We start from the raw sequence: 141,164 nt of genomic DNA, 5'->3' as shown, positions 1-141,164 counted from the left end.
TGAGGTGATCCACCTCCCCGAGCCGCATCTGGAGATGGCCAGCCAGGGGTTCTCTGCCCGGGAAGAAGAGGGAGTGGGAAAAGATCGGGAGGGACGGACCAAGTTCACTTCTGGCTCCGAATGGCGCTCGGTTCCTTTAGCCAACTTCCTTGGCCCGGACTGAGAACGCGGCCATTCGCTGCCGGGAGGATCCCTCCCTCTCCTTTTTCCTTCTCCCAGATAGGGAGGAGGAGGAGGAGGGAATTCCCTGCTCCCATCATTTTGGAAACGGATGATGGGTGCAGGTGAGCGGACATTGCTCCCTAGAAAGAAGTGGCCATCTCCAAAAGCCGGGGGATGGAGAGAGAGCGAAATGAGGGAGGGGAGGGGGAAGGGGCCCGAGGAGCCCAACCATCCCCGCTCCCATGCCAGGCGAGGGCAGCCCCAAAGTTGAGCTATAATTGTCTGGGGCTCTGGGCGCTTGGGCTCGGGGCGGCCAGGCCAGGCCGGTAATTGTTCAGGTCGCCCCTCGGAGGGGGCCGGGGCTCCCCCCCTCCTTGATCGATATTCTATTACTGCCTCCCGCATATCTCCTTCCCACAGCTTGCAGGTGCGCACTTCAAACCCCCTTTCCCTGTCTGATCCTAATATTGCTCGATTAAAACTTACCTTTAATAGATGACATCTATCGATCCGGCCCCTCACAAATCTGAAACTCTATTAACGCAGCAAGAGAGAGAAGATGGGAGAGGGGGGATTTCGCTTTTTAAGGGAGGGGATCTTAATAACCTCTTTTTTTTTTTTTTTTTTTTTTAATTGCTTCCAAATCTATATCGGTCCCAGACCAAAATCAGCTCCTCGGGCTTGGGGAGACACAAGCCTCGGAGCGTCTGACATCTCAATGTCTCATTGCAATGAGATCTCCCCACACCCCAAACCCTCCTCCCTGGTAATTTTGCCCCCCCAAATGCCTTTGTCTCATGGGCCTGGTGGCCTTTATTGATGGGTAACATACTCTTTTGGAGGGGAGACCCCGAGATGCTCCAGCGATATGGCAAGGGATCGAGTCGAAGCTGTCCCAGATTCGATTAAATATAGACACAAGCTCGAAGCGTAGACTCTGTCTGGGGCTCAGTTTCCTCCTCTGTAAAGGAAAAGTGAGAACAGCCCGCTCCGGAAGGTCCCCAGCTTTAAGCCCCAGGGGGATGGGGGGCTCCTCGATGCATTGGGGTGATGTCGGATGCCTCGAGGATACAGGGCCCCTAAGGGGACCTCCGAAGCTGTCTGCTCTAACGACTCCTTTTCCAGTCGAAGAGACAGGCTCGGGAAGGTTGAGTGACTTCCCCAGCCATGAAGGCGCTTCCACCTCGATGGCAGGCTTTGGGGCCCAGTTTCCTCATCATAAAATGAGGCGTTTGACCGGTTCAAGTCTAACACCTCCCGCTGGAAGCCTGGCTGGCTTTCTATGGCCCCGGGGGGAGGGAGGACTGGTGGTGAGCGAAAAGCTCGCAGGGGAGAGCGGGGCATAGAGGCTGGGGGTTGGGCGGGACGTGCCTAGGAAGGGGAGGAGGCGGAGTGCTGGGCATCCCCCGCTTGGGGCCCGCGTCCCCCCCAGCCACGCTCGCTTCTCCCCCTCAGATAGCGGAGCAGCCTGCGTCCTGGACGGCTCCGTGGAGGAGGAAGAGGACGACGAGGAAGACGACGACGAGGAGGAGGACGACGAGGATGAAGATGGGGAGAAGGCCGAGGCTGAGGAGGCCGAGGAGGCGCCGGGCCTCGCGGGGCAGGGACTCGGCGGGCGGCGGCGGCGGCTGCGCCGAAGGCGTCGGGGTTCGTCGGAGCCGGAGCCGCCCCAGGGCGGGGGGCGAGGGGGCAGCGGCGGCGCGGAGGTAGCGGGTTCGGGCCCGGGCCCCGAGGGCTCCCAGTCGCCGCGGCCCCCGAAGCGCCGGCGGCCCCCCGAGGGCGGCGGCTGCGCCAAGCCCCGCCGGGCGCGCACCGCCTTCACGTACGAGCAGCTGGTGGCCCTGGAGAACAAGTTCAGGGCCACGCGCTACCTGTCCGTCTGCGAACGACTCAACCTGGCGCTGGCGCTCAGCCTCACCGAGACGCAGGTGAAGATCTGGTTCCAGAACCGGCGCACCAAGTGGAAGAAGCAGAACCCGGGCGCCGACGGGCCGGCCGCGCTGTCGGCCCCGCCGGGAGCGGCGGGAGCCCCGGGAGCAGCTGGCCCGGCGGCCGGCCGCAGCCCCAGCCCGCCCGGCCCCAGCGCCCTCCACTTCCAGACGTTCCCCCCCTATTCCTCGGCCAGCGTCCTGTTCCCGGCCGCCGCCTCCTTCCCCCTGACGGCGGCCGCGGCCGGGGGCCCCTTTGCCCCCTTCCTTGGTTCCACCTACTTGAGCCCTTTCTATGCCCCACACCTCTAAGCGCCCCCTCCTCCGGCGGGCTCCGGGGCTCCTTCGGGTGCTCCTTTGTGGTACTGACGGGGCGTCCACGAAAGGGCGTCGCGCCCCATGCGGGAGGACCCGCCCGTGCTAGACTTCTAGCGAGCTGCGGGAGCGCGGGGACTCGAACTTCTGGGGCCCGTCCGCCCTAAAGATCACTGGTCCGTAGAACGTGGAGGGAGCCCGGGGGGCTTGCCTTGTTTTAGACAGAGACACCCGGGGAGAGAGCTGGCAAGAATTAAGCAGCAAGGACACGTTTGACCCCCAATTCTCGATCTCCGGCCCCAGCTCCCTTTCCACGACATCTCCGTTTTCAGAACCAAGAGAAAAAAGCGGGCTAAACATTAACCGGATCTGAACCCCCTCCCCCTCATTCTGTAGTATTTTCTCTGCCGAGGGGGCTACGGTTTCATCGAGTCCTTGGAACAATCTTTTGGGCCAGACAGCATTCAACAGCCTGGAGGGTCCCTTCTCACACACCCCAAGGTCCTCTCTACAGAGGTTAGCAGTGGGAGATAGCCCTGGGAAAGCCCAGGATCCTCTCCCTTTCGGGGGTCTTGGCCAAGGTCTGCTGAAGCCTGTGGAGCCCTTGCAGAATCCTGCTTTTAAATGAGAACTAAAAAACCCGGACTCCTAGGAAGCCGATTATAAAATACAGTTCCCCGAGTCGTAGTTCCCAAACCCACCCGCTCATGGATGGCAGATTAAGCTCTAACCCCGTCCTGCCTTTATTTTGCAGAGAAGGGAAACCACAGAGCAGGATCACAGAGCCCAGGCTCCTGCCTCTCTAGCCGGAGTTCTTTCCTTAGCACTCACAAGCCTCCTTGAAGTCCCTGGAGCAGGTGTTTTGTTCCCTGCTAAAGTCACAGACTTTTGCAGCTGAATGTGATTGGTCTAATCCCCCCTTCCTGGGTTCTGTCTTCCCCTTTAGAACCAACCTCCTTGAAGGAGAAGAGAAGAGGCAGGAGCCAGTAGGGGAGGAGAGATTCCCTGGTTTGGGAATCAGCAGACCCGCCTTTGAGCCTGTGCTCTGCCCCTTCACTCCTGGTAGACAACAGGTTCTTTGCCTTTCCTTCTCTAGGCCTCAATTCAGACAATGAGATGGTTGCAGAATTATCTTCCAGCTCCAACTTCTGTAAACTAGATGACCCCAAAGCTTTTTCTTCCAGCCCCCTTTCCTGGCAGTCCAAGGACCCCCTCAATCCCCAAACTCTTGAGAAGAAGGTGTCTGCTTGTGCTGCTTCATCTCCTCGGGTTCACCTTTGCACCTTAGCCAGGGAAGCCAAATGCCCAGGGAAAGTCTTAGAAAACTTGCCAGCTGGCCAAAAAGAAGGGCATTCCAGTACAACATACAGTGCAGAACAGTCTGCTTCTGAATGGGAAGATTTGGTTGTGTCTTGTGAGAGCATCCTCAATCCTCTTTGGGGAGGGGGGAATTTCCTCTTCTAGCTCCACTTTGAGTCCCAGAAAGAAAGATTTCCTTTGGAAAAATGAGGATGTGCTCTTCCAAATTTGTTCTAAACTCTGCCTGTCGCCTGAATCTACTTCAGTCATTTAGACTAGAGTAGCCATAGTTCTATTCAGGACATATTGTGAACCACCTTCTGGAAGAAGCATTTGGGGAATGGCTCCAAATGCAGTGGAATGGGGAACGCTGACTAGGAGGGAAACTAATAAAGTATTTATATGTCCTCAGCAGAGTCTTTGGTCAACCTATTTTTTTTTCTCCCCAGCTCTGGAACAAAATTTCCTCTTCTGTAATATGGGGGGAGGATGGACTAGCTCCCCATCCCTTTCAGTTCTCAAATATGAGGCTCTCCTTTGAGCCTCACGATGCCATGTGAGTTTTATTATTGCTGGAATTGGATTGAGGAAGGACCTTGGACACTTCCTTAGCATTCTATCCCTGAGTCAACCACTTTGCCCACGTTAGCTTCAGTTTCATTAACTCTCAAATGGGATTAACAAAACCTAAAGTCATGCTACCTCACTAGGTTGTTATGAAACTCAGATAAGATGATTAATTTAAAGGCTTCCCAAACTTTCAGGTGCTGCTATGAAATTTAGAAATAATCACGATAGCCTCCAAGATCTTTTCCGCTCTAGATCCACAGTCTTATAACCATGTAATTAATAAGTGGATCACATCCCTGATGCTGACATAGTAAGGGAGCAAGTAGGCTTTTAAAATTGTCCAGTTGCTTAAAAAGCTATTTTTTAAAGTTAAAAGCATGTTTGTATTTGGACTTGGCATATAACTTTTTATTATTTATCTTTTTTTCTTTTTAACAAATGCTGCTGTAAAGATCCCTTTCTAAATTTTCACGTTGACATTTCTCTGCACAAATGAGATTGTGACTGGTTGTCTTTGTAACAAAATTTGGAAGCACAAACCTCATAAGCCCTGAGGCTTGGAGGTTTATCAAGCCCTATCGGGGCTTGCAGGGCTCTTTGACAACTTTCATTTATATGGTGGGAGTACACTTTGTATGTGACTAGTCCAGAGACAGTAAGGTGCAAGAGGAAGAGATTGAGTCTGGAGTCAGCAAACCTGCTGTTCCCCTTCCTACTTATGAGCCCTTCCTCTCTCTAAATCTGCACTTCTCTACTCTACTGTGGAGGGTGAGGGTGAGGGGTGGACATGAGCTAGATGTTAGCTATTGTTCATTCTATCCGGTCCTACAGCCCTCTGCTCTGTTTTTACTTGATCCTTGAAACACCTGGTGAAATAGACAGTGAAAGTCAGATAATAAGCATGAATTATTAAGTACCTACTGTGTACCAGGCTTTGTGCTAAGCACCTGGAATACAAAGAAATGCAAAAGGCAGTTCCTGCTGTTAAGGAGTTTACAGCCTGATGGAGAGACAACATGTAATAACTTAAGAACAAACAAGATGTAGACAGGATAAAGTGGAGATAAACAATAGTGTCCCCAAAGTTTTAGTGTAGGTTTTTTTTGTTTGTTTGTTTATTTCTTTTTTTTTTTTTTTTTTAATAAGCTTATCCCCATTCCAAAGGTGGGAAAGGAGAGGCTCAGAAGGTGCCATGGACATCAATAGCAGATCTGGGACTCAGAATCCAGGTCTTCTCAATTCATATTACCCTTCAAGCGGATTCCCCTGCAGATAGTCTGACAATGAATATGGTGAATGCTGGACCTGAATTTAGTTTTTCTTCTCTGTCTGACAAATCACTTGAACTTCAAGCAACTAGATGGGTGTATAGGAGGTTTCCATACTACCAAGGGTCTTTGATGTAATTACACTTTTATTTAATTATCATCATGTTTGGAAGGCTCCCTTAGCTTATTGGGTGGCTCCCAATTTCTCTCTTGCTTTTATTTCACTGACCAATCCCACAAGTGATAAACACAATTTCTTCCCAAGGAGAAGCTGAGACACTGCTGTCTTTAAGTATTTTATTCTTTGACTGCCAGAAAGAGGAGCAATAGAATAAATGAATCCCTGCTGGGGTTTCACTGATTTATTCATTTTTGCCAAATGAGGTGACTGTCCCTTCTCAGGACCACCTCCAGACAAGACAACACTTGTATTTTGCTGACAAATTCAGAATCTCAAGATTCTGAGCTTTCTGTTCTTGCAGAGAGTTTTCCCTCTCTTTATGGCCTATTAAAATACTCATTTTGATATACCTGTGATGTCAAATGAGATGTAGAAGAGAATTTAAATCCTTGAAAAAGTCTCAAACCATTGTGGCCTCATATCTAGCCTATAGCAGCTGGAGGATGTCCCTAACAGACTGGGAGGGACTTTCTGGCTCAATTTCTCTGATTTTCCAGGGGTCTTTTAATTTCTTCTTTGTGTATATTTGCCTCTAGTTCAGCCATTGTCCTTTCCTAAATTGTCAGCTAGAAAGGAGGGAAGGGAGAAACTCAAAGCAAAATTCAGAGAGAAAGCCAAGAAAATAGAGTTGTAGGTGTGCAGAGAGGCCCGAGCTATTTTCATATTTCACTGTTAAGTTTCTGTTTAAAGGAAGAAACAGAAAAAGATTTTGGGGAAATCTTTCATCTTAAATATTGCACATATGCAAATGAAAAGAGGTTTGAATGAGGGGGTAGGGGTAGGAAATGAGAAAATGGGAAAAACTTAATTATCCCTGGACTCGGTGATCTGGGAACCTTCAGATCATTTACTCTAGCTCTATTCTTCGGTCTCTTTTGGTCTCATGATGGTTTGAAGCGTCTACTGACTTTTCAGTTTGCCAAAAGAGCAATTTTCTTGGTGTGTTTATCTAAATAAATTGGATTTTGTAATTATTTTTGTTTAATTGTTTTCACCTTTATCAAAGCTTTAAAAAAAAAAAACCCAATTCTTTTATACTGAAAGAGGACTCAAATCTGTTTTCTCCTACTCACTGCTGTGACCTGGGACAGCTAGGTGAGGAAGTAGATAGACTCCCAAGCCTGAGGTCAGGAAAACTCTGTAAGAGGTCAATTCTGGCCTCAGACACTTAATAGTTGTGTGACCCTGGGCACCTGTTGGCCTCAGTTTCCTCATCTGTAAAATGAACTGGAGAAGGAAATTGTAAACTACTCTGGTATCTTTGCCAAGAAAACCCCAAGTGGGGTCATGAAGAGCTGGACACAACTGAAAAATAACCCACTGTACTTTTACAGGGTAGGAAAGGAAGCAGGCTCTGCCCTCAAAGAATCTATATTCTACCAGATGGATGCACACAAATAAATATACTCAAAATAGGAGTTTTTTGGGGAAGGGGGACTAAACAACATGCATACCTGGGAAGACTTCTGAAAGGTAGAAGTTAGCAGAGCCTTCAAGAACACAGAATCATGGCCAAGCCCCACTGAGTCACAGGAATAGGACCTTGAGTCCTATTGGGGCCATTGGGTAAATCATTTAAAATCATCCTCAGTTTATAGAGAAAGATATCAAATCCCAGAGACAGGAAACATTTCTCTCAGAGTCACATAGGGAAGTGGCAGAGTCCAAAATCAAGGCAAAATATCTGACTCTGGTTCTAGATTTCATTTCATGAACTCACAGAGCTCACTTTTATAGAGGGCTCACAACCTTTTGGATAATTCATTTGCCATGGGCAGCTCTGCTTGGCCCAACTCCACAGAACACCATGCCCCCAAAGGTTGAGGGGCCTCCCTCCCCTTTGGCTTTCTGCCCATTAGATTGGAAGCTCCTTGAGAACAGGGACTGTCTCTTTTTCTTATTTGTTTTCCCACTACTTGTCACCATGCCTGGTACATAGTAGGTGTTTAATAAATGCTTATAGAATTGAATAGATGGCTTTCTCTGTTTCTCTCATTTAGGGAGGGGACTCTGGGTTGTCTAGAGCTCTGTTAACTGAAAAGTCTGATATATCCTGTTGAAAAGACTCAGTGATGAAATTTACTTCATTCAATTCAATGCAACAAGCATTTATTAAATGCCAGGCACCAAGCTGGGTGTTGAGGAAATCAAAAAGAAAATGTTGAAAGGCCCATCTCTCAAGGAGCTTCCATTCCTCAGGGAATTCATCATGCACACCAATAATTACATGATATTGTAATTGGGACCCTGGGACCTGAATGCTTGTCCCTTGGAATTACCAGCCCAAGAATACTGGCAGCCTTGCAACCCCCCATTCCATCAATATAAGGCCATTTGAAGCTGAAGGAGGGGGAGATAATTAAGAGCTGTGGTTCAATTCTTAACCTGGGGTCCATAAACCTCAGCTTAAAACTAGTTTGATAACTATATTTCAATGGAATTTCCTTTGTAATCTTGTCTATTTATATTATGAATTTAAAGCAAGATTCTGTAAAGGGATTCACAGGAGCCCGAATGGTCCATAAGATAATAATCCTTGACTGAGGACTCCAGGACCCATAGAAGATGGAGACTAAGTTGAGCCATGAAGGAAGAAGCAAAGGTGCCACGTGTGGGTGGCAATCTCGTGTGTTTCTGGATCCAGAAAAATGACAAGATACAAATATCGATCACTCGAAAACACTCATTTTATTAAAGAAAACAGGACATTGAAGAAGGAGCTTTCAGAACAGCAAGTAATGCCATCTAGGGGAGGGGATGGAGGGATGGGAAGGAGAAAAACCATTTTGAACACAAGGTTTTGCAAGGGTGAGCGTTGAAAACTATCTGTGCATGTATTTTGAAAATAAAGCTTTATGAGTATAGAAAATATTTTTACATGATATCAATTTTTAAATAAAGAATAGCAAGTATGCCAGTATGGCTTGAATAAAGAATACACGAAGAAGAAAAATGTTAAGTAAACCTGAAAGATTTGACTGAACCGGATGATGACAAACTTTAAATGACAAGCTGAGAAATTTGTGCTTTAGGGAATTGTGGAAGCTTCTTGAGCAGGAGAGTGACCTGGAAGAACAATTTGGCACCTACATGGAGACTGGATGGGTTGGGGAGTAATGGGGAGATCAGTCAAAAAGTCATGAAATAGCTCCAGTTAAAGGGAAAGAGATACAGAACTAGCTAATGGTTAGATATTTTATTCCCTCCCCCCCCCTTCAGTAGATTCTATGCTTTCTGAAGGCAGGAATTGGTTTTATTTTTGTCTTTTTTAAGCCTAGTCAATCAAACATTTATTAAGCACTTACTGTGGAGTAGGGAATGTCTTTCATCTTTCTCATTTGTTTCTGTCTCTCTGCCTTTGTCTCTCTTTCCCTTCTTTCCTAGTTTTCTTCCCTCCCTCCCTCCCTCTTTTTTCTTTCTTTCTTTTCTTTCTTCCTTCTTCCTTCCCTCCCTCCCTCTTTTTTCTTTCTTCCTTCTTCCTTCCTTCCTCCTTCCTTCCTTCCTCCCTCCCTCCCTCCCTCTTTTTCTTTCTTTCTTTCTTTCTTTCTTTCTTTCTTTCTTTCTTTCTTTCTTTCTTTCTTTCTTTCTTTCTTTCTTTCTTTCTTTCTTTCTTTCTTTCTTTCTTTCTTTCTTTCTTTCTTTCTTTCTTTCCTTTTTTGTTTCTTCCTTCCTCTCTTATCTCTCTTTCTTTTCCTTACTCCCTCTCTCCCTTCTTCTTCAGTAATTTCATCAGTGCAGGTAATTCTTTTTTTTTTAATTTATTTTTTTATTTTATTAATTTTATAATTATACATTTTTGACAGTATATTTGCATGAGTAATTTTTTATAACATTATCCCTTGTATTCATTTTTCCAGATTTTCCCCTCCCTCCCTCCACTCCCACCCCCCAATGACAGGCACTCCCATACACTTTACATGTGTTACAGTATAACCTAGATACAATACATGTGTGTAAATCCCATTTTCTTGTTGCACGTTAAGTATTAGATTCCGAAGGTATAAGTAACCTGGGTAGATAGACAGTAGTGCTAACAATTTACATTCACTTCCCAGTGTTCCTTCTCTAGGTGTAGTTGTTTCTGTCCATCATTGATCAGCTGGAAGTGAGTTGGATCTTCTCTATGTTGAAGTATCCACTTCCATCAGAATCCATCCTCATACAGTATCGTTGTTGAAGTGTATAGTGATCTTCTGGTTCTGCTCATTTCACTCAGCATCAGTTCATAGTGCAGGTAATTCTTAATGTGAAAACTCCCTTTGCTGATAAAGATTTAGACACCGAAAAGCTGAATGATTTGCTGAGAATCATATGAAAAACTTGATTGCACTGAACAGTTCAGTCTCTTGCCTTGTTTGTAGTAGTGATTTATTTAATAAATGTTGTCTGGGTTAAATTGAACCAGATTAGACAGAGTGGTGATTGTGTGGGTGAGGAGAAGGGGATGAAAGAAAGAGATGTTGCATACACAGAAATGATAAGATTTGAAAACTGAATCAATATGTGGGCTGAGGGAGAGGATGACTCCAAGGCTATAAAGCTGGCTGGTCAGAGAGAAGGTCTTTTGGGGAGCCGTGGGTTTATGTCACCCGAGAACCATCGGAAGTCTGTTGGGAGATGTTCGTTATCAGAAGACTGACTAATTGCTCATGGTTTTTCTCCATGATAGAAATTCCCAAAGAACTGGTAAGACTTTGAAGAAGGAAATTGCCCTATTATTTCTTGTTAACTTTGGCTGCTGAGCAGAAGCCAACTGGGCATAGAAAAGACTGAACAGCCGCTAGATGGCAGCATAGGGCAAAGGGTCCTGGAGTCTAACCTAGCCTGAGACATTGACTAGTTTCACCATCTTGGAAAGTTCACTTAGTTTCTGACTCAGTTTGCTCAGCTGTAATATGGGGATACGAATAGCCTCCCAGGATCCTTATGAGAATCCAGAGATGATAACAATGTTTGTAAAGCACTTAGCACGTGACTGGTCCATAGCTATATGCCGTTCAGATTATTAACAGTTCTCTCCTAGACTTCCATGGACTGATGCAAAGTGAAGTGAGCGGGAGAACATTGTACACGGCAGCAACAAGATTATACGATGATCAGTTCTGATGGATGTGGCTCTTTTCAACAATGAGATGATTGAGGCCAGTTCTAATGGTCTGGTGTTGGAGAGAGCATCTGCCCCCAGAGACGGGACTGGGGGGACTGAGTATGAATCACACACAGTATTTTTACCTTTTTGTTGTTGTTTACTTGCATTTTGTTTTCTTTCTCATTTTTCTCTTTTTGATCTTATTTTTCTTGTGCAGCGAGATAATTGTGGAAATATATATATATATATATATATATATATATAAGAATTGCTCATGTTTAACCTATATTGGATTATTTGCCATCTAGGGATCATTACCTAAGGTGAGGGGAAATTTGGAACACAAGGTTTTGCAAGGGTGAATATTGAAAATTGTCCATACTTATGTTTGGGGAATAAAAAGATTTTTTCTCAAGTTCTCTCCTTTCCAGGTGGTTTTTAAGTGAGGAGGAATGAGTGTCATGTGTCTGTAAGTAGAGTAGAAGGTATTAGTCTTAACAGCCTGCCACCGGCTGCTTTATCTCCCCCTCCAGCTGCTTTCTGGCATTTGTTTCTTGGTCTCTGTTGGGCTTCTTCTCTCCCGCTCTTAGATAAAAGAGGCTCCTTTCGGGCTCAGTTCTTACCCAGCCTTAATCGCTGATGGGACGTTGCTGCAGTCTGAGAACAGTTGAAGACCTTAGCTTAAAGTGGCCGAGGTCTCTCCCTGCATCCAGGGGCATGTTCAGCCATCCTGATCTGGACCCGGATGGCTCCGGAGGAGGAAATGAGGCAGGTGGCCTTGCCCAGCCCTCCCTCACTGCCATCCAACTCACATGTCATGGCATCACCTCCCTAATGTCACGGTCCTCTGTGAGAATGGAGGACAATGACAAGATAAGTGACTTCATTAGAGAAGGAATAAGCCAAATTTGAGCACGTGAACTTCTATGGGTCAGAAGAGAAGCTAGAGCTGTTACAAGGAGAGACGGGAACGGAGTTTGCCAACATCCCAGCATCCAAATGTTCGAGGAATGACCTCTTTGGCCAGTCCAGCCTTTAATCAGCCTGGCAGCTGAGACAGAGGCTGCAAGTAAAGGGCTGAAATCTTCCATCCTCGATGCCACCACGTCCAGGAGCGAATTGGGTGGGAGAATGTTTGAGAGTGAGTGAACTTTTTGAGTCCATTCTCCCTAAGGGTCAGGGACAGGAGAGAGGGAGGCCTGGATGTTGAACTTACTATATCTTACTACATATCAGCCAACAGTCGCTCGTAAAAATGGTTGACATAAATTAATTGATATTTGGAAGCTATCACCTAGGAAACTGAGAGGATCCATTGGAGAGGGGGTTGGGAACAGTATCAGAAAGACACTCACCCCCCCACACACACAGTTTCCCCCCAGAGTTCTGAGGGGAGAAGCAGAAGCTGTACCCTGCAGAGTGAATTTGCCTCCTTTCTGCCCATTGTTTTTCTTCCCTGAGTGACCAGAAACCCAGACTGATTCCCTTCCGTGGCAGCTCTCCTCAGTCGACTTGGTAATGGTGCCCTCTGCAGGAAGCTGGGCGAGGTTTGCTAGGGCACTGGAGAGATGCTTCAGCCCTGCCCGGGAAGGGTGGGTGTCCAGTCTGGGGGTGGGGTCGGGCCGTGAAGCGGAAACACGGTTCTCACTTATACTTTCATTCAGTGATCCATTAAGGATATCTGTCCACAGACTCTGAATGATCGCCAGCATTGAAGGGCTTTATAAACATGATCTAGCTTGATGCCCACAACTGTGTATAATAGGGACAATTATCGACATTTCACAGAAAAGGAATGGAGGAGTTAAGTAACTTGCTCAGGGTCACACAGCTGGCAAGTATCTGAGGCTACCTTTATTTATTTATTTATTTTTTTCCCCTGATGAGGCAATTGGGTTAAGTGACGTGCCCAGGGTCACACAGCCAGGAAGTGTTAAGTGTCTGAGACCAGATTTGAACTCGGGTTCTCCTGACTTCAGGGCAGGTGCTCTCTCCACTGCGCCACCCGGCTGCCCCTCTGAGGCTACTTCTGTTCCAAGTCTGCCCCTTTTCCCATTGGGATTTGTTTCAATTTTCCATTTTCTGTTTTCTGGGAATAGATACTGTTCCCAGCCCCCTCTCCAATGGGTCAGTTTCCTAGGTGATAGCTCCCAAATATTAACCAATTCACACCTTTTATGAGGGGCTGTTTGCTGAGAGGTGTAGTAAAGACACACACACACACACACACACACACACACTCACACACACTCACACTCACACACACACACTCACTCACACACACACTCACAATACACACTCTCACACACACACACACACTCTCTCTCTCTCTCACACACACATACACACACACACACACACACACACACACACACACACACACACAGTAAAGCACAACTAGCCCTCTCTCTCCTGTTTCTGACCCTTAGGGACCATGGACTCCAAAAGTTCACTCCCCAACATTCTGGCCCCCAATTCACTTTCCTCTTTGTTTCCGAGCTCCTCTCTAGGCTTACGCCATGTACTGCCAGCCTGCACAGGGCACGGCGTGTGGGCAGAGCCAGGGGCGGACCGGCTGGCTCTCTGGGATTTCCCTGGCCGCAGGGCGCCCCTTCTGAGGCATCAGCACCTGCAGACCTCTGGATATCTGGCCCTGAGGAGCAGTCCCCCCATGGGGCTCATAAAGCCATGCTCTCATCTGTAGCCACATCCGGCTCTAAAGGGAAGGAGACTCCTTCCAAATCCTGATCAACAAGGAAGCGTCACCACAGCCTAGATAGGTTAATAGAAAACCCAAGGCCCACCACAAATATTCGGGGCCGTCTAAGACGGAACTCTTGGAACTCTTTCTAGAACTCCCAGGGAGGGTGACATCCAGGGCTCAAACACTCTTTAGTCGCATAAAATTAGATTTAAACCACACACTAATGAAGTTTTCTGAGCAACAACAACCCCCAAACGTTTTCTATGCTCCCGTGTCCCCCACTTCCTGGGGAGGGGGGATTGCCCGGGGCGCGCGGAGATCCAGGGTCACCACCACGTCTCATCGAGAAAGAGCCCAAGCAGTTTCTCTGAAGTTTTCCTGGGAGTGCGAACCCCCCTGGCAGCCCCTGGGCAGGCTCTCTCCGTACCCCAAATCTAATTTGGAATCTTTTCCCTTACACCTGCCCAATTTGGGTTTGGAAGCTGTTCCTCGTTCCTCCTCTGGACTTAAACAGAACAAAATTAATCCCCCTTCCCTAGTAATCCAAAAAAATTTTTTCCTGGTAGCAAAGGAGTAAAAACAAAGTGAGGGGATCATCTGGTAGAATATTGAACCAATTGTAGGAAAAGCTTATCATGGGAGGGCATTGTGCCGTTGAGACCACAGGGTGGCGCCAGAGTGCACAGCGAGCAGCCCCCGGGGGGGGGGGGGGGGGGGGAGGGAGGGGGGAAAGCAGCAACAGATCAAGTCTGGTCTCAGGAGTTTAACAATTCTGAGCCGGGGCAACGTTTTCAGCGGCTCTGCCTCAGTTTGCTCATCTTGGAAATGGGGGCAAAACAGCACGTATCCCTTAGGGGACTTGTGAGGATCAAATGAGATAAGATTTTCAAAGTGCCTGGCACATGGTGGGACCTTAATAAACGTTTATTTCTCTTCTTCCTTCCTTTTCTCCCTCCTCCCTTGCTTCCTTTTTTTCTTCCTTTTTACCTTTCTTTCTTCTTTGCCTTCCTCTTTCCCTGCCATATTCCTTCTTTCCTTTTGTCCTTCTTTCTATCCTCCTTCCTCTCTTCTTCCTCTCTTCTTTCTCTCCTTCCTTTTCCTCCCTTGTTCCTTCCTTCCTTAATTTCTCTTTCCTCTCCTTCCCTCCCTCCTTCCTTCCCTTCTTAGTTGCTTCCTTACTCTAATTAATGCTGAATATAAGGAATTCAGGGAAAGGGAAAAAAAATGTGTGTGTGTGTGTGTGTGTGTCAGAGAGAGACACAGAGAGACAGAGACAGAGAGACACAGAGAGACAGAGACAGACAGACAGAGAGACACAGACAGACAGAGAGACACAGAGAGACAGAGACAGACAGACACAGAGAGATAGAGACAGACAGACACAGAGAGATAGAGACAGACAGAGAGACACAGAGAGACAGAGACAGAGAGACACAGAGAGACAGAGACAGACAGACACAGAGAGATAGAGACAGACAGACACAGAGAGACAGAGACAGACAGACAGAGAGACACAGAGAGACAGAGACAGACAGACAGAGAGACACAGAGAGACAGAGACAGACAGACACAGAGAGATAGAGACCGACAGACACAGAGAGACAGAGACAGACAGACAGAGAGACACAGAGAGACAGAGACAGACAGAGAGACACAGAGAGACAGAGACAGACAGACAGAGAGACACAGAGAGACAGAGACAGACAGACACAGAGAGATAGAGACAGAGAGACACAGAGAGACAGAGACAGACAGACAGAGAGACACAGAGAGACAGAGACAGACAGAGAGACACAGAGAGACAGAGACAGACAGACAGAGAGACACAGACAGACAGAGAGACACAGAGAGACAGAGACAGACAGACACAGAGAGATAGAGACAGACAGACACAGAGAGATAGAGACAGACAGAGAGACACAGAGAGACAGAGACAGAGAGACACAGAGAGACAGAGACAGACAGACACAGAGAGATAGAGACAGACAGACACAGAGAGACAGAGACAGACAGACAGAGAGACACAGAGAGACAGAGACAGACAGACAGAGAGACACAGAGAGACAGAGACAGACAGACACAGAGAGATAGAGACCGACAGACACAGAGAGACAGAGACAGACAGACAGAGAGACACAGAGAGACAGAGACAGACAGAGAGACACAGAGAGACAGAGACAGACAGACAGAGAGACACAGAGAGACAGAGACAGACAGACACAGAGAGATAGAGACAGAGAGACACAGAGAGACAGAGACAGACAGACAGAGAGACACAGAGAGACAGAGACAGACAGAGAGACACAGAGAGACAGAGACAGACAGACACAGAGAGACACAGAGAGACAGAGACAGACAGACAGAGAGACACAGAGAGACAGAGACAGACAGACACAGAGAGATAGAGACAGAGAGACACAGAGAGACAGAGACAGACAGAGAGACACAGAGAGACAGAGACAGAGAGACACAGAGAGACAGAGACAGACAGAGAGACACAGAGAGACAGAGACAGAGAGTCAGGGGGAGAGCTCTTTCAATGCTGCCATCTAGGTCTTCAGGGCCTTTGATCCCGTTTCTGCATTGAAGGGTGTTAGGATAAGAGATCAGAAGATTTGACTCTTTTCTTTGTGTCTCCTTGGGCAAACAGTGAAAATCTCCCTTTCCCTTTAAAAACCTGCCTGACTTCCCTTTCTTTGAAAAGGAAATGATGCTTCTTAAACCCCACAGTCATTTCCTGATACCCTCAACCCCCAAGAGCCGCCTCCCTAGTGGCAGAGAACAGCTGACCCAAAGCCCCAGTGCGTGGCCACGTCTGTCAGAGGCAGCCTCGGCCCAGACCTGCGCCCAGCACTTCTTCGCCTTCCTCCCCGTCTCACGCTTGGTCCCCACAGATCTCACTCTCCCAGGATCTTCAGGGGTTTTTCTTCCCATCTTCCTCCTTGTCTTGCCAAGTTTCTCTGAGCTCCCTCCATGAGCTGTTACAGCACCATAATGTTCCATTCCCACAGACAACACGATTGCAGCCATTCCCAGATTAAAAAAAAACAAACCAAAAAACAAACAAAAATCATTTTATTATATCTAGCCATTCCCTGTTTGAGGAATAATGCATTTCTTTCCAGTTTTTTGCTGCCGTGAATATTTTGGTCTGAGAATGCCCCGTGGGGAATCTCTGGGTCCAAGGATATGTATCTAGTAACTTTAAAAATATAATTCCAAATAATTTTCCATGCTGTTGGTACTGATTTATAGCTCCCCCAAGAGAGCCTTCCTATGTCTGTCTTCCCATAGTCCTTTTTTTTTCTCCCCCTGAGGCTGGGGTTAAGTGACAGCCAGGAAGTGTTAAGTGTCTGAGACCAGATTTGAATTTGGATCCTCCTGAATTCAGGGCTGGTGCTCTATCCACTGCTCCACCTAGCTGCCCCTTCCCATAGTCCTTCTGATGCTGATTCTGTCGCTTTGTGAGTTTGCCAGGTCTGAAGTCATAGCCACAGGGATAATGTCATGTATTTGAAGCTGGAGAGGACCTTAGAGGGTTTTTGTTGTTGTTGTTGTTGTTGTTTTTAATTAGCTTGTATGACTTTATTTTATTTTATTTTTAATTTTATAATTATAAGAATTTTTTGACAGTACATATGCATGGGTAATTTTTTTTACAGCATTATCCCTTGTACTCACTTCTTTTCCAAATTTTCCCCTCCTTCCCTCCACCCCCTCCCCTAGATGACAGGCAATCCCATACATGTTAAATGTGTTACAGTATATCCTAGATACAATATATGTGTGTAAAACCGAATTTCTTGTTGCACGGTAAGAATTGGATTCCAAAGGTAAAAGTAACTTGGGTAGAAAGACAATAGTGCAAACAATTTACACTCAATTCCCAGTGTTCCTTCTCTGGGTGTAGCTGATTCTGTCCAGCATTGATCAATTGGAATTGGATTAGCTCTTCTCTATGTTGAAGAAATCCACTTCCATCAGCATACATCCTCATACAGTATTGTTGTTGAAATGTATAATGACCATCTGTTTCTGCTCGTTTCACTCAGCATCAGTGTATGTAAGTCCTTAGAGGTTCTCTAGACCAACTCCTTCACTCTCCAAATGAGGAAACAGAGGCCCAATGAGGGAAGATGACTTTCTCCGCCTGTGGGTGTGCTGCTGAACTCCACTCTTTGTCTCTAACCCAGCAGTCCACTCCCATCGGTGGCGCTGGGGATGATGGGTGAGAGTTCTCCAAGCCAGTTGCCTCCAGACTCAGTAGTGCCCTCTAGCCTCTTCTTGCCACCCCTCCATGACAGTGTTAACCCAACTTCTACTTCCTGGGCCAGGAATCCACTGGATGCTACTGTTCCTGAGAAGGACGTGCCGATCAGTTGCCCTATGTCTCTTCTAAAGATCCCCGTGATTTTCCAGACCAAAACCCTTGTCCTTGGCCTCCATTCCCCCATGTGTGCTGTTGCCTTCCCTTGTTGGAACGGAAGTTCCATAAGCTGAAGAACTGGCCTGTCTTTCCCCATTGTATGTGCAGCACTCAGCACGCTCCCTGGCACATGGGAAGAGCTAAAGAGGATTCTTTCCTGTCATTCATTCATTGTGAAAGGTCATACAGGGAGAGAAGGCAGAGTCAGGATTTGAATCCAGGTCCTCTGGCAGGCTCCTTGGAATGTTTTAAATTTCTAGATTAGTGATTTGAAGTATTCTCTCCAGTGGAGTCCCCAGAGATCAGTTCTTTCTTTCAGAAATTCCCAATTCATGATCTTCCTCTTCCTCCTTTACTCTCCATTGTCTACTTTCATGATTTGTTTTAAAATTAGAACTCGGGAGAAAGGCAATAGAAAAATCAGAGTGGGCACGGGTGGGTTATGGTTGGGGGGGGAGGAGGGGAGGGCAGATGGGAGCACTGGCTCCAGTTGGCTTCCAGGTTTCTTTGAACTTGGACTTTGGGACAGTTATGTAACATTTGTAGATTCAGCTTACTTAAAGCAGTCTCAGACTGGAGTTTGCCCAACTTGGCATGACTGGGAAGTGATTTCAAGGACGAGATTAGGAAAATGATAGTCACGGGACCTACAGTGAGCCTTGAAGCTGGAAGGAACCTCAGAAGTCAGCCGCCTCAGCTCCCTCATTGTACAAGGGGGAAACAGACCCAAGGAGCTTGGCCAAGGTCCTAAATGGGGCGAATAGTAGATCTAAGATTTGAGTTCAAATCCCCTGACTATAAATCCAGAGTTCTTCCCATGATGCTTCTCACCTTTGATTCTATATACTCTGCCTATTATCCATCTACCTATCTACCTATCTATACAGCCATATAGTTATCTATCTATCTATCTATCTATCTATCTATCTATCTGTCTGTCTGTCTGTCTGTCTGTCTATCTAGCTGTCTGTCTATCTCTCTATCTATCTATTTATCTATCTATGTGTCTATCTATTAATTCATCCATTTTTTCAAGAAGCTGAGGAAGGAGATATCATCTGCATACATAAGTGTATACAAAATCAATCTATAAAAAAGTAGTTGTATGTAGGCAGAGGCAGGCATTTGGCTGGAGGGATCAGGAAGGTTTGCTCTAGCAGGGTGCTTCAAGCAGAGGTTATCAAAAGAAGGACTTCAAAGAAGTGAGGGAGAGGAAAAGGCACAGCTTGTGCAAAGGTGTGGAAGTGAGAAATGGCAATTCCTCTGTGTGGAACCTGTGTGGAACAGGAGACCATTTCACTGGTGCCATAGAGACAGTGGGAAGGAAACCAATGTAGACCTACTGGAAAGATAAGCTGGGGAAATATTGTGAAGATTTAAAAAAGCTGAGCAGGAGACTTTTATTTTGATCCTCAAAACCATAGGCAGCCAATGTAGTTTATTGAGTAGGGGGTGATATGATCAGATCTGCACTTGAGGAAAATCCCTTGGATAGATGAATGTAGGATGGAATGAGAGAAAAGGCTCAGGCCAGGCAGGTCCAATGGAAGGGGAGAGGCCAGCAGAACCTGACTAGGTTCTGTAGGCTGCTGTAGGGGAGGGGAGAATAGGACACAAGAGAAATCCTGTGGAGGGAGAAACAGCAAGATTTACTGATTGATTAGAGACATAGGTGGAGGAGACAGGGAAGTGAGAGGAAGACCAATATTGTAAACCTGGGAAAATGGGCATCAGCAGTGCCAGGGATGCTTAGGAGACTGTTAGTGGCCTGCAGTGGGTGAAGAAAATTAATCTTTTTTTGGAAATGTGGATTTTGAAGAATTTACAGGAGATCCAGTATGAAATATCCAGCAAGTAGTTTGTGAGACAAACTGGAACTCAGGAGAGATGGGACAAGATTCATCTGGGACTCATCTACATAAAGATATAAAAATGAGAACTAAACCCTTTGGAGTTGATAGGAGACAGAGACAGAGAGAAGTAGAGAGAGACAGACAGAGACAGTTGACAGACAGAAAGTCAAAAGAGAGAAGGAAGGTGAGAAAGACAAGAAAAAGACAGAGAGAGGGAGGGGAGAGAAAAGGAGAGAGACAGAGACAAACTGAGAGGCAGAAACAAAGAGCAGAGAAACAGAGACAGAAAGACAAAGAACAGACAGAGACAGAAAGAGAGAGAGAGAGGGAGAGAGAGAGAGAGAGAGAGAGAGAGAGAGAGAGAGAGAGAGAGAGAGAGAGAGAGAGAGAGAGAGAGAGAGAGAGAGAAAAGGATAGAGAGAAAAGGAAAAATACTGAGTCTGAGAGGGAGCATCAGAGAGAAAGGGAGGGGGGGTGGGTGGGAGAAAGGATAATGTCTATCCAGGGAAAGTGTCAATGCAGAGGAGAAAAAGACTTCATGGAGAATGGCCTCTATCCTCAGTAAAGTAGGAGGTGGTCTGTAAAGCAAAGCAGGAAGAGATCTGGAAAACTAGGGAGGAAGAGAAAGTTTGGAACGATCTTTGTGGAAAGTGGGAGAGAGAAATCAAACTTGGAGGCACAGAAAGCTGCCTCCTGGCAGTGAGGACCCAGGTGAGGGTAGCGCACCCACATGTGTCAGAGCAGATTTCCAGGGCCGTTTCTTCTGACAACGAATGTAAAAGAAATGAAAGCTGCCAGACTGGGCCAGCCTCCTACTCCTCCGGCACCTCCGGAGCTCCATGCACCCATTCTCTCTCCCTGTGACATGAGGGTGCTCACCGGGGGTCCCCGATCCCTCGGGAGACCAGGGGTCTGAGAGCCTGGATGGGAAACACGCCATCTTTGTTTTCATGAATTTTTGGTTTCCTTGCATCTTGTACATTTGTGTGTCTTTAAAAGCACGAGCCTAAGAAGGCGCTGACACAAAACCCCGAAGATCGCCAATCTTAAAAAAGTCCTCTTAGACCTCTTCCTGGCCGGCCCTCCCCATCCCTCTCATCCTTCAGTGCCTCGTCTTTAAGGTGCAACTGAGACCAATTAGTGAACTCCCGGGTCCCCCCTGGCCTCCAGGATCCGCTCTCTTTGGCTCGGATGCCCTCTCCAGCCTGGCCTCCGTAGCCGTCCCGGTACTCGACCACCCGGTCGCCCTCGCTTCCCAGCTGTTCCTCACACACAGTCCCCCATCTCCTGACTCGGTGCCTGTCCTCCACGTCTGGCATGTGGTCTCTCCTACCGTTGCAGACCTCCTTCCCCCTCCCACGCACCCAGGCTTGCTTTCTGATTTCACTCCTTCTTTGTTGATTGGTGGTGCGCTAGGTTCCCTTAGAGTGGAAGCTCCTTGAGGACATTTCCCTTTCTTTGTATCCCCAGCCCTTGGCAAACTGCCCTGGATCCATCCATTAAGCACATAAATACTGACCCGGGTGCTTTACATAAGTGGGAAGTGTGTTCCAGATGCTCGGGAAATCTTTTTATCTACGTTAAAAGGTCTTTGGTGCTCTCTTCACTCCAAGTTTACACAAACGTCAAATCCTCTTCTGGGACAACAAGTTGACACAAAGATTAAACTAAAAACCACATTGAGCTTGGCTGGGATTCAGCGAGTGTTTTACTTGGCGGTTCAGGAGAGACGCCTGTCCACTGAGGACAGAAGGACTGGCATTCTGGGAGCCTTATCAGGAATGACGTCCTCCTCAACGGTCCCTGCCCCCACCCAGGGCTGCCCGACGCATCTGCTTTTGCCTGCTTCTGGACGGCTTTAGTTCTCTGGCCAAGCCTGAGATCACAGGCCTGGAGCAATGAACAAGTTCGGAGAACATCAAAGGGACTTAGGTCCAAATTCCAAGCTGGCCTCAGTGTCTGGAGGGGCTCCTCTGGAGTCTGCTCCCCTCCTACCCAGGAAACTCCTTGAGGTTGCTAGAGAGTAGAAGGCTGTGTGGACCAGCAGAAAGATCACTTGATTTGGCATGAAAGGACCTAGATTCAAATCCCCAGTTGGCTATTTATTACCTGGTCGATCTTAGGCAAGAAAGACCCCCAGTGACTCTGGAAAATGTGTCTTGGGAGCTCGGATGAGTTTCCTAGATTTGTCTGCTCATTGAATTGTCTTTTGTTGCTGCTCCCCCTAAACAGAAATGTCTGGCAGTCTTCCATGATTGAAATGCACTCTCTCCATAGCTTACCGAGTCTTTTCCTTTAAGACTGGCCCTATCACCACCTTCTACCTGAAACCTCACTTGATTTCCCTAGGGCTCTCCCTTTCAAAAGATCTTGGAGCAATTCTGTCATATCTACTTTGTATATAAGATTTCATCTGAGTCATTTTTGCTATCAACTGTCTGGGCAGAGCATGACCCTATGGCCTTCCTCAGAAATCCAGCACTTTCAGAGTCCTTAAGGTTTGTGAAATGTTTTATATATAAACATATAACTAGAAGCTCACAAAGGTCCACTCCGGTAGTAGGGAGAAGGATTACTCCCATTTTACAGATAAGGAAGGTGGGGGCCAAAGAGATAAAAGGACTTGCCTGGAGTCATACAATTAATCAATGGTTAAGTCAAAATTTACCCCCAGGGTTCTAGGGTCAATGTCTCCTCAGGTTATGGGACTGTTTAGAGGCTTTTTGGGTTGAGAGCCATGTCTGTGAAACTTCCTTTCCCTTTTCCCTGTTCCTGGGCCAGGTGTCTCGTCTGGCTAAGTGACTAAATCTAGATTGGAACCCAGGGTGCCATAAATCAGTCAAAGAGGAGTGCTAAATGAAGCAGCCGAACAAAGGTCAGAGAAGCTGCTTCTCCTTTTGAGCAGCCAAATCCCTCTCAAGGCTGCTACTTCTGCTTCTTCCACCAGGGCCAGCAAACAGGGGGCATCAACAGAAGGAAGTCGGATCCACATTGGGTGAATTCTCCAGAGCTCTGGAAGATGGCCTGCCCATCAACATTGATCTCGCCTGTGCCCATAATAGCATTCTGAGCCTCATCTACCCCCCTCATCCCCCAACCCCTGAATTATAGGCAAAGCTGCTGATTCAGGGAATCACCAATTACCAAGACATTTTACTTTAAAAAACAGAGATGCACAATATGGATATAGAAATCTATTTGATCCTGCAGGAAAATAGTAGGGGAATGGGATATAGGAAGGGAGGAGGGTGATAAAAGAGAGGACATTCTGGGGAGGGAATGCTTAATAGTAAAAACACTTTTGAGGATGGGCAGGGTGAAAGGAGAGAGAAAAAAATAAATGGGGTGGGGTGGGGTGGGTGGAATATAGTTAGCAATAGCAATTGTAAAAAGAATTTTGAAGCACGTTTTCCTGATAAGACCTTACTTCTCAAACCTTGAGGGACTGAGCCAAATTTATAAAAAATAAGAGTCCTGCCCCAATTGATAAATGGTCAAAAGATCAGATCTACACCCAAACAGCTATAAATTCATGCATATTCTTTAACCTAACAATAATACTATTACACATAAATACCAAAAGAGACCTAAACTCAGGGGGGGAGGGGAAAGGACCTATATGTGTGAAATTATTTGAAGCAGCTCTCTTGTCAGGGCAAAGAATTGGAAATTGAAAAATGGCTGAATAAATTATTGTATGTGATTGTTATGGAATATTATTATTTTATGGGGAATGATGAGCAGGATGCTCTTGGAAAAAAACCTGGAAAGTTCTCCATGAACTCGAACAAAGCGAAATGGTCTGTATACAAAGTAATAGCTATGTTCTGGGATGTTCTGGCTGGAAATGACTTTGCTATTCTCAGCAACACAATGATCCACAACTACTCTGAAGGACTTTTGATGAAAAATCCTACCAATACTCAGAGAAGAAACTGATTGTATCTGAATACAGATTGAATAAATATGATTAAAAAATAGAGCTGTAGCAATATCTTTATCTGTGTCTAGGAATGTAAATTTTGACTGAAGAAACTCCCAAGACATCTTGGAGTTTCCAGGTTAGGATGGTAACAAACTCAAATCACTCCTTGATTGGTTGGTCATTGTCCTTCATTCTTTTTTTTTTTTTTTTTTTTTTTAATTTATTTAATTAATTTTTACAAAAATTTTATGCACAGGTAATTTTTCAGCATTGACAATTGCAAAACCTTTTGTTTCAACTTTTCCCCTTGAATGAGATGAGGTGAGATCTTTCAAGACAGTTGTGAAAATCGAGTAAGGCTTCATCTACTTCAGAGTTCGAGTAGGCCCGAAGGACTCTGAAGTTCGAGCAAAGGGCATTGCCTTCCCCTCCTATGATATCATCTCCCTATTTCATCCAAATATGAGCAACTATGTACTTATTGGTCAAGTTCAATTTCATGGGTAGATCTCGCGTTTAGAATGTAAGACTCTCAGCCAATGAGGATGAGGGTCAGTGGTGGGAGGGGGTGTTTGAAGTTAGGGATTAAAGGTGCTGTCCTGCCCACAGGAGGCGCTTCCTCTCTTCCATTGTCTACTCTAAGGGTGGGACGCCCTTCTCCAGAGAATGTACAATAAACTTTGCTTTTCTCTAGAGCTCTCTCTAGCTTTTTTTTATTAAATGGTGACCCCTCACCATTTCTGTACCACACACCCTCCTTCCCCCCACCCCTTCCCCCAGATGGCAGGTTGACCAATACATGTTAAATATGTTAAAGTATAAGTTAAATACAATATATATATATATACATGTCCAAACAGTTATTTTGTTATTTTGCTGGACAAAAAGAATCGCATTGTCCTTCATTCTTGAAGAGGATCAAAGTGACATCACTAAGTTAGAGTCAAGTTAGAGTCAAGTTATCATGCGTCCAATTGTGATCAGACCAATAAGAGCTCCAAATGCTCTGCCACATGTTGGGCATGTGTCAGCCTCATTATCAAAATGGACATCCCAGGAAAGTATACTGCCAAGGTAAGTGAACTTATCCATAACATTCATAACTTCCCCATTTTTTCAAACCTTCTCAGCCTTCGGCAAATGAGGTTTTTAAGAAATATTTTTATTTGAAAGAAAATGTTTTTCCAAGGAGGTCATGTGTATAAAGTGTCTCTTGGACATAAAGTTACCACTGTGAAAAGGGGACACTATCATTAAAAGAAAGACAGAATTTTTAAAAAATTAATATTTTATTTTTCACTCAATTACATGTTAAAGTAACTTTCAACATTTAAAAAAGAAGCTCTCCCTCCCTCCCTGTCCAAGATTATATACAATCTAATATAGGTTATATAAGTGATTGCACTTATATGGAAAATATTTCCATATTAGTCATTTTGTACAAGAAAAGAGAGACAAAATTTAACCTCCCCCCCCCCCCCCCCAAAGAATAGATTCAGGTAGATACTAAGTGCCTGTCTATGTACAGCCCCACCAGAAGCGCACAGAAAGTACTAAATGTTTGCTGAATCACAATATTCCTTCCCTTCTCCTTGAGCCAAAAATATTAGAGATGGAGAATCAACAGAAATCATTGCAAAACTTTCTGAATGCCTTGAGAACTGGATTGATTAGGGATAAATGTTTAACAGGAACTTGGGTCTTATCATGTTGTTGGGATCACCTGACGTATACTAGCAATATTTCAAATAGTATTTGCAACTTCAGCACCTGCATGTTTTTGAACTTCTGATTTTGGTCTAGTTCATCCCAGGCTAAAAAGGAATCCTGTCTTGTTTTAGTTGCTTTTCAAAAACCAAGTCGTGTGGTCTAAAGGAGTGTCCTGTGCCTGTGGGCCATTTACTTTAGGGGCTCATTTTCCTTATAAAAATAGGGAGTTGGATTAGGTGACCTGAAGTCCCTTCTAGACCCAAATCCTATGAATGGATCAGAGTTCATTCCTCTCTTGGAATCTTTGCTTCTTCCATTGTAAAATGGTGGCAGTGGTGGGGAAGGGGGCGAGGGAATCCCTGGATACTTCTAAGGCCCTTTGCAGGATGTGAAATGCTATATGATCTGAATCTATCATGTACCAATATTTAGTGCTTAGGCTTATGCAACAAGCTGTAAAAAAATCTCTGCACAAAATCAGATTTTATATAATTTCTGAGATACAGGGAACCTTGCCGGCTCCCAACTGATCTCATCCAGAGACTAGTCTTCCCTGATAGAATGGGAACTCCTGGAGGGCAGGAACTGTTTCATTTGTCTTTGTATTCTCAGCACCTGGGACAGTGCCTGGCGGTTGGTCATTTACTGGAGGACTGACTAATTGGATAAAAAGCTGTAGGACAAGAGGGATCAAATGTTCAGAGATGAAGGTGAGGGAGGGTCACCCCTTGGTCACCCTCCAATTTTACAGACAAGAAAAGGGAGCACAGAGAAGTAACTTGGCCGTGGGGCACAGGTAGCTGCTGAGATGGGATTTGAATCCACATCCTTTTCCTCCAAATCCCCTCTCTGCATTGTTCCCCAGTGCCTCCCTCTAATTTGAGTTATTTCAAACAGATGTTAAAACATATGTGCATGAAATTGAGTTGAACTGAAATAAATTGAATTTGACAAGCACGTATTAAGCACCATCAGGCACTGGGCCATTCTTGCTCCCCTTTGTGGGCAGTGCCAGCAGTGCCAGCCCCAGAGAAGTTGTGAAACTGCCAAGTTCCTCTACTCCCCTCTCCAAGGAACCAGTGCCTTTGTGATGGTTCTTGCTTATATTGGGGGTCGTGGGTGACCTTTCCCCAACAACTCCACCCTGAGAGGCAGTGGATAGAGTTCTGATCCTCAAGTAGGGAGACCTGAGTTCAAATGTGACCTCAGGTAGTTTCTATCTCAGTTTCCTCACCTGTAAAATAGGATAAAAACAGCCCCAACCACACAAAATTGTTGTGAAGATAAAATGAGATAGTAATTATAAAACACTCAGCACAGAGCCAGGCATATGTGGTCCCAAATGGTACTCGTTTAGGTGCTTGTTTATTGAGGGACAGAGCATTTGGAGTCAGCAGGTGGGTTCCCATTCAGCTATCCCGTGATGTCTTGGGAAGATCCTTTCCCCAGTCAGCTCCTTAGTTGCTTCTTTCCTCAAAGGAGGACTCTGGGGTCTCTCATGACAGTTGGGGAGCTAGAGGTCCTAAGATCCTGCAGGGGAGTCACTCCTGGGCAGTCAGCCCGTGACCAATGGGGGCTGGGACAGTCCCATATTGAGGTGTTACACAGCCTTAGGGTGGACATCACAGGTGGCCACAGGAGCCCTGGGGGGGTGGGGAATACTTGTCTACTTTCCTAATTTGGGAGGTTGAGTAATTATTTGGGAAACAGGACGTCCCATCTCCTGAGCTGCCAAAGATCAACTTGTTCCCGCGGCAATGTTTCTCTGTAGATAATCTTATCAGAGTTCCCTGGAAGGGCAGGAGATCTCTGAGATGGTGGCGGCCTCCCTCAAGCTCCCTCGGGAAAACTCATCTTGTCTTAACTAGCTGAGGGGCTCCATTTACACAGCTCTGAAGCAATTTGGCTTTGACTTTGACGTTGAGGAAATGTTTCTTTAAACTCAATGTCCCTCCTCCCCTGAATCTTTTCCCAAGGGAATCTTGCGATGTGGGCTTAATTTAAGAAGGGTCTTGGTTTTTTGTCCCAATGGAGTGCTCTCCGACCTGCACCACAGAGTCTCACAGGATCTCAGAGCTACCCCGACATGGAAGGGACTGCCCCAGGGGGTCATTCATCCTCCCTCCCTCAGGGTTTCAAAGAAGATAGACTCAGGCATATTGTGGGGGAGAGTTTCAGGGGTTGGGTCAGATGGCCACTTCCAGATCTCCACTTCTGTGATCCTAAATTGGAAGGAACTTCAGCCATCCATCCTCTTATCCAACTCTTGCCTAAAGGGAATCCCCTTGATATTATCACAATTGCTCACCTAGTCTGTTTCTGAAGACCTTCAAGAATGGGGAGCTAAAAAATGGCAAAGTGTTCATAGCCTTTGATGCAGAAATACCACTCCTAGGTCTGTATCCCAAAGAAATCCTTCAAAAGGGAAAAGGAATTAATGCACAAAAACCTTCATTTTGGGGATAGCAAAAATTGAAAATGGGGGATGCCCATCAATTGGGAAAATGACTGAACAAGCTGTATTATATAAATATAATGGAAGACTATGTGCTATCATTTCAGAAAAACCTGGAAAGACTTCCATGAACTGATGCAAAGTAAACTGAGTAGTACAAAGAAAACATTGTATGGTTCACAGCAACCATGATAAATAACTTAGCTCCTCTCAGCAATACAATGATCCAAGACCTATCAGGTCAAAGGAGGAAATACTGCAAGCAGCCAGAAGGAAATATTTCAAATATTGAGGAGTCAGGATCAGCCAGGACTTGGTAACTTCCAATTTAAAGTATTGGAGGGACTGGAATAAGATATTCCAGAAGGCAAAGGAGCTTCTACAATCAAGAATCAACTATCCACCAAAACTGAGCATTATTTTTCAGGGGAAAAGATGACTATCCAGTGAAATAGGGGATTTTCAATCAGACCAAAATGCAACAAAAAATTTTCAAATACAAGGCTCAAGAAAAGCTTAAAAAGGTAAATAGCAAAGAAAAAAAAATGTAAAGATTAAACTATTTACATTCCTATGAGGGGACTCTTGAGAACTGTATCTTTGTTAGGGCAGTTAGAAGGGTATATATAGTCAGAGGCTGAAGAAATTGATTTTAATGCGATGATATAAAAATGAGGGATGGAAAAAGGGGTGGGAATAGAGGAGAGAGGAGGTAAGATGGGTAAATTATCCCATGAAGAGGCACAAAAGACCTACAATAGAGGAAAAGACGGGAGGTTTGAACCTTAATTCCATCAGATTAACTGACTCAAAGAGGGAATAAGATCCTGACTTTGCTAGAAATTTGTCTCACCCTAAAGGGAAGTAGGAGGGGAAAAGGGAAAAAAAAGAGGAGGATTGAAAGAAGGAAGGGCATCTGCAGAAGGGAAAAGAGATAAGAAAAGGTGAGGGCTGATAAAAGAAAGGATTGAGGGAGGTGTGAGTGAAAAAGAATGATCCAACACCATTGTGGATATGCTGCCCATGTCCATCAAATGAACTGATGGACTTTGAATGTAAATTGAAAGATACTTTCTTCATTTTTTTGGGGGGGGGGCTTTTTCTCTGTTTGGGTCAGTTTCTTTTTTCACAGCATGACTAATATGGAAATATGTTTTATACAATTGAATTGCTTACTGTTTTAGGAAGAGAGGAATTTGTAAATTTTGGTAAAATTTGTAAAATTTTGTAAAAATGAATGTCAAAAGTGTATTGCCGGGGGGCAGCTAGGTGGAGAAGTGGATAGAGCACAAGTCTTGAATTCAGGAGGATCCGATTTCAAATCTGGTCTCAGACACTTAACACTTCCTGGCTGTGTGACTCTGCGCAAGTCACTTAACCCCAGCCTCAAAAAAAAAAAAAAAAAAGTGTATTGCCATATAATTAGAAAAAATACTATTAAAAGCCCACCAAGAATGATGATCTCTTGGTGTCCCGAAGCAGCTTACACTCAGACAAGGCCCTTGGTAGTTTGGGTCAGCTATGGAAACAAAGTAAGACACTTAAAGGCCATTCAACAATTAGCTATGGCAGGAAAGGATCTTCAATCCGCATACTCAATGAATTCGCCGCATTGGGTTATTGGTTATGTTGTCAGTTTATGTTCAGAAGCCCCAAGAGAACTGCAACTCTTTGTGACCTTTTGTGCTCAGGTGAATGATCCACCAGCCTACAATGACTTACACCAGTGTCCTACACCAATCTCAAATCTCAGTCTCAAGTCTCAAGGAGACAGCTTCGATAGCTTTGAAGGAAAAGGATCAAGACAGGACCACAAGGACTGAAGGTTCTGTTTGGGCAGCCTGGGATTTTGAATTATGAGGACTGAAAAGTACCAGGTGGAGTTGCCTTTTGCTGGGGCTCCCCACTTAAGAATTACCTGGTATCTCCTCTCTCTGGAGTTCTGTAAATGTGTGAAAATACATTGTATCTCTTTTAAGTGTTCTGGAAGAAAGGAGTTTGGCTTATTCCATCCATAACTTGACAGAGACTTGAAAGGAAATGGATAATCAGGATCACTGAAATCCAAGTAAATTTCCAAATTACTTTTAGCTAATGGTTTCAATTTCTTCCCTGATCAAACTTTTTTTTTCCCCCTAACCTAAAATGATAAGTCCCTAATTGGTCTTTCCAACCTAGGGAAGCATTGAATAGTTGGGTAAATGATACTATTAGGCTTGTAGGAGGAAGTTGGAGAAGGTATAGGTTTGGGGAGCCCACATTGCAGTTTCTTTTTCTTTTCTTTCTTTCTTTGTTTGTTTGTTTCTTCCTTCCTTCCTTCCTTCCTTCCTTCCTTCCTTCCTTCCTTCCTTCCTTCCTTCCTTCCTTCCTTCCTTCATTTCTTTCTTTTTCTTTCTTTCTTTCTTTCTTTCTTTCTTTCTTTCTTTCTTTCTTTCTTTCTTTCTTTCTTTCTTTCTTTCTTTCTTTCTTCCTTCCTTCCTTCCTTCCTTCCTTCTCTCTCTCTCTCTTTCTTTCTTTCTTTTCTTTAGACATTTGTGAAGTGCTCACTTTGAGAAGGGTACAAATGTATCAAGGATCCCTGGCATCTGCCATAGCCCTCTCCTCCTCAGACCTTGTAAAACTTTGTTGGCAAAAATGAACCTCTGAGCTTTCCTTCTCCAGCAATATTCTCTAGCCTGTCCTGGAAAGAAAAAAAGGGAGAAAGAGATAGAGAGAGAGGAGAGACAGAGACAGAGACAGAAAGAGACAGAGATGGAAATACAGACACACAGAAACAGAGACAAATAAAGGGAGAGATAGAGACAGACATGCAGAAAGAAAAAGGAAAGAGGCACACCCAGAGACAGACAGATAGGTAAAGAAAGAGAATGATAAAGAGAGAGACAGAAAGAAACAAAGATAGAGACCATGGGGACACACAGAGAGACAGAGACAAAGAGACAGGAAGAAAAAAACAGAGAGAGAGAAACAGACACACAGACAGAAAGAGGGAAAAAGAGACAGAGAGAAAGGGAAAGATAGAAACAGAGACAGAAATAAAGCCACAAAAACACAGAGAGAGACAAAGAAAGGGAAAGAGGGAGAGAGAGACAGATAGACACAGAGAAAGACAGAGACAGAGAGGGAGGAGCAAAGGAAAGAAAAGGAGGACAGGAAAAAGAGAACTTCAAAACTCTGTGGCCGTCCTGGGTTCCAAGCCCAGACCCTGTGCTTGGAGGGGGAGGCTGATGGTTCCCGAACATCCGAAAGCCTCGGTGCACCCGGATGGGCAGAGCTGGGCGACCTTCGGCCTTTCCTTGGGCTCCCAGCCGTGCCCCACCGCTTTGGCTCCCGCACTGCGTGCCCAGGTCTTCCAGCCAAGACCGAGGGAGACCCAAAGGGACTGTTGGCCCAGGAGCCATAAACCGCGGCCCCTCCCCCGCCCTCCTGCCCGGCCCAGATAAGGCAGAGGAGATAAGGCGCCAAAGGCTCCCTCAGCCAGTGACCCACAAAACCCTCTTCTCTGAGTAAAGGAATTTCTCTGAGCCCGAAGGTGGCTCAGCTGGTTTGGATGTTAAACTTAACACCCCGTTCTCCAGACTCTCGTCTTGCCCAGACACGCCTGCCATAGCCAGGGATCCCTGCCAGGCTGCACAGCCTCCCCTGGGCCTGCCCCAGTGACCAGCCTGGCTCCTCTGCTGCCTGGGCAGGGGAATAAAGCCTCAGGCCCAGTGCTCTGCCCACTGGGCTACCTAGGCTTGTATCGAGGTCGGATCCGAATCCAAGGCCAGTGGCCTGTGCCAGGACCGGATGGGCCCAGCCAGCCCAGGCCCTCAGACACAAAGGAGCAGGCTTCCTTTTGGAGGCTGCCGGTCTGGGGGCAAAGGGTGGAGACCAGGGCAGGGAAGCTGGCTCCCCTCCCCTCTTCTCCCATCAGGGGCGTGAGGAAAGGAGTGACACAGGGAAGTGGCTGCGGCATTCTGGGAGAGCGGGGCTGCTTTGGATTGGGTCAGCAAGCCCCTACCTGCTTCCACTTTGTCTTTCTCCCCTCTGTCGTCTCTCTTACCCAGGAGGAATCGCGTAGCCTTCCCCTTTCCCTCTGGGCCACAAAAGTTCTCCCCAGGTCAGAAGCCCCCGTGATTTGGAGTCCTGCCCGCCCCATCAGCGCTCCCTGAGACATGTGGGATGGAGGAGCTCTCCCCATCCATAAAACGAGGCACCGCTGCTCCCTCACTGAGGGGCCCTGCAAACGAAAACTGAATAATTGGGAGACCCGCATTACCGTAACAGGAGGATTCTTCTCCCCTCCCCCACCTTCCTGATTCCCACCGGAACCAAGCAAGCCTCGGGCTCCCCCGTTAGTCCAGAACGCAGAGGTCCTGCTGTTCAAAGGGATGGAGGGAGAGCCGACTCGGAGAGCGCTGCAGCTGCAAGCGCTCAGAACGGATAACGAGGCGGAAGCCAGTCCATTTTGCAGATGGGGAAACTGAGGCCCACGGAAATTCTTCTGTGAAAGACCTTGCTTTTGGCTCCACTAACGGGGCCTGGAGACCGGCCTTGTGGCTGACGCCCCTTAGACAGGGAAGCCCGGACATGAGCCAGCCCCGTCTTCCATCTTCTCTTGACTCTTGACCTCACAAAGTATGGAGGCGCCCGCCTTTCCTTTTGTGGGAGGAGGCCAGGGCACGATGGGATGGCCAGAATTCTTCCTTTCAAAGCGCTTTGGCTAGGGCTGGGAGACCCCGCATGGGCCCAAATGGCAGTAGAAGGACTCATGGGAAGACTGGGGGGAGGGGCTGTCACATTAATTCCGCTCCCTGCCTCCCACCCGTCTGCCCGGGGTGGGGGTGGGGCGGTTGAATAACCACTGGGAGCCGCCTGAGGGGCCAATCCTCTTATCTTACACAGGTGGGAACTGGGAGCTAGCCGCGGTCCCCAGGTCACAGAGAGGGGGTTATGGCTCCAGACCTAGGAAGCCGCGAGGAGCCCCCCTTTTCAGAAGTGAAGTAGCCCGGGGGCCACACGGGAGGGTCCTCAGGAGGGGGGCTGCCTCTGGTGAGTGCCTGGAGCGGGTCACGGAAGAGCTTCGAGGCAGAGGATCCATCCCTGGCCCTGGCAGGACCTTGGGCACCTTTCCCAGGTGTGAAATTAGCCGGAGGGACTAAAGGCGCCTGCAGATAGCGCACCGGCCTTCAATTCCACGATGCAACGGCCCCAGTATTTATTATGCACCTTCAGTGTGCACGGCCCAAACCCCCATAATTTCCAAGGTCGGCCTGAGAGGGGAGGCCCCAAGGCCCCCCCCCAGTGAGGAGCCCCACGGGATTTCGGGGGGGGGCTTTGGCCTCTTCTTGTATTCGGATCCTAGGCGGGCTATACAATGGGGCCCGGGGTCCGAGGCCCCTTCGCTCAGCTTCGGGCCGCCAGGATTCAGGGGCGGGTGCCCTGCAGCCCTGCTCGTCACCCACCTGGAGATCCGGAGGAAGGAGGCGCTCCATACCCCTCCCCCAGTAGGTGCCTCCCCTGTCTCTGCCGGCCTCAGTTTCCTTAAGTGTAAAACGGGGATCCCAGATGCAGGCGCTTAACACACGCTCGTTTCCTCCTCTCCCCAACAGAGTGTGTGTGTGTGTGTGTGTGTGTGTGTGTGTGTGGGGGGGGGGGGGGGAACGCGCGCGTGTGCACGGGATTATTGTGCGGGAGGCACTGGGATCTTTCTCTGCTGGCCCCAAAGCACTTATTAAACGCCTGCTGTGTGCCGGGCTCCGTCCGGGCCAGGCACAGAGGACACTGAGGACCAGCTTCCTCGCTCTAGAGAAGGGATCACAGTCTGAGGAGGAGCCCCCGGTCCGGATCCCAGCTTTTACCGAGGAGGAAACTGAGGCACTGCCTGGGCCGCCTCCCTAGCGGGCCCTGCCCCGGAGGCCCCGATGGGTGGGGCGCGGGGAGGGGCGGGAGCTCGGGGAGGGGCGGGGCCGAGGCGCCGGCGCGCGAGCTCGGCTTTCTGGGCCTGAGTTCTCCCAGAGCGCCGCTTTCGCGTAGATGCTGAGGGGGGGAGGGGGGAAGGGAAGTCTAGGGGACATTAGGATTTAGATGATGCTCGCGCAGCGGCGGCTCGGGAGGGGCGGGGAGAGCCCCGGGATTGGTGGAAATTCCGGCAGCGACCAATGGGCGGTGAGGGCGTGCGTGCGGGGGCGGGGCCTGGTGGGCGCTATAGGGCGGCCGTGACGTCGCGGAGCCGCTGAGTCGTCGCTGCTGCCGCAGGTGCCGCGTGTCGCCTCCGCCCAGCTGTGGCCGCCTGTCAGGTACGGGCCGGGGCCGGGGCGGCTGCCTCAGTTTCCCCTCCTCCGAGAAGCCGCGTGGGCCGCGTCACGGAGGAAAACTAAGGCTGCCGCGGCTGTCCGAGGGATGGAGGCCCGGGGGCGGGGCCGGGCCTCGGGCTCGCGGGAGCCGCCAGCAGTAAGCCCTGCCTGGGGGCCGCGGGGGACCATACCTTCCCTCGAGGCCTGGGCCGGGCCTCCCGTCCCCCCAAGCCCGAAGAGGCCTCTGCGGGCGGGATTGGAACCCAGGGCCTGGGACGCCGCCCATCCCCCGCCTGAGCAGTGCGTGCTCCAGAGAGAGCTTGGGAGCTGGGGCCGGGGTCTGACCTTGCGGCGGGGGCAGGGGCAGGCCATGGCCCCCCTCCCCCCAGGTCACTGATCCTTTTCCCTTTTCAGCTCAAGTCGGGGAAGTCCAGGACTTCGGTGTGAAAGCTCGTAGAGGGAGCCGGTGAGTGACCCGGGGCTTTTGAGGGGGTTCCTTCTTGGGAGAGCGAGGAAGATCCCGGGGTCCGACTCAGGCAGGAAACTGACCCGAGCCTGGGCCGGCCCCCAAGAGGAGCCCTCTCTAAAAACATTATGCGCAAAAATACTCAGCGTTGACCTTTAAAAGTTTTGTTTGAGTTTTCTTCTTCCCATGGCTGTGATGTGAGTTACGGGTGTACAAGCGTGCAAGGGATGTTCCTGCACAAGGTGTGATGCAAAAGAACGTGCACAGGTGCACACGCACAGGCAGAGATGCTTGCACACAAGGCATGATGGGAAAGTACTCACAGGCGTACACACAGGTGCACACACATGCACACAGGTACAAGAGATGTTTACCCAGGAGGCATGATGGGAAAGAGCACCCAAGTGTGCACACAGGTGCCCACTCCCCCCAGAAGAACCAAGCCCCCCCTCCCAGTCCATGGGCCCCTCAGAACTTGGGATCCTCTTCCATCTTGGTGGGTTCTTGGAGGCCGCCCTTATCCACATCCCTTTCTGTGTTTTGTCTCTGGCCCCGTGGTTAGTGATTGCCCGGTCGGGCATCGGAGGTAGGCCCCGGCCGGAGCCCTTGCCAGCTGAGAGGTCACTGGCACACTCTTTCCGGCCTCCTTGAAGTGGGGCTGCCGGAGGAAGGTTGGACTTTGGGTCAGCCTCTGGGGCCGGTGATGATCGGTGATTAAGTGTCTGGAAAGGGAAGACGCGGTTGTGGGTAAATGGGGCGTCCCCCTGCCGCGTGGCACACAGGGTTGTTTGTGCAGGAGCGACTCAGGCCGAGCTGTTGGCCCCGGCTCTCGGAAAGGCCCAGGAGGGGCTTCTGGGACGGCTGGCTTAACCAAGGCCCTCCTCGGCATCTCAGGCTGGGGCCCTCCTCTATGGTGGAGTTAAGGCACCTGAAAGGGATCGATCCTGAGGGCCGAGGCTGCTTAAGGATAAATGCTGAGTCAGGTGGGATCCTAGACTTGCCAGAACTTGCAGCATTTTAGCCCAGACTTTCTCCACCTTTGCATCTTTCCCATTAAGTCATCCCTGGTAATTTTTTAATGTAGAGATTGGAATTATCCTGTTCGGTTTAAAAAGGCTAAACATTAATCACATTCTGTGAGCCGGGTTGATTTTCTTGGGTATTAAGAGGTTGAGAGTCAGGCTGTGCTTGTCAGATGTACTGGACACGTCGGGCTGACCAAACCCCAGCCCGCAGTGGGGGCGTGGGGAGGTGCTGGGGGGGCCGGGCTCACCGGAGCCAATCACTGGGGAGCAGGAGCTGATGCCGCTTGCCCAGGGGGTTGATGTTTAGCTAGAATCTGGACTTTTCCTCAGGGAAGGTTGACCCCCAAGAAGCTGATGTTTTCTAGTCCCACCGCCAGCCCTCAGCCTGCAGAGCTTCGCTTGGTATCGTGGTGAATATTCACCGTTGGTGAAGAGGGATTAAAGAACCTAGAATTTGATCTCACCCCTCTTTCAGTTTTTTGTCCCATGGTACAGAGATGAAGCTGAGAGGGTCTCATTGACTGTCCAGGAGTCTCACCCAGAGGTGATGGGGATGGATGTGTTGGAGAGACCCCAAAGGGGCAAGGATTTGTTGAAATATGAGCAAACCATTCTTTGTGGAAGCCTCTTCCACAAGCTTTTCTGACATGATTCACGTGGAGGCAGATGGTTCCTTGTGAGCCTCATCCCTCTGTTTGGTGAAATTGAGAGTAGCTTTTCACCGAGCGGTTTCCCCTTTGTCATCTGAAGTCTGGAGGGCTTCCCAAAGCTCCCCGTGTCCTGTCTCTGGAGGAGCAGCCCCCCTTCCAAGGAGCTCCTCCGATGCCCAGGATTTACCAAGTTAAAGCTGCCATGTAGCACCTCCTAGGCTTCTGGTAGTGGCCAGTGGCCGTTAATGGCTTCTTTTCTCCCTAGGTGAGTCTGATCTCCTGAGACAGAAGATGTTTTCCAAACTAGCCAGCCAGAGGACCCTTTCTCTGTTTTGCCGCGGTGTTCATTCTTCAGCGATTCCAACTGCATCCGTCTCAACCAAAAAAGTCACCCGGGGCCCTCTGTCCTCAGAGCAGATCTATGAACGAGAAGCCAAGTATGGCGCCCACAACTACCATCCTTTACCTGTAGCCCTGGAAAGAGGAAAAGGTACGTGTTGATGTCCTTTTGATTGTCCCTTTGGGGACAGCTCATGTGAGTTATTGAAAATAAGAGACATGTGCCCCGCCTCCAGGTGGCAGGTGGGGCCCTGGGAATTCATTTGAAGCCCCGCCAAGGTTCCATCATTGGACTCTGGGCAAACTGGTTAGATTGCTGAGTTTTGTTCACCCTCCTCAGGAGGCTTTTTGGCTTTTTAGTGGAAGTAGAATTTTAGCCCAAAAGCTCCACATCTGTGCCCATTTCCAGTAAAGGAATAAGTGACCTATTGTACCTGTCTCTCTGTTTTGGCTTGCTGTTCCGGCCTTGTGTTCTGGTCAGTGCTGGCTCTGGCCTTGTTTGGCCCAAGACCATCCTGGGGGGGGGTGGAGCTTCTGTGCCTCCCTGGGAGAGGCCAGGGGGAGGGCCAAAGGCACCCTATGACACAGCCTCAGTACATTTCTTTTTCAATGTAAGAGACTAGCTTCCTTGCCCAGAACATGCCTGTTCTGTAAAAAGAAATGCACTTTTGGTTGTGTATCAGTGTGAGTGCTGATAACTGCTGTTCTGCCCATAAGTTTGGTGCTTTGTCATCTTAGGAACAGTAGATCAACAAGCCCACTTGGCTTTTATATCTGTTTAACTTTGAGACAAATTCGTCACACGTGTTTTAAGGCTCCAGTCTAGCTAAAACCGAACTTAGTGCCATAATTGGGTCGCCTTTTAAAGAGACTTCTCTTTTCAGGTATTTATGTATGGGACGTGGAAGGCAGAAAATACTTTGATTTCCTGAGTGCCTACAGTGCTGTGAACCAAGGACATTGCCATCCCAAAATTGTGGATGCCCTGAAGACTCAAGTTGATAAATTAACCCTAACTTCCAGAGCTTTTTACAACGATGTACTTGGTGAATATGAAGAGTATGTCACGAAGTTGTTCAACTACAACAAAGTGTTGCCCATGAATACAGGTAAAACCTTTCGCTCGGGAAGAAGGTTCGCTGTGTTCACATATCAAGGAGATGTAGCAGAGTTTTATGATGTGAAAGAGTTAATTTAAATTTTTTGGTTTTGGCTGGATTGAATGAGGAACTTAATGAAAACTTTTTTTTTTTTTTTTTTTTTTTTCAACCTATGGTAAGGAGTGGAAGCTGGAGAAACTGCCTGCAAATTAGCTCGAAGATGGGCATATACCGTCAAAGGTATTCCCAAGTACAAAGCCAAGATTATTTTTGCAGGTATGTAAAGCTTGGTCTTTATTAGGGCCGTGGTTGGGAACAGTGATTTTCATAAATCCTGAAATGTCTTCCTGGTAAATATTTGGCAAATTCCCCGTCATTACCAGGTGATTGTGGGCCTATCCTAGATGCTGAGTGGATTTGAATACCTCATTTACAACCATTTCCCCAAATAAGTCAAACTTCATAAGTTACGAATTTTATAATATGAATTTATAAATATTATGCATTTATAATATGAATGAGTTATGAATTTTATAATACAAATTTATAAATATTATGAATTTATAATATGAATAAGTTATGAGTTTTATAAGCTTTATGAGCCAACTTCACTTCGAGAACATTTCTTAAGTTTTCTACTTCAACGGATGACTGGATAATTTTTATTAAGACCAAAAATTTTTATTAGAACCAAATTCTAATTTTTATTAGAAGAGCCATAACTTTTTTTTCTTTTTTTCTTTATTAAAGTTTTTTCTTTTTCTTTTTTTTTTTTAAATTATAGCTTTTTACAAGACATATGCATGGGTAATTTTTCAGCATTCCAACTTTTCCCCTCCTTCCCCTGATCCCCTCCCCTAGATGGCAGGCAGACCAATACATGTTAAATATTTAAAGTATATGTTAAACACTATACACACACACACCCATTGCAAAACCTTGTGTTCCAATTTATTCCTCCTTTCCCCCACACCCTCCCCCAGACGACAGTCCAATATATGTTGAACATAATAGAAATATATGCATAACTTTTTTTATCCAGTTCTAGAAAGTATATGTATTAGTAGAAGAAATTATATTTATGAATGTCCCATCTTTTTTTAACTCCCTTGTAAATTGTTTTTTTGTTCTCTGTGTCCCTTTTTTACTTTATTTTTCTCCCCTTTCACAACCCTAATCCCCAATCAAATTATAGTTAAGAAAATATATTTATGTATACATATGTAGATATATACATACACATATATACACACACATACCCTGCTTCTCTCCCTCATATCTCCCCACATCCTTCCAGATATCTTCTCTATTCTTGCTGACTCTTTGCTTGAATTCTGCTCCATATTTTGCCTTGGTAATACTTAACCTCCTCCCCCCACCCATGGATCCCTTCTCTCACTCTTTACTTCTGTCCCCCCCCCCTCATTTCCTTATAAATTTTGGAGGATGCTGTACCCTTCATGGTATATGCAGTGGTCCCGATGTGAGTAGGTTTTCAGAACCCCAAGCCCTTCTCCCCCTCTTATGCTTCTGTGTCTATTAGAAGAGTCATAACTTTGACAGAATTCAGTAATTAGCCACAGTAGTAAACTTGATGACTCTTAAAACTGGATATCAAATGAATCCTGGCTTTTCATACAGCAAGAAGCCAATGGGTTTGAGTGCGTTAGGCCTTGTGCAGCTGGTGCAGCATTGAGCTGAGGGTCCAGGATAAGCCTTGGCCCTTTGCTTTGGGTTCCCCATGTTTCTGTCAAGGTTGTTGAGAAGCGCAGAGCTTCCTACACTGAATTTTCTCGACTCCTTTGGTGGTAAATACTAGATGCCAATGACAAGAACAAATTTCTTCTGTTTGGAAAAGCTAGCCATTAATTACTGAGCTTGACTTTTGAGATTATTTATCAGCTGTTTATCGGTATTCAAATATTAGGTTGTTGATTTTTTTAAACTTTGACTCTCAATGAAGTCCAGATCAATTCTGATGGTAAATCTGAATTTGGATGTGGTTATTTTATGGAGACTCTGCAGTCTATAAAGTTCAGAATGGGACGATTTGGGGGGCCGGGGGGATTGTCTTGTACTATATGTGTTTGGAGCTGGTTGCCAACGATAGGTTCTGTTTTCTTTACAGCTGGCAATTTCTGGGGTCGAACAATCACTGCTATCTCTAGTTCTACCGACCCAATGAGTTATGATGGCTTTGGGCCCTTTATGCCAGGCTTTGAGATCATCCCCTACAATGACCTACCAGCCCTCGAGGTACTTCTGCTTCTTGCTGCTCCTTCTGGGTCCAGGGCCTTTGTAGTCTGAAATGCTCATGTCATTGTGGGCAGAGGGGCAGGGAGTTTTCGGGAGGGGGCCAGCTCCTTGGCAGTTTTTGGGGCAGCGAGACCTCTAAATTGTTGGCCAAGATTGGGGCTTTGAGCTTGGCCCTTTAGATAGCAACACAAGGAGGCTCTTGCCTTCCCAGTTCCTCGTGGCAGTCTGTGGTATCAGGAGCAGACAGGCCCTAGGAGACTGGGGAAGGGAGAAGGGGAGAGCTTTTGCATGTGGTTCTTTTGTGAATCACGGACAGCACCTGTTACCCAGAATCTAACTGAGGTAGGGCTGTCCCAAAGGGCAACCTTTGTGGCTCACAGAAACTGTACCTTGGTGCCCTTCAGCCAAATTATTAGAGAGAGAAGAGGAGAGTTTTCTCCGAAATCCTCAGGAGAATACTGGATTTACAAATAGCTGTTCAGGAAGATGGGCCTGCCCCGATTTTTATCAGTCTCACTGATTCTCCCTCCTTTCCTTCCTCCCCGGCTAGCGTGCCCTCCAGGATCCCAATGTGGCTGCTTTCATGGTGGAGCCCATTCAGGGGGAAGCCGGCGTCATTGTGCCCGATCCGGGCTACCTCTCAGGAGTGAGAGAGCTCTGCACCAAGTTCCAGGTAAAGAATGGTGAGGGGTCGGCCCCAAGAGCTCTAGAGCTGGGGCTCAGGGCAGTAGTCTGGAGCCATGGCCAAGCTGCTCAGCTTCCTTGCCCAGAGCAAAGGCTGGCTGCAGATTCCTTGGAAAGCTCTCTCTTGGAAAGTCTGAGGTCCCCCCCACGTGAGGGGCATTTGGGGGGCTGTAGGGGCTTAGGCTTAGCTTGCCTCTCCTTTCCTCCTTTGCTAATGGATTACTTAGGGCTTCAAAATAGCTTTGCTCCTAAGAGGGTGTGATCAGCCAATCCTGGGGTGAGGAGGAGGAGGAGGCTGGGTCTTCCCTCCAGCAGCCCCATCCCTCAACCCATTGACTCTTCCCTCCAAGCTCATCATTACATTCTTAGACTGTAACTGGTTCTGCCATCCCTAATAATTGAGCATCTCCGAAGGCCTGGGAGAAGGTCCTTTGGTAAACAGGGAGAGAACTTGTCATTCTGCAAAACTTCCTGGAGACTGCTGGAAAAAGGCAGTTTGGCAGAATCCATCAGATCAAAATGATTGAGTAATCACAATAATCCCTTATCTTTACTGATCCTTCCTACAGCTTATTTGGTGTAGGATTTGCTTTCTTGTCACCAAAGCTAGAGGAAGTTCTTAGCCAAACAAAGATTAGAGATTATCATCCCAGATAAAAAGGACAATCACAGCTTTTATGGGGACAATCCTTGAAGGAACTGAATGGATGTAGTTCCTTGAGATCCAGAGACATTTGGTACTAATTGACATTTGATGTTTGAGGGGATGTGCGTCTGCCAGCAAGTTGGAAGGGCTGATCCCCAGTGGGCCTGCTGTGCCATGTCTGGTCAGATCCTTTTGAAGGCTGGCTCTCTATTTGCTAGCTCTCCCCCTTGCCTGAGGACCCTGGGAAGTACTGGGGGGCTCTTGCTGTGTTGAACTGCTGATATACTGGGCTTGGTGTGGGGGTCCTCGGGTTTCCATAATGGACGCAGATGTGCTTTCCTCTTAGGTTCTCTTCATTGCTGATGAAATACAGACGGGATTAGCCAGAACTGGGAAGTGGCTGGCTGTGGATCATGAAAATGTCAACCCTGATGTCGTCCTCCTCGGAAAGGCCCTTTCTGGAGGCTTGTACCCTGTACGCTCCCCCTCCCTCCTTGTGCACTAAAAGCAAGTCAGCAGATTAAGGGACGACAAAGCCCTTCAGTTCAGCCGTGTCCGTGCAGGCGCGCTACTCCCCCCACAGGCGAGCAGCTGTGTCCTTTGCAGTCAGTAGTGAAATCTGAATTTAGCATAGACATTCAGGAGCTTCGTGGGGCTGCGCTGTGTAGCTTGTTTCATTGGAGGAAAGGATGGATCGGATGGTGGGGAGATAGGGAGTTTCCAGACGGAATGAGTGATTCCTGGCCATTCTTTCAGGGGCCCTGATGACTTTGGAAGTTAAATGTTCGCGATCTAGATTGGCTGTCGGGCGGGAAGGAGGGTGGCTTCTGCAGACCCTTCCTCCTCCTCCAGTCATCCTGTAAATTGGGGGGAAGGCGAGGGATCTTGTCCAAAAGATGCTCGTCCACCAGTCCAGTGGAAAGGCCTTGGGTTGGACACACCTGCCACGCTGGGTAGAAGAGTCCTGAGGATGCCCTTTTCTTTCCTGCCAGGTGTCGGCTGTGCTGTGTGATGATGAAATCATGCTGACCATTAAGCCAGGGGAACATGGGTCAACCTACGGTGGCAATCCTCTGGCCTGCCGGGTGGCCATCGCCTCCTTGGAGGTACGAGCGCCCCACGGGCTTCCTCTGTCACCCCTGCTGGCGGTGTCTGAAGTACAAGGATCTTAAAGGAGTTAAAATTCCAGTAATAGAAAACTTCTGTAAGGGGGAGGTAGAGTGTGGCGGCCCCTGAGGAGCCCTCGACCTGAGAGGGAACCTTGGGGAAGCTCCTGAGGGCCTTGGGCCGGGGCTCAGTCCAAGGGCAGAGTCGCGTCCCCTCCATTTCCTTATATCCCTTTAGTCTGGCTTAGCTGGGCAGCCTGGCACACACGCCTGCCATGTCATGTGCCAAGGAGCAGGCACTGCCAGGGCCAGGCCAGAGGCTCTGATTTGTCCTGATGGTGCCAGGAAGGGGGTGAGAGGAGGCTCCTTTGGGAATGTTGGCCTTCCTTCTACAGACATTATGTGCCAGGTGAGGCAGCCATGGGCAGGGCCCGCCAGGGCCTGCTCCTTGCCTCCTAAAGCCCAGAGTTTGCATTGGTTTAGTTCATCTTGTGATCATTCATTCACTTGTGTTCTACTCCTTGGGATCCTTTGGAGGCTTTCTTGGCAAAGATACAGGGGTTTGCCTCCTTCATTTATACAGACGGGGAAACAGAGGTCAGGCAAGCAGAATGAGTCATTGCCCAGGTCCACAGCGCTAGTGAGGGTCTGAGGCTGGATCTGGACTCAGGAAAGATGAGTGTTCTTGACTCCAACGTGGCGGATGGCCCCTTCGCTGTTCCCACCAACCAATCCAGAGTAAAACTTGGATAAACGCATCAGCCAAGGGTGTGCAGGGAGAGGGCCTTGTATGTAGCCTGGAGAGGTGGATCTCCAGGGTCTGTGGGCTGTAAATGAAGGCGGGACCAAGGGAAGGCAGGTTATACAGCATGAGCAAGATTTAGGAAGAGCAGGCCTGTGGTAAGGATGATCCCTGGAGGAAGAGTTGGGGAGGCTGGGCGCTGAAGCATCTTGGGGAAGGACTGCCGAGGGGGCACTCCCTTTGGTTGCTGCTTAGAGTGGCAGAATGTGGGGGCCGGACTTGAGGCTGGGGGGCAGGGAGCTGGCCGCCTTCCTCCTGGTCCTTCCTGTCCCTCTCTGTCTTGTCGTCTTTCCCATGAAAACTCTATAAAAGTCTCGGCCCCAATTTTCTCTCTCTGTGTGTTTGCTTTTTAAAGGTTTTGGAAGAGGAGAACCTGGCTGAGAACGCAGAGGCCATGGGCAACATCCTGAGGAGAGAGCTGATGAAGCTGCCGTCCAACATCGTGACTGCCGTGAGGGGAAAAGGCTTGCTTAATGCCATCGTCATCCGAGAGACCAAAGGTAGGGGGCTAGGGACTGGGGGTGGGGGCCTGCCAACACTCGGGCTTAGCCGTGGATTTCTTAAGTTTGGCAGCACTTGAATGAACATAGCCTGTCCTCCCCCCCAATAAGTGCTGTCCCTTAAATGTTGGTATAAAGTCCTCAGACTGGCTCCTTGGGGGAGGGCTGCTGAGCCTTAAAGTTTCTCGCTAAACCTGTTTTATCAACGTTTGTGACAAGTCCTGAGAGAGGCTGTGCTATTCAGTCATTTGGGCTCAGAACTTTTTCAGGAGAGAATTCTGCTGCTGCCTTGTCTTGTCCTTTTTTAAGTGCTGTCATCTTGTTTTTATATAGCACTGTTTCTTTCTTTTTTCTTTTTCTTTTTCTTTTTCTTTTTTTTTTTTTTGCTAAGGCAATTGGGTTAAGTGACTTGCCCAGGAAGTGTTAAGTGTTGGAAGCTAGATTTGAACTCAGGTCCTCCTGATTTCAGAGCTGGTGCTCTAACCACTGTGCCACCTAGCTGGCCCAATGTTGCATTCTTAAAAACACACTTTCATCTCTCTTTCTTACTAGTTTCAACAATCTAGCATCTAAACCATGTGAAAGAGAAGTTTTAACGCTAAAATTTGCTAATCTGAGCATGAGGGTGGGGATGTGCATCCCCACAAAAGCGAGGGTTGACGGTGGTCTGGGCCCCCAGTTTGTGCTGCCTGTGTCAGAGCGGTCCAGCCTCCTTTTGTGGGCCTTGGGCCTTGGGTGATCTGTTGCTTTTTAAGGTGCCTGGGCTCTGAGGGTGCCAGCCGGCTGCCCCACAGGCAAGGGTGTAGAGGGTGTGGTTCACCTTTGAGATGGGGCGGTTTCTGTGTCAGATCTATCTCCCTCCTGAGCGGTCCTTTGGAGCAGGGCTGACTTTGTTCCCTGAGACCATAAATTCTCGCAGATAGCGGGGCTAACAGCCCTTGTTTTCTCTGCAGATTGTGACGCTTGGAAAGTCTGTCTGAGACTCCGGGACAATGGCCTTCTGGCCAAACCCACCCACGGGCATATTATCAGGCTGGCCCCGCCGCTGGTGATCAAGGAGGATGAGATCCGGGAGGCCGTGGAAATTATCAACAAGACCATTCTGTCTTTCTGAAGCTGTTTGCTTCCGTGTCCCTCGCTGGCTCAAGGCAGGTGATGCATTTAGGAGCTCGAAAGCCTCTGCGCTCAGGGCGAGCACGATCCACTCCCACATTCATGTGTCTGTCTATAAGAACTTTTTTTTTTACGCAGTTCATCTAGAGTAGAACAAAAATTAAATCATCTGCAGTTTGCTATGTTTATTGTAACTTGAGATTAACTATATTGTTATCTTTCTAAGCTAAATAACCTGACTTGTATTTGTGTGTATGAGTGTGTGTGTGTGTGTGTGTATGTGTGTGTGTTGACAATTACTGGAAGTATTGGCCACCAAGTCCCAAACGTTTGCATAGTTTAACCTTTTGTAGAAAGGGGACCCCAAAACTTTTGTATCTGAAACATTTAACTCCAGGGGGATGAAATGGAAGATTTGCCTCATGTTTAAAGTGGATCAGGAAAGTCCGGTCACGGCTCCTTCTTCCGATGTTAAGACGGAATGTCAGGAGGTGGCTCGAATGCCAGGGCGAGCGGGCGTGGAGCTGACTTGGCTCGGAAGACGTGTGAACGTGTGTGTCCTTGCTTGACATTCCCATCTCTTTATTTTTGTGTTTGTCTTTTTTAAAGCATTGTGGGAAATGGCCAGTGTATTGTGCCATTTTAAAGCTTGTAGCCTTCTCTGAAGCTTCAAAATTATGTTTAAATAAATAAACAAAAGCTTTATTTAATATTGTCTGTACCTCTTAGATTTGTTTGGCTTGAAAGCCCTGTGCCCAGTGAGCCTCCGAGCATCCTAGGATGGACAAGGTGGGACCACCCAGCACTCTTAGTGCATCCACATCAAATGGTGGAACAAGAGCAGGGGCTTCCCAGTGATCCTCTTGTCTGAGTTCTTTGGGGAGCAGGAACTTCACCCCCAAGACCTGATTGGGCCTGAGGTGCCTGCTGAGCCTGTGGTGCTAGAGAGGGGGCTCTTTCTTGGCCTTGGACGGACATTGATAGTCCTGGCAGACAGCAGACAATTGACTGTCAGACTTCTTGGGGTGGGGAATGTTTTAGGACCCATTGAGGGTCCTAGAGAGGGGGATCATTCATCATCTATCCCCAGGAAGCTAAGCCTGAGACCTAGTGAACCCCTGATAGGTAAATGCTTATTGCTTTGAATGCTTTCCTCTTCCCTTTCCCATAGTTCCTCTATTTCTTTGGGCCTATCCCTACCTAATTTTTTTCCTTGGGCCTGGCCAATAAGTCTTCACTTGGCTTTTGATGGGTTCTGAGATCCCGGGAGGGAGCAGCTGGGTCTAAACTTGGTGAAAGGAGAGAAAGAGGAGCAGGAAAGAAGGCGGAACTAATTTTCTTGGTATTAATGATCAGCTAATCTCCGAAGCCCTTTCAAGCAGCCCCCAAACCAAAGGGCACCATCATTATGTAACACTCAAAGGTTTGCCAAGTGCTTAATGGGTAGTAGCTGTTCCTTGAACGATCCTGCGAAGTAGATGTCACTCTTCCCCATTTCCCAGAGCTGCAGACGGGCTCAGCTTGAGTGACATTTTGGGCTCCCAGCTCAGAAGAATCTCTCCAAGGATTTAAATGTGGGTCCATCTACTTGACTTCTAAGGCCACCATCATCTAGAAAACTTATTAAAAGACATGATGCCCTTTAACAAATAAAGAAGTTTGGGTGTTTGAGGGAAAGAAGCAGGGGAAAAAGGGTTTCTGTGTCATAGTGACATAGTATTGTAGCTGTGAAAAAGACAACTAGGGTCGCAACTGAAAATAAATCCTGCAAAATTAAGTATAATGTTGAATGAAAGAAAATGGACTCCAGTGAACTGTCAGATTGTCAAGACATTGTTTCAAACCTGAACTCCCTTGAAAATTTAACATGAGCCAACTAATTTTTTTTTTTTTTTCCTGAGGCTGGGGTTAAGGGACTTGCCCAGGGTCACACAGTTAGGAAGTGTTAAGTGTCTGAGACCAGATTTGAACTGGGGTCCTCCTGAATTCAGGGCTGGTGCTCTATCCACTGCGCCCCCTAGCTGCCCCCTAAGCCAACTAATTACAAAAGACTAATTTCAAGGGACTCAGTAAGGACAAACTTTTATGTGTGGAAATGCAAACCATGTGTCTAAGATGGCCTTTTGTAATTGGGTAGTCCAAGAGAAAGGTTGGGGCAGAGCTTGAGGCACCCTTTCCAGGTGAAGATATGGGACTTCTCATCCTGCAGGACCCCTTCTCCCTAGGTCCTGTCCCCCTGGGAAGAGGAGGGCCTTGCAGGTCACGAATCCACCATGAGTCCCCTCCAACCCTTCTGATCTCTTCTTGTCAGAGCTGATGGGTAGCTTCTGCTCTGATTCCATCCCTTCTGTCTTTTTGAGGGCTTTGACCCATTCTCCCCACCTTTCTGATGCTCATTTTCTCCTCAACAACTGGTTCCTTTCTTACTCCCTGTAAGGAGGCTGAAACCTCCCCCTTCCTTACCGACAGAACGGAAAACTGCCCCAGGCCATCTGGCCAAGTTTCTGCCTTCTCCCTTTTGTGGTTTCCTGGAGTCTGTGTAATCATTACCTCCCTTAGAACCACTGGCAATCTGACTTAACTCCACCATTTTACTGAAACTGTGATTGGAATTATCAGTGTTTACAGACTGGTGACTCCTCCTTGATTTCCGTTATTGTCCGGGCCCAACTTGTCCAAGATGGACCTTCATCTCCTCTGCAGACTCGTCTCTTTTTGGCGAAGGTGTCGTCCTCCTGCTGTTTCCCCTAGTTTACCACGCTGGCCCCATCTTCCACGTCTTCTTGACTCCAGTCCATCCCTCTCTCCCCATTCTCCACATGCTGCCAAATGGGCGAGCCAGGATGGTAAGGGCTCTCTTGTTCTTGTCATATGACAAGGTGAAATGAGTTGAAGGAATTTGAGGCTGCTCATCCTGGAGAGGAGAAGCCTCAGAGACTTGTCGCATGATAGCTGTGCTCGTGTATTTGAAAAACTGCCATATGGAATTCTAGACAGGAGAAGGGTCCACAAAGTAAAAATAGACATTGGATTACAGAAAATGAAAAGGCTTTTAGGCCAACAAAATGAAGGTAACCAGGATAAGCAATGTAAGTCGGGAGAAATCAGGATCTGTGATAAATGTTTGCCATTTAAGGTGTCTTTGTTGACTCATCTCTAGAATGAGGTTGTTGGACTACATCAGGGGCTCTTAATCTGGAGTCCATGGTCTATCAAAGGTCCATGAGCTTTACCAGCCTGTCCTGGGGATTGTGACACAGAAATAGGTGGTGTTCCAATAGACTTTTTTTTTTTTTTTAAATTTTCCCCCTGAGGCTGGGGTTAAGTGACTTGCCCAGGGTCACACAGCTAGGAAGTGTTAAGTGTCTGACACCTGATTTGAACTCGGGTCCTCCTGAATTCAGGGCTGGCGCTCTATCCACTGCGCCACCTAGCTGCCCCCTCCAATAGACTTGTGATGGAGACAGCCATCTGCATCCAAAGACAGGGCTATGGGGGATGAATGGGCACCTCCACATAGTATTTTCACCTTCCTTGTTGTTGTTTGCTTGCTTTTTTTTTCTTTCTCATTTTTTCTCTTTAGATCTGATTTTTTTTTTTTTTTTTTTTTTTTTTTTTTTTTTTTGTGCAGCATAATTATTGTGGAAATATGTTCAGAAGAATTGCACGTGTTTAACTTATATTGGATGACTTTCTGTCTAGGGGATGGAGCAGGGGAGGAGGGAGGTAGAAACATTTGAACACACGGTTGCAAAGCTGCATGTTGATGCTTGTATTTTGATAATAAAAAGCTTTTATATATAAAAAAAAGAATTCCTGGCTGGAAGATCTCTGTGGCTCATTCCTGCTCTTGGGTCTATAATCCTTCTTCCAAGTTTTGGATAATTAATCACCTAAGGAGGAAATGCTGAAGAAGAGATCCTCTTGTTCCTAAATCCCACTCCCATCTTCTCCTCTTCCCTGATTGCTTTCTATTAAAAACAAAAAACAAAACAAAACAAAACAAAAAAAACCAGTTTGAGGATTAAATAGGTCAAGAAGGTAAAAAGAGCAAAGGCAACTCCCAGATAAGTAGCTGCTTAGGAGAGGAGCATGGTAACCTCTCTGAGTCAGTGCACAAACACAAGCAGCCTCAGATGCATGTCTTTCTACCTCTGACACTTTCTAGACTGTGAGGTGGTGGCGTGGATGGAACACCGGACTTGGGATCTGTAAAATGGGTTAATAACAACACTATATTCTCAGGATGATAATATATGAAAGTCTCAAAGTGTCATAGAAATGTGAGATATTATAATGTAGAAATATGAAATATTGTGATATCTGATGTCAAATGAGACGGTCACTTTGAAGCTTCTCAAACTTTATTTAGAATTTTTTTCCACAGTATATATGCATGAGTAATTTTTTTTTATAATATCCCTTGTATTCATTTTTCCAAATTATCCCCCTCCTCCCTCTACTCCCTCCCCCCGATGGCAGGCAATCCCATACATTTTACATGTGTTACAATAAAATCTAGATATAATATATGTGTGTAAATACCATTTTCTTGTTGCACATTAATTATTAGCTTCCGAAGGTATAAGTAACCTGGGTAGATAGACAGTAGTGCTAACACTTTACATTCACTTCCCAGTGTTCCTTCTCTGGGTGTAGTTATTTCTGTCCATCATTGATCAACTGGAAGTGAGTTGGATCTTCTTTATGTTGAAGATTTCCACTTCCATCAGAATACATCCTCATACAGCATTGAAGTGTACAGGAAGCTTCTCAAACTTTAAAGAGCTTTTGAACATGATTTATTATTCTACAGCCCGATTTACTGGCAATGCTAAATGGATGGAAGGGAAGCTTAGAGTTCGTATAATCCTATGTGCTCATTTTACAGATGAGGAAACTGAGTCCTAGAGAAGCCAAGTGTGTCAGTAAACTTTAGCTATCTGATGCCAGATCCAGAGTTCTTGAAAGTGTCCCCCATGTGCTCTTGGGAGAATGTTCTCAGAGAATTAGGCAATGTGACATCTGGGTTCTGCTCATAGGCTCACTGAATGTTGGATTTTGGGTAAAAGCCAAGTTTTCTGTAGGGAAACAAAGCCCCTCAAGAATGTAACTGTATATGTAGACATATGATATACATGTTTAAAAATGTGTGGGTGAGTGTGTGTGGTTGGAGGACAGAGGGGTAGGAAGGAAGAGGAAGGAGAAAAGGAAAAATAAGCCTGGGGTGGGGTGAGCAGGGTTGGTACTTTGGCATTCTTCCTGTCAGCTTTGGCTCTGCGGGCCCTGAGCAGAGAGGACTCTGGGAGCTGCCGACTTGGCAGGAGCCGGGCTATTCACTGCCAAAGCAGAATCCTTGGGTGGGAAGCTGCCTAAAAGAGCAGGAATGTTGGAGCTGGACTTCCTGCCCTCCCATTGTGGGCAAGTGTGGGGACTGTCACGTGGAACTAGGCAGGGGCCAGAGCTGGGAAGGAGATGGGCAAACGTGTGACAATGATAGGGAGGGAGACAGGATAGCTCAAATGGACCTAAAACTCAGATGTTTTTTCCTGGGGCAGCTTCTCAGTAAATGTTATTCAGTTGAACCTGAAGCTGTTGAGTAGGAGGCTGGATAGAAAAGTTACACAGATGGCTGCTTGGCTTTAAAGATTGGCCCTGTTGCTGACTGTCTGAGCATGGATTAGACATTTCTGCTCTTTGGACCTCAGTTTCCCCATCTGTAAAGTGAAGGGGTTGGCTTGCTGACCTTCTCACTATAGACCTGGGTTCCACTTTTGGCCAATGTGACCTGTAACTTTTTACAAAGGACCACAAATTGTTCAAATTCTCAAAAATGATTTAATTAACTCCTGTGGAAGTTCTCAAAGGTTTCTGCCTGGGAAAATTAGGCCTGCCAGCATGGGATCAAATTCCTTAGGTCTTTTTTTGCCTGCGCCAAAAACTAGTCCTTCAATTAGAATCTTATAATATTTTGCTTCAGCAAACTAAGCTAATCTGATGATAACAAATGTAAATTCAAGTTGATAGAGCTTTTTATGTATTTTTAAAATATTGTTCATGTAAAAGTAAGGGAAGTTTGGTAAAACAGACATACTTAGAAAAAGAGATAATGAAGAAAACATGTTCTTTGTTATTTTTATCCAATAAGATGTTTGTCATCAGTTGGTTTCAACGCTACTGGTGACATATTAGCAATTCTATAATGCTTAAACTAAGAGCTACAGAGGTGAAAATACCTACCATAGCTATTTAGTAGGAGGAACTCTATAGATCAGTTTCTGTAAGTTCTTAAATTTATTCAGAATGGTTTTCTGTGTACAAAGTAATTTAGAAATGCATTTGACTGAATTGAGAAACCTTAATTAAAAATGGATTTTGTGTTTCAAGTCCATAATTTTGTTTATGATGTTGTACAGATATACCGTTAGGATCACAGCTTCTTTCTAATTTAGATGTTGCTACATTAAGAACTTAAGTGTTTAAAAAAAAAGAAAAAGTTTGAAAATATTAATATTCTGAGTACTTGCCTATGGTAAGGAGTTTCATCTAAAAGTATTTAGCTATCACTAGTGAAAGTTTAGGATTGTTGGTTAAATTATTAGGACTAAGTTTCTTTAGGGAAACAAAGTGCCTCAAGAATGTAACTGTATATGTAGACATATGATACACAAGTTTATTATTTTTTTTGAGGTTGGGGTTAAGTGACTTGCCCAGGGTCACACAGCTAGGAAGTGTTAAGTGTCTGAGATCAGATTTGAACTCAGATCCTCCTGAATTCAAGGCTGGTGCTCTATCCACTGCACCACCTAGCTGCCCTTCTGATATACAAGTTTAAAAATGTGTGGGTGAGTGTGTGTGGTTGGAGGACGGAGGGGTAGAAAGGAAGAGGAAAGAGAAAAGGAAGATCAGTTTAACTGAGTATATTTTTTGATGTTGCTTCATGAAGAAAACTGAATTTCCTCCCCTATTACAAATACCTTTTGATGAGGAGGAGGTAATGAGAAATTTATCTGTGGTAATTAGGAATTTATATTATAAGATTATTTTGAATTATACAGTTATATTTGGAATGGCCTATATTGCATTTTAACCAACTTAGTTTTATATATATATATTTTATTATAGTTTTTTATATACAAGATATATGCATGGGTAATTTTTCAGCATTGACCCTTGCAAAACCTTCTGATCCAACTTTTCCCCTCTCTCCCCCTCCCCCTCCCCCAGATGGCAGGCAGATCAATACCTGTTAAATATGTTAAAGTATATGTTAAATACAATATATATATATATATATACATATATATATATATATATAAATATATATATATACACATATATACACACACACATATATATATGTACACACATATCCATACAGTTATTTTGCTGCACAAGAAGAATCAGACTTAGACATAAGGAAAAATAACCTGAGAAGGAAATAAAAAATGCAATCAGACAAAAACAGAGGGATTGGGAATGCTATGGAGTGGTTCATACTTATTTCCCAGAGTTCTTTCGCTGGATGTAGCTGGTTCAATTCATTACTGAACAAATGGAACTGATTTGGTTAATCTCATTGTTTAAGAATCCATCAGAATTGATCATCATATAGTATTATTGTTGATGATCTCCTGGCCCTGATCATTTCACTTAGCATCAATTCATGTAAGTCTCTCCAGACCTCTACAAAATCCTCCTGCTGGTCATTTCTTACAGAACAATAATATTCCATAACATTCATATACCACAATTTATTCAACCATTTGCCAACTTATGGGCAGCCACTCAATTTCCAGTTTCTTGCCACCACAAAAGGGGCTGCCACATTTTTTGCACATACAGGTCCCTTTCCCTTTTTTTTTTTTTTTTTTTTTTTTCATTTTTTTTTATTATATATATATATATATATATTTTATAATATTATCCCTTGTATTCATTTTTCCAATTTACCCCCCCTCCCTCTATTCCCTCCCCCCGACGACAGGCAATACCATACATTTTACATGTGTTACAATATAGTCTAGGTACAATACATGTGTGCGAATATCACTTTCTTGTTGCACAATAAACATTAGAATCCGAAGGTACATGCAACCTGGGCAGACAGATATTAGTGCTAACAATTTTCATTCCCCTCCCAGTGTTTCTTCTCTGGGTGCAGCTACCTCTGTCCATCATTGATCAACTGGAAGTGAGTTGGATCTTCTTTATGTTGAAGATTTCCACTTCCATCAGAATACATCCTCATACAGCATTGTTGTTGAAGTGTACAGTGATCTTCTGGTTCTGCTCATTTCACTCAGCATCAGTTGATTTAAGTCTCTCCAGGCCTCTCTATATTCCTCCTGCTGGTCATTTCTTACAGAACAATAATATTCCATAACATTCATATACCACAATTTATTCAACCATTTGCCAACTTATGGGCAGCCACTCAATTTCCAGTTTCTTGCCACCACAAAAGGGGCTGCCACATTTTTTGCACATACAGGTCCCTTTCCCTTTTTTAATATCTCTTTGGGATATAATCCCAATAGAAACACTGCTGGCTCAAAGGGTATGTACAATTTGATAACTTTTTGAGCATAGTTCCAAATTGCTCTCCAGAATGGCTGGATTCACAACTCTACCAACAATGTATCAGTATCCCAGTTTCCCCACATCCCCTCCAATATTCATCATTACCTTTTCCTGTCATCCTACTGATCTGGTAGGTGTGTAGTGTTATCTCAGAGTTGTCTTAATTTGCATTTCTCTGATTAATAATGACTTGGAGCATCTTTTCATATGGCTAGAAGTAGTTTCTATTTCTTCATCTGAAAATTTCCTGTTCATATCCTTTGACCATTTATTAATGGAGAATGGCTTGGTTTCTTATAAATTAGAGTCAATTCCCTATATACTTTGGAAATGAGGCCTTTATCAGAACCTTTGAATGTAAAAATCCAACTTAATCTTAAACTCCAATTTTAAAGATATATTTTTGTTTTGAGGGTTGACTGAGAGATTCACCAGGTGAGCAGGACCAAGAGATCATTATATACTTCAACAACATTACTATATGATGATCAATTCTGATCTGGCCCTCTTCACCAATGAGATGAACCAAATCAGTTCCAATAGAGCAGTAATGAACTGAACCAGCTATACCCAGTGAAAGAACCCTGGGAAATTTAGTAAATCCAATACTTCATTAGGTTCTAATAACTGCTTTTTTACATCAAGATAAATTTCAAGCTGCTTTTCAGAAAGACAAATACTAAGAGAAAGGAATGTTAAGTAAAAATCTTCTGTGTGATTTTTTGAAAAGACGATCTGAAAATTTTGTATTTGTTAGCTAATTTATTGCAACAATCTGAGGGTATTAATCACAATTGTGTCCAGCCCTATTGTGATTAGTGAGATTTTGTGGTATAAAGTTAAACCTTTTTGGGACCCTGAGTATTCTATCTGAGCTTCTTTCTTAGGTTTGTTGTGGCTTTGGGCCAGACATAAATAAGCACTTGAAGAAAAGCCTCCAGCAGCTCAGAAGAGTGACATCTTGAGGTGAGGAGAGGGAGATACCCTCCTAGAAAGGAGTGGAAGAAGAGACCATGAGCCTGGTCACTCTCTTCTCCTCTAAGAAATGATGTGTCAGACCTATCTTCCCCCCTAATTTTTTCTGGTCTAGGTAGTCGATTGATTTAGAACCAGAACTTGCTTTCTTGGCCATTATTTTATTTTATTTTATTTTTAAAGAAGGGAACTTACTCTGAGTTGGAGCCCTTCCTACCAAACACTGATTATACAAAAGACCATCTCAAACAGGGAATAGTAACTAAACCTATTTATCCAAGTAGATGAGCAAATAAAAAATCATTCAGCCAGTCAACAAACACTTATTAAATGCTGACTATGTTTCAAGTAGTGTACGAAACACTGTTTTCCTTTTTTTTTTTTTTTTTTTTTTTTTTAAAAGCTTTTTATTTTCAAAACATACACTCGGATAATTTTTAAATATTGACTCTTGCCTAGCCTTGTGTTTCAGATTTTCCTCTCCTTCCCCCTACTCCCTCCCCTAGATGGCAAGCAATCCAGTATATGTTATGCATGTTAAAATATATATAACACTGAGGATACATTTTTTTATACACATCCTAACAATTGTTTTGCTGTACAAAACGAATCGGACTTGGAAATAGTGTACAATTAGCCTGTGAAAGAATAAAAAATGTAGCCGGACAAAAACAGAGGGATTGGGAATTCCATGTAGTGGTTCATAGTCATTTCCCAGAGTTCTTTCACTGGGTGTAGCTGGTTCAGTTCATTACTGCTCCAGTGGAACTGATTTCATTCATCTCATTGTTGAAGAGGGCCACTTCCATCAGAATTGATCATCCTCATACAGTATTGTTGTTAAAGTAGATAATGATCTCCTGGTCCTGCTCATTTCACTCAGCATCAGTTCCTGTCAGTCTCTCCAGGCCTTTCTGAAATCCTCCTGCTGGTCATTTCCATAATATTCACATACCACAATTCATTCAGCCATTCCCCAGCTGATGGGCATCCACTCAGTTTCCAGCTTCTGGCCACTACAAAAACGGCTGCCACAAACATACTTGCACATACAGGTCCCTTTCCCTTCTTTAGTATTTCCTTGGGATATAAGCCCAGGAGTGGCACTGCTGGCTCAAAGGGTACGCACAGTTTGATGACTTTTTGAGCATAATTCCAAATCATTCTCCAGAATGGCTGGATGTATTCACAATTCCACCAACAATGGGATACAGTGCTTTTTAAAAAACAAAAAAAATGATCCCTGCCCTCAAAAGTTTATGCTCTGATGGGGAAAGACAAGACACAAAAGGAGCTAAAAGTGAGGTGGAAGGACATCATGGAAGGTACCTGATGTGAGGGCGTGGTGGAAAAGCCCCAAAGTAGGGCAAGCAGCTGAGATGTTCTGAGCTAAGCTCCCTTTAGAGTTCAGCCAGGTGAGAAATCAGAGAAGTTCCATAGATTGGAATATCCCAGAAAATACATCACAGTGAATGAAGTCTGAGACGGAAGAAGGTGAGGCTTCACTGAAAGGAGACAGGCCCTCAATCTCACTCATGGGAGAAGTTCCCTAAGTCTCCTGGAAAACAGCTGGAAATCAGGAACATGTTGAGGGATAAGCTTCTCCTCTATGTATGTAAGAAAGAGTTTCCCTTTCTCCTTGTCAGCAATGAAAGGTTTGGGGAGCTTGTGACTCCTTCCCTTCCTCTTAACGCCTTTAAATGCTCTTAAATCTTTGTCCTTTCTCCCTGACTCCCTATTTCCCTTTGAGTTTGAGATGTTTCTATGTCTTGCTATTAATGTTTAATTTTGATGTTTTCACTCAATTCATTTTGTGGTGTTTCGTCTTTTAACATTTAAGCATTTTAACCTTAAGCGCCGCTGGGGGGCCAGGACCCTCGGGAGGGGCAGGCTCGGCAGGGCGGGGCCGGGAGCTGGGCTGCAGAAAGCGCCGGTTTCCTTTTCCTTTTCCTGACTTTGAGGAGCGCGGCGGGTTTCCTTTTCGGTTTCCATTTCTGGTGACTAAGACTTTGAGAAAGCGAAAGTCTCCCCGGGGCGAGTATGTATTTAAAGGCCGGGCTGGGAGGCGGAGGAGCATCCCCGGCAGCGCCGCCGCCCGCCCAGAGCCGAGGCCTCCCGTCCCGCCAGCCCAGCCCGCGCCCGGCCCGCTCCCGGCCCGCGCCGCCCGCAGACATGAGGTAAATCCCCCGCGGGTTATTTCTCTCCTGTCGCTCGGAAATTTAAAGCTCCCAGTTCCCGGTTTCTCTTAGACGCTGGATCGGGGGTCAGGGGAGCAGGGGGAGCAATTCTAGCTTTGCTTTTTAGAGGGGCCACTTTGGGCAAATCGCATTCTCCCCAAGCCTCAGTTTCCTAATCTGTAAAATGGGGATAACGACACTAGAAGTGCCTCCTTCTCTGGATTTTAATGAGGAAAGTGTTTAAAAGTGATTGATGCTCCCCTCTCACCCAAGCTTCAGTTTCCTAATCTGTAAAATGGGGATAAATGACACTAGAAGTCTCTGTTTTTTTGTTTTTGTTTTTGTTTTGGTGAGGAAAGTGTTTAAAGTGTTAGGAATGTGATTGATGCTCCCCTATCAACCAAGCCTCAGTTTCCCTAATCTGTAAAATGGGGATAATGATACTAGAAGTGCCTCCTTCTCTGGATTTTAATGAGAAAAGTGTTTAAAAGTGGTTGATGCTCCCCTCTGACCCAAGCCTCAGTTTCCTAATCTGTAAAATGGGGATAATGACACTAGAAGTCTCTGTTTTTTTGTTTTTGTTTTTGTTTTGGTGAGGAAAGTGTTTAAAGAGTGTTAGGAATGTGATTGATGCTCCCCTCTCACCCAAGCCTCAGTCTCCTAATCTGTAAAATGGAGATAATGATACTAGAAGTGCCTCCTTCTCTGGATTTTAATGAGAAAAGTGTTTAAAAGTGACTCATGCTTCCCTCTGACCCAAGCCTCAGTCTCCTAATCTGTAAAATGGGGATGATACTAGAAGTGCCTCCTTCTCTGGGTTGTTGTGAGGAAAGTATTTAAGAGGGATAGGATTGTGATTCAGGCTCCCTTATCCATCACCCCAGGGTTGCTGGTTCCTGTCACTGGAATCAGACACAGTGGGCTCAAATGACAAATCACCCTGGGAAATGGGTCATCTTGGAAAAGTCACCGCAGCTCCATTCATCTGCTTTTGTCAAAACTCATTCATGGTGACAGTTCTCCTTGTAACCTCCAGTGACAGAGGTAGAGAGGGACAGCAAGTGCTGGTCATGGTGGGTGTTGGGCCCTTTGGAGTAGACCAGCCCGGTGAGGACCCTGGAAATGTTTGGAAAGGGAGGCCGGGACCACCTTTCAGTCTGAATGGCAGGGGGAGGAATTGGCGTGTCATCCTTCAGATCACGGGCAGCCATGCTTGACTCTTAAGAAATGAAATGATCCTAGAAAAGCTGGAAGGGACATTAAAAACCATTCTGTTCAGTCTCGTCATTTTCCACATGAAGAAACCGAGGTTCAGAGAAATTCAGGGACTTGAACAGGCTCACCCAGCCAGGAAATAGCGTCGTTATTGTCGTTCATCTTTTGTTCGGGAAGGCCCGGGTTCAAATTCTCTGTCGGAAACTTATTAGTTCCCTCAGCCTCAGTTTCTTCTCTTGGAAAAATAGATTAATTACAGCACCCACATGAGGATCAAGTGAGCCAGTAGCCAAAGAGCTATTGTTGTTTTGCTTGTTCTAGGGAAGTTAGTGGGTGGGCAGGTGGGGGAAGCCAGAAGTGACGGTGGGTGGGCTCTCTCGCAGAGTGTGACCCTCTTTTTTCCCACCCCCGCAGTGAGGCACCTGAAGAATCTCTGGAAGCCGCCCTGCAGCAGCTGAGCTGTCCCTTTACGTGGCATTTATTCAAGGAGGAGAGCATGTTCGAGAACCTAGAGGAGAAGATCAGGAATGGCCTTGGGTTTCACTTCCCACAGAACAAAGCGTCCGGCTACAACCTCCTGGCCTACCTAAAGCACCTGCAGGGGCGCGACCAGGAGGCCCTGAGCTGCCTCAGGCAAGCGGAGGAGCTGACCCTGCAGGAGCACCCAGGCCAGGCCCAAGTCAGGAACTTGGTCACTTGGGGCAGCTACGCCTGGCTCTACTACCACCTGGGCCGGCGGGAGGAGTCACGGGCCTACTTGGACAAGGTCGCACAGACGTGCAGGAGATTGGCCAGCCCGTACAGAATCGACTGTCCGGAGATGGACTGTGAGGAAGGCTGGACCAGGCTCAAGTGCGGCAGTCCCTACGCGCACCGCGCCAAGGCCTGTTTCGAGAGGGCCTTGGAGAAGAAGCCGGGCAGCCTGGAGCTTCAGGTGGGTCTGACTATGGCCACCTGTGTTCAGGAGGAGGCTGCCAGAGCCTGGAAGTTCCAGTCTCCTGACCTCCTGAGGCAGGCCCTCGCGCTGGATCCTGGCAACGCTTACCTCAAGGTGGTCCTGGCCTTGAAACTCCAGAAAATGAAGGACGAGGCTGCGGGAGAACAGTTAGTGGAAGAAGCCTTAGAAGGAGCCCCGTGTCCAGGTGTCCTGCGGCTGGCCGCCAAATTCTACCGGAAGCGCGGGTCTGTGGACAAAGCCCTGGACCTCTTTGAGAAGGTGTTGGAATGCCAGCCCCCCACCAGCTCGCTCTACCATCAGATCGGCTGCTGCTATCGGATCCTGGCCAACCAATTCCTGCAACAGCCGAAGGACGCCGGGACCCGAGAGAAGATGCTGGAGCTGAGGAACCTGGCCCTGGAGTACATGGAGAAAGCCGTGCGGGAGAGCGGCTGCTACCCCAACATGTACTCCGACCTCGCTTCCATGTATGCGGTGCTTGGCCAGCAGGAGAAGGCGGAAGCCATCTTCCAGAAGGTCCTGGGGATGAAGCATCTCACGGATGGGGAGAAACAGCAGCTCCACCAGCGTTATGGGAGCTTCCAGGAGATTTTCCGGGGCCAAGAGGACATTGCCATCCACCATTATTTGGAAGGTGTGAAGATACAAGAAAAATCCGTTGAATATGAGAGAATGATGTCCAAACTGCAAGAGTTGGCGGCTCACCAGGGAGACCAAAAGCCGTCCTCCTTGCAGGGCTGGCGGCTGCTGGGCTTCTTGGCCAAACAGAACGAAGAGGAGCTGCTGGCCATGGAGCATTACGAGAAGGCTCTGGGCATTCTGCTCCAGCACTCCACCTCAGGCATCGGAAGTCTCTTTCCCATGCCTTCCCCTCCGGAAGCAGAGAGAGACACGCGTGACTGTGAGGCTAAAGCTGCCGACAGAGATGGAGGGGTGTCCGGCCTCCCCTTCCAAGGCTCTCCCGACGGGGCTGACTTTGCTCTCCTTAGTGAGGAATGACGATCGAGAAGACCAGCAAGGTTGGGGGCGATGGGCCAGGCTGCTCGTCTTGCACTCTGACTGCTGGCTCCTTGGCAGACTCCCTCTGGTCCCAGCCACAGGCTGTCATTTCCTGGTGACCTGAGGACCCTTGGGCTGCCATGGATTTCTTCTTCATTTTCTCTGCTCCCGCACCACTGCCATGGTCACATGGCTCCAAATCTGCATGGCCTTAATTCAGCCCAGCGATTGAACAACCTCCCAGTATGAGTTACTTATTCCTCGGCAGCCCTTCATCGCCCCTTCGTCCAGAAGCCCCCGGCCTGCATCTGCACTGCCTGCACGTGCTGCTTCTGCTCATCTTGGACCTTCCGCAGCACGGCTCCCCTGCCTCCCCTGTACCCGGCAGCCCACACTTCTCATTTCCTGTCCTCATGGCCCAGCAGCCAGAGAGAGCTTCCTTCCCCTAAATCCTGAACAGTCTTACCCACAGCTCTCCCATCCCAACAGCTCAGTGCTGTTCAGCTAAAGTTCTCCCCTCCTGTTCCCGCTCACTTTGGAATATGCACTCCTTAGGGGACAGTGTAAGTACACAGTAGATGATTAATAAATGCTTCCTTTGTCAATGAAGTGTTTTGGTCATTCTGGCATCCAGCACATAGCAGGCTATATTTTGATAAGCATGTTTGTATATCCTTTTAAAAATTTTTTGGTAATCTGATACATTTTGTTTTATGCATATAAACATCTTGCTCAGAGCAGTTCTTTCTCTGGATGTGGATAGCATTTCCTATCCCAAGTCTATTGGAATTGCCTTGAATCACCACATTGTTGAGAAGAGCCATGTCCACCACAGGCGATCGGTCTCATTGGGTACAATGTTCTCTTGGTTCTGCTCGCTTCATTCAGCATCAGTTGCACAAACATTTTTGCACAAATGGGTTCTTTTCCCTCTTTTATGATCTCTTTGGGATTCAGACCTAGTAGAGACACTGCTGGATCAAAAAGGTATACACAGTTATTTTAGCCTCTTTGGGCTTTGTTCCAGATGGCCTCCAGAATGGTTGGATCACTTCACAGTTCCACCAACAATGTATCAGTGTCCCAGTTTTCCCACATCCCCTCCCAACATTGGTCATTATCTTTTCCTGTCATCTTAGCCAATCTGACAGGTGTGTAGTGGTATCTCAGAGTTGTCTTAATTTGCATTTCTCTAATCAATAGTGATTTGGAGAATTTTTTCACATGACTAAAAATGATTTTAGTTGAACATTGAACAGAATTGACCCATAGCTCAGAAGAATTAGAGTGGGAGGTCACTTACTCTGGGCCTCAGCTTCCACATTTTACATATGGAAATACTGTAACAGGTGACTGTGGAGTCCTTTTGCTCTTTAAATCGAACCCCGCTTTTCTATCCCACTTGGTCAGGAAGAAAGCCAAGGTCCAGAGAGAGAGAGGAAGTGGATCGTCCAATGTCACAAAGGGAATCAGAGCAGGGACCCACCCAGACCTCCTGCCTCCTGGTGTATTCTGTTCTTCACCTCTCCATCAAAGATGGTGGAGGTCCTAGATCCTAGCTTGGCCAAAGAATGAAACAAAACATCCCAAACTGAAAGCCAAAGGGAGATTAAGGGAAAAGAGAGAGGAATGGTCAGTCATACACGATAGAAAAAGCCCCAGTGCTTCATGGTTCTGCAATGGTGTCTGAGGGGGTCTCTGGCTCCTTGTCAAATGCCCCTGAGTGCCACAATGGCAGGAATTCCTTGGAGTGCCAGTCCCATGGGCATCTGGGCAGACCTAGATCATCCTCGTTCCTCTCCCATCTCCATCTTGACTCCTTCTCTACCCCTAGCTCCTAGAAGTGGTGAAGACTCTACGTTCCAGGGGACATCCCAGCTCTGCTCCAGCACACTGGCCACTCTTGGTCACTGGTCATTGATCACTCTTGGTCACTGGTGATAAAACTGGGTTGTGGGAGAGGCCTGTTGGAGGCGCTGTAGGAGAATGGGTGGGCCTTTGTTTACTGGGCTTACAAGGGAGGCAGTGATATGTGGGAAATAACTGGGATAAAAAGCACCAGCTGTCAAGAAAAATCTTTTTTAAAAAATTACATTTTTTAAAGGAAGAAAAAAGACTAGTGTGAAGATGGGTTGCCTTCCCATCCACTAGGTGGGGATGTTGGCCCTCAGGTTCCAGGCTTGGGAGCAGGAACCCAGGCAGAGAAGTCTCCCCCTCCAAGGTCTGGAAGGCCATGCACGCTAGGCTGAGGCTTATGAGAAGGGTCACTTGGCCTGTAGGGAACTTTAAGAAAACTTAATTTCCAGCTTTTGTTTTGACATCACAGTCACAGTATAATCCCACCTCTGGTCTCAGTTAAGCTTTCCTTGTAACAAGGAAAGGCAGCCAACAAGTTGGTAAAGTGGCTAATTCTGAAAGAGTATGGGGTATCCATCCCATACCCATGGTCCCCCGCCCCAAAGGCTTGTCCCAGGGAGAGCCATTCTTAGTAATGACTCTGCCTAGTTCAAGTACAAATGTAAAGTCCCCCTGGCTCTGATTCTTGCTCCCTTCCTTTTTTAATCCAGCTTTCTTCTTTTTGTTTTTCTTCACTCTTCTCTTTCTAGCCTCCATCTCTTTCCCATCATTCCTTTCTTTCTCACTTTCTTTTCCCTCTTCTCCTTCCCTTTGGGACAGACTTTGATTTCACTGATAAAGGGGATGGGTTTTTGTCCACAGAAGCTCCAAAAGACCAGCTCCTAAGGGATGGATGGATTGTGACTGACTTTGGTTCAGAGAATATCCGCAGTGATGAAATCAGACTCATGAATTGTTACTAAACTGACATATTGCTTAACGGGGCAGGACCTGTGCTGTTTCCTCCTTTTAACAAAGTTTTCCTCTATAATATCCGAGGCAGCTGGGAGTCGGCCTCTGTAATGGGGTGTAATTGTCTCAGGGTCCCAAATGGAGGTTAGAAGTCAGATGCAGGAAAGGATTCGCTGCACTGAACCCAGAATTACTTATAAGGGGGACTCATGAGTCATAGGATCTTTAGGGCTCCCCCTTTGTCTCTTCCTTTACCTTCTCTCTTCCCCTTACTTTCCTCTGCTCCCTTCTCTTCTTTTTTATTGGTTTTTTCATTCAAGTAACTTTTGTTTTATTTTTATTTTTTAATTTTCTATTTATTTATTTATTTATTTGAGGCTGGGGTTAAGGGACTTGCCCAGGGTCACACAGCCAGGAAGTGTTAAGTGTCTGAGGTCAGATTTGAACATGGGTCCTCCTGAATTCAAGTCTGGTGCTCTATCCACTGCACCACCTAGCTGCCCCAACTTTTGTTTTATCAATGTCAGCAAGTAATTAAGGACTTCCTCTGCGCCAGGCACTGGGTTAAGTGTGGCCACAAAGGAAGGAAAAAACAAAAAAGAAAGGAGGAAAGGAAGGGAGGGAAGGGGGAGAAGTAGCACAGGAGTTCCTACAGTCAGGAACAATTTCTACATAGAAACTCTCATGGAGAGGGGAGAGATGGAAGAGCTAGGAGTAGAGTGAGAGCACTCCATGCTCCTCCATGGAGAGAAGTCATGGCTGCTGCCTCCAAGGCTGCTTCCACCGTCTCTGACCCCAGCGAGAAATCAGTGGGAGAGAGGCTGCTGGGGAGGAGAGCTCTGAAGGCCCCAGGATTTCCTTCAGAGCAGGCAGGCTCCATCCTGCCTTTTTAGAGATGAGAAGGTGAGGCTGGTTTCAGTGACCTACCCAAGGTCACCTTGCTTTGAGAACCTCAGGCAGAATTTGGCCTTCTTGCCTTTAAGCCAGCCCTCCGTCCATGGTGCTGCCCAGCTGTAAAGTTGGCCCCACTTCTCCTTTCTGGAACTGGCAGGAGGGTCAGAAAGGAGCAGACCCGACATGAGGAGAATCCAGGGTCCAGACACTCACTCCCTGTGTATCTGTGGGGAAGCTTCTCAGGGCTTCCCTCCTTCCCTCTGTAAAATGGGCACCATACCTGTAGGCCCCATCTCATAAATCTACTGAGGCTCCTGTGAGATAATAGAGCACTACATAAATGACCGGTCTTATTGTTTTCATTGTTCTGAGGTGATGCGACTAGAATTGATGCACAAGAAACTCCTTAGACTTCGACCCAACGTATGTGACTTTTTCTCCCGTCCATCAGCCTGTCCCATGGATGGCCAAAACTATAACTAGGAAATGGTGACTGGGGCTTTGTCTTCTGTTATCTGTTTACAGATAGGGCAACTGAGGCTTGGGGGTGGGGGGGGACAAATGGCTTGTCCATGATTATATAGCCAAGGAGAGCCATAAGGGAGATTTGAACTCAGGTCTGCTTCTGGGGCCAGTGCCTTCTCTCTGGCTTTTGGTGAAGGCTGGTATGATGGAACAGAGGAAACATTCATTGCAGGATGATTCTGTGCATACGAGAGTCAGCCAGACATTGAGGAAGACTTGGGAGAGAGTCTGGTGAGCTGAGAGCTTGCAGCCCTTGGAGCTCGGGGTATGTTTGTGGCCTGTTTAGACCCAAGACCTCATCAGTGAGGGAGAGGAGGAGAGGGACCCTCAGTGCTCATCTGGAATGGGGCAAGTCCCAATCAGGGCATGTCCGGCCCAAGGCCTCTCCTTCAGTTTTCCTCGCTTCTCTGAGACCACGCTCAGGTACCACCTTGGGCACAAGATGCTATTTGATGTCTTCCTCCCCAACGACATAAGCACAAAGTAGACTAGGGCTGACTAGGGCTCCCTCCCTGTCATTTTAAGGGCCCAGTAACTAGCACCCAGTTCCATTTACCAACCAACCATTGGATTAGCTTCTACAATGGGATATTTTCTTCAAAGATACGGCAAAAATTAACAAAGAAACATTTCCCCCACACTGCAGGAGCACAATCTCTGCCTTCTTTACCTACCACTTCAACTCTGGGGAGGGGAAAGGGACAAAACTCCCAGCTTAGCTCAGGACCCACATAGTATCAGGGCCCCCAAGTTCAAGTCCAGAGCCCTGCCAGGCGGGCATCTTCCCGGCCTTTGCCCCAGGCCTTTGAGCCTGTCACGCCTGCAGCGCCCAGACTGGATCCTGATCCTGACGTCTTCAGGGCAGAAAAGAATAAACAGAAAGATTAAAAGACCCGCGCCTATATTAGGGTTATATGGGGGAGCCTCATGGACAGCCTAGTATTCCCCCCTCTTCCCACAGGCTCTCAGTCACTTTATTCTCAGACAAGGAATCAGGGTACATTATGGATGCAGGTCTTTCCCAGTATGTAGTTGAGGGGGGGAAGTGCTGCTTCCCACCCACCAACAAAGGGTGTTTGCTCCCACCCTAGAGTCTCCCCAAAGCCATCCCCTAACATCTTCCATTTGGCCAGTGCCATCTTAGGTGTCAAGAATCTACCCATCGCCTGTTATTATAGGATCATAGAGTTATAGTTCAGAGGAACCTCTGAGGCAACTTCCTAATTTTACAGATAGGGAAACTGAGGCCACAAGAAGTTGAGTGATTTGCCTATCATCATAAAGCAAGTGAGAATCAGGTGCACATGTTGTACCCCAATGGCTTGGAGGCTGAGAATGTTTCATATTTGTTTCTGTGCCCAGATAATAAGAGCGTTTGTACAGTATTGTAAAGTTTGTAAAGCACTTTAAAATTTGGTTTCATTTGTTCCTCCTGACAACCTGTGGGAAGAAAGAAGGAGCTCAGAGGAGGACATTATTATTTCTGGCATCTGTGTTTGAGCCCAGATGGCACAAGTGGGGCTTTTAAAAATGCTTGTTGATTGGTTGATAATTATGCCTGATCTAATTAAGTATATATTTGTTTCGACTAAACTGGTGTATGCTTAAGTCCAAAGAGGGAGGGGAAAAAGCTATTTTTGAGGTTTTGCCCAGGGCAGCTAGATGGTAGCATAGTGGATAGAGTGCCAGCCTCACTGTGCAAGTCACTTCACTCTCTTTGCCTCAGTTTCCTCATCTGTCCAATGGACTGCTAAAGGAATGGCTAGCTACTCCAGGAACTTTGCAAAGAGTCAGCATGACTGAAATAACTGGACAGCAACAACAGAAAGAGCAGGATAAATTGGAGATCACTAACAGAAGGAATGCACTAGCAGAAGGTGGGATTTTAGCTGGACTTGAAGGAGGCCAGGAGGCAGGGATGCCTCAGAAACCCTGGGCTATAAACCCTTGTTTTTAGCTGTGAGACTATGGGTAAATCCTCCTGGGCTCAGTTTCCTCATCTGTCAAATGGGAGTGGGTGGTGCTTGCCTTGCTGTTTAAAGTTTTCTACCCTGATAGCCAAGAATCTGGGGATAAAGTCCTAGCTCTGATACCTTGTTACCTTGGACAAGTAACTGAAAGATCCGGTTAGTTTCTTCTATTGTAAAATCAAACCAGACTAGATGGCCTCAGAGATTCCTTAATTCAATTCAATCCAATCAACATTTATTAAGCACCTACTGTCTTCAGCCACTGTGGTAAATACAAAGGATATAAAAAGAAGCAAAAGTCAGTTCCTGCTCTCAAGGGGCTTGTGCTCTAGTGGAAGAGACAGACTGTAATCTAGTATGTCTAAACCAAGCCATGTGCAGCATAAATGAAAAATAACCGGGAGGGAAGGCAATGGAATCAAGAGGGTTCTCTAGAGCCAGGGTCCTATGGTCTTCCGAGCACTGACACTTTTATCCTTTCCCAACTAAAATGTCCTGCATTTCAAAGACCCTCCTGTTTTTATGGACATTCTAACCTCCTGTGTTTCCAAGTCCCTTTAACTCTTTCTTACCATAGAATGTCTAACCAGAAAATGTTCTATTTATGTTGATTTGTTGTCCAACGTGGCTTATGCTCTATGACTCCATTTGGAGTTCTCTTGGCAAAATACTCTAGTGCTTTCCCATTTCCTTCTCTAGTTCGTTTCCCAGAAACTGAGGCAAATTGGATTAAGTGACTTGCCTAGAAATCACAGGGCTAGGAAGTCATGACTCCAAACCCCTTCCACTTGGATAGTCTATTTTCCCTTCCACCCTAACATTCTAAGTTCCTTCCCAGTTCAGGCATTTTCTGTTCTGACACTAAGAATTTTTTCTTCTTTGACAATTCATCTTATATTTTATGTTCTAATGTTGTGGATTGTGAGGTCCCTTCCTGTTATGGGTCAGAACTTGAAACAAGGTGCTAATGTACTCAGTTCACACCTTTAGAGAGCATATATAATGAGGAGATTCAAGGAGATTCACAAGTCTGGCAGAAATATAAGCAAGAAGCTCTCAGGGCCAAGCCTACAGAAGCCTACAATCCCACTCTTGGAGGTAGAGTCAGTCATTCCAGCTTCTGCCTTTGTGCTGGCTGGAGACATTCGGATAGAGCTCTCAGAACCAAGGAGAGAGCTAGGCCTCTATTAAAGCGAACCAGGCCCCAGGAAAAGATTCAAGACTTTGAAGGAGAAAATAAAGGATCTGGACTTTAACTCCTGGCTGCATTCAGAGTGATTACATTGAACTGAGCTGAAACTAAGGCTGCCTCCAGAAGCTCCCCAAGAAACCTGCTCCCAGAGAACGATTACACTTTAGAGAAGAGAACATTGCACTTTGCACTTTACCTGTGCTGACAGTTCTAAACCCTTTTCCCTCTACCCCAGGCACATTCCAAGTTCTAAAACTACCAATATTGTCCAATGTTCTTAAAATTAAAAAAAATATTATCCTCCTCTGCCAATTTCAGGTCAAGATAATTTTTTTCCTCCCCTGAGGTTGGGGTTAAGTGACTTGCCCAGGGTCACACAGCTAGGAAGTGTTAAGTGTCTAAGACCAGATTTGAACTCAGGCCCTGAATTCAGGGCTGGTGCTCTATCCACTGCGCCACCCAGCTGCCCCAAGATAATTTTTAACATTCATTTTTTTTTTTTTTCAAGATTTTGGGTTCAAATTTTTTTTCTCTCTCCATCCTCCTCACCTTTCCTTTTCTGAAAATGGTAAGCATTTTCATGTAGAGGGTGGAACATTGAAGATATATATTTGAAAGAAGTAAACTTGAAACAAGGTGTTAACTCAGTAGAATTGAATTTTCTCTAGTTCCCATATGTACTTAGTGCTCAGCACGGTGATGTCATGGTTCTCTAGTTCACATATAATCAGTGTTCTGTAATGATATAATTACAATAGGGTACATAAGGGCTGAGAAGGACTTCTATCTTTGACCATCCTTGCGGTGGTTCTCCTGCTTCCTGCACTAAGATCAGACTGGCAGAATGCTGGTAGAGGAGACTGAGTCAGACAATGACAGATTGTGAAGGGGACTTTGGACTTCATTTCTGACTATTCTCATGGTGATTATTCTGCTGAGATCAAGGCTGGTTCCGAAACCTCCAGAAAGCTAGCCTAGCTTTTTTTTTTTTTTTTCCTAGCTTACATTTTCACCTAGCTTATACAGGAGCCATCATGTAAAAAACATAAGCCTTAATCACTGAATGGTGTCACCTCAGTCAAATTGAGGCCTGGGAAGGACCTAAGCTTAAAAAGGCCAAAGACACCCAGGGTATCTGAGGCCATCTCTGGTTGTCCTGGAGCCAGATGGCTCCAGAGGAAAAAGTGAAGCTGGTGACTTTTCATGCTCTCTTACTTAAATCTGATTTACTTGCAAGTCACGGAGGATGTTATGAAACTCTTCAAGAACAGAGAAAAAATAACAACATTTCTATATTAGTCATCCTTGTGAAAGAAGAAACAAGAGGAAAAAACCCATAAAAAAGAAAAAATGAGAAAACAAACTTCACTTGGCCTTTAGGGCCCCTCAGTTCCTTGTCTAGCTATGGATAGCATTTTCCTTCCCATGTCCTTTGTAGTTGTTAGGGATCTTTGTGTGGCTGAGGAGAGCTTCCTTGGTGCTGCCCGGAGTCCTGGTGCTGGTGTCTGGGCATACAGAGGTTGGTGGGATGTCTCTGCGTGTCCCTGGAAATACTCTGAAGCAGCAGGTAAGTGAGCGAGCGGCTGCCTGTTGGCTTGGACTCTAATAGGCTTGGCTTCTATTTGCTTGGGCACCAGTAGTGTTGGCTGGCTGACACTGAAGCACAAGGAGGTTGCCTGTTGTCCAGGGTCATCCTGAAGCAAAAGGTGGTTCTGGGAGTTTGCCCAATGCCCTGGTTGAGGCCAGTGGGCTTCGTTGCACTGGGGCTCAGGGTCTTTGGTGTTCTGCTAAAGCAGGCCTTGCCGCTGGTTTGTTGTACATCCCCTTTCTCTGAGGGAGATCTTTTTTTTTTTTTTAATTAATAATTTTTTATTATATATATATTTTTTATAATAATATCCCTTGTATTCATTTTTCCAAATTATCCCCCCCTCCCTTATTCCCTCCCCCCGACGACAGGCAATACCATACATTTTACATGTGTTACAATATAGTCTAGGTACAATACATGTGTGTGAATATCATTTTCTTGTTGCACAATAAACATTAGAATCCGAAGGTACATGCAACCTGGGCAGACAGATATTAGTGCTAACAATTTACATTCACTTCCCAGTGTTTCTTCTCTGGGTGTAGCTACCTCCGTCCATCATTGATCAACTGGAAGTGAGTTGGTTTTTCTTTATGTTGAAGATTTCCACCTCCATCAGAATACATCCTCTGAGGGAGATCTTTTCTGTCGGTTCCCAAGGGAGCTCAACGATTATTCCACTTCCTCTTTCTGCTTGATCTTCTCTTCCAGGATTTGTTTGAGGGGTGCTCTCTTATGGTAGGTTGGAGGTGAATCCGGAAGGGTTCTGGAGATTTCCTGCTTCCTCTGTCGTCTTCTGTCCAGAGTGATAAAGTCCCTCTGTCTCAGACCTGCTCAGCATTCTAAAGCCCTCTGCTGAGGTACGCGTCGGGAATTCGGGGAGCCCTCCAAAAGAGCAGGCCCCGGCCGTCTCAAGTCAGGGACAAAGCTTTTCTGTGGCTCTAATAGAGGGTTGAGCTTCAAAGGGGAAGAGGCCATTCGCAAGAGCAAAGGCAGGGCCTTTTATGAGCTAAATGAACGTGAATGTAAGCCTTAGTCCATCAGCTGGTGGCCCTTTGCTAGTCACTGTCCTATTTCCACAAGCTAGCCTTGGAGATGTCTTTAGCTGAAGTGTATGAGGTAACTGTGGGATCAGTTCTGGGGCCTCTGGCAGGAGAAGAGAATTGTCAGCACAAAATAACGCTCTCAGGTTGGCCCTGAAGCGGAAGAGACAGCCTTCCTTACTGGGCCCGGTCCGGCACTGGCGGGACAGGTCACCCTCACCACTTCCATCTCACACCCAGCGTTCCAAAGCCCCTCAGTCTCAGACACTCCTTCTAAAGCTCCCAGCACTGTCCAACGTTCTAAACCCCTTCCCTCTCAGACAGCCCACGTTCCCCGCGTGATGTGACGCTCAGTGTTCCGGCACTCGGCTGGTCCAGGGCCCAGCGTCCTAAGGGCCCCGGGGCCTGGCCGTCTAAAGTCCTCGGCCGCTCTCCACAAAGGGCCCGGCCCCGGGCTGTCTCTGGGTGCCCCCCAGTGCCGAGGGGCCCCGGGAGGAGGCGAGGGCCGCCCCCTTCCCTGCTAGGCCCCGCCCCAGCTGCCGCGGGCTGACGGAGCACGCAGGGGGCTGCGCCCGCTTAAAGCAGCGAGTCACGGGCCGCGGAGCCAGTGCTGGGAGGAGCTGCAGGCCACTGCCCCGGCGCCGGCGCTCCTGATTGGCAGCCCGCGGTAGCCTGAGCGGGTCCGAGCGGCTGCGAGCCTCCCGTCCACTCCGTCCCTGGTCCCGCTCTGCCGGAACCCTCTCCACGCGCGCCAGTCCGGCCCGAGCGCGCTTCAGGTGAGTGGGCTTGCAGTTGCGCTCAGCCGGAGCCCGGGGGGCGGCCTGGGCGGGTCGGCGGGCGCGGGGCTCCGGGCCTGGGGGTGGGGCACGAGACCCGCGCGGACCGCGCCGACCCCGGCCCGGGACCTCCCCGAGGCTTACTTGGGGACTTCTCCCTTCCCTCTGGCTGTAAAATGGGGCTGTCCGGAATCTTTCCCAGCTCGAAGCTCTTGCAACCAAAGGGCAAAGCACCGAGCGTCCGTCCCGCAGCCTCAGTTTCCCCTCGAAAACGAAAGGTTGGACCGGGGCACCGGCTGCTCCGAGCAACTGGCAAGGGCTTCTCCCGGGACTGTGTGTGAGCGTGTGTGGGTGTGTGTGTGGGTGTGTGTGACAGAGTGTGTGAGTGTGTGTGTATGTGTGTGACTGTCAGAGTGTGTGTGAGTGTGTGTGTGTGACAGTGTGTGTATGTGAGTGTAAGTGTGAGTGAGTGTGCAAGCACAGTGGGCCGCCCTTGCCTTTCCTCCCTTTGCCCCCCGTGCATTCTCGCCTTTCCCGGTTCACTTTGCTGCGTGGACGGTGAAAGATTCCTGGAGACCAGAAGCTCCCGAGATTCGGACCGAGTTGGGGTGGCCTGTGTCCGGAGCTCTTGGGATCTGGCTTGTGGAGGGTGACTGAGACAGGGAACGGAGGCTCTGGAGGTTCCCCAGGGGAGGAGGCAAGGCTGCAGATTTCCTTTAGGGACCAGCTTTCCTTTTGTCTGCCTCCATCTCCCTCTCTTCCCTTTTCCAAGGTGCGTCTTAGCTGTAGTTTCTTGGCTTCTAATTGAATGTAAATTCCTCAAAAGAGTTTTTTCCCTTGTTCTATGTGTTCCCAAAGTGTAACACAGCCTGGCAAGTGGGCAGTGGGACAAGGGGGCTATCATTTAGGAGCCCTACTAGGAAGCGACACCTAAGTTCTGGGCACACAAAGAAAGGCAGAAATGGCCCCTGCTCTGAACAAAGTGACCCAGCATCCTCTGGGTAAATGCTTGCTAATTGGGGGAGGGGAGGTGATAGAGCACCAAGAGCAGGACTGGTTTCTGGTTCCATTCTTGACACTCCCCATATATGGGAGGGGTGATTGTGAACAGTGGGAAGAGAAGACAAGGATAAGTGGACCTGAGTTCAAATCCCGTGTGATCCTTGACCCAGCTTCCCTGGGCTTCCATTTCGGATCTTTAAAGTAAGGGGCGTAGACTCGATGGCCCGCAGGCAGCAGGGGGCTTACAGGGGTCTGGGTAGGAATGCAGAGTAAGCTGGTCCATATTGGGAAACTGAGGCCCTGAGTAGCTGTGACTAATGGAAGGTGAGGGCGTGGGGAAGTGGCAAAAGCGAGATCTGAATGCAAATGCTGCTTCCAAACTGTCTCAGCCTCCGAGGTCCAAGCTTCAATGTGGGGTGACTGGAGGAGAAAGTCACTTGGTGTTGGGTAGAGGGGGGAGGTCAGAGCTGGAGGCTCCCGCTCACTTTCCTTCTCCTGAGTCTCTTGCCATTTCATTTTCCGTGGAGAAAAGCAGATATGTCATTGAGAGGCCATTCTGCCAGGGGAGCAGGAGGGAGGGGAGGCTGGAGCTAAGGCAACTGGGGAGAAGGAGGTTCAGAATCTAAGAGAAATAGAGACAGAGACAAAGAAATAGAGAGGAGGAAAGAGAAGGTGAGTGAGGGAGAGAGAGACAGAGACACAGAGAGAGACAGAGACAGAGACACATGTGGACAGAGAGAGAGACAGAGAGACACATGTGGACAGAGAGACAGGCAACAGACAGAAGGAGCAAAGGGAAGAAAGGACAGAGAGAGGGAGTAGGAGAGAGAAAGAGAGAAGGAGAGGGGAAGAGAAAGAGATAAAAAAGCAGAGAGACAAAGATAGCAAGACAGAGATACTGAGAGAAAATGTGTTGGGGGAGAATAGATTAACCTTATTTGTTCTCGAATCTCCCATGATTGCCTACTCAGGCTTTCTAAGAGGGAAGTTAAACAGGGGCTCAGTTTCGATAACATCAGGACAAAGGTTATGAGAGATGGGGGTGGGGGAACGCTTGGTCATCTGGTCAGATGTTGGGCCCGAGGGAGGCCTCTTCTGCTTTCATTTCTGCCTTTCCCCCTTTTCCCCCCCTTTGCTTAGTCATAAAGATAGAATGTTTTTCCTTTAATCAATTACCAAAAAAAAAATGACTTTTGCTGATTTTTTTTTAAAAAGAGAATTGTAATCGATTTCAAAACAGCAGACATTTATTAAACTCCTGCTGTGTGCAGTGAATCCAATGCCAGGGGCTGAGGAGAAAGCAAAATATAATGACAAGCCATGGGTGTAGTCATTAAGATCTTATACCTGGTTACTAATAGCTGGGGTGATCTTAAGCAAAATCAACCAGTAAGTCTGCCGAATCTGAGAATCTCGTCCCCCTTCATCCGTCGGTAAATTTTCTCCACTGTTCTTGAGGGCAAGTCTGATCATTATGATGGCAATGCTCCCTTGTTAACAGAAAAATCATTCTCTACAGAATGCAGACGTGGCTCTTTGGCGTGGTGGTCTGTGTGGTCCTTGGCTCGGTGCATTCACAGGAACACTTCAGGAAGAAGAGACATGTGGATCCTGAAGCGAACATGAATATTGTGAGTTTCCTTTAAGAAGACTTGGGAAATCTTTGGGAGAAAAAAGTCTGGAGGCTGCTTCTGGGGGCCTACTTCTGAGGGCCTGCTCGTCTCTCTCTGAGAACTTGACTTTGGGATTCAGCTCATACTTGCTTCTGCCTCCCAATCTTTCTTTTGTCCTGATCTTTAAAATGTTGTCTCCAGCCCATCTCCTTTGTTTTTCTTTCTTTGTCCTCTTTCCCCTTCTCTCCTGTCTTTCTTTCTGTTTATATCTTCCCTATCTCTCCTCCCTCTCCTCTCTTCCTCTCTTTCTCTTCTCCTACTCTTCTCCCTCCTTCATTTCTCTTCCTCTTTTCTCCCATCTTATCTCTTTCTCTTCATTTTCTTTTCTCTCTTCATCTCTCTTCTTCTCTTCCTTCTCTTTTTTCATTTCTTCTCTTTCTCTCTCCCTCCTCTCTTTCTTTGTTTCTCTTTTTCTTTCTCTCTCCCTCTCCTTCCCTCTCTCTGTCGTTGTCTCTCTCTGTTTCTATCTCTTTTCTTCTCTTCCCTCCTTCTTTCCTTCTTTTTTTCTTCTCTTTTCCCTTCCTTTTTCTTACTTTCTCCTTCAGTTCAGCAGGAATGATCATTCAGTGTTAAGTAATTCCTTTCCCCATCCCTTCTTCCCATTGGCCAGAAAATATACCCTCTCATCCAGCCCCTGGACTTTCTCCACCGCATCAAATACAGGAGGGTGGTGGTTTTTTCCAGCTCTGTTTTGGCTAAGTTTGGCCCAGACCACAAAATTGTTACAGCCCCAGATGATTAAAAAGCCTCGTGCCTGATATTTCAGATCAACATGTGAGAGCTTATCTGTCACACCCCCGGATTTCAAGGTTTCAGAGCTAGAGCCTGGAAGGGACCTCTGAGTCCATCTAGTCTGACTGAAGAAACTTCGGCTCAGAGAGAGTACTTCCCCCAAGGTCCCACAGGCAGGATTTGAACTTGGGGGCCTCAAATTTTAGAATTAGTTCTCTTCTTACTAGACCACACTGCCCCCTCTTTTTCAGTGTCCTAAATGCCCTTTTCAGGCCAGTTTGGTGAGTACAGTGGGTGTTCTCTTTGGGGGCATCTCACTTTTGCTCTACCATAGAGCCGGGTCCATGAAGAAGTTCGGTGGATAATCTGGTGTGACTGATTTGTGGGGTCTCCTAAAGAGGAACTTTGGAGAGGTTTTAGCATTTTGGAATAAGTGTCCATTCTTCTAAGGTGACCACTTGGAGGCAGCCAGCACATGCAGAAATGGATAAATTCTCTGGCTCTTGGCTCATCAATGAGGGGCCCCCTTTGCTGGTATAGACTTTGCTGTCTGTGTTTTGCTGAAAATTCTCTGTTGAGAATTTTTACACCAAATATAAGGTTTTTTCGGCCTTCTTTTCATATATGGGAGTATCCTCTGTGCTCCTAGTCCTTGAGCATCCATCATGGCGGGCTGTTTAAAGCCTTATTACTTGGTGGTCAAAGCCTTCCCACTCTCCCTCCAGCCAGCCTTGACAGACATATTTCATATTATTTCCCTCATATCCTGGATCTTCATCCCAGCTGCTTTGCCTCTTGTTCCCCTGATCAGACTTCCGTCTCCCACCTTTGGGTCTTTGTCCCAGCTTTCCTGATACTGGGAAAGCAACTCTCTGTTCCCCTCCGCAAGTTCTTTTCCAGGCCCAAGTGACACTTCCTCTAGGAAGCCAGCCTTGTTTGTTCTAGTTCGGAGTGTTTTCTCCCCTTTCAGTTGATCAAGTTTCTTGTTTTATTTCAATCCCATGTTGCATCCTACTGGTACAAGACAAATCCCCTTGAAGACAGAGTCTGTTTATCATTTTTTAAAATTCCCCACCACCTGACACATGGTGATTACTTAATAAATAGATGCCTTCTGATTGCATTTGAGGGGAAGTTCACGGCTCGTAGGGGGAGCGAGTGGGATTTGTCATTTCGGACATTGCTGTGAGCCAGTGGATCATTTTGCTGAGTCGGGTCTGGGCAGTCACTGCTTTTAGTTTTTCTTCTTCTTTTCCATTTTTAACCTTCTCTCCCACTCTATGCTCTTTACCAAAGCTTTTGACAGAATTGATTGGGTTCTCTTTTGTTCTCCCTGTTCCTCTTTTGCTCCTCTAATTGAGAAAGCCATGGGTTGTGAAAAGGAGAAGTAGTGGCCCGAATAACTCATGGGACTGTTGGAAAGGTGGTGGTGGGGGTGGTGGGGTGGGTGGGGAGTGTGGCCTTTGAGTGGCGGGGAGACTCTCCACTTGAGTGCCTGGGAAACAATGGATAGTATGTTCATACAATGCTGGAACAGAGGTCACTCAGAGAAGGAAATGCAATAGGTCACTGACTTTTTTCCTCTTGGCTGCAGAACCTTCTTTCTCCTCAGCTTTTGAGTATGGGATTGTTAACCTTTTGGAGCTGTGGGATAGGGAGGAAAATATTGTGGCGGGAAAGATTTGGCAATTCTGAGTCAGGACAATTTGTTCCTAAGGAGAAAGAAGTCCCGGGGTGTTCAGTTTAATATCGATCACTACCCACCAACCCGCCCCCATCCCCTGCTCAAGCCTCCAAACCAAACCAGTCACCATCTTGGCCAGTTGGAAGGTGAACAGGGGCCCACGTCTATAGCAGATGAAAGTTGGTTTGGCTCTCCAGATACAGTCAGTGGGGTCAGAAGAGCATTGTTTGTAGTTATTTTTGGCCCATCCCTGTGAATGATCTTGAGAGCACTGAGACTCTCTTAATAATTTGAAAGATATTGCCAGCTGTCAAGTCTGATGAAAGTTACTGCTATGTCCCCCTCCTCCTGCTATTCCTTGGCTGTCCTTCTCCGGATTTCTCCCTGAATCACCGTTTGGTTTTTCTCCTTACAGAGTGAGATTATCTCCTACTGGGGCTTTCCCAGCGAGGAATATGACGTAGTGACTGATGATGGCTACATCCTGAGCGTTAACCGAATCCCTCATGGCAGGAAGAACCGAGGGGAGAAAGGTACAAAGCTCTCCGAGGGAATGCTTGGGATTACTTGGTGGATATTATGCCTTTGACTTTGGGTTTTGGCAGGGTTGCTTTTTGTTGATGATTATTGGGTTGTTGATGATGAAAACAATTGCCCCTTGCACTTCTGTCCAATGGGATAGAAGCTGCCTGAGGGCAGGGACTGGGTCATTTTGTGGGATATTCCAATGAGTAGATGCTTTTGGGCCTAGTAGGTGCCTCATAAGTGCTTATTAAATCAGTGAATGAATGAGGAAGGGAAGCCCCTGGGAAGCTCTTGAGACTGACTGCAGTTAGAATATTATAATATCCTATGGTCATGATTTTTCAATCTGAGAACTCAGAAGAGTTCTGGCCACATGGCCCTCATGAAGCCTGTTTTAAAGGAAAAGCAAAGAAGGAAGATAGCCTGGTGGAAGGAAGGAACATCAGCACTGACTTGGGCTTTCGGGGGAAGGTCATATTCAGTCATGTCCAGTAGAGTCTGAGTCTGCAGTCCCTTTGTCCCCCACCATCTCCCATCTGTCCAGGCTTCCACAACACCATCTGTCCCCTCCCTTTCCTCCTCTGTTGTCCTCTTCCCTTTTTGCCTTCAGTCTTTCCAATGTCAGAATGAGTTCCAGTTCTCATCGTGTGGCCAGAATATTTAAACTTCTCTTTCAGTATTTGATCTTCTGCGAATAGTCTGAGCTAATTTTAAATCAGGTCTGATCTTTCTTTCTTTTCTTTCTTTCTTTCTTTCTTTCTTTCTTTCTTTCTTTCTTTCTTTCTTTCTTTCTTTCTTTCTTTCTTTCTTTCTTTCTTTCTTTGTTTCTTTCTTTCTTTCTTTCTTTGTTTCCTTCTTTGTTTCCTTCTTTGTTTCCTTCTTTCTTTCTTTCTTTCTTTCTTTCTTTCTTTCTTTCTTTCTTTCTTTCTTTCTTTCTTTCTTTCTTTCTTTCTTTCTTTCTTTCTTTCTTTCTTTCTTTCTTTCTTTCTTTCTTTCTTTCTTTCTTTCTTGGCAATTGGGGTTAAATGACTTGTTCAAAGTCACACAGTTAGAACATGTTAAGTGTCTGAGACCAGATTTGAACTCATATCCTCCTGCTTCAAGGCTGGAGCTTCTCAAGTCATGTCCTGATGATTCTGCCCTCCCTGCCGGGATAGAAAGGAACTGCAATTAAAGTTATATTCTAAACTTCAAGCCCCCTCTCCCCAAAGAGAACATTTTCTTTCACTCAACAGAATGCAGAAAGAGGATTCTTTATGAAACTGAGTCTCCATTTTGTATTATTTGGTTAAAAAAAAAAAGAAAAAACATGCATATAATAACTCTGTGTGCTACTTCCTAGACATCCCTGCTTGGCTCTGCCTCCATCTGACTTTGTTGTCCCCAAGTGAAATGGGTCACTTTGGAGGTGGAGGTCTCCCCCTGACCCTATAACAGTGGAGGTCTCCCCCTGACCCTTTGGAAGTAGAGGTCTCTCCCTAACTCTTTGACAGTAGATGTCTCTCTCTGGCCCTTTGGAGGTAGTGATCTCCCCATCATTGGAGGGCTCCAGGCAAAGGTTGCCTGCATGGGGTCTCCTTGAGAATTGTGTTATTGTCCCCTTTTTACAGATAGAAAGATTGAGGAACAGAGAAGGAAAAACAGCTTTTCTGGGGTTGTCTGGGAAGGGCCTGAGGCAGACTCTGACCCATGATGCAGGTTCTGATCCAAGAGTCAGACTCTGACCCATGAGACAGGCTCCAACTCACTGAGCAAAACTTTAAAGTACTTTGTGCATGGGAGTTCTCATCACACTAATAATTATGATCTTTGGGATGATTTCACCCCCAAAGGGAGCAGCCAGGGCAGCATCCCCTTAGAGAGTCATCTGGAGCCAAGTTAGGAGGGGCTAAGTGACTTGGCCCAGATCACATGGCCCGAATGGATCAGGGGTGGGGCTGGCCGGCCCTGGAGGAGGCAGCGAGGCTGAGAGGCTCCCATTTCACTCGAATCCAGTTCCTGTGCAGATGGGCGTCTGGAGAATATGGACAAGCAACAGTTACACAAAAGCCCTCTCCAGCTTGCTTGGTTCTCATGAGAGCCCTGGGAAGCAATGTTCCCATTGGACAGATGAGGTCACTGAGTCCCAAGTCCCCCAGTTACCCCTGGATCCCCGCAGAGGCCTGTTGCTGCAGAGCCTCCCAGATGACTGCTTTTTGAAAGGGCTTTTGGGTACAGCTCAGGGGCTGGGCCTGGCAGGGGAGGCCGGGGCTCCTGGGCTGGGGCTGGGCCAATATCTGCCTGGATCTCCTCTTTGGAGACTAGGAGTGAAGCTGCCTCCAGGCTCTGGGCACAAAACAGCTCTCCCTGGCTCCACTCTGGGAAGGAGCTGGATGAGGAGGGCTGGAGTCCTCGGCAGGGAGGGGCGAGGCTCGGGGTGGGAGGTTCTCGGGCCCCGTTGTGCCCTCCCCAGATGGCAGTTGCTCGGCGTTGGCCCGGAGGCCCCGTGGGCAAGAGGAGCTTCTGAGGAACTTCTTTTTGCTTGGAATCCAGGTCTTCCAGCTGCCAGAGAGGGGACATTGGGACACAGGTCCGGTGGGGGGGAGTTAGTGCGCCTCCCGGATTCCAGGCTTCTCAACTCGGCCGCTCAGCTTCCCCGAAATCATCCCTTCATTCGTTCCCCAGAATACAGCAGGAAGTCACTTGTGTACCCAATCTTAGTGAGATTTGCAGTAGAGCGTCGCCTAAGCCTTTAATCCTGACCCAAGATGAGCCATTCCTGAAGCTGCCTCCTGCTTTGCTGCTCCTGCTAACAGTGACCTTCGGGGCCAAATCCCACTGGCATCGGCAGCCTTTCAAATACTCAAACCCTGCTCTCGAGTCCTCTGGGGGCCTTCTCTCCCCTGGTTTAACTGGGCCCAGTTCTCCCAAGGGTCCTAGGGTTTAGAGCTAGAAAGAACCTTTCAAGTCTTTTAGTACAAATCCCTTTATTTCATAAAAGAGGTAAGGGGGGGGGGGGCAGAGGCTAGAGAGATTTAATGATTTATCAGCTCTTTGTAGGCAAAAAATGAATTGTTACTGGTTTCTATTTTGGGGTTTCTCTTGTACAAGGACTTTATTTGTATTTTTGGGGGGGCAGGGTGAAATTGTCTAAAGGAGACTTACCTCCTAATATATTTTGAAGTCTGGAATAGGGCAGCCTGGAGTCAGGCCGACCTAAATTCAAATTCAGGCACTCACTAGCTGTGTGACTTTCTTTGCCTCAGTTTCTTCATCTGTTAAAATGTGAGTTGGACTATATGGTTTCTGAGTTTCTTTTCAGCTGTAGAACAATGATTCTACAGATAATTGTGATTTTTTATTGGTACAACTTCAAACATATAAATATATTTAGAAAGTATTGTCATTTTTACTATATTATTTCAGCTTAATCTTGGACATTGCTTTCCTTCTAATTATTTAGATCTTCCTTCCATTTATTTTTATAATTAATCTTTTATACTGGTCACTCTTAAATTCAAATTATTTTCCAAATATTTAATGATTTTTGTTGTTAATCAGTGGGTTTCTTTTAAAGTAATGTTTGCTTGATTTTTGTTGGTTGATTAAATAGTAGCTATTTTGGGTAAGCTTATTTTTTAGCCTGTAAACTTAGTTGAACTCACTCTTTGCCTCAGTTAATTTTTTGTTAAGACTAATCTTTTAAATAAATAGTTGAATTCAGTAAACACTCTGATCCTTCTAAATAATCTTGTTTCTCACTTTGCTGCATTAATCCTTTTAATTTCTTTTTCTTGTACTCGTATCTTTAGTATTACTACAGAATAATCATTTTGAGTGACAATGTTTCTGATGTTTCCCTACTGCTTGCAATTAATGTTGATTTTCAAACTTTTTAATCATGTTGAGGAAAAATCTACTTATTCTGTTTCTTTTTTGTGCTTTTTTTTAATCATGGCAGATAGTATTATTTTACCAAAGACCTTTCCTATATCTGTTGTTAGGATCCTGTGGTTTTTAATATGCTTTTTTTCCTATTAGTTTGACATTTTTTCCAAGATTGAGTAATACAGCCTTTCAGTAATGGAATGAATTACCTATAGTTATGATAAATGCTTTTTAAAAATGTTCCACTTCTGATAGTTCAGTTTACTCTTTTTGCAGCTCTTTCCTTCAGGAAATTGACCTAAATTTTTCTTTTCTTTTTTTTTTTTTTTCATAAGGTCCTTATCAGGATTTAGGATTGAAACTACATTCTGAAAAGAACTGGATAGCATTTAGAGCTTGTTCAGAGACTTGTGGGAAGTTCTCAAAACAGCCAGATTTCTCCCATATTAGGAGTTTATTTGCCAGTCTGTCCTCATGGATAGAAGAAGTGATGAAATTTCCTAGGATTTCAGAAAGGAGCACAGCAGAAAGCTAGAGTCACAGCAGAGGTCATCTTTGTGAGATAATGAGATTGATTTTTAAACAGCTTTTCTGTGGATGAAGAAACTTTAGCTCTTGGATGCAGCTTTTTTTTTTTAAAGCTATGGTTCCCATTTCTTCATTGTTCGATAAATGGAAACTTCCCCGTGATTTCATTATGAAAGGCACTTTCTCTTCTCCCTCAAAGGGCTGGATTATGGCTCATTTTTTGGCCTTTTGAATCTCCCAAAACTGTAACTTCTCCTTTAAAGGAGCACTTAACTAAACAAGTCCTTCAATGACCATCTAATCCAAGGAGCATTTATTAAGCTTCTCTCCCCACCTCCCTCCCAGGCAGAAGGTAAACTCCTTGAAGGCAGGAATTATTTAATTTTAGTCTTTTTATTATCAGTGCCTGTTACAAAGTAGGCACTTAATAAATGTTGAATGAATGAATGAGTCAGGAGACATGACTGACAAGCTCTCAACCTTAGTTTCCCAATTTATAAAATGGGTATAATGGTTCTTCTCTCTGTCCCATAGGGAATGTAGTGTGGGAATCTTAAAGCATGATATTATTATCATTGTTATTATTATAACAACGTGTGGCCTGCTCTAGCAAGTACCCTCCTCTTGGTCTGTTTCTTGGTCTGTAAAATGAAAGATTGCATTTTTAAAATTTAGTTCTTTTTCATTCCTTTTGGCAAAACAATTTCCTTGACTTCTCTGTGGTTAACATCTCACTTGTTTTTAATCCATCAGTTTTTGATCTGTTAAGTTCTCTCAATTTTATCCTCCAAGAGATGCTGGTAAGCTTGGTTCTTGGCAGGCCCGATTACTCAGTTTCAGTCAACTGAACTGTGACCCCTGGAATAGTTGTTAAATCCATCAATCGGTCAATCAGCTAACATTGTTAAGCCCCAGACTTTGGGCCAGGAGGTGGTGAACTGAGCAGTGGAACTTGGGTCTCCTAGTTGACTTCGGGTCATCCTTGTTGACTGATCCTGATTCTTCTCCCTTGATCCCCTTGGTCCTGCCTGAAGTTCTGCCCCCTCATTGGTGGGGCTGCCAGATGTAGCAAGGATAGCTTGCCCAGGAGACAGAGGAAAGAGCACCCCATATGGAGACTCTGCTATTTACTATAGGTGTGACCTTGAGCCTCAGTTTCCCCTTCTGCAAAATGAAGGATTGATCTCTAGGCCCTTCTAACCTAAGTCATCTGAATGGGAGGGAAGAAATAAGCTTTTTATTAAGTGCCTACTGTATTCTAGACACTGTGCTAAGTGCAGAAAAGATCCTTACAGCAGTCCTGTGAAGTTCAGGGAAGCCAACTGAGTCAGACAGAGGTGGAATGGTATCACCTAGCTGCTAAGTGTCTAGGGATGGATTTGAATTCAGGTCTCCCCAATGGCAGATCCAGCACTCTCTGCTGTGCCCCAGCTGCCTCACAGTTGTGCTGCCAGTAAAACCTGGGCAGGATAAGGCAGTTTTTGGCACCTTGGGCAGAGGTACCCGGAAGGCAGAGTCCTCACAGTTGGCCCTGCCGTCACACCCGGGCTCAAACCAAAATTCTCCCGGCCTCAAGCCCAAGAACCGATTATCCAAGGCTCTGTCCAAGGTCCTGTCGTCTCCTGGCCTGGCAGCCTGGCACACCTTGAGACGGTGCTGGTGGGAAGTTTCCTGTCCACTCTAAAGCCAAAGCTGGGCTCTGGACCCAGGATCCACTTCTAGCTCTGCCTTCTGGGGCTACCAGAACAGGGCCGGCCCCTCCTGAGCTTTTGAAGCTGCTATTCAGACTGACGTCCAGCTCATCTTGAAGGCGACTGGCTTACCAGCCATAGGATTGCATTTGTGGGGTTGTTTGTTTAAAGCCCAGAGAAATGTGGTGCAGTTCTCTAGCCTGCCAAGGCAGTTTAGACCTGTATCAGAGAGGCCCCAGGTTCCCCTCACGGGCCTGGGTCCCATGCACACCTGGAAAGGATGCCCTCTGGGATTTTATTTAAGATGTTGGTGAAAATGTGAAGCACAGAAGCCTGGGATCCCCTTTGTGACAGATCTACTTTGTGATTTCATGGGCATGAGGAATGTCTGTTGAGGAAACTTATTTTACCTCCTGCTCTATGATCGAAGAGGTGAGGGAGGCGCTTGAGTGAGTGGTTCAGGGTCCCAGGGACAGGAGGGAGGGAGGCGCCTGAGTGAGTGGCTCAGGGTCCCAGGGACAGGAGGTGCCAGAAATCGGCCTTGAGCCCAGACTGGCTGTTTGTCTGCCATTCCTCTACTTTTCCAAGGTGATTCTGATCACTTGCACCCAGACTTTTAATCCATTTCAAGTTTGCCTGATTGTTCTGCCTTTAGACCATGTTTCTCCATGTTTTATCCAAGAATATTATTAAACACTTCATGCAAAATTTTGCTGAGATCTACATAAAGCACAACCGCGGCAGTTTCCTGATCTGCCTTCTAGAAACTCGCTCCTGGTATGGCTTGTGTTTGCTGCAGGCAGGCAGGCCTGTGATCACTGCTTCCTTTTCTAAACGTTCACTAACCATCCCTTTAGTAATAATCCACTTTAACATTTTGCTGAGGAAAGACCGACCTTTACACTGCATTCTATTTCCTTTTTCGAAAATCGGGATGCTTCCCTTTTCCAGGCCCTGACCACGTCCGTTTTGGCTTGAGCTCTGGTTTTCCGGTGGCTCACAATCACTTACGTTTGGTTGTTCATTTCGACCATGGGACTTGTGCTCCCGAAGGGCAGTTAGGCGCTCTTTTATTGCCCCCTTATCTTGGGTATTAGTTCCCTATCAGTTACTTTTTGTTCTGTTTGTCCCAGTCCAAAGATCATTTTCCTTGGCAGAGAAAACAGAAACAAAATGAAAACTCACAAGTTTTCTTTCTTTTGTCAGTTCTTGATGTCTCTTTCCCTCTCCTCCTGCCAACAGTGGTCTATGTATTGATTTTTTTTGCTGAAGCAATTGAGATTAAGTGACTTGCCCAGAGTCACACAGCCAGGAAGTGTTAAGTGTCTTGAGTTCACATTTGAACTCAGGTCCTCCTGACTTCAGGGCTGGTGCTCTATCTACTGCGCCTCCTACCTTCCCCAGTGGCCTTTTTTTTTTTTTTTTTTTTTTAATTAAAAATGATTTTTAGCATTCATTTAAAACATTTTTTGGAATTCCAAATTTTCTCCCTCCCTGCCCTCCCCCATCCATTGAGAAGGCAGGCAAGGTGATGTTGATTTTACAGGTGGAACCGTGCAGTACGTTTTCGTATTAGTCATGTTGCAAAATAAAATACACGTGAAAAGGAAAATAAAGGAAGCAGGAAAAGTATGCTTAAGTCTGCTGTCAGAGTTCGTGTGAAGGGCTATGATTAGGTGGATGGAGAATCCTGGATCTTTGCCCTCTGGGATACAGGAGGAGGCCTTTGCTAGGCTGGAATGCCCCGATAGCCTGCACCCTGCCGATGGCTTCTGGCCCCCTTAGTCCCATCTCTGGGTGGCCCGATCACTCAGTAGCCCCTGAGCTGCAGAAGGTGGGAAACTAGGAGTGGAGGGCTCCTGAGTGGCTGGTCGTGTCCTGAGTGTCTCCCCTCGTGACTATCCCCAGGCTCAGCCCTGGCTCACCATGTGTGCTCTGTCCCCCAGGACCCCGGCCGGTGGTGTTCCTACAGCACGGTCTGCTGGCCGACGGGAGCGACTGGGTCACGAATCTGGACAGCAGCAGCCTGGGCTTCATCCTGGCCGACGCTGGCTACGACGTGTGGATAGGGAACAGCCGGGGGAACACCTGGTCCCGCAGACATAAGACGCTTTCTGTTTACCAGGACAAGTTCTGGGCCTTCAGGTAGGTGAAGATGAAGCAGTGGGGGGCACAGTCGGAGCTGGGCACTGACCTCCCCCGAATGACTGCTCCAGAAATGTACATCTTCTCCATCCTGTGGGCCAGCCCCGTGGGCTGACGGCAACAGCTGATGTTTCTCTGGTGCAGAACACGAGGTGGATGGGAGTTAGCACCTATGATCTGGCACTAAGAGAGACCCGAGTTTGAATCTGTTCCCAGCTCTGGGTCTTGGGACAGGTCATGTCAGTTCTGGGCCTCAGTTTCCCCATCTGTAAAGTAAGGATAGCAATACCAGCCAAACCCCCCAGAAGAGAGTATTGGGGGGCTCCATTGGAACAATGTCTACATCAAGGTCAAATCAAGAATCCTTGAATCCTATCTCTAAAATCCCCATTTTTGGGGGCCAATGCATTTTCTCAAAACATTATTTACTATTTATTTATTATACTATATATTATATTTTATATATATATATATTAATGTATACTATTACTATTATACTATTTATTTATTAAATATTATTTAATGTCTAAAACCATCATTGACAGATTATGAAACGGGCTGAACTCCTGGCTAAATCATTTAAAACTATCCTGAAAACGTTCTCATTGTTTAAAAACCCTTTACTGCCTTCTTATGTATTTGTACCTTCATGATACCAACAGTCTTGTACATAATCAGTGATCAGAAAGTGTTTCGATCAATTTAAATTAAAACAAACAACAAGGAACCATACAAAGCACCGTGACTGCCTCCCACCGCCCGTTTTCTTGAAGCAGATGGTGCGGCCACAGAAAGGGTTAAAGGTGGAGGGCAGATCCTCCCTCAGAGCCTCAATGGCTGTAGGATGTCGGCAGGTCCCTTCACCTCTCTGACTCAGTTTTCTCATTGGTAAAATGAGGATAATTACACTTAACCTTTCCAAGGTGGTTGTGAGGAGCAAATGAGGAAATATTTGTAAAGTGTACGTGTCCCGCACATAGTAGGCGCTAGTGTTGTTACTCAAGTGTTTTACAAGTTGTTTATTATTATAATCGGTTCAGGTCGTCGTGGTCATAATGGCGTGGTTTACAGTGGCACAGAATAAATGCGTAATAAATGTGAAATGTGAATTGATTGTTCACATCTAAGTTAAGGACTCTGGGCGTGGAGTCAAGACCTGTTTCATGTTCAGCTCCTCTGAGCCGGGTGACGTTGACTCAGTTTCCCTTAACTCTCTGGGACTCAGTTTCTTTCTCTGGACAGTGAGGGAGCTGACTCACCGACCACTGGTGGTCCTCCCAGCTCCGGCTCCTCCTGTCGCCTCGAGGAGGTGTAGGGATTGACTGGGATTCCTCTGGGGACATTCTCTTTTTTACATTGCAGCTTTGATGAGATGGCGACCCACGACCTGCCCGCCGTGGTCGACTTTATCCTGAACAAGACCGGTCAAGAGCAGATCTATTATGTTGGCCATTCCCAAGGCACCACCATTGGTAGGTCCCAGGAGTCCGGGCTTCCCGGTGATGGGAGCTCCACTTGGAGAACAGCCTTCCCAGAGGGCAGCTGGGCTCAGTGGGCGTCCTGCTGTGTGCGTGCGTGTGGATTTGTATGCACGCCTGGGTGTCTGTGAACATGTGGGCAGGCACATGCGTGTATGTGTACAAACACATGTGTGCATGCATGTGTCCATGCAAGGATGGAGGGAAGGAAGGAAGGGTGCAGGTGCCCATCCATGTGCATGCACATGGATGTGTGTCTGTGTGTGTGTGCAGGAGACAAGCTCACACCAGATCTTGTCAGTAGTCGAGACAAGGAAGCTCAGCTACGGGGGGCCCTGACCCTCTGATCTCAGGCTTCCCCACTGGCTGGAAGCAGACAGGGCGCCCCCTCAGGCCCTTCCACGCCTGTTCTCATTTTCTGGTGAACAATGATACAAACTGATCAGCTGCACCTGCATTGCTGGAGCCCTTTAAGGCTTGTAAAGCACTTAGTTCAGCTTTGCCCATTTTCCAGGTGAGACACTTGAGGTAACAGACGGTGACCTCCACCAGCTAGTGAGCAGGGCCATCTCCCTCTCTGAACTCCTGCTTGCTTCTCCCATTACTGAGACAGGCCGGGCCGGGAAGGGGCCGCCCTTTAGCCAGGCAAGCCTGGGGTCTGGCAGGGGGCGAGAGGGAGGAGGAGGGGACTAGTGGTTTCTGAAGACTGAGCCCCTGACTCCTGGGCAGCCCAGGGCAGGGCTCTCTGTGCTGGGCAGGAAAGGCCGAGTGAGCGCCGGGCTCAAGCCTGGGGCACTCCAGCCTGCAGACTCCTCCAGCTGCTCTCAAGGCTCCTTGAGAACACGCACTTGACAAGCTCTTGAGGCCCCGGGAGCCAGAATCCCCGCCCTGGGTCAATAGCAGGCGTGGGCCCGGCCTCACGTGTCCTGCCAGACGCGGGGCCTGGAGGGCTTTGGAGACTCGGGAGCCCTTCGGCCACCTCACGGAGGCCAGAGAGGCCGGGCTCTAACTGCGCAGCCTTTTCCGGGGGGGGGGGGTCCGCGGCAGTTGGGGCTCTCTGAGGTCCCATTCTGTGTCCCCTCCTCCCCCAGCCTTCATCGCCTTCTCCCGTCTGCCCCAGCTGGCCAAGAAGATCAAGATGTTTTTTGCCCTGGCTCCCGTGGCCACTGTCAAGTTCAGCACCAGCCCCATGGCCAAGCTGGGAAATTTCCCAGATTTGCTCTTCAAGGTAGGAGTCCCGGAGGGGGGGTCAGCGAGCCCGGTGCCCTCATGGTAGAGGGGGAGGAGCTCCCGGGAGGGGGAGTGAACAGCAGAGGCCGAGAGCAGGGCCACAGGGACTCAAACCCAGGTCCTGGCGTGTCCGAGCTTCCTCCTGGGAAGCCCTCCTCCCTCTGCCCTGGGCCTGTGGGTGCCCCTACTGCAGAGGACCAAGCCACGGCCCTGGGGGTCTGGGATTTTATTTTCCATGGATGTTTATTCTCTCTGAGTAATGGGGGCTACTTAACATCATGCAGAGAAGACCAAGACGAATGGGGTGGATGGGAAAGCAGGTCCAGCCGGAGGCTTCAGAAATCTGAGGGTTGGGGGGGGCATCTTGGCTCCCCTGCCTGGGTGCAGGGGCCCGCGGTGGCTCACTCCCTGAAGGAACTTTCTAACAACCAGCAATAGTGCAACCAGCCTGGGGTGCACTGGGCTGTATCCCAGGGCGCTCCTCTGCAGAGGGGATGGCTTAGTGGCTTGGAGTCTGGGGGAACTGGGTCCACTTCCCAGCTGGGAGACCCTGGGTGAGCTGAGATTTCTGAGTCCTCTCCTGCTGAAGTCTCCGAGCCTTCTGGGGCCACAGAACCACCCCTGGAGTGTTTTGGGAGCTGAGCAGCCCGACTTCAAGCCTCTGTAGCCCCTCCCGAGCTTCCCCCTCCCTAGTGAGAGCCGGGATGATTAGAGCTGTCTGACTGGGGGAAAGATGCTTCCCTGAGCCCCGGAATCAGCACGGAGAGGCTCGGCTTGGGGTGGTCACAAGAGCTGGGGGTTTGGAGTGACAGGATCTGAGTTCGAATTCTGTCCCTGTCTCCAACTACAGGGTGACCTTCCCCACACCTCTCCCCCTCCGGGCCCCAGTTACCCCTGTGGGTCCCTCCCCGCCCTGGCCTGGAGCAGAGCTTCTCCCAGTACCCGGGACCTCCTGAAAGGGCACCCACTCTGTTTCTGTGCAGGACATATTTGGGGTGAATGAGTTTCTCCCCCAGAACTGGGTATTGAAGTGGCTGGGGACCCACGTATGCTCGCACATCTTCCTCAAGGAGCTCTGTGGGAACCTGCTCTTCGTCATCTGCGGCTTCAACGAGCACAACCTCAACATGGTACCTGGGCCCAGCCAACCACCCAGCATGCTCTCCTTCCCTTGTTCCTTCGGGTCCCTCTCTCCCTGCCTTTCTCCTTCCCTCCTTTTCTCCTTCTGTCCTTCCTTTCCTTTTTCCTTCCCTCCCTCCCTCTCTCCCTTCCTTTCTCCTTCCTTCCTTCCTTCCCTGCCTCCTTTCCTTTTTCCCTCCCTTACTCTCTCCCTCCCCCTTCTTTCTCTCCCTCCCTCCCTCCTTTCTTCTCTCCCTTCCTTCCTTTCTTTTTTCTCTCCTTCCTTCCCTTCTTCCCTCCCTCCTTTTCTCCCTCTCTCTTTCCCTTCCTTCCTTTCTCCTTCCTTCCCTCCCTCCTTCTCTCCTTCCTTCCCTTCTTCCCTCCCTCCTTTTCTCCCTCTCTCTTTCCCTTCCTTCCTTTCTCCTTCCTTCCTTCCCTCCTTCTCTCCCTCCTTCCCTTCTTCCCTCCCTCCTTTTCTCCCTCTCTCTTTCCCTTCCTTCCTTTCTCCTTCCTTCCCTCCCTCCTTCTTTCCCTCCCTCCCTTCCTCCCTCTTTCCCACCCTCCCTCCCTTTCCACTTCCCCCACATAATCATCCCCACAATGATTTAGTTGGGACTGTATCAGCGGCCCCCCTTTGCACGGGGGGAGAGGGGTGGGGGAGGGGAGGGCCTGGGGCCCTTTACCTGACTGGTTCTTGTGTGCTGACTCAGAGATTCCCTTCTGCCTTTAATATCATGAGGAGCCGCATGTTGGGCTCAATGTCAGTGACTATGGAAAGGAGGGGGTGGGGGGCTAAGGGGGAGCCCCAGGCCCTGGGTACCAGGGGCTGGGGAGCCTAGAGTTGGGGTGCCTGGGTCCGGGAGTCTATGTCGGTCTGGGCGCACTCTCACACGCTGCCTTTCTCTGCGCAGTCCCGAGTGGACGTGTACAGCACGCACAATCCGGCCGGGACGTCTGTGCAGAACATGTTACACTGGAGTCAGGTAGGCGCAGGTGTGGGGGCCAGCGGCTTGCACAGTCGCTGTGGGGGGGCCGGAGTCAGAGTCACTGTCTATGCCTCAGTTTCTTTCTCTGTCACATAAGGAGGAGACGCCAGCGCCTCTCCCCCCCCCAGTTCCTACGAGGTGCAGGCCTCCCCCCCTGGTTCCAAGTGGTTTGTGCCCCCTCCCCCATCCTCTCTCTGGGGACTCCTACGAGCTCCTCCCCAGCAGCTTTGCTTATTGTGCCCGAGAGCTCTGAGTCCAGGAGGGATTTAGCTGGGGGAGTGTGTGTGTGGCCCCCTGGCCCTCTCTTCAAAGAACCAGGGACGTGCTCACCTGTGCACGTGTGTGTGCCCCAGGAGAAGGGGACCCTTTGAGAGGAGGGACTGGTTTTTGTTTGCATCTCTCATTTCCGGGTCTGTACCTTCCACACAACGGGTGCTTAATAAATGCTTGTTGGATTATGTTGAAAGGGCAGTGAAGCCCAGTGGAATGAAAGCTGGACTTGTCATTGGCAAACTTGGCTCAAACCCCCAGCTCTCCAGCTTCTTTGTGGGGGACTGTGGGCAAGAGCAATAACAGGGGCACTTGCTCCTGTCCCCCTTGCTATGAGTTGTGGGCGAGGAGCCTTGCCAAGGTTAGCTCAGTATGTATGACACTGTTTTGTCACTGGACTAACAGCTAAGAGAAGATGAGGGGCACCCATGGCCACCAGGGGTCCCAGAGTCTTGAGAAAAAGACCCGGGGGAGGGGAGTTTCCTCTCCCTCATTCCCTGCCGGACCCTGCAGACTGACCCCCGACCTGAGATCAGGACAAGGTGGAAGGTCATATTCTTGGGGCTTGCTCTTGTAACTCCCCTAGAACTTGGCCACCTGAAACCTTGGGGGACTGCAGAGGAGAAGGATTTTCCCACAGTGCTCAGTGCTTCCCCATTGCTCTCCCGACTAGGGTGCTCTGTAGCCCTGGGGACACAAGTTCCCCACCCCCCACTTTGGCCCTTTGCTGTTGTCCTTCACCAGGAAACTCTGCTTTCACCCCCATGCCTTCCTCGGGAGGTCAAGAACAGCTATGCCTGGAGCCTCCCCAGGGCAGAGGCCGCTGGGCTCCCAGAGATGCCCTGCTGGCCGGCTGCCATGAGAGCCCGGAAGGGCATTTCTAGTCTGGGCTGGGGGTGAGGATGCTGGTCAATGTACCCACCTATCTATGCCCACTTGTCACCAATCGTCCTCAGGGTGACGGCCTAGCTCAGAGGCATTGGAGGGAGCACATTGGGAAGAGCTAGCCCAGACCAGTTGTTTCCCCTGGCTAGACCTCAGTGATGGGATCTATAAATAAGGAGCTCTGTGGGTCCCTGAATGAGAACCTCAGAACGTAAAATTGGAGAACTGGCTCTGGTAGTTGGTGGTCGGGAGCTCAGACTCTCTCCAATTCAATTCATACTTGAAGCAAACTCCCAGAGTCCTTTGCTTGAAGACTTCTAGGGAGGAGGAGCCCGTTATCACTTTTTTAGAAAACATTTTAAACATTTTATTTTAATCTTCTGAGTCTCCATCCCAGTTATTTTCCATCCTGGCCCCAAGACTAACTCCTCATTTTTTGACAACAAAAAAGTCAATCCGAAAAGCCCGGGAGCAGAAACTTTGTATCATTTGTTATATTTTATGCTGGCTGTCCCTGCTCCCTACCCAGAGGGGGAAGGATGTGTATTATCTCTTCTCCATAACTTTCCCTATCTTTTCTGCTGAGTTGGAGTTTCTTTTAGGAGTCTGATCATTTACAGTGATAATTGTATACAAAGTTTCTTTTCTTTGTTTGTTTCACCTCAGTGTATCTCTTTAGATGATCACCATTGCAGAAAAACAGGCCCTCTGCAGTTCCCAATAAAAGACACTATTTACCTTGGGGTGATCATTGTATACAAAGTTTCTTTTCTTTGTTTGTTTCACCTCAGTGTATCTCTTTAGATGATCGCCTTTGCAGAAAAACAGGCCCTCTGCAGCTCCCAATAAAAGATACTATTTACCTTGGGGTGATCATTGTATACAAAGTTTCTTTTCTTTGTTTCCCCCAGTGTATCTCTTTTAGATGATCACCAGTGCAGAAAAATAGGCCCTCTGCAGCTCCCAATAAATGATACTATCTTCCTCCCTCTGACTTTACACAGGCTGCCTGGGATCTATTTGCCTTCATTTCCACCATTTATTTTGCTCTATACAAATTCACACAAATCACTTTTCTCTAAGTTTCTTGTGTTCCCTTTTTTTTTTTAATTTAAAAAAAATTATTTTTGCCCAATTACACATAAAAACAAATTTTAAAATTCACTTAAAAAAAGCCAAGTCTCAAATTTTCTCTCCCTCCCTTCACCCCTTTCTCATTGAGAAAGCAAGCCGTTTCATAGAGGCAGTCGCCATTATTACCTCCTGAAAAGCCCATTTTGCTCTGAGATCACTTCCATTATGGCTTCCCACCCCAATCTCTACCCTCAGCCTTTTTTTTTTTTTTTTTAATTTTCTATCTATGTGCCTTCATTAAGAAATTTCTTCCTGGGTTGAAATGAGCCTGCTGAGCCCCCTGGGCTTTGAGAGCATTTTTGGAGGGACAGGATTAGGGAATATAAACTTTAAAATAATTTTGATGAACACGGATTACCATTTAATTTTATTTAATATTATTTAACATTTATTTACTATTAAATTATTTAATTTATTCAATATTTTAATTTATATTTAATATTATTTAATAATTAAATAATAGTTTGTTTGATATTATTTAATCAATAATAGTTTGTTTAATGTTATATAAGAATTGAAACAATTTTGAACATCCCCAGTGGTTTGTCCCTTACCTCCACAGAACCCTTGCTCACAACAAAGTGTGTTTAGCAAAAGCAGCCCCTACAGTTGCTGGGTTTGACCAGCGTGCCTGACCCTGCACCTACACTTGGTTTCCCCTGATTCTGCAGAGCTGGGAATGCTGCTTTCCCCTGACGCCCTCTGGTGGCGTCACTGGCTATAGTTCCCAGAGGAGTGAGCCTTGGTGGCCCAGGCTAGATGCTCCTTGTTGCTGCTGCCCCTTTCCGGCACAGGGGCTGAAACTGGGCCTTTCCTGGGTTCTGGGGCCCTGCTGGGGGGGCAGCTTCAGAGGGATGATCCCGAGATCTTGATCCTTTGTCGTAATGACTTACATTTTCCTGAGGATTGTGAGCTAGATGTGCAGGTACTTTACAAAACAGCCTGGGATAGTGTAAGTGAGGTGGGACCGAGCAAACGCGGCTGACCCCCGAGCCCCTGGGACCCTCAGCGCTGATTCTGGCCAAGACCAGTCAGCTCCTGGGCGGGTTCAGGTAGAATTTCCACAGCAGTTCATTTGGAATATACGAGAGACATGAGTCCCAGTGATTTGTGGGATTGTGCTGTGTGACAGAAGAAAAACACAGAGACCTGACTGCACATAGGAACAGAACTGGGGTAGTTAATTCTGAAGGAAGCCATTAAAAAGGAACAGTAAAAATGCCGAACCCATTTTGTCTCTAGAAGACAGATATTTACCTTTTTGATGAATAGAGGGGGGGCCAGGGGTGTAGAATGTGGCCTGCACATGCCCTGGGCACATTGGCACTCTTTGCTACCAGGGGAGGTTCTGTGTGGGAAGAGCATTGGGAGTGGAAATACAGAAATGTTGCAGTGAGGTCAGCGAGCATTTATTAAGTGACGTCTGTGTGCCAGACACTGTGCTTAAGCAATTGGAGCAAAAAGAAAGCTTGTTCCTGCCTTCAAGGAATTAGACAAACATAAAAGAAAGATGAAAATCAGGGAGGAGGGGAGGAGTATCCAGCAGAAGGAGCAAAATACAAAAAAGTCTGGAGGGAAGCTTGGAGAGGAATTGGGAAGTGAACACGGCTGGCCTGCTCAAGTCCAGAAAATGGAACTGACCAATCAGAGGAGGGGCTGCAGGGGGCAAGTTCCTTGGTACTGAGGTAGCTGCTGGGGTTGGAGGAGACCATTCATTGGCTCAGAGGACAGACCCTCTTTAGCTTTCACCTTTGTTTTTCCAGGGGGGCACATAGTAGGTGTTTGATAAACGCTTATATTGGGTTGCCATTTTGGCTTCTGATTCCTCAGGGAACTCTTTCTAACCTTTTATGTGAAATTCTGAACATTTAGGCTGTCAGATCTGGAGAGTTTAAAGCCTATGACTGGGGAAGTCAAGATAAGAATTACTTTCATTATAATCAGGTAAGGGTGCTGGGGCTGAACCCTGAGCTTCTTTGGGGGATGGGTGGGGAGGATTGGACACTATCTGGGACACCAGTAGGAAGTGGGTGGAGGTAGTTGGGGGCCGATTTCCTTTGCTCATCACATGCCTGTCAGAAGTGCCAGCTGAGGCTCCCCCTTTTATCTCCCCCCTCCCCGGCCCCACAACAGACTGTGGTGGGGGGTGAAGTTTGTACCTCCAAGCTGGGCTCGGATTCTTCCAGTGGAAATGAAGGCCCAGACCCCAGTTATTAATTGAAGCTTTTTTTCTTTCTCAGTAGTATTTTATGTTTCCAAACACGCACAAAGATAGCTTCCAACATCCATCCTTGTAAAATTTTGTTCCACATTTTTCTTCCTCTCTCACTTCCTTTCCTCCCTCCCTCCTTCTTTCCCTCCCTCCCTCCTTCCTTCCCTCCCTCCCTCCTTCTTTCCTTCCCTCCCTCCCTCCTTCCTTCCCTCCCTCCTTCCGCTCCCACTTTCCTAAGATGTCGAGCAATCAGATAGAGACCAAACACAAACAATCTATATTTATTATGCTGTGCAAAAAAAATTAATCAGACCCAAAGGGATCTCCATCGTTCTCTCTTTAGATACAAATGGCCTTTCCCGTCCCAAGTTTACTGGAATCCTTTTGAATCACTGCATTGCTGCCTCTCCATCACTTTTGACCAAATTAAATGAAAAGCATGTGCTTCTTGGTTTATTGTAGCTTTAAAAATAATTGGTGACTTAATGGGCTCTCTTTGGCTTTCCCCCCCAGACTGAGCCTCCTTTCTACCAAATTAAGGACATGCTGGTTCCAACAGCCCTTTGGAGTGGGAGTCGGGACTCGCTGGCGGACCCCAAAGATATGGGCCTCTTAGTGACTCAGATCACCAATCTCGTGTACCACAAGAATATTCCAGAGTACGAACATTTGGATTTCATCTGGGGCCTGGATGCCCCCAAGAGACTCTATAATGAGATGCTGGACCTGATGAAGAAATATGAATGAGGTGCCCGGGAAGTTGCTGTTCGGGCCCTTGGCTGAAGGCCCTGGCGGTCATTTTGTTGTTCTCACTAATCATTTTGCACTTTCCTGAAGCTTTTTGTATGGGCAGGTTGAAGGGCCCCATTCTCTCTGCCTTGTTCTGTCTCTGGCCTAGTCCACACTTCGTCCTGGGCCTTTGGCCTTTGAGTGCACCAGGGGTAGCAAGGCAAGGAAAGATAGTCTGACTCGCCAACCTCAGAGCCTGTGTATTTGTGCTCCTGGGGGGCTGATTCCCCCCTCTCCCATTTTAAAGATGGGGAAGCTATTCACCCAAAGCTCTTCTAGCATTTTTACAACTCCACAGGCTGTGGTGAATTTTCCCGGAGCCCCCCACCTGGGTTGTTTATCTAGATGTTTTAGAGGCTGTCGCCAGGGACAGATTCTGCCAGATCTTGCCACCCTAAAGTCCCTGATCTCTGATGAGACTCCTTCCTCTGACACTGGAAAAACTTAGGGCGAGGGCCACATTTTATTCTCCCTTATATTTGTAAGGAGAGACAGTTCTTGTGTGCCCCCAATTCTTGATCTACTTCTCTGCACCCCGCTGTTCCTGGTGCAGTCCCTCCGAGCCAAACAGAACAAGTGGTGGACCCTTTCAGTGGGAGGGCCTTCCAAAGCTTAGAGAGCCCCTCTCCTTATCTCCACCCTCCTGACCCCACAGCCCCCTACCCAACCAAGTCTTCCATGGGTAACCATCCCCAGATTTTTCAAGAGAGACAACGTGAGCCATGAAGCAGAGGGCTGGACTTCTGACTGGCTTCCATAGCCATTGCTGATTCTGGCTAGTTGTGTGAGCCTGGGCTCGCTGCTTTTTCTTTAAGTCTGTAGACCTCTGACTTTTATTGGCTATGTGACACAGGGCAAGCCTTGGAATCTCAGTTTACTTATCTCTCAAATCAGGAGAGACCTTGAAGGCCGCCTTACGTACTAACTCTGATTCTGTTGGGTAACCATCTTTCCTCCCCTTTTAAACAAACAAGCAGTGAGCTCCCCAGCAGGGTGAGGGTCTCTCCTGGCCATTATGGGTAGCAGATGCCAGAAATATTTCCTAACCAAGTGGGCAAGTGTCTGAGGAGCCTTGAATGCCTGGACTAACTTAAAAGTGATTTGCTTGAGTAGCTTGAAAACTGCTTGTACCTAAAACCCTAGAGGTCTGAAGCTGTGGGGCTCTGCTGGTTAAGAGACCCAGATGCTGTGAAGAAGATGCCCCGCATTTCAGTGCTTTGGTGAAAGCCCGAGCAACATTCACCCCTACCTCATTCCCCCACCTGCTCCCTGAGAAAGGAGCTCAGTGTAGCTTGGAAGCAGCTGCTGTTGACTTTAGCTTTCCTTTTCCTTTCAAAATGACCAGGAGAATTCATCTACCTAAACTCAGGGAGTCCTAGCCCTTGAATCTTGTGATTTTAGCTGTCTGGATGATTTTACTGTTTCTGATTTATACACATTTATGTCTTTATGTGTAACCGGAGCAGGGGGTTTTGATACTCCTGACATAATTTCCTCCTTGAATTAGAGACTAGGCTAGAATTTAGGGATTTTGGGTTACGTCAAAAGTTGGGAGGACCCCCACATGTACAAAGGTTATTTTGATACTGGCATGTTTCAAGTTGAAGAATATATAGCCAATAAAATTGACCTATACAGTCATACAGAAGTTGTCTTTTGTTTTCAGCAAGGGGTGGGGAAAGGAGAGAAATAAATTATAAAACACCGCCTTCTCTAGTTTCTCTTTTGCTGCTGCACCCTTTCTTCCTGTCTCTTACAAAAAGGAAAATGTTCATGCTCAGCATTGGGAGTACCTGGGGAAAGCAGATGTTCTTGCAAAAGAAGAGCTGGGGTTTTCAGTGGATTGCAAGCTCAGCAAAATGACCTGGGTGATAGGACCATTATCTTAGACTACTTTAAGTATCTTGAAGAAGAGGCAGAGGGTTGTGGTGGATAGTGAGGGCAGGGAGAGTACTGTTGGAACCAGGAACAGAAAATGGCTAGGTTTAGAGGCAGGAAGATAGGGGTTCAAGTGCTTACTAGCTACATGACTGTGAACAATCCCTTAAACTCTTTAGATCTCAGTTTATTCATGTATAACTCAAGGGTATTGGACTTCAGGACATTGTGATTCCTTATGGAGCCATAAAAGTAATAAAAACATTTATGAAGCACCTATTATATACCAATCTTTCTGCTAAGGATTTTTAAGTAACTTTGCTTGATCCTCACAATGGCTTTGTGAGGTAGGTGCTGTTATTCTCATTTTATATCTGGGGAAACTGAGACAGGTTAAGTCACCTGTCCAGGCTCACATAGCTAGTAAAAATATAAGGCTGATCCTCCTGACTCCAATAAGCTGCCTAATGCCACGATCATATGACTAGTCTATGGTCACAAAGCTACCAAGTGTCAGAAGGAGGATTCCTTCCTCCAGATTCATTGATCTATTTATGATGCTGCATCTCATTCTGAGTTCTTTCTTCCTTCCTTTCTTTCTTCCTTCCTTTCTTCCCTCCTTCCTTCCTTTCTTTCTTTCTTCCTTTCTTCCCTCCTTCCTTCTTTTCTAAAAATACAGAAAAAGGAAATAAACAGAACATCATGTCTAGAACATTAAGGAGGATTCAAAATATATAACAATAAATTTCCATTTCAAGAAAGCTTATATAATATAGAAGAGATTCTATTCATGAGTGTCCATCTTTCCTTTGCTTTCTTGTTCTCTGCTGTGCTTAAGTTGTTACTCTTGATAATTACTTGTACTCCTGAGGACCCTAGGGCTCAAGAGATGTAGGGAAGTGAGAGTTTAGATTCCAGATTTGGCCTGATCTGTAGTTCTCTAGCTTTGTAGGGGGGCGGGGATCCTGGAGGGAAGGAGACTGGGAGAGGAGACCAGAGGAAGGACTGCAGGTTCTTTGAGCCATTACCTGAAGGTAGGACTGCTGGACAGCTGTCTCCCCTCTATGCCCTAGTTCCGAAGGAGTGCCAGATGGAGGAGGAATGGCTTGGAGGTGAGTGTTTGAGGTATGGTGGTCATGGCAACCTCCCCTGCCTCCATGATGAAATGAGGCAACTTTTAGCCACATAGGAACTCTTCGAAGGGGCTTTTATTTTGAAGTTTCCAAAAAAAATGAACATTTCTAAACACACTCAGAATACACAAAGAGAACTGGATCTGACAATGAATTTTTTTATTTTTATTTTTTATTTTATTTTATTTTTATTTTTTAAATTAATTTTATAATTATAACTTTTTTTTTGACAGTACATATGCATAGGTAATTTTTTTTTTTAACAACATTATCCCTTGTACTCTCTTCTGTTCTGATTTTTTCCCCTCCTTCCCTCCACCCCCTCCCCTAGATGGCAGGCATTCCCATACATATTAAATATCTTATAGCATATCCTAGGTACAATATATATGTACAGAACCGAATTTTGTTGTTGTTGTTGCAAAGGAAGAATTGGATTCGGAAGGTAAAAATAATCTGGGAAGAAAAACAAACAAACAAAAATGCTCTCAGTTTACACTCATTTCCCAGTGTTCCTTTTCTTGGTGTAGCTGATTCTGTCCATCATGGATCAATTGGAATTGAATTAGCTCTTCTTTATGTTGAAGATATCCACTTCCATCAGAATACATCCTCATACAGTATCATTGTTGAAGTGTACAGCGATCTTCTGGTTCTGCTCATTTCACTCAGCATCAGTTGATGTAAGTCTCTTCAGGCCTCTCTGTATTCCTCCTGTTGGTCATTTCTTACAGAACAATAATATTCCAGAATATTCATATACCACAATTTATTCAGCCAATCTCCAATTGATGGACATCCATTCAACTTCCAGTTTCTACCTATAACAAAAAGAGCTGCCACAAACATTTTGGCACATACAGGTCCCTTTCCCTTCTTTAGTATTTCCTTGGGATATAAGCCCAGTAGTAGCACTGCTGGGTCAAAGGGTATGCACATTTTGATAACTTTTTGGGCATAATTCCAGATTGCTCTCCAGAATGGCTGGATTCTTTCACAACTCCACCAGCAATGTATTAGTGTCCCAGTTTTCCCACATCCCCTCCAACATTCATCATTATTTGTTCCTGTCACCTTAGCCAATCTGACAGGTGTGTAGTGGTATCTCAGAGTTGCCTTAATTTGCATTTCTCTGATCAGTAGTGATTTGGAACACTCTTTCATATGAGTGGAAATAGTTTAATTTCTGAAAATTGACAATGAATTTTATAATACTGGATTTGAAAAAAAGAAGTATAAGATAAGTTCCATGCTCTCCAAACTATCCTGCTCATCTGTTACTTCTGATCATTTCTGTGTAGACTGAAAAAAACATCTGCTCTCTTCTTTCAAATTTATTTTTTTTTAATTTCAAAGGCCTTTTGGGGGATATTTTCTATTGCTAAATCATGTCCTTCCCCAACTACACACAGAGATACTGAGAGAAAAAAGAAACCTTATAACAAATTAGGATAATCAAGGAGAATGAAGGAAACACAACGGCCTTGTTAAAGATGTGTTTTTTTCCTACTTTGTATCCATCACCTCACAGGTCTGCGGGACCCTTGCTTTGTTTCACAGGTCTGCGGGACCCTTGCTTTGTTGGAAAGTCTTTCAAAGCTTTACAGTGTTGCTGTTCTTTTACACATTGTTACACTGATTTTGCTAATTTCATTCTCATCAGTTCCTGCTTCCCAGGATTCTCTGTTTAGTTTCTCTTGCCATTTCTTATGATACAATATTTCATTATATTCCCTCTATGACTACTTGTTCATCCATTTCCCTAGTGACAGGTAGGAAGCCCTGGACAGCCTAAGTCATTGTTTTCCTTCCCCTGCCCCCTTTTAATTTCCTGCCTCAGGATTAGAAAGTTTGTTTTGCTGGTAGTTATTTATTCCTCAGTCTCTTAACACTAACCCTCCTTCTCCATTCCTACTTGATTTCCTATTAAATTTGACATATTTTTCAGGCTGCCAGTATATTCATGTTCAATCCCCCTTTCTCTCTTTCAGAGGGGTTCATCAAATGCCTGTTCCCCTAGTAGTTCTCATTCACCCCATTTGTAAGAAAGAACAAGTTATTCCTCCTTCCTGCCTTATTGCATTTCTAACCCTCCCCTCTTTCGCCTCCTTAAACCCTCAGAATCAATCCAATCCACCCCCATTTCTTATTTAACTCCCTCAATACTCCTGAAGACATTATGTTTCTAAAGGAACACATTTCTTTTTCCCCCGCTCCTTCCAATTACTCATTCAATTGACTCTAGATTGTTCTGGATCATTGAATTTGTATTTTTTTTCCTACTCAGCTCAAGTCTTGTCACCAGAAAGATCTAATCCAATGTCTCCATACTTGTTCTTAGGATCTTTAAATTATTAAAAATTATTGAGGATCTGTCCAAAAAGTTTTGGTCTATTCGGGTTATATTTATTGCTATCTACCATATTAGAAATAAAAGCTAATTTTGAATTTGTAGACCCTCTGAAAGAGTTTCAGAGACTCCCAGATTCTCTGGATCACATTTTGAGAATCCAGTGATCTAATCCACTCAATTAATAGATGAGGAACTGGAGATCCAGGGAATCACACAAAGTAGTGAACATCAGAGGGGCATTTGAACCCAGCGTTCAAATTTGATTTCAGGGTTAGTGTCTCCTCACCCCTCAATCATTCTATCTGCTTCAAAGACCTGTATGAGAGGCAGATTTTAAAATTAATACTGAAACCGACTACTGGATTACCAGGGTTTCCTTCCTGTCTTTAATGAATATCAGCAGTGTTAGCCTGGGTAAATCCCTTCCCTTTTGAAATGCAGTTTTCTCATTTGTAAGATGGGGGCAAATGATATTTCGTTATTTTCCTCCTAAAGTTGAATAATGGGAAAATATAAAAATGGAAAAAGTTGTTAGAAATCTGGAACAGGATCCAAAATTGGGCAAAATGTTTTTGGCTTTTCTCAGGGCTATTTGGGGTAAAACAATTATTTTTATTTTTATTTTATTAAAATTTTTTTAATTTTCAAAAGATATGCATGGATAATTTTTCAACACCTTGTGTTCCAATTTTCCCCTTCCTCCTACCTACCCCATCCCCTGGATAGCAAGTAGTCCAATATATGTTAAACATGATAAAATATATGTTAAATCCAATATATGCAATTTGTCTTCTGGGCCTTTTCTGAACTCACTGAGGTGACCTGATTGAAAAGAACAGAGATAATGAGAAGTAGCCTGGGTCAGTGGTCAGAATATTTGGGTTCAAATTCTACCTTTGGCCTCTACTACTTTTGTGTCATTGAGCACCAATGGCTTCGCTTTAGCTTTCTCATCTGCAAAATGGGAGTGGACTGGATCTAAATTTTGGATCCTGAAATAGTAGAAATCCCTCCTCCCCAATTATCTCATGGATGAGCTTCTGGAGGGACTGGACTTCCAGAGTTATGAGATAGGCAACTGCAGGTTCTTATCTGGAGCTTTCTGGCTTTTATTCTGGGCGGTGGAGGAAGGGAACAGGTGAGTGGATGCCTTAGTTCTAATAGCCATCTTGCATGAATCCAATCAGTAGGTCTATCTTCCTATCCCCTGTCCCCCCCACCAGTCCCAGGCTCAGGTTTGCTGCTCTGTGGGGGTCATCCATGGAAAGGTATTCAGTGTGAGCAGGAATGATGAAATCCTGAGGGTGCCAGGCTGCTGGTTGGCCACACAGGGGCAGTGTAGACTTTGTTTTCAAAACTTCTTGGTCTGTCCAAGGGAAAAAATTTAGAGAGGAGGAGGAGATGATGACGTTCATCCTCTGCTGGGGGTCTTGGGAAGCCTGAGATGGGGGTGTAGGTCGGGTGTTCAGAGCCTTTCCATTCTCCCATAAAGCTACAGATAGTCTTGTGGCCACTCTGCAGCGCCAGAACTCACTTCTACTCCCCACCATTGCTCAATGGACTGGCACCACAAGCAGGCACACGAGTCCCGTTTGGCTCTACGCTGACCTCTCATGCTACTTGTGGAGGAAGTTCAGCAGCTTTTAAGCCAGAGAAGGAAGTCTAGTGATGATCGTTGGCTGTTTTCATCATGGAGCTCAACTAGGTCTTACTCTATAAGGCCAAGGGTTCTAGGAAAGGCTGGTCTTGCTGCTGCTTTTGACTTTCAGTGGCCTTTTGTCCTGGGCAGGATGGACAGTCAGGGCTGGGGGCCTGCTGGCAAAACTGTGGGATCTGGGAAGATGTACACTGCTGTGACCACAGATGCATTTGAATATGAGTATATATCTTAGTGAAGGGAGTTCAGGTCTGGATGACCTGAGTTCAATTGCCTTAGTTGATCGCTAGATAGGTAATCCTAGTGAATCATTTCACCTCTCCTGGGTACGGTTTACTCTCCTGTAAAATGAGAACACTCCCAGGACCTACTCACCAGACTGGTAGGAGGCCTGAATAGGACCTACTCACCAGACTGGTAGGAGGCCTGAATGAGTTTGCTGCCATGTTTTCTCTCAGTCCAACGTAAACTTCTGAAGCTCGAGACCTTTGTCTGGCCAGCACCTCGGACAGTGTCTTGCTCATAGGATGCATTTAAGATGGCATGTTGAATGGAGTTAAATTTGATTTAAACTGAAAGAAATCTGAGTGATCACTTAATCCAGGACTTCTCAATCCAGGGTCCAGGAATTTATTCTTAAAATATATTTTGATGACTATATTTCAACACACTTTGCAATTAAATCCTTTTTGTGGGAAGGAGCCCTGGGTTTAACCAGTCTGCCACTGGGGTTCATGATGCTAAGTCCTGCTTCAGACCCCTCACCTCATTTTAGAGGCTAAGTAAATATAGTCCCATTTTGGAGATTGGGGGGATTGTTGTTATTGACGAAATTTGCCTAAATCTCAGCAAATCATTTGGCAAAGTCTCTTCTTGAGGGAAAGCTGAAGACAGACCACTTGGCCATCTTCAGAATTAAGTAAAAGGCCAATTCATCGAGTCATGATGTGAAGGCTTAATGGTTTAAGAGTTCACTACTAATGACAACTTAAAAGGTAATCTTTATAGGGGTTCCCTGAGACATGTTCTTGGTCTTATGCCTTGATCATTTTATTGCTGCGCTGGTTAAACACCCAGTTGACACGTTTTCTGGGGGAGGGACAAAATGAACTGGATGGACAGGGTAAAATTCAAACAACTCAACATGGGCCAGTTGCTTTGGTATGCAGTAGTAGGCCCTTATTATTGATTGATGGATTGGTTGATTGAAATGAAGAGGCTGGAGTGAAAGAAGGTTGCCCACTATCACCATTACTTTTCAATATAGTACTAGAAACTCTAGCCTCAGCAATAAGAGCCAAGAAAGAGATTCAAGGAATTAGAGTAGGAAATGAGGAAATCAAATTATCACTTTTCGCAGATGACATGATGGTATACTTAGAGAACCCCAAAGACTCTGCTAAAAAGCTATTAGAAATAATTCAGAATTTTAGCAAAGTTGCAGGATACAAAATAAATCCACATAAATCCTCAACATTTTTATACATTAACAACCCAATCCAACAGCAAGAGATACAAAGAGAAATTCCATTCAAAATAATGGTCGATAGTATAAAATATTTGGGAATATATCTACCAAAGGAGAGTCAGGAATTATATGAGCAAAATTACAAAACACTTGCCACAAAAATAAAGTCAGATTTAAATAATTGGAAAGACATTCAGTGCTCTTGGATAGGCTGAGCGAATATAATTAAGATGACAATACTCTCTAAACTAATCTATTTATTTAGTGCTATACCAATCAGACTTCCAAGAAACTATTTAAATAACCTAGAAAAAATAACAACAGAGTTCATATGGAACAACAAAAGGTCGAGAATTTCAAGGGAAGTAATGAAAAAAATTAAGTGAAGGTGGTCTAGCTGTACCTGATCTAGAACTATATTATAAAGCAACAGTCACCAAAACCATTTGGTATTGGCTAAGAAATAGACTAGTTGATCAGTGGCATAGGTTAGGTTCACAGGGCAAGATAGTGAATAAAAATAGCAGTCTAGTGTTTGACAAACCCAAAGATTCCAAATTTTGGGATAAGAATTCATTATTTGACAAAAACTGCTGGGAAAATTGGAAATTAGTATGGCAGAAACTAGGGATGGACCCACATTTAACACCACATACTAAGATTAGATCAAAATGGGTCCAAGATTTAGGCATAAAGAATGAAATCATAAATAAATTGGAGGAACAAGGGATGGTTTACCTCTCAGACTTGTGGAGGAGGAAGGAGTTTGTGTCCAAGGGAGAACTAGAGACCATTATTGATCACAAAATAGAACATTTTGATTACACCAAATTAAAAAGTTTCTGCACAAACAAAACTAATGCAAACAAGATTAGAAGGGAAGTAACAAATTGGGAAAACATTTTTACAGTTAAAGGTTCTGATAAAGGCCTCATCTCCAAAATATACAGAGAATTGACTTTAATTTATAAGAAATCAAGCCATTCTCCAATTGATAAATGGTCAAAGGATATGAACAGACAGTTTTCAGATGATGAAATTAAAACTATTTCCGCTCATATGAAAGAGTGTTCCAAATCACTATTGATCAGAGAAATGCAAATTAAGACAACTCTGAGGTATCATTACACACCTGTCAGATTGGCTAAGATGATAGGAACAAATAACAATGAATGTTGGAGGGGCTGTGGGAAAACTGGGACACTGATGCATTGTTGGTGGAGTTGTGAAAGAATCCAACCATTCTGGAGAGCAATCTGGAATTATGCCCAAAAAGTTATCAAAATGTGCATACCCTTTGACCCAGCCATACTACTACTGGGCTTATATACCAAGGAAATACTTAAGAAGGGAAAGGGACCTGTATGTGCCAAAATGTTTGTGGCAGCCCTTTTCATAGTGGCTAGAAGCTGGAAGATGAATGGATGTCCATCAATTGGAGAATGGTTGGGTAAATTATGGTATATGAAGATTATGGAATATTATTGTTCTGTAAGAAATGACCAACAGGAGAAATACAGAGAGGCTTGGAGAGACTTACATCAACTGATGCTAAGTGAATCGAGCAGAACCAGAAGATCATTATACACTTCAACAATGATACTGTACGAGGATGTATGCTGATGGAAGTGGATATCTTCAACATAGAGAAGAGCTAATCCAATTCCAATTGATTAATGATGGACAGAATCAGCTACATCCAGAAAAGGAACACTGGGAAATGAGTGTAAACTATTATTTTTACCTTCTGAATCCAATTCTTCCTGTACAACAAGAAATTCGGTTCTACACACATATATTGTATCTAGAATATACTGTAATATATTTAACATGTATAAGACTGCTTGCCATCTGGGGGAGGGGGTTGGGGGAGGAAGGGAAAAAATCTGAATAGAACTAAGCGCAAGGGATAATGTTGTAAAAAATTACCCATGCATATGTACTATCAAAAAAAAGTTATAATTATAAAATTAAATAAAAAATTAAATTAAAAAAAAAAAAGAAATGAAGAGGCTGAAATTTAATAAAAATCAGTGGAAAGCCATGGGTTCAATAATCCAATTTCACAAATGCAAGGTGGGAAGACAAAGATTGGGAGTTAAGTGGGCTGTAGACTGAATGGGAGCCAATGGGATGACATGGCAAGTCTCAAAAATAAAGGCAATCACATACTGCATCAAAAAAACATCGGATGTAGAAGAATAGGATTTACCATTGCTGTGTTCCCTATCTTGGTCCCATCCGTTATAGAGTCTTGTCTTCAGTTCTGATCTTTAGGAAGGACTTTAATGACTTGAAGAGTATCCAATGGAGGAAACCAAAATGAGGAAAGACCTTACACCACATGAGAACTGGTAGAAGGGATATAGAAGACTTAGGGAGCCCAGGCTGGTTATCTTCATACATGTAAAGGGTTGCATAAGGAAGAAGGATTAGACATGTCTTGCTTGACTTGCCAGAACTACGGGCAAGAAGGGGAAGGAGCAAGTAGACAGATGGTGTAAGGGAAAAAAATCCAAGATTTAGGGCCATCCACAAGTGGAATGCATTTTCTCTGGAGAGACAAAGTAGCTTTTCCTTCTTTGGAGGTCTTTAAGCAAAGGCTGGATAGCTTGGATAGCTAGAGAGGATTCTTGTTCAAGGACAGATGGACAAGATGCCTACTGAGGTTCCTTCTAGTTCTTAGAGTCCATGAACCTGATTGTTGGGATTCGCACTCAGGCCTCTGGAATCACACTACCCACTCCTTGCCTTACATAACACTCACTCAATTCTGCATCTCCCCACCCATGCTTGGCATGGTGCCCATGGCTTTCCTTTTGTGACTGTCCAGAGGGTGGAGCACAGAACTCAGCACTTTTTAGATCTTTAATGTTTTGAATAAAAGTGAATAAACTCAGGTCCTCTGGCTTTCCAAACCTGAAGATCCTTCCATTACACTGTACTGAGATAAGAAAAATAGAGAGGAAACATAATTATACTAAACCCTGCCTTTCAGAAATTTAGTCTCCTAATGGAAGAGGGGGTGAACAATGAGCTATGTAGGTATCAGGAGAATTATAAAAGTGAGTAATTTAAGAAATTATTAAAAATCCCAGAAAAATTACTCTTCTCCTCCTACTGCACTGGCTCATTGGTCTACATAGATGGTCATAAGATATGAATCAGTAACAGTTCATGCCAAATTGAATAAAGCCACGCTGACATGCAGATGTTTTCAGTTCCCATTGGATTCCTCTCCCCCACCCTCATTTAGAAATAGGTCAACTGTGAAAGTCAGTTAATAAAGAAAGTTTATTGAGAAAGTCAGAGGAATCAGACGTTTCTGGCTAGAAGTGGGCTCTGCCCTTCTAATGGGAAGAGGAAGAACTAGATATAGAAGCAGAAAAGCTTTATACTATTAGTTCATCACAGTATCCTCCCTGCAAAGAATGGATTGGTTAGTTCCTCTTAGGGTTACATCATTTCTTACATGCTACTCCTAAATATGTTCCCCTCCCTCATTGTACATCCCCATATTGTGTTAATGAGGCTCCTATATAAATGAGGCTTATTAAACAAACACAATAAAGAAAAGTCTCTTCCAGGTCCTTGAATCTGATCAATTTCAACCAGCTTCTAGCCTAGACATTTTTATCAAAAACTTGGAGCCAAAAGAAATGACTAGTTGATCAGTGGAATAGGTGAGTTGCACAGGACAAAATAGTCAATAACTATAGCAATCTAGTGTTTGACAAACTCAAAGACCCCAGCTTTGGGGATAAGAATTCACTATTTGACAAAAACTGCTGGGAAAACTGGAAATTAGTATGGCAGAAACTAGACATTGACCCACTCTTAACACCGTACACCAAGATAAGAGCAAAATGGGTTCATGGTGTAGGCATAAAGAATGAGATTATAAATAAATTAGAAGAACATAGGATAGTTTACCTCTCAGACCTGTGAAGGAGGAAAGAATTTGTGACCAAAAGAGAACTAGAGATCATTATTGATCACAAAATAGAAAATTTTGATTATATCAAATTAAAAAGCTTTTGTACAAACAAAACTAATGCAAATAAGATTAGAAGGGAAGCAATAAACTGGGAAAACATTTTACAGTCAAAGGTTCTGATAAAGGCCTCATCTCCAAAATATATAGAGAAGTGACTCTAATTTATAAGAAGTCAAGCCATTCTCCAATTGATAAATGATCAAACTATATGAACAGACAATTTTCAGATGATGAAATTGAAACTATTTCTACTCATATGAAAGAGTGTTCTAAATCACTATTGATCAGAGAAATGCAAATTAAGACAACTCTGAGATACCATTATACACCTCTCAGATTGGTTAAGATGACAAGAAAAGATAATGATGAATGTTGGAGGGAATGTGGGGAAACTGGGACACTGATGGATTGTTGGTGGAGTTGTGAACAGATCCAGCCAGTCTGGAGAGCAATTTGGAATTATACTCAAAAAGTTATCAAACTTTGCATACCCTATGATCCAGAAGTGTTGCTATTGGGCTTATTATATCCTAAAGAAATACTAAAGAAGGGAAAGGGACTAGAAATTGAAGGGATGCCCATCAATTGGAGAATGGCTGAATGAATTTTGGTATATGAATATTATGGAATATTATTGTTCTGTAAGAAATGACCAGCAGGATGATTTCAGAAAGGCCTGGGGAGACTGACAGGAACTGATGCTGAGTGAAATGAGCAGAACCAGGAGATTGTTGTACATGGCAACAATATGAGGATCAATTCTGATAGAAGTGGCTGTCTTTGGCAATGAGAGGATCCAGTTCAGTTCCAATTGATCAGTGATGAACAGAACCAGCTACACGGAGTGAAAGAACTCTGGGAAATGAGTGTGGACCACAACATAGCATTTGAACTCTTTCTGTTGTTGTTTGTTTGCATTTGTGTTTTTCTTCCCAGGTTATTTTTACCTTCTTTCTAAATCCAATTTTTCTTGTGCAATAAGAGAACTGAATAAATATGTATATATATATATATATATATATAGTATTTAACATATACTTTAATATATTTAACATATATGGGATTACCTGCCATCTAGGGGAAGGGGTTGAGGGAGGGGAAAAGTTTGAATAGAAGTTTTTGCAAGGGTCAATGTTGAAAAATTACCCTGCATATGTTTTGTCAACAGAAAGATATAATAAAAAACAACAACTTGGAGCCAAGTGAGTCTCTTCTTCTGAAAGACCATTCATCAGAGATACTCATTATCTCAAGGCTTACAACATTTGGTGGAAATTTATCTGTTCAGGGATTTGGAGAGTTGAAACTTAACAGTTCTGTGAAAACTTAACTTTAAGTTCTCTCACACCTCCAACTTGTGGTCATAGACTGACCCTAATTCCAGTTCTAACCTTAATTGTCATTGGCTCCATGTATTTAGTCACCATTTCTATGCTGATGAATCTATCTCTTCTGCCCCAAGCTCTCTGCTGATCTCCAGTCTTTTTTTTTTTTTTTTTTTTGTGTGTGTGTGTGTAAATGGGAATAAATGCAATCTTATATTTGAAAAACCAATAAAAACCAACATTACAATTTCAGGAGGATATAGAGTTCATCAGAATAACGAGGTTTTAGTAAACTGCAAGTTCAATATAAGACCACAATGGGAAATAACAGCTAAGAAAGAGTATAAATATACTTTTTAAAAATAGCTTTTTGTATACAAAATATATTTATGGGTAATTTTTCAATATTGACCCTTGCAAAAACCTATGTTTCAACTTTTCCCCTTCTTCCCTCCACCCCCTCTCCTAGACTGACCTCCAGTCTTGCATCTTCAAGTTCCTTTCAGATGTCACCATTTTAAACTCCACATGTCCAAAAGAGAGCTCATTATCTTTCTTTCTAAACTGCCCTCACTTCTGACTTTCCCTGTTAGTGTACGAGGCGCCACCATCCTCCCGAGTCCCTTAGACTCCACAGCCTCAGAATCATCCTGGATTCCTCACTGTGTCATCCTTCATATCTAATGTGATCCAACCTGTCACTTTCCTCTTTGAAATGTCATTTCTAGGGGCAGCTAGGTGGCACAGTGGAGAGAGCACCAGCCCTGAATTCAGGAGGACCCGAGTTCAAATGTGACCTCAGGCACTTAACACTTCCTAGCTGTGTGACCCTGGGCAAGTCACTTAACCCCAGCCTCAGGGGAAAAAAGTCATCTCTTAAATTCACCCCCTTTTCTTCTCTGATACTGTTCCTACTCTAGTGCAGGCCTTCAACACCATATGCCTGGACTATTGTAATAGATGCTGGGGGCATCAGCCCTCCTCAAGTTTCTTCTCACTCCAGTCCATGCTCCAGTCACTAAAGTGAGTTTCCCAAAGAGTAGATCTGACTGTGTCATTGCAGTGCCCTACTTAATAAACTCCAGTGACTCCCTATTATTTCCTGGATCAAATACAAAACCCTCTGCTTGTCATTCAAAGTCTTTATAACCTCCATCCCTCCTTCCTCCCCAGTCTGCTTTTACACCTTACACCCTCCATGTATTCTTCAGTTCACTGACACTGGCCTCCTGATTGTTCAATGAACAAGAAGACTTCATTTTTTGATTCTAGGCTTTTTTTTTTTTTCAGTTGTTTCCCATGCCTAGAATGCTCTTTCTCTTTACCTCTTAATTTTCTGGCTTCCTTTAAGTTCCAGTTAAAATCTCACCTTCCACTGGAAACTTTCCCCAATCCTCTTAATTCTAGTGCCTTGCCTCTCTTAATTTTTTCCTATTTATCCTGCATATAACTTGTTTGTACAGATGGGTTTGCTTACTTTCTGCTCTGTTAGATTGAGAGTGGGATTATCTTCTTCCTCTTTTGGTATCCTCAGAGCCTGGCACAGTGTGGGCTCTTAATAACCATTTCTTGACCGACTGACTTCCCGAGACTGCCTCCCTGCGTTTGTGGTGGGGCTCCAAGGGCAGCCTGAACTTCTTGGGCAATATCAAAGCTGGTCTAATCAGAGGGTGATTCTGGGAGGCACCACTGAGTGGTAGCCTCGAGCCTTGGGAAAATCCCTGTCCTGCGATCAAGCTGGGAAAAATAGTCTGCCTCTGAGGGCACCGACTTGCACCTTCCTCATCGCTAACCATTAGCCCGACCTAGTCTGGGACCCTGTCTCAGGCTAACACTTCCTGGTGCAAATTATGGCAATGGAACCACTTTGTTTTTGGAGCGTTTTGGACACTGGGAAGGGATTCTGTTGCTGGTTGCTATTAAAATCACAAGGATTCAGTCCAGAACTTAGTTTGATGGTTTTTCCAGTGCCAAACCTGATTCTCAATTCCAAATGAAGTGAACTGGTTGACTTTGGTTTTTGGTTTTAAAATGATGTTTTTACAGCCTGGAAATATTCCCTTTCTTCTCTTCTTAAAAGCTCTCCTTAGCAACGGGGAAAAAACAGCTAAGTGTAAACACCCAATTCAGTGACTAGCTGATGATGTGACCGTCCTTGTGGCCCTGTAGTCCATCACTTCCCTACTGAGAGGAGGCAGGGTTCTTTTTATTATCTGTTCTCCAGGATCACAATTAGTTTCTCAGTCTACTCGTTTATATTGTTGCAATCATTGTGTGTGTGTGTGTGTGTCTGTGTGTGTGCACACGCATTGATCCTGCTTACTTTATCCTTCATCAGTTCATTGAAATCTCATGTTTCTTTGAATTCCCCCAGTCATCATTTCTTATAGAAACAATATTCCACTGCCTCTGTCTTTCAGTTTATTCTGTCTTTCTCTGATCAGTGGGCACCTACTTGTTTCTGAGGCCTCATTTGAACTCAGGTCCTCCCGACTTCAGGGCTGGTGCTTTATCCACTGTGCCATCTAACTACCCCTCCTGTTTTGTTTTTGTTTTTTGTTTTTTTTTTTTGAATATTTATACATATACGGGACCTTTTTTTTTTTTTCTATATTATATTCCTTTGGGATTCATGCCTCCTAGTGGGATGGTGTGGGAGAGTCAAAGATAAGGAATGGTTAAGTCCCTTTTTCTCACACAGCTCCAAATCAGCATCCAGGAGGATTACTCCATCAAGGGCACCGATTTCTCTATGCAAATGTAAAAAAGCAAATAACAACCCGTTTACTTGCTATTCCGTTTCTCCTCCCTGTCCCTCTTTCCCCCCTCCCTGCCGCCCCCTCCCCATATAAATATTTCAAAGGCAGGGATGGTTTTCACTTTTCGTCTTTGCCCGGCACATCCTGGATGCTCCATCACCTTTTGTTGGCTTGCCTCCACCCCCGGGATGAGGTGCGGCAGGTGAGTGCCTGAGCCAAACCCCCGACCGCCCCTCTACACTCCTTCCTCTGTTCGCCAAACAAGCTGGCCGGCATTCCTTTGCAGCCAGGGGTCCGAGAATCCCCCTTCCTTTTGCAGAAGTGCTGCGTCTCCTCCTCGAGCTTGGCTCCGGCCAAAATTGTGGAAAATTCATTTGGTCGGGAAGCTGAGGGGCTGCTCTGAGGGATTGGAGAGGGGCACTCAGGGAGGCTGCATTGGAGAGGGGCACTCAGGGAGGCTGGATTGGAGACAGGCGCTCAGGGAGGCTGGACTGGAGAGGGGCACTCAGAGAGGCTGGACTGGAGAGGCGCTCAGGGAGGCTGCATTGGAGAGAGGCACTCAGGGAGGCTGGACTGGAGAGGCGCTCAGGGAAGCTGGATTGGAGAGGGGCACTCGGAGAGGCTGGACTGGAGAGAGGCACTCAGGGAGGCTGCATTGGAGAGAGGCACTCAGGGAGGCTGGACTGGAAAGGCGCTCAGGGAGGCTGGATTGGAGAGAGGCGCTCAGGGAGGTTGGACTGGAGAGGCGCTCAGGGAGGCTGCATTGGAGAGAGGCGCTCAGGGAGGCTGCATTGGAGAGAGGCGCTCAGGGAGGCTGCATTGGAGAGAGGCGCTCAGGGAGGCTGGATTCTCCCGAGATGAGAGCTCAGAGCGGCAGAGCCAGCGCAGCCCCTGGAGCGGAGGAACAGCTGCCTGCGTCTCTTAGCCGTCCAGCCTGTTCCCAGCTCCGAGGAGGAGCTGGCCAAAGCGCGCCGTGGGCAAATCCCCCCCGGCCCCGTGGCCAGCTGGAGACCGGGCTCTGGAGCAGGCTGCCATCCAGGGCCCGCCGGCGGGCTCCAGGGCTCCCTCTCTCCCGGTCCCCGTCGCTCCTCAGCTGTGAGCACATGGCTATGATTTGTCTCCCCCCCCCTCCCGCTTCGCATTTCTGCCTGGTTCAGGCACCTCTCCAACCCTTGAGGGAGCCCTCGGGCCTCTGCGAGCACGAGCCAAGCGGGAGGCCTGTTGCTTTTGTAAAAATTAGGGAAAAAAATCTTCCCCCTCCTCCCCCCCCCCCCCCGCCTCCCCCTCGTCCCCCACCCCCTCTCTCAGCGGTGAGGTAGGAAAAGTGAGAGCAAGTGACATCATGGATGGGAGGGACCAGGAGCGCTTCTTAACGGAGAGAGCTCGCTCCCAGGCAGCCCAGACTGGCTCGGCGGCTCGGCTCGGCTCGGTCGCCCTCGGCCCGGTTCGGCCCAGCGCAGCCCGGCCCGGCCGTTTCCTGCCCCCTCCCGGCGGGGCTCAGCATGAGCAACGGCAGCGCGGAGCTGGCCGGGTTCCGGGCCCTGGACGCTTCTCCGGTGCGCCTGCTGCAGCCGCTGTGGGACGTGGTCCGGGCGCGCGAGGGGCTGCTGCAGTCCCCCTTCTTCCCGGTGCTGTTCTCGGGCGCCACCTACATGGCCTTCTGCCTGCCCTTCGTGGTGCTGGACGTGCTGGGCTCCCGCGCGCCCGCGCTCACCAAGTACAAGATCCACCCGAACTTCTACCCGTCGGCGGGCCAGCTGCTGCTGTGCCTGCTGCACACGCTCTACCAGCACGTCGTCTTCATCCTCCCGGTGACCGTGCTCCGCTGGCACTGGGGCCCGCCCAGCTGGCCGGCCGCGGCCCCCGGGCTCTGCGAGCTCGTGTCGCACGTGATGGCGTGCCTGCTGCTCTTCGATGGCGAGTTCTTCGTGTGGCACGTGCTGCACCACAAGGTGCCCTGGCTCTACCAGACCTTCCACAAGGTGCACCACAAGAACACGGCGCCCTTCGCGCTGGCCACGCAGTACCTGAGCGTGTGGGAGCTCTCCTTCCTGGGCTTCTTCAGCTCGCTCAACCCCACGCTGCTGGGCTGCCACCCCCTCACCACCATGGTCTTCAACGTGGTCAACATCTGGCTGTCGGTGGAGGACCACTGCGGCTACGACTTCCCCTGGTCCACTCACCGCCTGGTGCCCTGCGGCTGGTACGGCGGCGTGTCCCACCACGACATGCACCACCGGAAGATCACCTGCAACTACGCCCCCTATTTCACCCACTGGGATAAGTTACTGGGGACCCTGAACTCGGGCTACTCGGCGGGAAACGCCCCGACCCCGGGCGCCTGGAACTGAGCCCCCCCGGGGGGAGGTGAGGAACGGGGGAGCCCACGGTGAGGGAGAGATGCTGCCTGTGAGAAGCCCGAGAGAGGCGGTGGCGGGTATTTTTGCAGCCCGAGCACATGCATTTCCAACGAGAAGGATGCAAGGTTATATATAGAGCTAGAGATGCGCGAATGTACAAAAAGAAATCTCTCTGTAAATATCAGTGTCTAACTAAGCCGAGAGAACGGCGGAGACTTGACCTTGAGCGCCAGCCCTCTGAGCACGGGGATTCAGGACCCGGGACAGCCCGCGCCGCTGCTCCGGTCGGAGATCGCTCCGCGGCGCTCGGACCCGGGACCGCCTGGCCGTTCCGGAAGGCGTCCCCGAGCCGGGCCAGGCTTTGCAGAGCGTCCGTCTGCCTCGTCTATTTATAATCCGTGCAGCTGATTCCTGCTGGACAGGGAATGAGCCCAGAAAAAGTTTCTATTTTTCCTTCCTTTGCACTAGAATAATCTGTATTTATACTGCACTGTCCCATGTGATGTTTGTATTTCTGGTTTTTTTTCAACGAGACAAAACAAAACAACCCCCCCCCCCCCAAAGCAAACGGACAACTGGCCTTGTTTGATGTGCTTGGTTTCTTGAGCTGGGGTACTGCGTTTCCCCCCAGGGTCGGGCTGCTCCTCATGTGCTGTCTGGATGTGGGAAATATCTCCCCCTCTGTGGGCCTCAGTTTCTTTCTCTGTAAGAGGAGAGGGGATTAGAGGGGAAGATCCCCAGGAGCCCTTGCGGCTGAGGCGTTCAGTGCTCTGGTAAAACCGGAGGGACAGAAGCGGGGAGAGTGGAGAGGATGCTGCCTGCTAAGCAACGGGGCAGCCAGGATGGAGCCGGTGCTTGTGGGATGCTGCCTACCGGCAGGGGAGAGCAAGCAGTCTCAGGGAAGTCGTTTTGCTTTTTCTTCGGGGGAGGGGCAGGACGAAAGCGTTCTTGGGGGGAGTTGGAGAGGGGTGATGGAGCAGATGCCTTTACGCAGCGCCTGGGCCCCCCGACACCTTCCGCGGGCTGCCCAGGAGCCGCTAGCAGGAAGGGGGAATGGGGGGGTGCAGCTCAGCCCCAGCGGTCCGCCGGCAGCCAAGCCTCGGAAGAACAGAGCAGGGCTGCGGGAAAGGGGAGCCAGCCTTGTCTGACAGCACGGCGTTCATCACCCACGGAAAAGAAAAGCCGCCGGAGCACATTTTAAATGCACCAGTTAAGAACTCGTTGCGTTGGGGATGGGGGCTGCCTTGGAAGGTGGAGGAGGCTCAAAGACGGGACGATTCCGGCCTGAGCGCTATGGAGACCTCGGAGGCCCCGGCCTCACTTCATTTTCCGGACAGAACTGAGAGCCAGAGAAGCTCTGGCTTAGCCAGGGTCCCCCCAGAGCTGGGCTTCAAAGCCACATTCTCCAGCTCCAAATCCCTCAATCCCTGTGTCGTGTCAAGTGGGCAAACAAACAGAAAAGGAGCCTAGGGTCTGAAAGGTCTGAAAGGTGCGCGGCAGGTTTGAGAAGGGCCGGTCGTTCCTCTTTTTAGCTCCAAGGAATCCAGTCCTTTGGGGTATGGGACAACCTCAACTGTTTTATGAAACGAGAATCCTAACGCACACATTTATTTCCTGTTTTAGCAGCCCTATCACCCGAGCTGTAAATTTCTATCTGTCTGTCTGTCTATCTATCTATCTATCTATCTATCTATCTATCTATCTATCTATCTATCTATCTATCTTTCTCTTCCCCATTCTTCAACTTCTCATTCTATTTGTCTCTGGTCTTCTATTTATCTGTTTCAGTCTATCTAGCCATCTAGCCATTCATCCATCTCTCTACAGACTGTCTTTCTGTCTATATTATCTAATCTATCCCATCTATTTATCCATTTATCTACTTATCTCTCCATCCTATCCATCTTTCTTTTTCTTTCTTTCTTTCTTCCTTCCTTCCTTCCTTTCTTCTTCCTTCCTTCCTTCCTTCCTTCCTTCCTTCCTTCCTTCCTTCCTTCCTTCCTTCCTTCCTTCCTTCCTTCCTTCCTTCCTCTTTCTTTCTTTCTTTCTTTCTTTCTTTCTTTCTTTCTTTCTTTCTTTCTTTCTTTCTTTCTTTCTTTCTTTCCTTCTTTCTTTCTTTCTTTCTATCCCATCCATCTATACATCTATTCTCAAGCATAAAATCTAATCAGAGTGCTAAACTGAGGCAGTGAAATATGGGACAAAATAAATGCTGGACCGGGATTCAGGAGATCAGGGTTTGCTTTTTGGCTCTGCCACTAGCTGGCTGAATGACCTTAAAAAAGTCACTTAAATTCTCCGGATTTAAATTTGTTCATCTGGCAAACAAAGGTGTTGGACTAAGGTCCCTTCTAACTGTGCCATTATGTGTCTGTAAATGTCACACTATTTCATTCCGAGAGTCAGCATGACATAGTGGATGGCCGCTGGGCTTGGAGTCAGGAAAATTTGTCTTTAAATCCGTGTGAGCTTGGAAAGTCACTTCCCTTCTCTAGGACTATTTCTTCATCTGTGAAATGGGGAGGTGGGGCTGACTTGATGACCTCTGAGGCCCCTCCTCCTCCTCCCTCTGATCCCATTTATCGAACACCAAATGTTTGCAGAGGCCTTGAACGCTGTGATGGCTTCTGCGAGGGCCCCAGAGCATCCGTGGTTCCTGCCTAAGAGACTTTGTTGCAAAGTTCAAGGCTGAGACAGCCCAGGCGGGGAAGCCCAGGAGGTGGGTCCCGAGGAGGCGGTGGAGGCCGGCCGGGGACAGTTCGGCTGCTCCCTGGGCCGGGGCTGAGGAGCGCGCCCCGAAGCGTGAGCTCTCCACTCCCCCAGTCCTGACCTAGCCGGACTCCTTGGGCCGCCGTCCCACATCTCGGAGGCGGGAGCCGGGGGACCGGCTCGGTCATGCGGGGAGGGCCAAGGGGCGCGGGAAGGGAAGGCCGTGGGGCGCGGGCGGCTGTGGGATTGCTGGAAACCGAGAGGAGCCGAGGAGGCAGGGAAAGGAGCAGCGCCGTGAGGGGGAGTGTGACGCGAGCGAAGAAAAGAGCTGGTGGTTGAGCTCCGAGACTTCAAAGGGCAGCCTGCAGGGACCCGCGCTCCGCCTGGAGAGAGCCGGGGCGCCGGGGGCGGGCTGGGAGGGGAAACGCTGCCATGGGAACGAGGGACTACGCTCGCCTCCCGCGGCCCCAGCCCCGGGCACCGGAAGGCGAGGGAAGGCGCTCGGAGAGGGGGTTCCATTGCCGGAGGTGCAAAGAGATCTCCTAATGTGCCAGCCGGAAGCGGCTACCGGTCCCGAATCCGCAAGGCCCTAGTTCAAATCTAGCCTAAGACGCTTCCCATCTGTGTGACCTTTAGCAAGTCACTTGCCTTCTGCCTGCCTCGGTTTCCTCAAGTGGGGATGATGAGAATAATAATAGCACTTACCTCATATTGGTGAAGCATTTAGCACAGTGCCTGGCATACAGTAAATGCTTAATAAATGCTTTCTCCCTTCCATCCTACGGAAAACTGGAATGGTCTGGAAGGAGGCAAGTTCCTGTCTCCAGAGGACTCCATGCAAGGATGGATGATGTTTGGTAGAGGCAGGGGGTGGCCATGGGGGACACTTTCTCAGGAAAGGATCAGGAGCAGCCAGGAGGGGATGGGTTGGCCAGCACTGGAGATCTTCAAGCACAATAGACGATTCAATGTAATAGAAGCTCTTTGAGGGCAGGGATGGCTTCCTCTTTGTCTTTAGATTCCCAGCGTCTAGCCCTGGGCCTCACACATAGGCATTTAATAGTTGATGATCGATCCATCGATTGGGTTTGCTGTACAGAATTGCACTGGACTAGATAGATTCCAAGATTTCTTCCAGGGCAGAGTCTGTAAGTGACTTCAGTGCCCCGGAAATAGTTTGTTGGCAATGGGATGAAAAAGCCTCGTCTCTGGAGCTGCCATTCAGTGTCTGTGAATCATGAATTAAGAAGCGAATTTTTGCACATAGATGTCATTTTCCTTTGCATAGTGCCTATATTTCCCTAATGGCCTCCGTTACTACTGTGTCTGAATAGTATGGTATTAATCTACTCTCTACTCATGGTCAGGTCGTGATACCCCCAGAGCACCCTTTCTTTATCCCCTTTTCCTTCTTACCTTTCCACCTAACTTTGAGAGCAGGAAGCAGATCGAAGATCCCATTCCTTCAAATGACCCAAGTCCCTCCTAGTGACTCCACAATTCTCATGAATTCCCTGGTTCCCAGGCCCGATATATAATGTAATAGTACATTAGAATCTAAGTTCTTTGTGGGCAGGGGCTATTTGTTTTGGAAATTGTATTCCCCAAAGCCTGGCACATGATGACAATTTAATTTCCTTTATTCTATAATATAGAATATGTATTCTAATATATATGTTTCTACCACCTGAAGTCAGACCGATACCTGAAATAAAATATTTTCATTACTGATTTTCTCTTGCCTGTTCTAATTCAAGATGCATCATGGGGGCAAGCAACCATTCAGGAGAGCTCAATGGCAGATTCACATCTGGAAGGCAGATGCTGCCGTAGACACACAAGGGCAGGGTTAGTTAGAGTTTAGAAAACCAGACTTCCCAAAGCCAGTATTTCCCTCCACTCTCTAAGCAAAAGACCTGGGAGAAAGGGGAAGGGTCCCACTGATTGAGTGACAGGTCGTTCATGGGAATCCTCTGTGATTTAAGACAGTCCTGGATTTGCCCACTTCCTTTTAAATTCTGAGGTGAGAATGGCATTGGTAGAGGCCTCTGCCACTTTTGAGGAAAGGTGAGAAAGATCAAAGGGAGACACAGAAAGGATCAAGGGCTAAGGTAGGAAGCTTCAAGGATTTTAAGGTGGTCCCATTCTGAGCAAAGATTCATTTGTTCTATTTGGAACCAGAGGACAGGAACTGAGCACGGGGAACAAAATATAGGGAAACAAATTGGAAAGGGGAAAGGGGGGGCTTTTGGAGGTATGGGTTCCCCCTCCTTGAGATCTCTAAGCAAAGGCTGGATGGCTGTGAGTTGGATTGTCATAGAGTGAAATCTTGTTCACAATTTGCACCATAGCACTGGGAGATTGCAGAGTGCTTGACAGATGTCATCTATTCTGAGCCTTAAAACAAAGAAAGGTAAGTGCTATTACTATTATTACATCCAGATACCTAGATGAAGAAACAGACCAAAAGTGTTTAATTAGTTTGTGTAGAGCAGCACAGCTAGTAAGTATCTGAGGCAAAACCTAAACTCAGGTCTTTCTGACTCGAAGGCTGACACTCCACCATTACAACACTCGGATGATGGCTTAGGTCCTTTCCAACTCTGAAATCCTGTGATTTCCAGGGAACCTGGGAAGTAGTCTGCAGATGAACTTTTCCCATTCTCTTATCATAACCTCTTGAATTCCTAGACACTCATAGAGAGAAGCCAGGTACTCACCACTCTCCCTACTGACACATACCTGTCTGTAGTACAAACCAAGCTCTCCCTTCATCCTGGCTGAGCTCCAGGTCTATTTTTCTCTCCTTTGCTGCCAGATGTGGCTGACTTGGAATCACTGACAAAGCTGGAAGCTCCTTCAGGGACCATCTAGTTCAATTCCCTCCTTTTACAAATGAAGAAACTGGGACCAGATTTTGAAAGAATCTGGCCAACAAGATCAGAGGTGGGATTTGAACCCAGGTCCTCTGATGGTCTCATGCCTTCATGACCTGCTTATCTCCCATATACTTCTCATCCTTTTGCAGTCTGATTTTAGATCTCATTCCACTGGTCTCCAGCTGCCCTGGGATCTCCAGATGACCAAATTCAGTGTCTTTTTCTCTTATCCCTTAGCTTTTTTCTCTTTGGCGTTTGTCATAATTGCCTTTCTTCTCCTCTGGGAACTTTTCTTATCTCTCAGAAATGTCTCTCATCTCTTAGCTCTTGGGAACATCTCTCATTTCTTAACATTATTTTGATTTTCCTCCTATTTCTCTGGCATCTCTACTTAGTCCCTTGACTGGCTCCGTTAATTTCTCTTACTCCCTAAATCTGGGCATGTAGGAAGGCCCAGGCCTGGGTCTTTTGATTCCATTCTCTCCTCTTTCCCTTGTAGCCTCATCTTCTCTCACTCAGATGTCACCTCTCCTTGGCTGTTTCTCAAACCCTGTCTCTTTCTCTGCATCTCCACCTGCCTGTTAGGCAGATCTGTGGAATCTTCCACTCCTCCTTAAATACAACTAAAACTGGACTCATCATTACCTTGTCTGCTCCCCTTTAGGCTGCTCCATTCCTCCAATCATCATGGCTGCTCAGTCTCAGACTCCTGCAATCCCTGCCTTCTTTTCCTTGCCCCATTGTGGTGCAACCCCTAAGTCCAACTAAGTTTCTCCTGAGCATCCGTCAGCTATGGTGATGTGGAGAGTCATGAATTGGGAGGCCTGTCTTCCACATATCTCTCTGCTCCTTTCTGTCTGGATCTGGCTTTGGATGAATCCCATCCAGTTTCACCAAATGAAAGAGGAGAGGCTTGGACTCCAGGGTTTCCGATTTTCCTGGTAACTTCAATTCCTATCATTTTATACTCATTCTTAACAATCAATCAAAAGGCATTTATGGAATTCTTGCTACTGAATGAAATAAAATAAGAAACTTTAAGAGACTTCTATTCTTGCTTTATTTATGTATTTTTATTTATTATTATTTTTTTTTTTTTCCTGAGGCTGGGATTAAGTGACTTGCCCAGGGTCACACAGCTAGGAAGTGTTAAGTGTCTGAGACCACATTTGAACTCGGGTCCTCCTGAATTCAAGGCTGGTGCTTTATCCACTGCACCCCCTAGCTGCCCCTGACTTCTATTCTTGTGTGTGTTTGGGGAGGATGTCATTAGGTAGTGCTGCAGTAAGTAGATTGGTGTGCCAGGCCTGGAGTCAGGAAGGCTCCTTTTCCTGAATTTAAATTCAGTCTCAGACATTCACTTTATGACCTTGAACAAGTTACTTGTTTGCCTCAGATTACTTATCTGTAAACCGGGTTGGAGAAAGAAATGGCAAACCAGGATCTTTGCCAAGAAAAACCTAAATGGGATCAGGAAGATCAGACATGATTGAACAATCAACACTAACCTCTCTGTGGTTACTGAACCAATTCAAAACAAATATAAGATAATTGGGGAGGGAGGCAGGCAGTAACAATTTGGGATGAGGGCTTCCATTCTACTGCCAGGCCCCTAGAGGAAGCCCCAAATCCGTCTCCTTTCACTTAAGCAATTACAACAGAACCTTTTAAAAAGATTATTTGGAAGCTTCATTCTTTAAAAAAAAATCAGCTATCTCTTATTTTTATATCACATTCATTTATGAATAGATTTTTCTACCCTTCTCTACCTAGCTAGCCTCTCCTTGTAATAAAGGTTACAGAAGAAGGATAAGGAAGGAGAAGCACTTTAGGAAAACAAACAAATAAACAAGCAAATCCAACTCAACCCAACTGGAATAAAGAAAGTCTGACAGTGTTTGTCGTATTTCACACCCATGGCATCTCATCCCTGCAAAAAAGGGGAGATATCTTCTCATATCTTCTCTGGGGCCAAACTTGTTTCATACCACACAATATTCTTTTTTTTCTTCCTTTCTCAAATACATAGGGAACTGAGTCAAATTGATAAAATTTGATTGATAAATTGATTTTTAAAATTGATGAAAAAAAACAAACAAAGAAATAAACAAACAAATCCAACTCAACCCAACTAAGGTCAAGAGAGTCTGATAGTGTTTGTTATATTTCACACCCATAGCACCTCATCTCTGCAAAAAAAGGGCTATCTTCTCATATTTTCTCTGGGGCCAAACTTGTTTCATACCACACAATATTTTTTTTTCTTCCTTTCTCAAATATATAGAGAACTGAGTCAAATTGATAAAATTTGATTGAAAAATTGATTTTAAAATTGATAAAAACAAACAAGCAAATCCAACTCAACCCAACTGGGATCAAGAGAGTCTGATAGTGTTTGTCATATTTTCCACCCCTAGCACCTTATCTCTGCAAAAAAGCATCTCATAACTTCTCTGGGGCCAAATTTGTTTCATACCACACAATATTCTTTTTTTTCCCCCTTCCTTTCTCAAATATATAGGGAACTGAGTCAAATTGATAAAAATATAAAACATTCCCCAGTTGATAAATAGTTAAATGATATGAACAGTAGAAGAAATCAAAGCTATCAATGGCCATATAAACGATTCTCTAAATCACTATTGATTAGAGAAATGCAAATGAAAATAACCCTGGGGTACTACCTCACACCTACCAAATTGGCTAATGTGACAGAAAAAGAAAATGACAAATGCAGGAGGGGATGTGGACAAATTGGGATACTCATACACTGTTGGTGAAATTGTGAATTTTCTGGGGAAAAATTTGGAATTATGTCCAAAGGGCTCTAAAAGCATGTATACTCTTTGACTTAGCAATACTACTATTCTGTATCCCAAAGAGATCAAGGAAAAAGGGAAAGAACTTATCTGTACTAAATCCTTTTTGTGATAGCAAGCAAAGAATTTGAAATAGAAGGGATACTCATCAATTGGAGAATAACTGGATTGTGAAACTGTGGAATATAATTGTGATAGAATTATCATTATTTACTTGTTTCAGCAATGGATGATTCTTCATGTCCCCATTTGGAATTTTCTTGTCAAAGATATAAAATTTCTTTGTCTTTTCCTTCTCTAATTCACTTTACAGATAAGGAAACTGAGGCAAACAGGATAAAGTAACTTGCACAGGGTATTTGAACTCACCAAGATCAGTCTTCCTGATGCCAGGCCTGGCATTCTATCCATTGTGCCACTTGGTTGCCCCTGTGATGGAATGCATTGTGCTACCAGAAATGATGACTCCCCCCTTCCTATGGTGAAGGCCACAGCTGTCATCAAGAAGTTTTCACAGTCATTCAGTGGAAGTCCCCCTCTCTGTAACCATCCCTCCTTGTCCCTGCTTCTGCTATCTAGGGCAAGTGACACCTGTCCCCGCCCCCCCCCCCCCCCACGAGACCCTTTCCAACACCTGAAGCTAGTTACTGCATCTCCCAGAGTTCTCAGTTCCTTCAGTCCAACTTCTTGTGGTGTGCTGTAGTCCTTCTTGGAGCCTTGCTTCTCCAGCTCCCCTCTTCCCCAACCCCTTCTAAACCCAGGATTCAGCTAGGCTAGCTACAGGTGGCAAGCCTTCTCTAGTGCTCCCCAAAACTCTCCCATGAAGATTCCCTTTACCTTGAATTACCCTTTCCAAGTTCGTTTTCCTTTCTCCAATCTATGCAAGCAAGAAGACGCGGTTTGCGGTTTGCTTTGCATCTGGAGCCATTAATTTGAGTAGTGAGTAATCTGGGAGAAAGTAATCTGGCTGAAAGTCTTTTGCTTACTTAGCCCCAAGAAATGCTTATGCAAAATAGCTCCTTTGGTCTGGGATCCTGGGCAGGAAGTGAGTCAGGTGTTGGAGGTCTGAAGGAGTGGGAGGCAGTGAGAAAGCTTAGCCTGGATGGAGAGACTGAGCTGATGAGGTGGGGGAGGGGGAGAAGCAGACTTGAAGTCTGGGGCCCTAGCTTCAATCTCTGCCCCTGATGGGACTGGGGGGCTCTAAGACGGTCACTTCTCCTTTCTTGAAAAGTCTCTTCCTCTGGAAGATTGGAGGACCAGACCAGAGGAGAGCATGAAATCCAGCATTAAAGGCGCTGGGGGGACACTGAGGGGAGCTGGAAAATTTTGCTCAAAGCTTGGGAGAGGCTGTCGGGACAGTCTCAAAGACGAGGCTGGGATCGGCTCTGGATGGGCATTCGTTGATCCCAGTTGGATGATCTAAGGCTCAGACTCCACCTCATGCTTACCTCCTATCTGACCCAGGACCAGTTACAGGTGTCCAGGCAGAGGTAAAGCTGGGGAGGTGTAGACCAGCTGGCCTCCGAGGTTCCCTCCAGCACTAGAGAGCTCTGGTCCTACTGTGGACTTGTGTTGAGACAATTTTAATGGTTCATCACTCAATTCTCTCCCCTTCCTAGGATGAGGAAGCTGGGGAGCTGTTTTCCTCAAGGCAAATCTCCAAGGGAGAGTAGGCACTGCATCCCCATCACTTGCATCCCCATCACTTAGCACAATATCTCACAGCTAGTAAGGGGTTTCTTTGGGCTTTACACATAGTGGGTGCTTAATAAATGCTGGTTGATTGGAGTACCCCGGAGGGCATCCAAGTCCCTCCATGCTGGTAGTAGCCAAGGCAGGGAGGTAATGGGCAGGTGGAGCTGGAGAACTTGTTGATATGGTTGAGATCCTCCCTCCAGACCACTTAGAACTCCTTCCCCTGGTGGACCTTCTGGGCAGACATCTTTATTGGTTCTTAGATTGATTTCCCCCTCTCCCAATAAGACCAAGGCAGGATCCCTAATCCTGAGTTTTCCATATCACCATTACTCCCAGATTCTAGGCCCCCCCTCTTTGAGAGGGCAACCCTGGACCACGACCAGTTCATCTGGATGAATAGCAAACTGGCGCTGAGCATGTGGGCAGGCCCCCTCTTTGTTCCTCATTGCCTTGCTCCCAGCTTCTTCTTCTCTCTTTTCTTGCATCTTTTCCTCTTGTCTTAACCCTCGAATCTCACTTTCCCCCACCTGCACTTACAGCTGGTGAATTCTTGATTCCATATGCCCGGATTGCTTCATCTATGCTTATTCCCCCCTCAAAATATCCCAGTCTAAATCTGTTTTCCTGTCTTTCCCTGCAGTTTGGGGAGAAAGAGCCTCTCCTTTCTAAAGCCAGCTTCTTTACTTGCACTGCAGATCCCCCTTGTTCACCGAGGGGTCCAAGAAATCTTTTTTAGATCCAGTGTTTGCTCTTCAGGCTGCCAGCTCCTCTGCTAGTTTTGTGTCATCTGCCAATCTGATAACAAATGTACTCAGGGCCTCTATCAAGGTCATTGTCTAAAAACTAATCAAAGATCCACTAAGTCTTTTCTCAAGTTGATTTTCGATCATTTATAAAGGCTTTCTTTTAAAAAAATAAGTTATTTTATACTGAATTTAAGAAATAAAACAATCATTTACATAACATAATAGGATAGAAAATCAAAAGAGGATTGTGCATGAAATCATAAGGCTATAGTGCACACTTATTCTTTCTTTTAAATATATAATAAAGCTATCATGTAACTTTCCTTCCCTCCTCTCTCCCTTCACTCTAGAGATGCTTACCATTAGACATAAATATGTATATACATGTAAAATTATTCTATATATACTTCTATTTATCAGTACCCCAAATTTTAATTAGAAATTTATTTAGATTAAATTTTAGTTTAGAATTTAGATCTAGATTAAAAAAATTACAAAAATCATTTAGAAGAATAAAAAGTTAATAATATCGGAGGAACTAATTAAAAAAAAAAAAAAAAAAGCAAAGGCAGGAGTTCCAGCAGTACCAGATCTTAAACTATAATATAAGGCTGTAATGATTATTTTCTGAGTCTGACTGTTCCAATGGTGCCATACCAGAACTCACCGTACTTTCTTGCCCATGAGAATAGCCAGTGATAGTGATGAGAATTTTGGGACAAAATAATACTAAGAAGATGAAAGCTGCTAGGAATAAATAAACTCTTACTGTTGAGTTCAAGCAATATACTTTCACATTCAGGATCTGAGAAGCATCCTAGCTGAGAATCCATTTGTCTGCAAAGATCTGAGGATTTTAGTAGAGCACAAACTCATTAAGAGTCAACAGAGCAATGTGGAAGCCAAGAAGTTGAGAGTGTTCTCAGGCAATGTGGAGATGGGCTGATGCGGTGAGAGCCCTACCAGAGATTTGGAATCTTGTGCTTATTACGGGCGCCATATTTTAGGAATGGTAGTGATAAGCTAGGATGGTGCTAGTCCTTGAGATAGTGCAGGGGGGAAGAGGGGATGCTTAGCATGGAAAAGAGAAGAGTCTTGACCCACCATTAGCTTCCTACAAGCATGAGGGGGCATAAATAAAATAGGAACAGACCTGTCTGTTGGGTTCCAGAGGGAAGAATCAGGAGCAAAGGGGAGAAGCTGCACAGTGGTAAACTGAGGCTGGAGGGCAGGAAGAACATTTTCATGATGAGAGGGGCCCCCAGGTAGGATGGCCTGCCTTTAGAGGGGGGAAGTTTTTCTACTTGGCTGAAAAAAAAAGAGGCAAAAATCCAATTTCCTCCCCCCCCCCAGTTTTTTTTATCAATACCTCTGGAATCTATGGTTTTTTTTGGTGCTGGTAATCCTTCCATAAATACTATATGAGGGTAAGCACGTCCCAATTTCTTTAGGCCCCAATTTTCTCCTCTGTAAGATATAGGGCTGAACTAGATGCTTCCGAGATGCCTTCCAGCTCTGGAACTAAGATTCCATGGTCCTTGACCTGAGAAATGGTTCATGTGTCTGTCCTCAGGGAACTTACATTCTATAGGGATGATATCACACATAAGCATAATTAAGTAAATACAAAATTTATACAGATTTATTCTTTGGGGGGGGGGAATTGATGCTGCTAGTACCTGGACGCAGAATAGGGCTCATGAAGAAGCAATCTTCATTTTCAAGGAACTCTGCCTCATGAGGGACAGAGGCAAGGAAAGTGTATTCTGGGTGTGGGGGAACAGCCTGGGCAAAGGTTTGGAAATGAGATCTTGTAGATCCAAAATCTACAGAACTAAAGCCAAGGCTGCCTCCCCAGAAGCTCCCCAAGAGATCTCCTTCCAGAGAATGATCGCAAATCTAGAGAGGACAGAACATTACAAATGGTAGGTCAGTTGGACTGGGTCACCAGCTGTGTGAAGTCATGTACAATAGCTATATAAAGATGGCCTGTCAGTTCTAATGAGCTTGTGATGAAGACAGCCATCTACACCCAGAGAGAGAACTGTGGGAGAGTGGGAGCTGAGTGTGGATCACAACATGGCATTTCACTCTTTTTGTTGTTTGCTTGTATTTTATTTTCTTTCTAACTTTTTTTTTTTCCTTTTTGATTTGATTTTTCTTGTTCAGCAATATGGTTGTATAAATCTGTATGTATATATTGGATTTTGGATTGTATTGCATTTTTACCATGTTTAACACATATTGGATTGCTTGCCATCTAGAAGAGGAGATGGGGAGGGCTGGAACACAAGGTTTTGCAAGGGTTAATGTTGAAAAATTGTCCATGCATATGTTTTGAAAATAAAAAGCTTTACTTAAAAAACAATCAGCAGGGTGATTTCAGAGAAGCCTGGAGAGACACATCAATTGATGCTGAGTGAAGTGAATAGAACCAAGAGAACATGGTACAAAGCAAAACCAAGATTTTGTGATGATCAACTGTGAAGGATGTGGCTCTTTCTGAATCTGAATCTGAGATGATTCAGACCAGTTCCAATGATATTGTGATGGAGAGAGCCTTTTATACCCAGAGAAAAGGACTGTGAGAACTGAGTGTGGATGACAACAGCATTTTCATCTTTTTTGTTGTTTCTTGCTTGCTTTTTTTTCTTTTTAAATTTTTAAACTGATTTTTCTTGTGCAGCATGGGTAAACATGGAAATGTGTTTGGAAAAAATAAAATGAAAGGAAACTAAAGAAATTAATAAAGATAGCCTGCAATCAGACTAGATAGGGCTTTGAATGCCACACAGAGGCGTTTGTACTTGATTCTAGTAGTGATAGGAAAGTATGGAAGCCACATATTGGTCTTTCCAAATTGAACATCCTGTGGACATCTTAAAACCAGAGTGTCCAGAACTGACCCCATTGTCTTCTGCCCTGAGTCCCGCCTGTTACCATCACTCAGGCTCTCAGCCATGGAGTTCATATTGATTCCTCCCTCTCTCACTCCCCATCCAATCTGCTGTCACAATTCAGTTATTTTCCCTCAGTTGTATCTCTTGAACAGACCTTTTTCCCCTCTGGCACTCTTCACCTTGGTGCAGACCCTCCTCCCCTCCTGCAGACTCTCCTCAGCCCACACCATTCTCCCTTTGGTCCCCAGTGGTCTTCCTTAAGCACAGATCCAGAATCCAACAGATACGAAGCTGCCAGATGGATCTAGTCTCCTTTGCCAGGCTTTCAGGACCATCTGATCAGAGCTGGAAGGACCTGAGAGGACATTGAGAGTTGGGTGAGTCTGGCCAAATCCCTTAACCATCCTGTTTGGGTATTCTCATCTGTAAAATGGGCTCCTCCCCTGATACCCCTTTTTTGAGAGGATCCAGTGAGATAACAACTGGCAAACTTGAGAGTGCTGTATGCTAGAGAGAAATAAATATTATTTGAGAAGGTCAGGCCCAGCTCCTGGGGTGTAAAATACCCTTTCTTTCCCTTTGAGCATCTCTGTTTGTTCTTCTTGGGTGTTTATTCATTCAACAAGTATTGGGTAAGAACCTTCCCTGTACCAGGCACTGGAGCTACAGACAAATTCAAAGCAGGCAGTCCCTGGATGTGGGGAGATTACATTCTATTGAATAGAAGTGATATATCTATATACATACACACATATATAGATGCACGAAGCATCTATATCACAAATTTCAGGGCATTAGCAAAGGCTTCCTGGAAGAGGCACACGGTGGTCCCTGGTGACCCCAGGCTTCTTTTCCCTAGGGGGCACTGCAGGGGACAAGGAAACATCACCCACCTCTTTACCCCCCCCTCCCCCATGGCCTTTAGGATCCCTTCTTCTATGCTACCAGACACAAACTGGGCACAGTCATTGCCCCATGGAGTCATTGGCTATCCAAGAGCTGAATGGGAAGGATGAGATAGAGGGAGTGGGTAGAGTTTACCACATAGTTGTTAGGATTACTAGGTGAGAACTCAGGTTGTCTGGACAATGACAAGGTGAGAATTCAGGTTGTTTGGACAATCACAAGGTGAGAACTCAGGTTGACTTGATAAGAGGAGCAAGTTCATTGGTTGGAGTACTTCTTCCCAGAAGCTCTTGCATTATCCCACACCCATTCTCTGGGAGGATAAAAGAGGACACCACTCCAGAGAGAGGAGAAGACTCTGCACTACATCTGGCTTGATGGAGCTCTCTGCAGGAAGGGAAGTCACTTCTCTGGACAAGAGTTAATAGCAACTGCCTGGAGACAACGGTTCACTACAGGAAGAAGAATCTGTCCAAGAGATTTGAGTAGACACAGCAGATCTCCTCCCAGAGAGCGATCCGGCAGCTTCTGGAGATGACAGCTCACTATACATAGTTAAAAAGAATACCCACCTAGATCTCTGATCTCATTGAATTGGACATCAAGGCCCATTTACAGTGGCAGATGGTAATCTATTAGGAGAGGAAGCTGCTCTCAGGTGGTCTCTGGGCTTGGTCTCACCTTCCTCTCTGCCCTGGAGGCAGCCTCCTTAAAAGCCTGCACTGCCATCCACGTGGGCTGGCCAGGGTCACTGCTCCTCTCTTCCCGGATGTCATGTTTCTCCTAAGGTAACCAAAGAGGAGGTTGGCTTTCTTACCTCTTCCCAACCTGTGCACGCAGCTGGGGGCCACCGCCATCTTCCTTTGCCAGGGCTGAGAGCTCACTGTACCTCACCATGGAAGTATGGGTTTGACCTTGCTGTAGGATCTTCAAGCTTGAATATCCAGGGTCTGGAGAAGGCAACGCTGGATTGGGGGATGGGCATGAGGCAATGGCCCCAATCCCCAATCTTCCCAGCCCTCTCCCTGACAGCCACCCATTTATAGGAGTTCCTAAGTAGCATCAGTCATTAGCTTACATACACGGCCTCCCTGGGGGCCCCAATGGCTCTCATTTGAAGCAGCTTTTCTTGCCATTAGTGCCTGAGGTTGGCACATTTTCATATTATGTATGTGCCCCCAGAATGATGGGATCAACCAGCTTGCCAGCCAGTCCGCCAGCCTGTATGCAGCTGGCAGCTCAGAGAAAACCCAAGTCTGAGCCGCAGCTGGGCTTCCCCCTGGCTGGGGAGTGACTCCTTGCTTCATTGAGGAGCCAGCCCAGAATCAGAGGGTGACCCAGCTCCCAGGGCTTTGGAGCTGGCAAAGGCCTTTTCCTAAAGCTTATCCCAGACACTCCACAGGTGTGCCCGGCCTGCTCCAGGGCACCAGACAAGGCCCAAGAGGAGCCTCCCAGACAGGGAGAGTTCCAGGAGACCCAGACAGCTGCTCCCGCCTGCAGCCAGCCCCATTCCCAGACAAAGCTCTAACCACCAGGCTAATGTGCCCCTGGGCAATCACCTGCCTTTCTCTTCTTCGAACAGTCAGAGCTGGCCCATGCCCCATTTCTCTCCTGCTTTTCGTTTGGGAGATCCCTGCTAACAGTGGGCATTGGGGGGCAGTAGGATGTGCATGGGTCCCAGGAGATAGCTTTCTGGACCCCTCAGACTATTAGTATCCTCTCCCTCCTCAAGTTTTGGTGCATTTACTCAGTTTGTTCAATCAACAAGCATTTATTAAGCACCACAAAGCCAGGTACTGTGCTAGGGCAAATAGATTTTCATTCATTTTTTTCTCTCAAGGGAAAGAGATATCTGGGAGTTTAATTAATTAATTGGGGATGAATGTAGATTATTTCCATACCGATAAGTTAAAGTTGAAATGCGCAGAAAATTCCAAACAGAGTGAAGCCGATTACATTGGGGATGCAGAGACAAAAGTGAAAGAGCATCTGCCCCGAGAAGCTAATTCTATTATTGTTCTGTGAGAAACGATGGGCAGGAGGATTTCTGAGAAGCCTGGGAGACTGACAGGAGCTGATGCAGAACCAGGAGATCAGTGTACAGAGCAACAAGATTATATGAGGATCAATCCTGATGGACGTGGCTCTTTCCTACAATGAGATCATTCAGGCCTGTTCCAATGATCTTGTGCTGGAGAGAGCCATCTGCATCCAGTCTTTGTGGGGACTGAGTGTGGATACAACTGAGCATTCTCACTCTTTTGTTGTTTGCATTTTGTTTTCTTTCTGATTTTCCCCGCTTTTGATCTGATTTTTCTTGTGCAGCATGATAGAATTGCACATTTACCCTATATTGGATTACTTGCCATGGGGAGTGGGGGGGAAGGAAGAAAGAAAAAAAAAATTTGGAACATGATTTTGCATATGAGGGTTTTTTTTTCCCTGAGGCAATTGGGGTTAAGTGACTTGCCCAGGGTCACACAGCTAGGAAGTGTTAAGTGTCTGAGATCAGATTTGAACTCGGGTCCTCCTGAATTGAGGGCTGGTGCTCTATCTACTGCGCCACCTACCTGCCTCTATGATATGTTTTGGAAAAAAAAAAAAAAAAAAAAAAACGTTAATTAAAAAAGAATTAGAAAAAAGAAACTGACATTCTTTTTTTTTTTTTCAACAAGAAACGCTAATGTTTTACAAATACATGAAGAGACAGTGTAGCTTCACGCCATCATTACATGATAGACAATACAGTTCTGATTTCCCTTATTATGACAACTTTCCTTCACTTACAAGAACAGAGAGCCTCAAGGGAATTTGTACAAGTTCAAGTTCAAGGCAAATGGGACAATTTTGGAAGAGTTAATGGAAGTCTCTTAACTCAGCCCAAATTAAACCGGAAGGACGTGTGTGCCGCTCTTGTCACAAAAGAGCACTTTGGAGAAGCAATCAAAGAAAGAAGTGTTATCTACACAGACCCACAAAAGTGAGCAGATTTCAGGTTTGCTTCATTTTTTTTGTAAAGTCTAAGCTCTAGCCTGTTCATCTTCCTAGAGAACAAATACAGGACCCTGCTCAGTTGGCAATTTGGCGATGGGAGAAGCGCCCATTCTCGCCTGCAAAGAGACCGTCTCCCAAGAGAATGGAAGCTCCTTGGCACAGGGACCTTTCTGTCTGTGTCTTCCCATAGTTCCTGGCTCATTGATACAAATAATCGATTTGATAATAATAATAATAATAAATTAATTGTATTTTCACCTTTTTCTTTGCTTTTTCTTTTCTCCTTTTGGTCTGATTTTTCTTGTACAACATGACAAATATAGAAATTGTCCATGTATAATAATCTATATCAGATTGCTTGCTGTCTTAGGGAGGGGGAGATAAGGGAGGGAAGGAGAAAACTTTGGGACATAAAGTCTTACAGAAATGAATGTTGAAAGCTATCTTTACATGTATTTGGAAAAAATAAAACACAATTGAGAAAAAAAAAAAAGTTCCTTGCCCAGGCTTCTAGGACTAGAATGTGTCTGAGGCAGGATTTGATCTCAGCTTTTTGGATCCCTTTTGGTCTTTTCCTTCTAGCCCAAGACTCCATTCTCATCTTGGTAAGCAGAGAGGCAGCCCCAGGGGAGAGACCAGGCTGAGCTGGGTTGGATTCTCCTAGGCCCAAGCCCCCTTTTGTTGTTTCGAGCCAAGACTCTTCCCATGGGCCAGGAATGGACAGTTTTCCCAGAAAATGCTCTGAACTGGGGGACGTGGATGTTCTGCAGCCAGAGGGAGGGCAGGGTCCCAGGGGCTGGTGAGAGGTCTTGCAGAATGATGGGATTCTGATGAAGTGCAGGATGAGAAGCGAGGAGAGGCTGGCCCTTCCTGCTTCCCTCTCCCGGAGTCTGGGTAGGAAGTGTGAGGGCCTGGAGACTCCGACAGCTGGTGGAGGAGGTCCAGTGGTGATGAGGCAGGGAGGAGGCCACAGACAAATCCCAAACAGATCCATCCCTATTTGGGCCAGCCTGTGCAGCCCTCTGGAGCTGAAATGCTCAGCTCATTTCCTGTTGATTCTGGAGAGAAAGCCCGTCATCCAAAATGTCCTGAGGAGATTCACCAGAAAGTTGATCGTCACCAGCCGCTCCCAGTGTGGGCGCTGAGGCGTTAGCCCGAAGTTTTGGAAGTTCCTTTTTCCCAAAGACTTTACAGATTCCCTGAAGGAGCGGCCAGATTGGGCAACAGTCGTGCTGCTTGGAAATGGTGGAAAGCAACAGTCTTCAAATAGTATCTCAGGTGAAAATCAGGGACACTTGTGGAGGAATCAGAGACACAGGGGAAGATTATAAAGTGATGCAGAAGGACAGCAATGGCCGGCCGAGAGAACAGACAGAGGCAAGGAGGGCCACAAAATAAGTCAGCAAACTGGACCGAGGGCCCCATGGCAAGCATGGGCCGGGGCTGGGGAGGGAGAGGCAGGAGGCAGCGAGCCGGGAATTCAAGGAGCTTCCGTTGTACTGGGAGGGAATGACCAGGCGCAGGTAAGGGAACGGACACAAGTAGCAGAATTTTACAGCTATGCAACATGTCCAGACACGTATGTAGCACAAACATATGTCAACAAGTACAAAACTCATGTATAACTGTTGCTACATGTACGGCAGGGATGGATAAACTCACATTGATGGGTGTAAAATGTGCCTCGGTACCCATAAACACACAGGCAATGCACAAGGCATGCACAACAGCATGACACAAGCAGGCACACGTCATGTGTGAACAATGTGACATCCCATCACAATGTAACATGCAAGCAACAACACACTGCATGCATGTAACATGAGAACACTGGAGCGCATACATGTACCATGTACACACCACATAACACAACTCATATACACCACCATACCACATACACATGCATACAGCAGCATCCCAAGTGTGTAGTAACAACACGGCACACATGTCCCTGTGCTCTATAACACTGCACCACCGTTCATGTAATAAACATGAGACATTATAAACACATGAGCAGCAGCACTCCAGGAAACACATCTGCTCCAAAACAACATGCATATAACATACATGTAGAATAGTTTCACACACATGTAACAGGCACGAATGTGATGTCATAGCACTTCACAAAGAGACTGTACCATGTGTGAACATACTCTATATCCTTGTGCTGGTACCTGATGGACCATCCATAGGATGTGCACAGCACACATGTGTATATTGGAAGCACCTGTAATGTACAGACATGTAAACACTCCACAAATGGACATGCAATGTGTGTAAATATGCATGTAACCACACTTTGCAAACATATGTGTAGCATATGCAGAACACACTTGCAACTGCTCTTCGGGAAGGCTTCAGTGGCTGCACCGACGAGACCCTGGGATTTGGAAGCACAAGTTCAGCCAAGGACACGAAGTGGGAAAAGTGGGTCCCAGGAGGAGATTTCCCCTGTGTCTGTCCCGAGTCTGGTGGGCCAGACACACGAAGGCCCTTGGGAGTAAGAAATGTGTGGCTAGTGTGTGACCGCTGCAGTAATTATGGCTCCAATTAGAGTAAGAATTCTCCAGAACTGGCCAGTGGGCTCACGTCCCAGGCTGGGGTGGAGGGGGCAACCCCTCATATTAAAAAAGACACAGGTCAGGGGCAGGGCAGTGTTTATGGGAAGCAGATAGGTGAGTCTGGCTTGGGCTTACCTTCAGTGTGCCCGGCTGAGGAGAGCAGGGTCCAAGTGCTGGGAGCACCAGGCCCTCAGAGCGCAGGTTTTTTCTTTATTCTTTTTTTTTTTTCTGGCTTTATTTGTTTATTTAAATTCTAGTTTTTTATTTTCACAATACATGCAAAGATACTTTTCAGCATTCACCCTTGGAAAACCCAGTATTCCAAGTTTTTTCCCTTTCTTCCTCCTTCCTTCCTCCCTCCCCTTCCCCTAGGTGGCAAGTAATCCAATATATGTTAAACAGATGCAATTCTTCTATACTTATTTCCACCCATATCAATCATATCAAAAAGTAGAAAAATGAGAAAAAGTCAAAAGCAAAGCAATCAACGATAAAAAAGATGAAAATAATGTGTTGTGGTCCCCACAGCCTCTCTCTGGGTGCAGATAGCTCTCTCCATCACAAGATCATTGGAACTGGCCTGAATCATCTCATTGTGAAGAGAATCACGTCCATCAGAATTGATCATTGTAGGGGGCAGCTAGGTGGCGCAGTGGATAGAGCACCAGCCTTGAATTCAAGAGGACCCGAGTTCAAATCTGGTCTCAGACACTTAACACTTCCTAGCTGTGTGGCCCTGGACAAGTCACTTAACCCCAGCCTCAGGAAAAAAAAAAAAAAAAAAAAAAAAGAATTGATCATTGTATAATCTTGTTGTTGCCATGTTGCCATGTACAATGATCTGGTCCTGCTCACTTCACTCAGCATCAGTTCACGTAAGTTTCTCCAGGCCTCTCTGAAATCATCCTGCTGGTCATTTCTTACAGAACAATAATGTTCATATACTATAAATTATCAGCCATTCCACATCTTATAGGCATCCACTTAGTTTCTAGTTTCTTGCCACTACACAAAGGGCCGCCACAAACATTTTTGCACATACAGATCCCTTTTCCCTTTTTATGATCTCTTTGGGATACAGGCCCAGTAGAGACACTGCTGGATCAAAGGGTGTGCACAGTTTGATAGTCCTTTGTGCATAGTTTCATATTACTCTCCAGAAGGGTTGAATCCATTTATAACTCACCAACAATGCATTCGTGTCCCAGTTTCCCCAACATTTGTTATTATCTTTTCCTGTCATCTTAGACAATCATAGAGGTGTGAAGTGGTACCTTAGACTTGTTGTAATTTGCATTTCTCTAATCAAGAATGATTTAGATTTTTTCATATGACTAGAAATGTTTTTATTTTCTTCATCTGAAAATTGCCTGGTCATTTGCTTTGACTGTTATATCAACTGAAGAATGACTTGTATTCTTTTAATTTTGAGCCAATTTTCTGCATATTTTAGAAATGAGGTATTTATCAGAACCCTTGGATGCAAATTTTCCCCCAGTTTTCTACTTCCCTTTGATCTTGCCTGCATTAGTTTTGTTTATACAAAAACTTTCCAACTTAATATGATCAAAATTACCCATTTTGCATTTCACAATGTACTCTAGTTCTTTTTTTCTCCACAAATTCTTTCCTTCTCCACAGATCTGAGAGGTAGACCACCCCTTCTTCTTCTAATTTGCTTAGACACAATAATAAGCAAAAAGTATCCACTCTTTATGTCTAAATCATGAACCCATTTCAATCTTAACTTGGCATTGGGTGTCAGGTGTGGGTCAATGCCTAGTTTCTGCCATATTAGTTTCCAATTTTCCCAGCATTTCTTGGTCAGATAGTGAGTTTTTAATCCCAGAATCTGAGATCTTTGAGTTTCTGAAACACTAGATCACTATAGTCATTGACTATTGTATCTTGTGAACCGAACCTATCCCACTGATCCACTACTCTATTTCTGAGCCAGAACCAAATGGTTTTGGTGACCTCTGCTTTGTAATAGTTTTATATCTGGTACAGCTAGGCCACCTGCATTGAGTTGGGTTTTTCCCTCCTCAATATTCCCACCAGAGGAATGAGAATGGATGATAAAACCCATTAAATAACAGTCAGAGATGCGCTGGTGTAAATGTTTACCAGCTGGCTGTCTGGGGAAAAATGTGTAAGAGAGAGATGTCCTTTCCAATCTAATCAAGCATGATCAACCCCTTTTTCATCACTTCCAATAGTTTACATTATCAACCAAACTGTAAGTTGAATTCTGCTTTGGATTACTGAATGTTGAAGTGTGAATGTGATCCCACGGAAAATTCAGCACCGGGCTCTGGGAGCCTGGCACGGGCTGGCACCAGCCCTCCCCCGCGGGTTTTACTTCTTTAGAAGTAGGAAGACCTGCCTGCCCCCACTTCCACTTCCACTCTCCTTTGTTTTTCAGTCCTCAAACACTCCCAGGGATCTTTGGTAACTCAGAGAACTGCCTCCCCCTTTTCCCTACAGCAGGCAGCCCAAACCTTCCCTGAGAATAAATTCTAAACAACTTTGAACGGAGACAGCACAAACAGCTGGAGGAATTAGGGAAGATGCCTGAGCTAAGCCCTCAGAGCAGCCAGGGCTCCCAAGAGATGGGAGGAAGGGAGAAGAACATTCAGGCTGAAGCTGGAGAGCCATCTGCAGAGGTGCAAAGAGGAACCGTGAAGAGCCGGCCTGGAAGGGTCCATGGAATCAGGCTTTAATGCCAGAGGAGGGTTTGCATTGTGTCCCAGAGGGAATAAGAGGCTACTGCAGCTTCTTGAGTGGGGGAGTGATGCATAGATGACATAGTCAATGCTGAGAAGCCAAAAACATTTGGGGAAAGATCAGAGCTTATGTTGGAACCATTCTGTGAAAGCTAAGGGACATAGTTTTCTCTTTTAAACTCTTTTTGGGGCATAGAGAATGGATCAGCGATTTCATCGGTGTCGGGAACTCCTAATGTAGGATCTCTTGACGTCAATGCTTACTGTCCAACTTGTCTTAACTGAGAGATCATAACATCAATGAGTTAAAGATTTTTTCATATGATTAGAAATGTAAGGAACCTCCTTCCTGCCCCCAGTCACTTTACAGATGAGGAAACTGAGTCACAGACCCAAACAAAAGCAAGGTCAGCTTCCAGGAGGAAGGTCATAGGAGCAGAGGGAGAGTATCAGAAGACCAAGGATCAAATTATATCTCAGCTTCTAGTTCATCTTAGGCAAATCCCTGGCCTTCACTTTCCTCATCTATCAAATGGTGGGAATAGATGTCTTTGAAGAACCTTCTTCCTGAAGATGCTATGATTATGAGGTCACACATCCTCTTTCACCAAAGTCGGAGGAGGTCCTAGAGGCCATTGGATCAAATCCTTTCTTTCACATGAAGGGAAGTCTGTGCCCTTGGTTACTGATTTGAAAGCCTGAGATATTTATGAGGCTGGAATAGGAGCTCCACTTCCACATCTCCTCTTGTTCCTTGCCTCCCCCACAAATCAAGGGGTGGGGAAAAGGAGTTCAGAGCCTCTTAGTATGCCATGGGTTGGGCTTCAAGGACAAAGTGTGCCTCCTAGTACCATGGACAGAGTCAAGTGGGAAGACTGCTATTGAAGGACTGATTGGGTTTGAACCCCAGCTCTTCCACTCCTTACCTGGCTGAGCTGGGCAAGCTGTTCATAGATGTAGAGACTGAAAGAACCTTAAAGCACCACGTTGGTGACCTGACATGAAAACTTCTACAGCAGAAGTTCTTGGTTTTTTTGTGTGGACGGCCTTTCCCTGTAACATGCTGTTGTCTCCAGAAGCTGCCGATCACTCTCTGGGAGGAGATCTGCTGTGTCAACTCAAATCTCTTGGACAGATTCTTCTTCCTGTAGAGAGCAGACTTCCCTTCCTGCAGAGAGCTGCCTCAAGTCTTGTCCAGAAAAAATTCTCTTTTCCTCCAGAGCTGCCCTCTTTTATCCTCCCAGAGAATGGGCGTGGGATAATGCAAGGGCTTCTGGGAAGAATTACTTCAACCAATGAACTTGTTCCTCCTGAGCATGCAAGCTCTTCCCCAGGAATTCACAAGCAAAACTCCCAGTAAAGGCCGGAACTAGAGAATTGTCAAGTACTGACTTAGCACTTAGTAAGAACCTAATATCTCATTATCTCATTAGCACTTAGTAAGAACCTAACATCTCCCCCTTTCTTTTGATTTAGAACATGGGATAGTCATGACCTTGAAACATAAATCCATCAATAGGGGAGGCATTACACATAATTACATAGATTACATAAACACATAGTAACATAGTAACATAACACATGTTATGTTAACTCATTAGCACTTAGTAAGAACCTAACATTTCCCACCGTCTCTGGGCAAATCCACGGACCCCTTAACAGCTAGTCTTTAAATGTACAAAATAAAACATGCAGGATTTCCAAGCAAACTAAGGATATTGAAACCAGGTTGCCAAGAGCTGCCAAAGAGTGATAAACATACCTGTGGAGCCCACCTCACAAAATTGGCTCTCCATTTCTTAGGGACTGGACTTGGGGAATGTCCTGGTTTGCTTGAGCCTGGATCCCAGTACTCCTGCCAAGAGGAACCTCCCAATGGAACCTCTTCATTTGGATGTCCTCTGAGTCAAGAATAGTCATTATTTCACTTTCAAAGTCCACAACCTGCCGGTCACTTACCTGTTTCTTGCCTTATTTTCTTAGGAAGCTTGTTAGGATACATTTGAGGTCAAGGGGCTCAGGGAAACGAATTTCCAGGCCTTCGGGAGAGAGGTTTTTGGAGGATCATGTGAGTTCTGATGGTAGATTTGTTCTAGAATTCTTTGTGTAGTCTTTGTGAGAGAATGATGACAGTTGTTATTACTTCTCAAGTTTAATTAATGACTTGTTCTGTCAGAAACCACATGGGGACATCGACTTGGAACTCTGCAAACTCATTAAAATAGGGCATGACTCAGTGTGAAGAGAAAACAAAGGGAGGATAGGGGGCTCGACTTTAGCCAGTTGACGGTGGGGTCTCAATCTGTGGTCTGTGTTCCGGCTCTGAGGCAGGAGAATGGATTTAATGACCCTCGATGTCCTCAAAGCTGTCTGATACAGAGAAGACTTTTGGGGTTCAGCATCATGCTGGCCTGAGGCCACAATGCTGGGGCTCAAGAGAGAGGCTTTGGGGAAAACTAGGGACTGAGAACTATGGACTTAATTCACATTGGAGAAGAGCCTAATGCCCTCAGCAAGTCACGGCGTCCTCCACTCCCACAGAGCCTCATGAACAGGAAACACTTGGTACTCAATGTAATTTAATAATTTGACGCTATAACCATCTCTTTTCTGTGTACTATTGGGGAGCCGCTGTGTGGGGTGTTGGGGAGCAAAGACTTGTAGTTCTTGCCTCCAGGAAGCTTACGTTAGTACTTACAGAGATGAGAAAATAGGAGACGGATATCGTTATACAAAATGATAATTTATAATAATTATTATATTCTATATAATTATATTATATTCTATAACAAAAACAAAAGTAATAATTTCAAGAGGGACCCGCACTGACAACCTGGGGGTATTGGGAATGGCTTCACGTGGGAGGTGGCACCTGGATAGAGCCAGGAAGGAGATGGGGAAGGCCAGAAGTGTCTGCCGGCACATGGAGCGCCATTTCCCCCCAGCTTTAAGATGGCTGTACAGTTTTGGGAAGAGCCTTCAGTTACATGGAAGTAGGAAGAGGCGATCTGATGAAAGGACTGGTCTGTGAAGGATAAATGGGAGCAGAAATTTAGGACAAGGAAACCCTTCAGACTTTATAAATCATGTGATCACATTGGGGCTCCCCAGGACACTAAGCACAATGAAATGGGGAGCAATATGTCAAGCCCCCAAATTGGATTCGAATCCATTTCTGACCACTTGTCAGCAGTGCTACTCTGTCTGTAAAATGGGGCAGCAACAGATCTGGAACACTTCCCTCCTAGAGGATTGTGAGGCTTAAATCAGATGATAACTCAAAGGCACTTTGCTTTTTTACTTAATTAAAAAAAAATAAATTTCAAATTTTACTTTTAAAATCTATTAAAAAGAGGCAGCTAGGTGGCACAGGGGATAGATCACCAGCTCTGAAGTCAGGAGGATCCAAGTTCAAATCTGACCTCAGCTTTGTGACCCTAGCTTTGTGACCCTGGGCAAGTCACATAACCCTAATTGCCTCAGGAAAAAAAATCGATTAAAAATCCTTCCTAAATGGCAGCCACTGCTGCCTGGCCTTGTCCTGCTGTCTTACTGAGGAGGAGGAGGAGGAATATCCAAGACAGGAGGGGAGTTGCTTTGGATCCCATGGCTAACATCAGAGGTGGGGCCCTCCTAACCCCAAGCCATGGAGCCCAGACCTCCCTGATCTCAGTCCACTCCCTGATAATCTTTAAAGTTAGTCAAGTTTCCCGGACACAACAAGCATCAATTATCTCTGTTTTCCAGAGACAGAAACAGACTCCAAGAATGGTTTGTAAGAAACTGACCTCGGCTTCCATGCTCGGTAGGCTGGGAAGGTCTTTCTCCTCCAGCCCCAACTTCATCTCGAGCCAAAGGTGAGCCTTCCTCCCAGGCTGTGAGGGGCGGCTCTCCTTCCCTGGGAAGGTGTTGACTCCCTGATCAAATCCAGCCACAAAAGCATCATTTCTAGTCCGACTGCACCTCATTCCAGGCTGTTTTCCCAGAGACCTCCGGAGACTGAAAGCCAGGGCTGAGTCAGGCAGTTCTGATCTCTGCTCTGAACAGTCCATCCAAATGAGCCTTCAGCAGGTGCAAGCCCATGGAGTCAGTCCTCCAGATCTGGCTTCCCCTCCCAGGCTCCGTCCCTTCCTCTATAAAATGGGCCAATGCTGCCATAGGACCTCCTCCCCAACATGGCGAGGATTCAGTCATGGCCCCAGAAAGGGAGGCTAAGGCTGAGGGATGACAGGGCTCGAATAGGATTTAAGCCCAAATCATCAGGTAAAACTTACAACTTGGGCTACAAGCATTTATTAAGCATCTACTGTATTCCAAGATACTAAGGCAAAAACACAGTCCCTGCCCTTGAGAAGCTCCCAGTCTACAGGGAGAGACAAATGTAAATTTAGGCACATACAGGATACATATAACAGAGAATGGAAGAAATCTGGGCTCCCAAAAAAACAATATTCACATCGGATTTTAAGGTTTCCAAAGTGCTTTCCATTAAATATTTCAGGGATTAGGCAGGGACGGCGGATAGAACAGCGGACCCTGGCGCCGTGCAGAGCCGAGTTCAGACCCTTCCTAGCTATGTGATCCTAAACAAGTCTTTTCAGTGCTGTGTGCTTCAGTCTCCTCATCTGCAAAGTGGGGGCAATCCAAGCTCCTACTCGGGGATTTGTGAGGATACAAGAAGTCAGCTTATGTAACGTGCTCAGCAAGGCTCACGGGGCTCAGCTTCCCCTCCGAGCCCAAGCTCCCGGGCCCCCGAGAACCAAGCCGGCCCCTGACTTCGGCTTCCCTTC

General features: G+C 46.2%; 5 protein-coding genes across 9 annotated transcripts in view; all 5 read left to right on the top strand.

The window, feature by feature from the left end:
* Positions 1 to 4,331, top strand: part of NKX1-2 (NK1 homeobox 2) — a 6,741-nt gene extending 2,410 nt beyond the window's left edge. Inside the window, exon 4 of the mRNA XM_074284886.1 lies at positions 1,618 to 4,331. Within this exon, the coding sequence (XP_074140987.1) occupies positions 1,618 to 2,402 (785 nt within the window). The 3' untranslated portion in view covers positions 2,403 to 4,331. The remainder of the gene's footprint in view (positions 1 to 1,617) is intronic.
* A 29,691-nt stretch (positions 4,332 to 34,022) lies between these two features.
* OAT (ornithine aminotransferase) lies at positions 34,023 to 45,560 on the top strand. 4 transcript variants are annotated; one of them, XM_074297113.1, is made up of 11 exons: positions 34,023 to 34,166; positions 34,578 to 34,629; positions 36,570 to 36,794; positions 37,528 to 37,752; positions 37,924 to 38,019; positions 39,872 to 39,999; positions 40,550 to 40,672; positions 41,676 to 41,804; positions 42,322 to 42,435; positions 43,593 to 43,737; positions 44,691 to 45,560. In XM_074297113.1, exons 3-11 carry the CDS (start codon positions 36,596 to 36,598, stop codon positions 44,849 to 44,851), a joined length of 1,320 nt encoding a protein of 439 aa, XP_074153214.1. In that variant the 5' UTR covers positions 34,023 to 34,166; positions 34,578 to 34,629; positions 36,570 to 36,595; the 3' UTR covers positions 44,852 to 45,560. The 4 variants fall into 4 exon arrangements, with proteins under 4 accessions (XP_074153214.1, XP_074153213.1, XP_074153215.1 ...); XM_074297112.1 differs by having other exon boundaries at positions 34,038 to 34,166; positions 43,593 to 43,788; positions 44,661 to 45,560; XM_074297114.1 differs by lacking the exon at positions 34,578 to 34,629 and having other exon boundaries at positions 34,102 to 34,187; positions 36,534 to 36,794.
* Positions 45,561 to 47,600: 2,040 nt separating this feature from the next.
* Positions 47,601 to 60,362, top strand: LOC141559065 (interferon-induced protein with tetratricopeptide repeats 3-like). 2 transcript variants are annotated; one of them, XM_074297110.1, is made up of 2 exons: positions 47,601 to 47,696; positions 58,215 to 60,362. In XM_074297110.1, exons 1-2 carry the CDS (start codon positions 47,680 to 47,682, stop codon positions 59,755 to 59,757), a joined length of 1,560 nt encoding a protein of 519 aa, XP_074153211.1. In that variant the 5' UTR covers positions 47,601 to 47,679; the 3' UTR covers positions 59,758 to 60,362. The 2 variants fall into 2 exon arrangements, with proteins under 2 accessions (XP_074153211.1, XP_074153210.1); XM_074297109.1 differs by lacking the exon at positions 47,601 to 47,696 and adding an exon at positions 56,357 to 56,585.
* A 9,969-nt stretch (positions 60,363 to 70,331) lies between these two features.
* On the top strand, positions 70,332 to 96,147 carry LIPA (lipase A, lysosomal acid type). The gene is made up of 10 exons (XM_074297108.1): positions 70,332 to 70,556; positions 73,078 to 73,189; positions 76,063 to 76,180; positions 84,205 to 84,403; positions 85,766 to 85,875; positions 86,973 to 87,109; positions 88,095 to 88,241; positions 89,142 to 89,213; positions 93,378 to 93,449; positions 94,231 to 96,147. Exons 2-10 carry the CDS (start codon positions 73,079 to 73,081, stop codon positions 94,462 to 94,464), a joined length of 1,200 nt encoding a protein of 399 aa, XP_074153209.1. The 5' UTR covers positions 70,332 to 70,556; position 73,078; the 3' UTR covers positions 94,465 to 96,147.
* Positions 96,148 to 112,456: 16,309 nt separating this feature from the next.
* CH25H (cholesterol 25-hydroxylase) lies at positions 112,457 to 117,876 on the top strand. Its single transcript, XM_074297107.1, has one exon. The coding sequence runs from the start codon at positions 112,579 to 112,581 to the stop codon at positions 113,425 to 113,427; it is 849 nt and encodes a 282-aa protein (XP_074153208.1). The 5' UTR covers positions 112,457 to 112,578; the 3' UTR covers positions 113,428 to 117,876.
* Positions 117,877 to 141,164: the final 23,288 nt, after the last annotated feature.

The sequence above is a fragment of the Sminthopsis crassicaudata genome, chromosome 2 (assembly GCF_048593235.1).
Source record: "Sminthopsis crassicaudata isolate SCR6 chromosome 2, ASM4859323v1, whole genome shotgun sequence".
Lineage (NCBI taxonomy): Eukaryota > Metazoa > Chordata > Mammalia > Dasyuromorphia > Dasyuridae > Sminthopsis > Sminthopsis crassicaudata.
The sequence above is the reverse complement of the archived record's forward strand: the minus strand, read 5'-3'. Positions and strand labels throughout refer to the sequence as shown.

Excerpts from the sequence above, each read along its gene's own strand:
- OAT (XM_074297112.1), top strand. The coding sequence starts at position 36,596 with ATGTTTTCCAAACTAGCCAGCCAGAGGACCCTTTCTCTGTTTTGCCGC. Across the intron at positions 37,753-37,923 it reads AGTGTTGCCCATGAATACAG|GAGTGGAAGCTGGAGAAACT; the intron begins GTAAAACCTTTC and ends ACCTATGGTAAG. Across the intron at positions 38,020-39,871 it reads AGCCAAGATTATTTTTGCAG|CTGGCAATTTCTGGGGTCGA; the intron begins GTATGTAAAGCT and ends TTTTCTTTACAG.
- LOC141559065 (XM_074297109.1), top strand. The coding sequence starts at position 56,449 with ATGTATTTAAAGGCCGGGCTGGGAGGCGGAGGAGCATCCCCGGCAGCG. Across the intron at positions 56,586-58,214 it reads GCGCCGCCCGCAGACATGAG|TGAGGCACCTGAAGAATCTC; the intron begins GTAAATCCCCCG and ends CCACCCCCGCAG.
- LIPA (XM_074297108.1), top strand. The coding sequence starts at position 73,079 with ATGCAGACGTGGCTCTTTGGCGTGGTGGTCTGTGTGGTCCTTGGCTCG. Across the intron at positions 76,181-84,204 it reads GAAGAACCGAGGGGAGAAAG|GACCCCGGCCGGTGGTGTTC; the intron begins GTACAAAGCTCT and ends TCTGTCCCCCAG. Across the intron at positions 89,214-93,377 it reads ACATGTTACACTGGAGTCAG|GCTGTCAGATCTGGAGAGTT; the intron begins GTAGGCGCAGGT and ends CTGAACATTTAG.
- CH25H (XM_074297107.1), top strand. The coding sequence starts at position 112,579 with ATGAGCAACGGCAGCGCGGAGCTGGCCGGGTTCCGGGCCCTGGACGCT.